Source organism: Hydra vulgaris, chromosome 08 (assembly GCF_038396675.1).
Source record: "Hydra vulgaris chromosome 08, alternate assembly HydraT2T_AEP".
Lineage (NCBI taxonomy): Eukaryota > Metazoa > Cnidaria > Hydrozoa > Anthoathecata > Hydridae > Hydra > Hydra vulgaris.
In genome coordinates, this window is record NC_088927.1 from 18,227,996 (window position 1) to 18,372,174 (window position 144,179).

Here is a 144,179-nt window from a genome sequence, read left to right on the forward strand (position 1 = left end):
AAAACTAGAAAATAATGTTGCAAAAATAAAACTACCTTGGCTAACATTATTTGGACCAAAACTACACAAAGCACTGAAAACATATAATGTCAATGTTATTTTTACAGCACCACCTAATTTAAAAACAATTCTCTGTTACAACAAATCTAGTTTAATACCTAATAGCAACCCTGGGGTGTACAAGCTTACGTGTTCGTGAGGAGAAATTTATATTGGGTAACAAAAAAGAAAATTTTGCAAAGAAACATAGAACACCAAAATGATAGCATGAATGACAATTGCCATGCTTCTGGTGCGAATGAACATTGCGAAGAATGCCATGGGATATTCTACTGGCTGCACCCAAAAACGTTATCTATTAATGACGACTATCATGGAAAAAAAATATAGAAACATCTCACTAGGTAAAGCAATCTCTACTGAAAAGGGATAACAGGGTAAAAGTTGCTTCAAATAATTGGAGACCACTATTTGAAAAAAATCATAAAAAAACACAACAATTTTTATTGACGTTGTCTTTGTTACGTCTTCTTTATGGTTTTTAAAAGGGTTGAAAACTTTCCAGGAAATATTGCTCAAAATGTTTGAAAAATATACGTTTTATTAACGTCGTCTTTGTGTATTCTTTAAATATATAAATAAAGAAATATAAAATAAAAAGACCCGCAAGCAAAAAAAACACATTTTTTAGTCAAATTTTTTTTTGATCAAGTTTATGACTTTAAGAACCACCCATTTTTTTAAAAAAATCAATAAAACGCTCAAGTTGTTATATGTTACTTTTATGTATATTTCTTTTGTGAAACAACGAAAAGTAGATGTTTTCCTAGTTAACTTGCCTTTAAATGCTAACATTGCTGGTGCAGCACCAATAAAAAAATCAAAACAAACTATTCAACAAACAAAAACACGCCATAAAAATAAAATATAACGCAGACTAACGTCTCTCTCATTCACAACCACTATTTGTTAATCTAAAATTTTTGGATATTTACCAAATAAATATATATCATCATTTAATTTTTATGTACAAATTTAATAACGATACAATGCCAAATATTTTTAAAACGCTATTTCAAAAAATACAGCATAAATATATTACTAGACATGCAAACAATAATTATATTCAAGCTAAAACTCGCTTTGAAGCCACTAAGTTTTCTATAAAGCTAGAGGCTCCCAATTATGAAGTATAGTAATCAGAGACAACATAAATAGCCATCAGACAATACTATGAACATCATGTTGTAATTGATATTAGCATATGTCAATTACAATACAGCCTAAAATCGATTTTGTCATATGTCAATTACCAAATTATATGTCAAAATAAAATTATATGTCAAAAATATAACAAAGTAATTTTTCATAACTTGTTTTATTTTTTCATAGATACAATAAAATGAAATGTTCCATAATAATACTAGAGATTATAAACTCACACTATCACAGATAAATAAAGCATTCAATACTTGTCTGTCTCTTCTGATTCATTGCTTAGAAAGCTTTGGCTCATGAGAACTACAGTCATTTTCTTTCTTTTCAAGGATTTTAAGGCTTTCCTTTTTTCATAGATTGCTTGTGAAGGGGTAGCTTCAAAGTAGGTTCAAGATTGAGAGTCTGGAGATGATGGTATTTCCTCCATGGGCTGATCTTCAACATCCTCCTTGCTGAGGTTCCACTTTTGAACAAAAGGTGACAGTCTGGAATAGTTGCCTTTAATGATTATGCACTAACTTGCCAGCTCTGATGACAAATTGAATCTTTCTCTTGTTCTATGATTTGTTCAGCCTGAGAAAATGCTTTTTATAAGGATGCAGATGTCACAGGTATTCCAAGAAAATCTCTTGCCAAATCAGCAAGGAGTGGGAGAAGATGTTCATGTGCCTTCCACCATGCCAAAGGACAGGTATGCTCATCAGCTCTTGGTAAACCAAAGTAATGGATAAACTCACGTAGTAATGGTGATTTATTCAAGTCATTTGATAAAAAAATGTCATTGTGATTGGGCCTTAACTCATTTAGAAACAAGCTCTCCACTTCCAAAGCATCATTAGGCAGGCCTTGAACGTCCTTGACTCTCTCTTTCTGGATGCTTGGAGATGTTATGTCTTTATTATTAGTCTGCATTGTTGTTGGGTGATTTGCCACAAGCTTCTCAACTAAATTATCCTTGAACTTTGTAGTTCCCAAGAAGTGTCTTTTGCAGAAGGGATTCAGTAGTTGTCCAACTGCAAGTGGAAAGATTTCACCGCCTTTCAAAGAAAATTTGGCATGCAGATTTTTAAGTACTTCAAAGAAGAATAACTTTGCAGATTCACTGTAGTTTTCCTTTGCAACAAATCTTTCAATAAATCCAAAAATTATTTTGAGCTTGAGTAATACCCGATGCATCCTTGGTTGGGTGTCACATGACAGCCATTCATTGAAATCTTTGATGTAGCTCAAAACAGGTAGTAATTGTTCAAAAAGTTCCATTTGATCTTCATCTGGTATAGCATTATAGAAATCTACCTTGCCAAACTTCAGCTTTAAAAGAGGGTACTTTATTCTCAATATGGCATCAATGAGTTGAAGGTGAATACTCCATCGGGTTTCACAATAGGTTGGAATCTTTAATGGAGTTATATTATAAGACATGCACTCATTTTCAAGGAGAGTAATGTAATTTTTAGAGTGATGCATTTTTGACGACAATTCTCTTACTGTTCTGAAAGCTAATGAAAGCAATGGGTCTGATTCAGATTCTTTTCTCAAACAGTTATTTAGCTTGTGATCTATGTACTGCATAATGTTTTCATCCAATGAGCTCAAGTATTTACTTTTCCTTAGAGCTACTGCCTTATTGCTTGCTTGATCCACAACTGCTGCAATGGAGAGATGTTGATGCCCTTCTTTTTCAATAACTTCATCCACATAAAATGGAATATTTTCTGCTGTGTGTCAGAAGAGAATGGCTGTACCTGGTACACAAAGCTGTTGTACCTGAAATTTTAAAAATGTATTTGTTTAAGCAAACAAAAATTTAAGCAAAGGAGGTAAATTTTTTTGCAATTATACAAACAAACAAAAACTATTGGCTTAGGCCTTTACTAGATTGTCTGAATTAATTTAAGCAAGAAAAATCGTAACTATATTTTTAGCAAGGATTTCTAACAATCAAAGCCTATCAATTTTAAAACTATATAGCCCCAATGAGTGCAGTTCCCATAAGTTATAAGTATAGCTATACCACAGCATTGGGTACAAAAATGCCTTTTTTGTGCTTTTTAATTTTAAGTGCTTTCAATTTCGCTCAGAATTGAAGCTTTTTTAACATTATATCACAGGCAGTGCTGGGTACCTCAGCTACTTAATAATAGAGTACAAAAGTTAGCTTGTTCTTATGAAAAAATATTCTTACTTAAATTTCTTTGTTAAGTAGTGCATTGTCACGGCCATATAAGCCTCCTTGGTGACTGAAGTCCTGTGATCTAGTGTAAATGTCATCATTTTGCAGTCAGACAAATTGGACTTTAGCTTGTCCCTAAAAGCTACAAGAAAAGAGTAATGAAGCAGATGCACTTTGTTCTTGGCAAAGGTAGTGGAGTGCTTCAAGTTTGCTTTTGGCATTACGTATTCCATGAGTTCCTTGTATATCTCTGAATCAAGAAGAGCAAATGGTAGATCAGCCCTCACAATAAATTTTTTAATGTTTATATAAACTCATATTGCTTCACACTCTTGACTGGGTATTTTATGCACTTTGATTGTTTGCTGTCAGCCATCGAAACACCAGCTTCTTCTTCATTTCGTTTTTTAACCTTTTCTTTTATCTCATATACTATCTGAGTAAATTCTTCAGGATGGACTGATCGCAGATACTGTTTAGGATTTGCTGTGCTGCTTTTTTTCACCTTAAATATCTTGTTACAAATAATGCATTCATATTGTCTACCGAAAAACAAAAAACCCAATTAATATTGTTAATGGAGGATAAAGATCATTAGATGTAAATCAACAATACAAAATATGTTTTATTTATTGCTTTGAGAGTATTGGTAATCATAGCTAATATAGAAATGAAGTAATTTTGGGTTCTAATCAGTTATAGATAGATACAATATGGTATTGATATTAAACTGTTTTGTATTCAAATCAATATAAAAATAGCTGATATTGTATAGTACTGAAAATACCAATATTACATTTTGTAATATCACTTTACAGCCTTGTACTTAGTTTATTTAGTAAGAACTAATCATCTGCGTATCAAAACTTGCCACATTTTGATGTGCACCCATTTGGCTTGTATACGTAAAAAATAGTTAAACTAAAGTTTGAATTTAAAAAACAATGAATAATTTTTACCATCAATTTTTATGAAATGTTTCCAAACAGGAGATGGTGTATTGGACTTGAAAAGAGTGTTCTTTTTGCTATGAAATTTTGTACACAACTAACAATTATGGACAAAAAACTGCCGATTATATATCAATTGTTCATGTTCACATGCCCCACGACGCTTACTTATTAAGTTTGCAATAACGAAAAATTAATATTTAATCGTCGAATGAAATGGCATTCGTATTACAAATTAAATTAAATCATAATTAAAATTCAAATGCCGAATTCGTACAAAAAAATACGTCATTTTAAAAGCAAATTGGCATAATTTCGTAATATTTATTTTTTCATAAGCATACCAACTAGCAGTTGAAAAAATTTGTCATTGGCATAGTATTAAGATATACAAGATAACACTTATCTGCTATGACGGCAGGCCTAATGATATATAACAATTACAATGCCAAAATCATGTCGAAGGGCTAAAACCAGCATGGTATTTTCTGATGGTTAGACATAAAAACGCAAAATAGCAAATATAAATAATTTTAAATCAAAACTAAAAGAAATAATTTTGATTATTCAAAAATGAAGGACTTCTAGAGCTGTATTATTGGTCTTTTAAGAATTGTATAATATATTTTCCTTTTAATTGCAAATATTTAGAAAATTATTATTTTTTATTTTACTTTAAACTATATATAACTACATATAAATAAATTAAAAAATTTTAATTCTTAATTATTCACATTATATATCTTAATTCTGAAATCTTAATCGGAATAATTGAAAACAATTATATATAACTTGAATATTTTTTTCGTTTGTTTGTTTTTAATTATTGCCTTGTGTTATTTTTGATTTATTTAAAATTTTTGTGTTATTTAAAATTTATTTTTGAAAATAAATTTTAGAATTTAGTATCTTTATTTTATTTTTAAGTTTTTGTTTTTATACTTAAAACATCTTTAATGACAAGTCTTTAATGGATATACTATTTACGAGTTATTAGGGGCTAGGCGATAAGACTATTTTGTCTTCTGTCTGCCATTTGTATATTTTACAAATATAAAAGTTGTAATTATTTTAAACGGCAAACTTATACTAAAAAAAATTTTAACGGCAAACTTATACTAAAAAAAATTTAACGGCAAACTTATACTAAAAAAAATTTTAACGGTAAACTTATACTAAGAAAAATTTTAACGGCAAACATGTACTAAAAAAAATTTTAACGGCAAACTTATACTAAAAAAAAATTTTAACGGCAAACTTACACTAAAAAAAATTTTAACGGCAAACTTATATAAGTTTGCTCAATGTTTTTTTTTTAGTATAAGTTTGCCGTTAAAATTTTTTTTTAGTATATACTAAAAAAATTTTAACAGCAAACTTGTGTATAACATATTCCTTGCTTTCACTTTTCTCAACTACAAGGTAGTATGACCGTTTGTGACCGTTTTAATAACTCTTTTATAAACGTAGGTAAGAACCAAGCAAAAAAAAATAACTATAGAAGGCAAAAATTTTAAATTAAAGCTTAAGGGATCGCCTGATGAACTTCGCTTTGCTTTTAATATGATAAAACTAAACAAAAGCGCAGGTCTTGATGATATAAACCCGAGGGTTTTTAAAGGAGTTTTGATACTGTTAAATACCCCTCACTTATTATTTTTAATTGAGTTTTTTTGACCTCTTGAAACTAACTAGACTGGTTCCAATATTTAAAGATGGTGATATTGACAAAATACAAAAATTAAAATCTTTTTTAGAATAACAAGTTTTATTGTGTATAATTTTTGTAGAGTCTTTTAAAGAAACAAAGATTTTTTATGTGTATAAAATTGCATATGAAATTTTAAAAAAGATAGGGAGATTTTCATGCATAAAGATTGCATTTAAAACATTTTTATAAAAAGTACATTTATAAATGCATTAGCTGTGTTAGATCATAATAGTTTATCTAAAAATGACATTAGAAAAAACATTTGATCAGAATGTTCAGTAAATTAATGATAAATTAATTTGCTTGGTATGATGCTTATAAAACACACACAGACACACACACGCACCCACACACACACAAACACACACACACACAAATTACCTACTTGGCAGTAATGGTTGAAAAATACGATATATATTTAAATCATTTAAAGTGTAGCATAAATTTTTAATTTATTGATTTATAAAGTCAAAAGTGTCCTAGCAAGGATGTGGCAATTGAATTCATTCATGTCTTATTTAAACATAGCGGCGAAATTTATGACCTCGAAATCAATGGTTCTTTATTTTTATTGCTAGCTATATTTTTAAATAGTTCAAACTTAGCAAAAATGTTTCTTTGCTTTTGCCTTTCATTTATTAATAACGCCTTTAAATCAAGGAAAAATTGTAAAATACTGTAAAGACATGATTTAATTTTTTTATATACAATTTTACAGTTTTCAGTAACATCACAGGCCAATTTAATAGACATTGAAAAATGCCGCTTCCACTGGTATTCGGTAAAATGCGAGCTGCAAACTGCGAACCAGTAAAATGCTAACATTTTTCCAAACTAAGACATTATATTTTAATGACCACTTTAGTGGTTATTAACTGTATACATTTATGATATTTAAAAAAACGCTCGCTCATCAATTTTTTCATTAAAATCAATTATAATGGAATTTTATATATCATGTTTAATTAGGTTGTATTTCTTTTAAATTAATTAATTACAATTTATGCTTCTACTTGAAGTCCATATAATATATAGCAAAATAAACAATTTAACGGCAAACGGAAAATAAAAAATATAACATCATTAATAACCATGGTTCGCAAAAAAAGTTTCCATTTTACCGGTTCGCAGTTCGCACTTTCACCGACTACCCTTTCTCCTTCAGGGCTAGAGGTGCAAATTATGTTTAGCTTTAAACAAAGTATGCTACGGCAATAAACTTCAATATACTTAGCAAGTAACAGGATAAAACAATTTTAACAAATTTTGAAAACAAATTATTAAAGTTGCTACTTATAGTTATAATAAAAAAACTTAACAAAGCACAAAAAAAAAAAAAAATTTTAGAATTATAAATTTTTATTCTAAAATTATAAAATTTCTAAAAATTTTAAATTATAAATTATTATTACTTACTTCACAATATTTTACTATAAAATTGTCTATAACTAATGCCTAAAGAAGATATATATATATATATATATACACAGCAGAAGTTTTAAAACAAGAAAAAAAAGGGACATGTCCGCCACGAAAGAATATTTATTTTTGTTTAAAGAATTTTTATTCTTAAAACAAGAATTTTTTTTATTGTTTCAAGGATTTATATTCTTAAAATAAGAATTTTTTCTTGTTTCAAGAATTTTTTTGCTCAAATAAAGATTTTTTTTTCTTGTTTTAAGATTTATTTTTATTAGGACATTTTTGCTTAAAATAAGATTCTATTTTCTTGTTTCAATAATATTTTCTGTGAACTGTAAAACAATATTACAAGAGTATTTTTACTATAGAAAAAATGAAACATTTTGAAATTAGGATGATATAAAATAGAAATATTCAAAAAGTATTTATATATTTAAACAACTCTCATCGTTGAAATAAAACTTTTTGTACATTGGAATATCCAGTTATTGTTAATGCTTGTAGCGGCAATACTCCTCCCATAGGCTACTCATCTGATTCAAACAAGCTTCTGTTGAACCTTTATCTTTAAATAAAAAATAATGTAAGTGTAAAATATAATGTAAATTGTGTTTGCCGTCATGACATGGGCGTCATAATCCATGTTCATTACATAGTGTATTCCAATAAGTCCAATCACGGCGTCAGAAAATGAAAAACCTCGTAAAATAATCTTTTTGCCACGCATAAAGATTGCCTCGTCTCCATCGTCTGTTATGATAAGGATTTATTTTATCTGAAAATAAATTTACTCAAATCTATGTTCAATATAAGGTTTACTAAAATTTAACATTAACATCTTTTCATATCTTAAAATGTTAGAAACCCTTACTTTGATATACATATATATATATATATGTATATATATATATATATATATATATATATATATATATATATATATATATATATATATATATATATATATATATATATATATATATATATATATATATATATATATATATATATATATATATATATATATATATATATATATATATATATATATATATGGGTTTCCAAATTCGAAATTTCAGAATTAAAAGAAACCAAACTCCGGATAATTTGGATTTTTATATTGTAAGCTTTTTTGGAATTCGAATTTTTTTGTTGTTGTGCTTAAAAGCGAAAAACAATGCGAAAAGTGAAAAACTGTAACTTATGTTACAGTTTTTCACTTTTCGTCATGTTAGATCTTACGACAATTGAAGAAAGAAGAATAAGAGGTGATTTAATTCTGATGTTTGAGTTCATGCGTAAATTTGATGAAATAAACTTTCACGTATTATACAATCGTTCTTCGGCGTCAAAGTATATTATGCGTGGTCATAATCAAAGACTTGCACAGCAAAGAGTACTCAATTGCATGCTAAGAGAGAAATTCTTCACGAACCGTATTGTGTTGCAGTGGAATGCAACACTACCTACCGCAAATAGTAATTGACGCGACTTCCGTCAACATTTTCAAAATTCGACTAGATGAACATATAAATTAGTTAAAAGAAAACTTTTAAACGATAACAGGAAATAAATTCTCTCCACATATGTTTCCAGCATTCTATTATGTTCTTAAAGTAAGGTCCTTGTGTCGCAGATGTCCAAATGTATCTTAAGACTGTTAGTATAGAGGTGCCTGATACAGCGCATCTTTGTTGGTAATTTAAACATAGCGAACATTCATGATTTTTCAAAAGTTTATAAATTTATTACGGATTGTTAAATATTTTAAATTATTGACCACTAAAATAAACTAAACTAAACTTAAAAAAAAAATAAAGGCAGTGTTTGTAGTCTTGTGTTGCATACTCACCCAACCTTTAGTATTTTAATGACATTTAATACTTTTTTAAACTGTGTTGTGCTTTAAAAATACTTGACACATACAGATCTAAATGAGCGCACGCGAGATTTTTACTCGTAACGCTATTATTTTTTCAAAGTTTGTGTTTGATAGCCTGATGTAAAAAAAAAATAAAGATTTATGCAAGTACATAATCTACATTACATTATTTAAATGTTATAATGCGACTCTCCAGCTCCATGCACAAATACTATTAAAATATATATATATATATATATATATATATATATATATATATTGAAAAGAAGATGTTAGTAGCTCTTAAAAAACTGGAAAAATTTTATAAATTATAAACTTTGAGTCTTCAGTCTTGAAAGATTGCTAACCCCTTGTTTATACAAGTTATCAAATGCATTATTTTGTTATGCTAGACTATTAGAATTAGTTTGCTTTCAACGTGAAATTGGATTAGGTCTAAAGGTAAAGTAAGGAGGATTGGTACATTCACGTTTTGCGATTCTGCACTTTACATATATTATAATAAAAATATTATGATAATTATTTAACATTATCTAGGAGTAGGTCCCCTTGACCTAACGTTAGTAACTACCGTTATCAAAACTTACAAATAAACAAGCAAAGTTTTATCAAAGTAAAAGCAAAAAATTGTATTAAAAAAAAAAGGATAAATGATTAATAAAAACTTGAATTAAAACAAAATAAAATATTAAAATATTCCTCAAAACAATTAAATCTCACAAATAAAATTATATACTTCACCGTCAGCATTTGTCTGAACAACACTACTCATTTTCGTCTATTCACGACCAGCTTCAGGTTTATCTTTTTTACCCATTTTTTAATAAGCTTCATAACAGGCTTTTAATTCTTCATGGCTAATCTTATGATCTTTATTTTTATCAACTTGATGGAAAATTTTAATAAGTTTTTTATAACCTCCACAGTTTTCCCACTCTAGTTTGCCATCATCTAATAGTTTACCTAAAACAAAATTACTAAGCATTATAATAATTAACAAGCAAAGAAAAATTATAATCTACCAAATTACCTAAATGCTAACGTTATTCATGCAAAAAAATAAAAAAATTAAAAAAAAAAAAAAAAATTATATATATATATATATATATATATATATATATATATATATATATATATATATATATATATATATATATATATATATATATATATATATGTATATATATATATATGTATATCATAGCTTTCAGATTAATTATATATATTTTTTAAGTTTGCAATTATTAATTGTAATATATTAACTTAAAAATATAAACTTGTTTTGTTAAAGAAGATATTGAAGATCTCATCAAAAGTTTTAATAGTTACGATTTCTTTATCATAGTAAGAATTTCGGAAAACATTGAGGAAAACTCTCCTCCATCAAAGTTTTGTTGTTTCTCTTTGTTCTTTTAAATTCCTTTACTGAAACGACCTTTTTATTATTGACATAATATCGATTTGCAGTTCTTCAATAAGTTGAGTGAATTTAATTTTTTTTACTTTCTATCTTGCACTGAAAGAAGTTTAAATCAATTATGTTGCATGTAGTAATCACTTTTACTCCCATTCACTTTTTGTTCAGAGAAAGCCTTTGTAATTTTAAATGGTTATATATATTTAAAAAAAGTTAAAAGTTGAATTAAGATTTTTTTTAGCATTTTTCTTTTAAACACTTTTTCTCAAAGTTGTAAACTACTACTTCTACTACTATTTAAAAATTTTAAATTTTTACTTTATTTTTTTTTAATTTTACATAAGAAAAAAGTTGGGGGGGGGGGGGAAATTAATTATTGACGTAGTTTTATAGGGGGTCTCTGAAAGTTTGACAAGATGTTGACAAGGGGGGAGGGGAGGTAAAAATTGCCAAAAATTGTTGACGTAATTAATGGACAGCCCCTAATAGGCTAGTTTTATTGGTTTTAACGTTGCATAGATTTATTGTGTATACTTAATTTTAATCTCTAGGATGTCAGATCAGCAAGAAGAAATTTTTGTAGAGTAATGTAAATGCATACAGTGTAATCAGATTTTAAAGATATTGGGTGGATGTACGACACCAATGCACACCCATTTGCGAGCAAAGCACAACAAGGTATTAAACAAGCAAAAATTCGATAATGATTCAAGTGCTGCTGGTGCGAGTGCAGTTAATTTAAATAAATAAAGCAAAACTTTAAAAGATTTTTATAATTCAAAAGTAGACGAAAGTTTTGCTGCAGTAGTATCTAGAAAGGTCGCCTCAGACGGATTATCGTTTCAAGTTTTTTGTACTTCAGACGATTTAAGAAAATGTTTAATAACGCGCAGATTCGTTGCTCTTAAATCACCCACTAGTATAGAAAAGGTTGTAATGGACTTATAAAAAGAAGATATTTTTAAGTGCCACACTTGACGAGTGGGCCTCTTTTCTTAACTGGCGTTTTATGAATGTTAACGTACATGGATCAGGAGGTCATGTTTGAAATTTGAGGCTGTCTTGTATTAATGACCGATTTGCGGCTTAGGGTTGTGTAAAGTTGTTGAAAAAGAAGCTTGAAATTTGCCAATTAAATATTCACAATGATATTTTGTGCATTGTGACTGATGGTGCCTCAACAATGAAAAAAGTGGGTAGAATGCAACCTTGTGAACAAATATTATGTTTTGCCTATGTAATTCGAATTGCTATTGTGAATGTATTCTATAAAAAACAAACTGAAGTAGAGGAAGAGGAATATAATAGTGAAAGTGACCTAAGTCTTGAATCCAATAAAGAAAATCTTACTCCTTATATATATCTATTTTTATATCCAATATAATTAATTGTTATTATAATTTCAAATAGTTTTGTAATAAATAAAAATAAAAATTTATTAAAAATAAATTGTCACTTGATTTATGACCCCCCCTTGTCCCCCATCCTTTCTCATAATACCGTTGTCGTATGATGTTTTTCTGCCTAAATATGGAACTTTATAAATTTCAATTTTTAATTAAAACAAAAAACTTGATAAATACTCAATTATTAAACAAAGAAGCAAAGAAATGATTGGTATATTTGCAGAAATTGCAGAAATCCTATATCATGTTCACAGTTTTTTTTTTTATATTTTTCAGATTTGTTTTAGCAATTTTAGTTTTATCACAATCAGATACCTTATCAGAAAATAATGAAAGAGGGGACGTTTCTTCTGTTAAATACCAAAGATGCCGATTAGATGTTTCCAGGGCAGCAACAGCAACATCATTCTCAATTTTTTTTATAAATAAGCATTTCTTTGTAGAATTTCAAGTCATTAAATGGGGCATCAATTGTGCTTGCGCACGTAATTCATATTTTCACATAAAATAGTAAAGTAAATTTACAAAACCGTGATAATTTCTCTATAAAAAAATCTTCATACTCTACCAGGTCAGCAAAAACAAACATTTTTGATGTGTACAAGATTGCACACATCCATCTAGCATGATGGAAGGCTCCAGGTTTGTGCGACTGTATATTTATTTGTTTTGGATTGAGTTATTACAAAGCAAGTTGATAACATTCTCGAAAATCATCTCTTAACATTTTTCGAGATTTCCGGTTAAGTAAACCAGACAAAAAAATTATTACTTCTGCTTGTTTGGTCTTTAAAACTGGTTCCTCAATTTTTATTTTTCTAAAAGTAGTATCTGAAGTTAATGAAAGTTTAGGCCATTCCTCATTTCTAAAGTGTCTAAATGGCTCATAATTTGGAGATCTACATTCTCCAAAAACTTTTAAGTAAATAGAAGACAATACTCTTTCAAAAGTATTGTGTCGGCAGGCGCACCAAAGTAACTTTTTATTAAAGTGTTCTTCAATTAGCTTTGCAGAACCATTTATCCAACCTGAATTTGATGGATTTGTGTCAAAAATCATTGCCACAAGTGTTTTTTCTAGTTTCCATGCCTTTACAGCATCTATGGTAGCTGTTTCCTGACTTCTCCCAGTTGTATTAGGAATCCTGGATACATACAACAGTTTCCCTTCATGTGTACTTAGTTTTCCTGTTTTTACTATAGCCAAAGGTTCCACTCTACCATTGACCTCAGATACCAGCTTTAAATCCCAGTGAATGGAAGAGTACATGGGTGAAATGAATGTTTTCTTAATATCATCTGATCTTTTCGCTTTGCTTTTTGTGACCTAATGCTTCAGCTACAGCTAAATGATCTTAGATCTTTCTCTGTTAGATAGATTCAACCTATCAGCAATTAAGAAAACTTTAGGGTTTTCTAATATCTTGATTTTTTTGTTCTGTCTAGCATTAGTACTTTCTCCATTTTGATTATGAGTTTTGTCTTCATTATCAAATGCTGCCAATACATTGAAACTTTTTTCTTTTAGGTTTTCCTTTTTAGATTTCTCTTTTTCAATAGCCTTGATTTGATGTTTCTCTTTTTCCTCTTTTCTTTTCACTTTCATGACTCTTGTCTAATTGGCCCAAAAATTGCTTTTTTAAATGACGCTAATCTGAGAGAATATCTATATCTGAGATCTGAATATTGACGCTACGCGAGGTATCTTTTCTTATTAAATTTTCTGCATTTGATGCTGCAATATCAAACAACGATGATAGTTTATTAGTAAAACTCAGAAGTTGAGCCGAATAATACTATTTAATAATTTTTGAGAATCATTGAATTAAAACAAATTATATTTACTAATATTAGGTATGATAGTTTAGAATTATAATAGTGATCAATATTGATACAAAACATATTTAATTGCAATAATACATTTATATATTTAGCCTAAAATCACAGTTTAAAAGTAAATAATTTTGAAAAAGTGGGCGGCAGAGGGGGTAAAAACTTAAAAAGAAGGGCGGAGGGGGGGTAATACTTCATAAATTTTCAAAAATGTTCTTTTTTTAACTTTTAAAGGATTAAATTACACACAAAACAGAAGGAAAATTTTTTTTTGGGACATCCTAATATATATATATATATATATATATATATATATATATATATATATATATATATATATACTATATATATATATATATATATATATATATATATATATATATATATATATATATATATATATATATATATATATATATATATATATATATATATACACACACATATGTATATATACATATATATACATATATATATATATATATATATATATATATATATATATATACATACATATATACATATATATATATATATATATATATATATATATATATATAATATATATATATATATATATATATATAGTATTTTCTTTATTGTATTCAAGATTTATATATAAATGTTGAATAAAATAAAGAACATTAAGCACTCTATTTGTAGAATACGCTAACATAATTTATATATGTATGTATATAATAATGTGTGTATATATATATATATATATATATATATATATATATATATATATATATATATATATATATATATATATATATATATATATATACATATATATATATATATATATATATATATATAAATATATATATATATATATATATATATATATATATATACATATAATTCAACATCATATCTTAATTATGTATTATGTATGTAATTATGTATTATGACTATAGAGTGGCCTAGCAACAGCTTACAAAAAGTTAATGTTGAAAAAACACCTTTTAATCTTGAATAAAAATTGAATACTAATATTAGTAAACATTCCAAAAAAGATGAAAAGTTCGGTGACCTATAACTTAACCTAAATTTGAAATTTCGCAAATCGTAGATTACCTAATTAAAACATGTACTACTAATTTTACAACATACTAAATTGTTGAATACTAATATTAGTAAACATTCCAAAAAAGATGAAAAGTTCGGTGACCTATAACTTAACCTAAATTTGAAATTTCGCAAATCGTAGATTACCTAATTAAAACATGTACTACTAATTTTACAACATACTAAATTGTTGACCTACTAAATACGAACCAAATTTGATTAGTCTCGGCAAAGTGGTTGAAGTCTTCGGAATAGGGAGGTATAAGGTTCGATCATGGCGTACTTTATAACAGGCCTATTCACCGTGCGGATGATGTCATAAACTGGAGGCGAGTTTTTTAAACAAAAAATACAGAAAAAATAACTTGAACTGAACATAAAAATTAATTTTTAAGGAAGAAATAATAATAAACAACAAAAATACATTTAAAAGATATTAAAAAGTAATAATACTTTTTTCTTTTATTCTATTATAGTTATATACAGTATAATTATTTAAATTTAACAGTTCAATTTAACAAAAAAACAGTTGCTGTTGACCTTTGTTATTTAACGCTGAGTTTTAAAAGTTTTTGTTTCGGTTCTTTTTCAGACCTTAGAGAATATAAATTACAATAGTTCTTAAAGAAAACATTTGAAAGTGTAACACCATGGTTTCAGTTCATATTTAATTTATAGGATTCTGATACAAGCATCATTAGATTGCACAAAGAAGATATGCATGCATTATCAGCTACTTCACGAAACATTATATAGCAATATATTACCCATTGACAAACTAAATCACCAGGTATAGTTAATCCTCCACGATTAATTTCTTCAGTAAAATATCTAAATTTCTCATAATAAAAATATGAATCATCTGAATCTTTGTCATTTCGGACAATATAATCAGCTATGTAAATTAGAGTCATTTTTGACATCTATAGATAATATATTTTCTAATTCTGGCAAATTATCAAATATCAAACATTTTTCTTCATTTAAGTAAAAACCACATCTTTCACAAGAATGACCTGATGTAGTAAAATCAAGATCAACACCATATTTGTCTAATTGCAAAAGTAGTTTTGTTTTTATGATACCCACTTTCTCTAGTATTTGTTGAACAGTGATAAAATATGTACCTCCTGATACCTGTCTCAGTTTTCCAAACTGCTTTTCTAAAGGATCAGTTGTAAATGTTCCAAGCAAAACATACTTATGACTTGTAGAAAAGAGAAACTTTGATAACTCCACAAGACCATTTCAAGTATGATAAATACTTTAAGAAGTATCTTTACTGAAGCTTTTAAAACTAACTATTTGAGAAGAGCACATTTGCTTAGGCATTTTTACAAAACTTAACAGCTTTTGAAGATTAAAATCATCAGAAGAGAAAATAGCAGATCGATTCGGATCACGCATATGTACATCTGCATAAAGGCTATGAACATTAACAATCCTCCAAAATTCAGTTATTATTGAAAGAGAAGAAATAGTATCATCATCATCTTTTAACTCTGGGTGACATTTTAAAGCACAAACTGTTTCTTCGCAAAATACTTTCAGAAAAGTTGAAACTTTTTGCCTTTCAATTGGTTTTGGGAACACAGCAACATCTGTAAGATTAGACATTTTAATCATTTGATTTGATTCTAATTTATGCAATACTACAATATAAGACCATTTTGGCAACTTTTTTTTCTTTATTAACAAAAAATTCTAATTCCTGTGACTTTTCAGTGATCCAATTATTTCGAATGTTTTTTAAAAGGTGCACAAAATCATACAGAAGATATATATTATCTTTTGTTTGCCAAGGTACGCCATCTGTCTCTAATTTCTTGAAAAAGGCTTGATTTACCCTGTTACCATCACAAACTATAGAAATAACATGACTACCAGCTGCTTTTATTGCAGATAAAAGAAAAGTAGTTTGTTCAAAAAGAAAATTCGAATAGATGTCACACACAGGAAGCATTTTACATAAAATTTAGGTCCACCAAACAAAGTAATAACTATAAAACTTAAAACAGTATTTGCAAGAACATTTGGATTATTAATTGCTTTTCCAAAAACTGTTCCCCCATGGTACAGCAACATAATCTTTACATAAACTTCATCTAATAGAAGAACGCAGTTTTTATGTCCAATGTCTGTTAAGCTTGAAAAAATCTTTTGTAGATAAATATCCTCATGAATAGATTTTACTTTTGATGTTAGTCTTGTTAATGTTGTAATGCTAGGAAGTTCAAAGTCTTCTCGTAGACGATTATATGTAGCCCGTGACATTGCAAAGTACTCAAAATCTCTAATCATTGTTTCAACAGAATACTTTTTATCTGTAACAGGTTTATCGTTCATTGAAAAAAGTTGCTTTTGAATAATTTTTTTTTTACTGCTTATCTCATATGAATTTAAAAATTGAACTGCTTCTTCAATATTCGACCATCTATTCAATATGGTAATTCTGTTCTGTGAGAGTGTTTTTATTAAGCATTTGATTCCAAAGTGAAAATATTCATAATGAAAATTATTATTTATTTTTAGAAGAAACAATGGAACACCTGTGTCATGAACATACTTTAACGATTGAATCAAAACTTGATTTTCTGTTTTAGTATTAAATATATCAATTTCATTAAATTTATAGTTTTCTATGTTTGTTTTCAGATCATTAAAAGATTTTATAACATCTTTTAAATTAAAAGCAGACAACTCGTCAGGTTGAGCATTTTTAGTTTCTGCATGTGATCTTGAAGTTGTTCTCGAACAACCAGATGGTTTAGGTATTAAACGTGGTTTTACACACTTGAATACAGGTGGAGGATCACATGGTCTTTCTTTGCCATAATATTCTGTCGAAGTGTATCCAACAGGCCAGTGCCTTTCACAAACAATGGTGTCTTTCTTATCTGCTATGTTGTCTCTTGGTATAACACTGTTATACTTTGTTATACTTTGTTATACTGTTATACTTATATACTTTGTTATAAACATGGGTCGTAAATGCTGTGTCACGAATTGCAATGGCAATTATGATAAAAGTTCCAAAGAAAAAATTTCGTCTTCCTCGAACACCAGAAGAAGGAAAAAGTGGTTGACTGTTATAGTATAACAGTCAAACAGTCAAAATGGGTCGTAAATGCTGTGTCACGAATTGCAACGGCAATTATGATAAAAATTCCATAGAAAAAATTGTTATAGTATAACAGTCAACCACTTTTTTCTTTCTTCTGGTGTTCGAGGAAGACGAAATTTTTTCTTTGGAACTTTTATCATAATTGCCGTTGCAATTCGTGACACAGCATTTACGACCCATGTTTATAACAAAGTAAACTAAAAGTTTTAAAATTGACTAAATAATTTAGCAAGCACTTCGACTTTATGTTACAGAATGAATAAATATAGGAAATACAAAATGTTCGCCTCCAGTTTATGACGTCATCCGCACGGTGAATAGGCCTGTTATAAAGTACGCCTTGGTTCGATGAATGCTCGGAAAACTTATTGATGAATTTAATTAAAAAAAAAATTGTAGTTTAAGAAAGACAACTTTAAAAACACAGACCAAATAATCGGTTGAAAATGAATTTATCTCAAATCTGTTAAAAATGAAAATCTATAAAATATGTCAAAAAATAAATCGGTCAAAAACGAAAACGTCATAAATCGGTTGAAAATAAAATATACTATAATCGGTTGAAAACAATATAGGCCTCATTACGTCATTAGGTCATTACGTTATCTGAAAATTAGTTCCACTTTTTAGTAGATGTTCTTTTTGTAGAATAACTCAGTAGGTCGAGATTTTAGTTGGTCTAACTATCTGACACGAAAAGTTTAACTATCTGAAAAACGTGAAAAATAATAAATTTCTTCGCTCAAAAATTTTTAAATAAGGATTTGAAAACAGTAAACAAAACACAATAAAGTAGCTATTGCTGAATTTACACTTTATTTATTTTGAGAGGTTGTTTATTTTATTTTAATCATTGTATTATGTACTGGAAGTTACTTTAATAATAATTTCCTTTTAATAAACGGCTAAATGCATATTTAATGAGCAAAATCTCGTTGTCATTAAGAAATATTTTATATTTGGTAAACATAGCCATTTTTAAAACTTTAAAAAATATGCAAATTTCACTACGCTTGCGTATTATAACTTTCCACTTACTTTTAATTTTTTTTTTTTCTTTAATTTATTTATTTATTTCGCCGTTTAATAACTTTTACAATTTACAAGGTTTATAAATAAATAAAAAAACTGGCGGGGCAAGTAGAAGACATTATTTTGTCTTATCACCGAGCCCCAATCGTATTTACAATAGCCGGATAATATATTTATACTTTACAAACTATTTATTAAAAATTATAAATGTAAAAATAAATAACAATTAGTTTAAGAAATACTTCAAGAACAATATTCATGTTAAGAGTAATAATCAAGTAAACAAGAAAAACTGAAATCAGAAATCAAGAAAATCTGAAATCGTTCAGACTTACTTGGTAAGTCTGAACGACCGTGAACGTTTTAAGACAAAAGTACATTTTATAAAGAAATAATGGTGTATCCAAGTTTCATCTACAGTAGTTAATCGTCGCCAAAACTCGGATTTATTGCGCCTAAACAGCGCCAACAGAGCGTTGGAAATGTTCATTCGAACACGTTTTTGATCCAAGGTGAGCAAACGCGGCACCTTACGCGCGGACAGCTTTCTCATGCCTAAATTTTTATGTAATACATGAAAAATACGTTCTTTTGATTTGTTCGGCGATCGTCTAGCGCCATTTGGTGAACTTTGGCGATGTTTTATTTTTTTTTTTTTATATTAGGTGCCCCAAGAAGTCCTAATGGTCTTGTTACAGAGCACCGCGGAAGTGCATTTAACTAGGAAGTTCACGCCTCCTTCCTTACCATGACGCGAAAATATGTCCAGAGCTTGTTTCGAACCTGGATCTCCTGCTTATAAAGCAAGCGTTCAAACCACTGCGCCACGGCTGCACAATTTTCATCGGTAGTTGCAGTTTTTGGACGTCCTGAACGTTCATCTTCTCCCAAGCTCTGACAGCCACCTTTGAATTCAGCTGCCCAAAATTTCACTGTGGTAAATGATGGTGCAGAGTCCTCATACACAGAATCAATCTCATCTTTGCTTTGCGTAGGCGTATTGCCTATCAAAAACCAATATTTAATGACAGCTCGATATTCGATTTTGTCCATTTTCACAAAATTACTCACATCAACTCATTCAAACGACTGTTACATAACAACTGCACGTTCAAAATGGCTGAAACGTTGGTGAATAACTATCAACATTTAAACAAACAAAATTCACTTGTTTTTATTTACGAGTGCTGCCATCTTCACGTCGAGGTTGAAAACTTTTCAGACCACCCTCGTAAATAGTTTTCTGATAAATATTTTAATGATGGTTTTAAATAATAAAAGTTATAAAAATCAACCAAATTGTAAGTGATACATTTACAGATTTTTAAGAACGTGCTGAAATCATGTGCAACAGTTTTTACAAGGTTTTTTCTATATAATGATATTGTGGGTATATTGGCAAAAGACGTTAAGTCAAAAATTGGCAGTTTTACTTAAAGATGCAGTTTTAAAAAGTTTACAACGCTCTACAAACTGGAAAAATGCTCTAAGTTGGATGAAATCTTTTCTCTGGTTATAAAAATACATTAACGTTTACTCATAAAACAGGTATTTTATTCAGGCTAAAAGCTTTTAAATTAAAAAAAAAATTTCGACATTTAAATACACCTGAATGTTAAAAGTTTTTTCTTAAAAAAACGCTTTACATTCAGTTGTATTTAAATGTCAACACCAAATGCAATTTAATAAGATTGGAAGTAAACATAAATGATTTTTTATTTCTTCTTTTTTAATTTTAGGTGCCCCAAGAAATCCTTACGGTCTTATCACCACGGAAGAGCATTTGAAAGAAAGTTTAGGCCTCTTTCCTTATTAATTTTATAAAACTTGGCTAGAGGTGACGTTGAACCGTGGATCTATAAACAAATGTTTTCTCTATAAAAGTTTTTTGCAAGTCTATCCACGATATATAACATGGTATTTTTATTTGCGGATCCCAGTGGGCATGGGACATAAAAAAGACGTCTTTTTAACGTCTTTTTAATGTATCAAACGTCATTTGAACGTTTTGAACGCCTTTTGAAAGTTTAAAAGACGTCTTTTTTTGATCCGGTGCCGACAGGGATATTTTTTTTTTTTATAAAAATGAGACATTAGCTGAAGCACTATTTTATTCGCAGAGTTGCCTCTGAGTGTTCTATGTTTAAGTTTAAGACTTGCACATTTCTCTTATATATTTATGAATACATACATACATCAGTTAAATACATTTATTAACCGGTGTTATACGTTTAAATTTAACACTTCCACATATCCATTTCTTTGTCGTAATTTTTATTAATTTTAAATTTTTTGTAAAAAAAATATTTTGAACTGTTTTTTAATTGAGCAAAAGTATTATAAGATTTCAATATATTTTAAGAAAGTAACTCCTTCTAATAAAAAAGTTTGAAAAATACCATTCTCTTAAATATTTAAAATTATCATATAAGTATAAATATACGAGTTAGTTTAAGTCATATATTTATTTATAAATACAAAGATATATATATAGATATATATATATATATATAAATATATATATATATATATATATATATATATATATATATATATATGCATATATATATACAGTCATGGATAAAAGTTTGTGACTACTGCAATTTTTTACAAAAAACACTCAAAATTTAGAAAAACAAGTAGTAAATTATAAATCAGTACATATATTTCGAATGTTTATTCACACTATACAGGTTAAACAGCATGTCTATTCATATTTTAGTATTTACAATGAATCCTTTATTTTTGAGAATATTTTCAATACGTCCTGGCATCGATTCACACAGTTTCTTGCAATAGTCCGGCGTAATCTCCCGCACCCACACGCGTTTAATCCAGTTGATGAGGTCATCTTCAGAACTTGGGCTATGTGCAGCAATCTTCTGCTTCATTACAGTCCAAACATTCTCAATAATGTTAAGATCTGGACTGTTGCCTGGCCAAGGTTCCAGTAGCGGGATGTTTTCAGAACGCAGCCAGTCCTTAACAGCCTTGGTACCATGACAAGATACGCCGTCATGCTGGAAATGAGTGATGCCATGTATTGGTACTAATGGTGGAGCCTGTTTGACTGTTGGTATAACGTACTTTGGATTATGCCTCTGATTTGGTGGGCGTCTGACATGTCTACAAAACGAGTAGAATTGCGTGAATGGTGTCTCATCTGAAAACATCACTTGTTTCCACTGGGCTGGTGTTCACTGTCTGTACTTCTGACAAAACGCTATGCGATCGCGAATATTCTTTGGTGAAAGCTTCGGCTTCCGTGCTGGTCGGTAAGATTTCAACCCTGCATCAAATAATCTGTTTGGTTTCTTGGATGGTGATCCAGGCAGTTTGCCTCTATTGGCACTTGAGGATGCTCTTGGTGATTTTTTTGCTGCCTTTATTATAGCATTATCCATACGGTTGCTTGTAACCTTCGGGCGCCCAGCGCGTGAACGAGATTTAATACTTTTCAGCTCTTGATTTCTCTTTATAGTAGCTACAACAGTGGAATGTGAAATACCGAGTTTTTTAACTATCTGTCTTATAGAAATGTTCTCTTTGTACAAAATAACGACCTGAGCTCGCTTTTCAGATGTCAGTTCTTTACCGCGTACCATTTTAACTAGTAATATAAAATGTTCCAAAATATTTCAGTTATATCTGAAAATATTCATGTAAACATCAATTTTAGACTCTAATTGACAATAAGCACAAATTGGTACAAAATTGTAGCACTAAAGTAGCCCAAAAGCAATTCAAAGTAGAATACATTAAAAAATAGGCCAAAATCGCAGTGGTCGCAAACTTTTTCCATGACTGTATATATATATGCATATATAAAGAAAAAAGCGACGTTGGTACGGAAGGAAGCGTAAACTTCCAGTTAAAAGCTCTCCCGGGGTGCGCTGTGATATACCATAAGGAATTCTCGGAGCACCTAAATAAATACAAATATATATATATATATATATATATATATATATATATATATATATATATATATATATATATATATATATATATATATATATATATATATATATATATATATATATATATATATGTATGTATATATATATATATATATATATATATATATATATATATATATATATATATATATATATATATATATATATATATATATATATATATATATTAACATAATATATATATAAAAAAATAAATATATGAAGGGCTTATTGTAAAACAATGAACAGCCACACTTTTTTCAAAATTGAGTTATTATCATATTTATAACCATAAATAGTATACGCAATTTTTTTTTTTTTTTTTTGTCCATTATATAATATTCGTTAGTATTTTTATGATGTATAATTTTGAGAGAATAATGGGTAAACACTGATTTTATAGATTTAAATAAAACTTAAAAGTCATTTTTCTCAAATAATTTTTTTTGTGGCTTGTCATTGTTTCACAATAAGCCCTTCATATATATATATATATATACATATATATATATATATATATATATATATATATATATATATATATATATATATATATATATATATATATATATATATATATATATATATATATATATATATTTATATATATGTATATATAACCATACATTTTCCCCTATTGTTTAAATATTAATAAATTAAATCTATTTTTAGATGATGAATCTGCACGAAGAAATGAATTATTTTACTTAAAGTGAAGCGTTAATAAAAAAAAATGTTGAAGATCAACTGACAGTGAAATGAATGTTTACACTGTAAGATAAAATAAAGACATATAAGACTTTTTTGAGTTATGTAATTAATAGTAATAAAATTTTAATGTATTTAATGATAACAAAATTTTAACTTTTCGGCTAGTAGTAAAGTTTAATAAGTTGGTATAAAAATAATCAATAATAATCTTTAATATATTAAATTATTAATAAATTGAATTATTGAATTTTTAATGTTTAAATTTTAGGTTTTTAAATTTGTATCAAAGATTGGAGAATACTTTACTTTGTTGACGCAAAGAATTTGACTTATCAGTGCTGAATAAAAGGTAATTTGCATTATTTGCATAATAATTATTTTTTAAAGATACGGGCGTGGATACATTAAAGTGTTAGGTAGACAAGGCTTCACCCTTCCAGACCTATATTTTTATTATTGTTTGAAAGAAAAACTGAATTAAAAATTTTTTTAAGTGAAAAGTTGAATAAAAATTTCGAAAGTGTTCAAGAGTCTCGTTTCGTTAACCATTTTACTTTTACAGACATAAACATAATATTTGTCTCGCATATTTGATTAAAAACACACTAGGTAAGCAGAACTGCTGTAACTGCGTTGATTTGGTTGACAGATTTTTTCTGGGAAAAGCGTAATGGTAATTTATGAAGTTTTGTGAGTTTTTAAAGTTTGTTAGTTAATTTTTATTTGGAGTTAATATTACCTTTTGTTTACTTGCTCATATTCAAAAATTCGTGACTAACAGATATTGATAATTCACGTACGGTGGCTGTAGTACTAAAAAATTTAAGCGTGATTACCGTCTTTTTTATTTTCCAATACAACAAGGCCAACAGCTGACGTCAGTTTAGATGTCAGTTAACCCAGTGGCATTAGTTTTTCCACGAAATCAGCTTAACCGGTGACTTTTCCCAGTAAAATCAGTTTGCCCAATGCTATTCAAATTAGTTTACTATCTAATGTTAAACATTACATTAAGGACTTAGGTATGCTTTGTAAATTTAATGACAATGGATACTGAGCTATAATGATAAGTGTATATACTGACCAACTCAAGATTTCAATATTAACAAAACAAGATTTAAATACTAACACTTCATACAAACTAAAGCAGTTTATTTAAAAGGTCTCATTACTATAGAAGTAACCATATGTATTTTTATATAAAGCTTTTTTAGCTACAATCAAATTTATTTACAGTTACAAGATCTATAATCTGCAAGATGAAGGCATGTTGATAAGCTCTAATGCATTTCAAATCTTCAATAAATATCATTAAAATTGATTGATTCAAATAAAACAAGAGTCAATAAATATTAATTGAGGTTCTTGATTTTATAACTTTTATGTATACTGTAATTGTTTAAATCTCGTGCTATATCATTCGTTTTGTTATCGTTTGTAAAAGGATCATCTTTAATATATGTTTGTAAAAATATATGTTTAAAAAATATATTTGTCTCATGAGCAATCAATTTCCTTAAAGTGTCCCATCAATGAGCAATAATCTTGTACATTATAAAGCTATAGCTTTATAATGTACAAGATTAACTAATCTTAATCCTGACATACTGGGTTAAACGAGTATCTTGAAGTTAACAAACTGGGTTTCACAGCAAGATATTTAAAATTGACAGAATGTGATATCACAAAACACTGTTTTAGTACCGAACGTAAAATGCTTCCATGATATAAATTTTGTATATTAAATGATGAAGTTAACAAGCATTTCAAAAACAATATTTCTCAGTTAATAAAAACTTATTTTAAATGTTCATATAAATGTGTTGGCCATAATAAAAACTGTAAATACTTCATAAGAACATTATAAAATGCAGCATGATAAAGATTTTGTTACTTAAAAGGTTTAATTCCAAAAAGACATGGTAAACCATATTCTGAAACAACAATTGATGGCATTTGTGGAACTGTGAAAATATTAATTTTTTTTAAAATTAATGTTTTACTTGACAGATGCAGTTATTAGGATTTTATGCCTAAAAGTAGCAAACGTTGAAAAAAAAGTTGTTTATAAAAAAAGCAATGAAATATTCATTTGTTTTTTAATTTTCGCAATAATTTTATTTTTGCAATAATTTAAATATGACTTTTTTATTTTTATGGTTTCATTTGAAATTTGTTTTTTTGTGTTTATGATTGTAAAAATTTTAATGCAATTTATATATAAAAAAACTTAAACTATGATCTTTTTATATATAAAAAAAACTTTCAGAATGATTTCTTTTTGGCACCAAAAGAAACATCACTATTTTCAAAGAACTTTATTAGGACAAACTGATCTATTTCGGCCGCGTCTTAATTCTGGCCGTTTTTCAAAAACACTAAAATCTTTAACGAAGAGAAAGATTGTTCTATTATAAAGTAAACAAATAAAACATCGCCATAGTAGTTTTTTTTAAATATTCAGTTAAAAGTTTATGAAGATTAACCGATGCTTCGAAAACATTCTTGAAATATTTAATAAACTTTTTGTCTCCGTAAACTCGATGTTTGGTATTTTCATAGCTTTTTATACGATATTTCGTCTGACTTTTTTTCCCCGTGAACTTTAATTTTTGTGCTAATGCATTTTACAATCTATCGGAAAAAATATGTTTCTGCAGCTTTACTTTGATGTTATAAATAAACAATGGAATATTGTGTAGTGTTAGAGGGTTTTTTATTGTTTATTTTCTACCCTTTTAAAAAGATTTAAGTTAGTTTGAATCAGGATTTTACAGTTGCGTTATAACAAAAAAAGATGTTTTAGTGCAGAAAATAAGATTAAATTTCTCTTTATTCATACATTTTCATTTAACTTTTTACAAAAGCATTTTAGTACCCCTATCATTAAATATGTTTATTAAATATTTTTCTGCACGATTTTTTAGCCAAAGTTTTTTCATCTGACTTCCCTAAGTTCCCAGGAAAAAAATTTCACACGAAATAACGTCTAAAAGTTTTTATGATTACATTCAAATTCTTAAACGTTTGTTAATCACTCGAATTGCAAGTAATATTGGAAAATAATATTGTGAAACTAGATAATATCAATAATTTTTTTATTTTAAATAGATATTTGTGAATTTCTATTTAAAAATCAGAATTAAGTTCAAATTGCCAGAAATAGGTCTTTTACCTAGAATCTAAAAAATTGATACCAAAAAACATGTTAACTTTAATTTTTTTTTAAACTTTATATAATTGTTTTCATCGTTAAGTAACCTAGTTAAATCTAAATTTGTTTGTTTATATTACGCTATGCGAATTGATTTTTTAAAATGATAAAGGCAAAGTCGCCAGAAATTGTTCAATTTACCCTAGTTCTAAAAGTATTATTGCGTTGTTTATTTTCAGAGTTGTTAATCCTTGGCCTTGGCCAGGCCTTAAGGCCAAATATTAGGCCTTGACCTTGGCCTTGGCCCTGAAAAATTTAGCCTTGGTCTTGATTGTTTTGGCCTTGGCCATAAAAATAAATACATATTTTCTTATTGATTTCGTTGAATTTTGCGCATAAGCTTGGTCTATTATTACAAAATGTGGTTTTGTTTTATTGTCTCAGCACTTTGCTACTTACATCTTTGTTAATAATTGGCCTTAATGTAAGGCAAAAATTGAAGTGTTTGGTATTGAAAATGTTTGCGTAGGCCTTGGCCTTGAAAATCTTAAACTTGGCCTTGACCTTAAAACTCTTGGCCTTTGCGTTGTCTTTGGCCTTGTAAGTTTTGGCCTTGGCCTTGTAACGTGTGGCATTGGCCTTGCTACTTTTGCCCTTGTTAACAACTCTGATTATTTCATAAAAAAGCCTAAATTGTTTTGGTGTTTTAATGATTATTTTTCATAAACTATAGTTTTTAATAACTATTTTTCATAAACTATAGTTGCGTAAAAAGTTTCATTACTTTTGAACAAACATTATCTATAATGAAGCTAGTAAAGCAACGCAATGTCCTTAGTATATAAATGGCATTGAAAATACAGGTCAAAAATCGATACAAAGTATTGGTTTCTCCAAATCACAACATAAATTAAAGTAAAATATTTTCTCAGGAATGTAAGATTGTGTACCAAAATTTATTAAAAAAGATGTTATGATTTCAAGCGTAAGTTGAAGTAACATAGAATGACCCCGTTGAAAGGAGATTATGTTTATTATTAGGAATTTGGGTTTTAGCTGATAGTATATACGTTTGAGGGATATAAATTGATTTGTATTAATCAATTTATACAATATGTTTTAGAAATATAATGGTTGCAATGTACAGTCTTATCAAAAAAATATGTATTTGTGGTTTTGCTATCAGTATTGTTACTTCAACAGGTAGTGCATATTGTTCTGATCATTATTATTACCATTAATGTTATTATTGTTATTATTGTTATTATTATTGTGTATTATTATTGTCTATTATTATTCTCATTATTTTTATTTAATAATTATTGCAAACTTTTCTTTTTTTTTTTTTTAGACTCTTTCACACTTTGCTTTGAGAAAAATTGTTACTCGTGGCTTTATTGCGATATAGTAGATGGTAATGCAGTATGTTCATGTCCATATGGATATCATTTACAAGCCGATAATATATCATGTGCATATGGTATTACATTTTACATTAAGACATTTTTTAATTCAAATTTTCAGTTTCTTACAGTGAGAGATATATTATGATAATAACAATAATAATGATAGTAGTAAGAAAAAAAAAATTACAATAAGAATACAAATAGTAAATACATAATAGTAATAACATGCAGTAAATGACCTGTGAAACGGGTCATGGTTGATCTATACCCAGCTAGCACACATACATTAGGCCAACGTATTTAAAACCATACATGTAAACAAATGATATAAATTTTGTATCATTTGTATCATTTGTTTATATATATACATATATATATATATATATATATATATATATATATATATATATATATATATATATATATATATATATATATATATATATATATATATATATAATACCACCGTTTTAAAAATTTTACGATAACAAAATCTCGTAATACTTTTGCTACACGCATGAACGACATTATTCAACTTGTCATCAAATATGATAAAATTTCTTATTGGCTCATTTAACAATCTCTCATTTTTTTACTAATTTATTATTTTATTAATTTATTATCGGCTCATTTAACAATCTCTCATTTTTTACAAATTTTATTTTGCACGGATGCAATTGTTTCATGTATATTACTTCGAAACTTTTTTTTTTATATAAATAAAAACATGGCAAGGGGTCTACGATATAAAAAAGTTTGGCACGAGATGTTGCGTCAATGGAACATTGCTTTCAAGATTTTGCCAACGTGTCTGTGCTAACTGGGTATGCCTCGCTCTACCATTTTTTTAAAATTATATCTCAATATTATACTTTCACTTTTATGTTTACAGAAAAATAATTATTTGAAAAAATATTTGAAAATAATTTTAGTAAACAACTCCAAAATTTAACGGTAATATGGGTCAATCCTAAAAATTAATTTAAGCCAACGAGTATTTGAAATGTAAGTAGGTCAAAATCTTATGTAACTGTATGCACCAAACTGTAAGACATTTATTGTAACAATTTTTCGTATTGAAAAAAAGAGCAACATATCCACTAAATAAATGAATTGATCTACAATATATGCTCAATAAGAAAAATTCAAATTTTTACTTTGTATTATGAGTTATAAAAAAGTAAAAAAAAATAAAAGTACTTGTCATAACAACTTTGATTATGATATTATTACAATATCTAATTATAGCTTTTAGTAATTGGTATGGAGACTAACAATATTAAGTCTTAGTTTTTAGATAACGTTTTATATTAAAGATTTTATTAATTTTTGTTATAAAAGTATTTTGAAAAACAAGTCTTAACAGCCTAAAAGTAAAAGTCTTAACAAAACTAAAAGTAAATATAACATAAATGTTTCCAGGACTAAATACCATAATCTGTTTAATCAGTACTGTGGCAGTAAAACCGCTTTTCCGTAAATACAGTCACGCCTCTGCTAAATACATTATGTGGTTTGCATTATAGTGTGATAAAAAAAACCTAACTATAATGAATGATTTTCTGCTCGCGGTGAGACGCAAAAATACAATTGCGAACTCAAGCTTTAAATTTTAAAAACAATATATTGTTAAAAATTTCATACACTCATTTTAATTAACAACATTATCAGATTTACAAATTTGGTTTTTAAGTAGTTTAGTAATTACTAACTTTGGATACAAATGACCGTCTGGTCAACGAACTCATTTTCTGAATTTACCATCAGAATACTCTGTTAAATACATTTCTATGGCGCTTTATAGTGGCTTTCAGAGAAGTCTCTATCGCATCTGAGCCAAAGAATATCATCTAAGATTTGATTAGATAATGATTGATGAGTTTTAGAAAATACTTTCCATTGACTCCGCGTTACTTATAGGTAACGCAGTGCAAATTTCAGCTATATGTAAAATGTTTAAAATGCCTTGCTCATACTTAGATAAAAATACTGCTTGCTAAAGTTTTGGAGGACTTTTATGAGCTAAAATGTGCCTGATGTGATCATATAACAATTAAACTTCACTTGGTATTTTTTAAAATCACATTTGTTTGGTAACAAGATAGATTTGAACGTATCAGCAATAGTATTAACAAAGTTAAAAATTTCATCAGACGATTCCGCCAATACGTATGACATCGTGTCTAAAAAAGATGCTACAGAGTTAAATAATGGATTTTCAGTAACAGATTGAAACTTAGCGCAAAGTGACTCTAATTTTTCCGAAATTCCAGTAAAAAAATTTGCACATTGAAGTAGCGCATTATCTAAAGTCCCTTGCAATAAATAGCCATAATATGAATACTTTGCTTGATTTTTGTTGGAGCAGTCTTTTGCTCTCGTTTTTTGTATGTCAGGTTCAATTATCACATCTTCCAAAAATTTGCAAAGTGTTAGAAATATATCTGATTTTTAAATGCTTTTTCTTTTTTGCGAGCTATCAGCTTAGAGAGTTTTTTAATGGTTTTAGCTCATGAAGATAATATAGTCAAAAGCTGTGGAAGAATTAATTCCAAATCTTGCAGAATTTTACTCACTGGTTTGAGTCTTTTTAAAATGTATATATGTATATATATATATATATATATATATATATATATATATATATATATATATATATATATATATATATATATATATATATATATATATATATATATATATATATATATATATATACATATATATATATATTAGGGCTGGTACTGATTAATTTTTTTTTGTTCGAATAATTGTCTAAAATTATAATCGATTAATTCTGAAGTCGACAGAATAACCTGCTTTTCACCACTGGTGAGGTGAAGTTGTTATCGGTAAACGTTAACTAACTACAGTATTCACAAACGTTAACAAACAAGACACTTAATGCCTGCTATACTGTATTCAGTTTAATTGACAAGTACAAGTAGGCATCACTTTAGCCAGTCACGTAAACAAACGAGGACGTTAACGTTTTCTGGTAGACAAGATCGCAGTTTGTTGACAATGTACCCTGACGAACTAAACAGTCTTTCACAAGGAACAGAAGTGGCAGGTACACACAGAATTGTCTGCACAAAACTGCTCAGGTTAAGGTGACGATGCCTGTTCAGTTGCCACCACATGAGGGGATTCTCAGTTTCTGTAATTACACATTCTTCTTGATATCGTGTAAGCTCAGCCAGTGAGCCATGTACTGTTTGTGATTCATCTGATGAGGATTGCGATTCCGAGTCGCTGACCAACAGAGTAAGTTTCAGTTTCTTACGCACAGGTTCTGATGCCTCGCCAGTGCTGGTAGTAGTTTCACGTTCAGCTCTCTGTCTTTGGTTACAGTACACCCGAAATGCATTAGAAAGCATTGTCCAAACTGCTTCACGTTTCTCTCTTGAGAGACAGCCGAGTTTCTTGTAACGTGGGTCTAATGCCACAGCCATTTGCAACGTTGGTAATGCATCAATGTTTTCAATGCGACCTGAGAAGTCATTTAGTGTTGCAGATTTGAAACGTGCTATATACCCTGGATCGTCATCATTAACCCGCAGAAGTTGCGCAAAAATGCTTCTAACGGAAGTACAGCCGAACATGTAGCATACTGTTCGCTACCAATATACTCAGTAGCATCTGCAAGTGGACCCAATACCGAGACAAATTTTGACATTTTCTCCCAGTCCCTTAGTTTATCTCCAGTGTAATTCTCGGGATGGTCAATATGATACTGCTTAATGGCATCTTTCACTTCCAGCAATCTGGCTAACATTAGGTAGGTACTGTTCCACCGCGTAGCTACATCCTGCTGCAATTTGTGAAACTTCACATCGTCAGACCTGTTAGAGGTACTGGCTTGGCTGGCCTTTAGCTCTGATGTATTCCTTGAACTGCGCTTAAAATGTCCAACTAGGTGTCGACATTTAGCCAGAATAGGAGATGAATCAGCTGCTTTCAAACCTGCTAGTATGCTCAGTTGAAGACAGTGCGCAATACACGGTATTTGGCTGTAATCCGTCCGTCCTATAGCAGCAACCATATTTCGTGCACTGTCCGTTACGATACAGCTAATTTTTTCAGCAATGTTCCACGTTCTTTCTTCAACATTTATGCAAGCTAAAGCGACAGACGTCAGTTTCCACTCAGAATCAATCCAATGACCTGTTATCCCACAGTACGATTCATTGTTGGTGGAGGTCCAAAAGTCAGTAGTTAGAGCAATACTATGAATGCATTCTAGAGCTTTCTTGTGCTCATTCAACTTCTCATTGTACATCTCTCCAATGACAGTGTCGATTGTACGGCGACTGGGCAAAGTATAAGTCTGGTTTTGAAGGGCAATACGAAGCACCGCCTCTAGTCCAGCATCTTCTACAATTGCTGTTGGACGTCCAGAACTGGCAATCCAATGAGCTATTGCCACCTTCAGGTCGGCTGAGACCTTTTCACTGACAGGCTTGTTTGACTGACACGTAAATAAATTGGTGATTGATTTTATCTGAGGGGTCATCTTACGTTCACTGTCGACAACCTGTTGTTATTTCAGAGGATGCTTGTGCTGAAGGTGATAAGTCAGCGATGTGTTGATTTAAATGAATTGATCTACAATATATGCTCAATAAGAAAAATTCAAATTTTTACTTTGTATTATGAGTTATAAAAAAGTAAAAAAAAATAAAAGTACTTGTCATAACAACTTTGATTATGATATTATTACAATATCTAATTATAGCTTTTAGTAATTGGTATGGAGACTAACAATATTAAGTCTTAGTTTTTAGATAACGTTTTATATTAAAGATTTTATTAATTTTTGTTATAAAAGTATTTTGAAAAACAAGTCTTAACAGCCTAAAAGTAAAAGTCTTAACAAAACTAAAAGTAAATATAACATAAATGTTTCCAGGACTAAATACCATAATCTGTTTAATCAGTACTGTGGCAGTAAAACCGCTTTTCCGTAAATACAGTCACGCCTCTGCTAAATACATTATGTGGTTTGCATTATAGTGTGATAAAAAAAACCTAACTATAATGAATGATTTTCTGCTCGCGGTGAGACGCAAAAATACAATTGCGAACTCAAGCTTTAAATTTTAAAAACAATATATTGTTAAAAATTTCATACACTCATTTTAATTAACAACATTATCAGATTTACAAATTTGGTTTTTAAGTAGTTTAGTAATTACTAACTTTGGATACAAATGACCGTCTGGTCAACGAACTCATTTTCTGAATTTACCATCAGAATACTCTGTTAAATACATTTCTATGGCGCTTTATAGTGGCTTTCAGAGAAGTCTCTATCGCATCTGAGCCAAAGAATATCATCTAAGATTTGATTAGATAATGATTGATGAGTTTTAGAAAATACTTTCCATTGACTCCGCGTTACTTATAGGTAACGCAGTGCAAATTTCAGCTATATGTAAAATGTTTAAAATGCCTTGCTCATACTTAGATAAAAATACTGCTTGCTAAAGTTTTGGAGGACTTTTATGAGCTAAAATGTGCCTGATGTGATCATATAACAATTAAACTTCACTTGGTATTTTTTAAAATCACATTTGTTTGGTAACAAGATAGATTTGAACGTATCAGCAATAGTATTAACAAAGTTAAAAATTTCATCAGACGATTCCGCCAATACGTATGACATCGTGTCTAAAAAAGATGCTACAGAGTTAAATAATGGATTTTCAGTAACAGATTGAAACTTAGCGCAAAGTGACTCTAATTTTTCCGAAATTCCAGTAAAAAAATTTGCACATTGAAGTAGCGCATTATCTAAAGTCCCTTGCAATAAATAGCCATAATATGAATACTTTGCTTGATTTTTGTTGGAGCAGTCTTTTGCTCTCGTTTTTTGTATGTCAGGTTCAATTATCACATCTTCCAAAAATTTGCAAAGTGTTAGAAATATATCTGATTTTTAAATGCTTTTTCTTTTTTGCGAGCTAACAGCTTAGAGAGTTTTTTAATGGTTTTAGCTCATGAAGATAATATAGTCAAAAGCTGTGGAAGAATTAATTCCAAATCTTGCAGAATTTTACTCACTGGTTTGAGTCTTTTTAAAATGTATATATGTATATATATATATATATATATATATATATATATATATATATATATATATATATATATATATATATATATATATATATATATATATATATATATATATATATATATATATATATATACATACATATATATATATATATTAGGGCTGGTACTGATTAATTTTTTTTTGTTCGAATAATTGTCTAAAATTATAATATATTATTTCTGAAGTCGACAGAATAACCTGCTTTTCACCACTGGTGAGGTGAAGTTGTTATCGGTAAACGTTAACTAACTACAGTATTCACAAACGTTAACAAACAAGACACTTAATGCCTGCTATACTGTATTCAGTTTAATTGACAAGTACAAGTAGGCATCACTTTAGCCAGTCACGTAAACAAACGAGGACGTTAACGTTTTCTGGTAGACAAGATCGCAGTTTGTTGACAATGTACCCTGACGAACTAAACAGTCTTTTACAAGGAACAGAAGTGGCAGGTACACACAGAATTGTCTGCACAAAACTGCTCAGGTTAAGGTGACGATGCCTGTTCAGTTGCCACCACATGAGGGGATTCTCAGTTTCTGTAATTACACATTCTTCTTGATATCGTGTAAGCTCAGCCAGTGAGCCATGTACTGTTTGTGATTCATCTGATGAGGATTGCGATTCCGAGTCGCTGACCAACAGAGTAAGTTTCAGTTTCTTACGCACAGGTTCTGATGCCTCGCCAGTGCTGGTAGTAGTTTCACGTTCAGCTCTCTGTCTTTGGTTACAGTACACCCGAAATGCATTAGAAAGCATTGTCCAAACTGCTTCACGTTTCTCTCTTGAGAGACAGCCGAGTTTCTTGTAACGTGGGTCTAATGCCACAGCCATTTGCAACGTTGGTAATGCATCAATGTTTTCAATGCGACCTGAGAAGTCATTTAGTGTTGCAGATTTGAAACGTGCTATATACCCTGGATCGTCATCATTAACCCGCAGAAGTTGCGCAAAAATGCTTCTAACGGAAGTACAGCCGAACATGTAGCATACTGTTCGCTACCAATATACTCAGTAGCATCTGCAAGTGGACCCAATACCGAGACAAATTTTGACATTTTCTCCCAGTCCCTTAGTTTATCTCCAGTGTAATTCTCGGGATGGTCAATATGATACTGCTTAATGGCATCTTTCACTTCCAGCAATCTGGCTAACATTAGGTAGGTACTGTTCCACCGCGTAGCTACATCCTGCTGCAATTTGTGAAACTTCACATCGTCAGACCTGTTAGAGGTACTGGCTTGGCTGGCCTTTAGCTCTGATGTATTCCTTGAACTGCGCTTAAAATGTCCAACTAGGTGTCGACATTTAGCCAGAATAGGAGATGAATCAGCTGCTTTCAAACCTGCTAGTATGCTCAGTTGAAGACAGTGCGCAATACACGGTATTTGGCTGTAATCCGTCCGTCCTATAGCAGCAACCATATTTCGTGCACTGTCCGTTACGATACAGCTAATTTTTTCAGCAATGTTCCACGTTCTTTCTTCAACATTTATGCAAGCTAAAGCGACAGACGTCAGTTTCCACTCAGAATCAATCCAATGACCTGTTATCCCACAGTACGATTCATTGTTGGTGGAGGTCCAAAAGTCAGTAGTTAGAGCAATACTATGAATGCATTCTAGAGCTTTCTTGTGCTCATTCAACTTCTCATTGTACATCTCTCCAATGACAGTGTCGATTGTACGGCGACTGGGCAAAGTATAAGTCTGGTTTTGAAGGGCAATACGAAGCACCGCCTCTAGTCCAGCATCTTCTACAATTGCTGTTGGACGTCCAGAACTGGCAATCCAATGAGCTATTGCCACCTTCAGGTCGGCTGAGACCTTTTCACTGACAGGCTTGTTTGACTGACACGTAAATAAATTGGTGATTGATTTTATCTGAGGGGTCATCTTACGTTCACTGTCGACAACCTGTTGTTATTTCAGAGGATGCTTGTGCTGAAGGTGATAAGTCAGCGATGTGTTTGAGCCACGGAAAGCAAACTGTTTATTGCAGTGAACGCAATATATTTTGTCACCTTCGTCTACTTTACCATCAGCATTCAACTTGAAAACAAAATTGCTTGCTTAACTTTCCAGTTAAATGTTTGACAGAAACGTTGCTTTCATTAGTTGCCGCAGCCATATTTGCAAAACAAACTTTGTTTACTTTAGAAACGGATATAGAAATGTAAGATAATGTTCCCAGGTCAGTAAGTATTTTAAAATATGACAAAATTTTTAGTCGAGATTTTCAAGATACGCGCTTTCAAAATTAATTTTATATTTATCGAATTCTAATGAAAAATTCTAAATTTAATACTCTTTTTCGTCATGGCTAATGACTTTGAAACAATTGATTTTGAAAAGTTGCGTTTAGACGTTTTTAAAACTTTTAAAACTGAAAATAACTTCTTTGCGAATGATTTATTTGAAAACGATATATTTTTTTTATAAATTTTTATGCTTAACATTTATCAAATTAACAGATATCAAAATATATTGTTCATGCTAAAATTTAAATTAGGCCAAGTACCATACCACTTCACAAATAATTTCTTTATAAATAACGTTAATAAATATAATTCAAGAGAAACAGGTAATCTTGAGTTTATTCTTATTGAAGAATATTATAGCTAACTTTAATATTCGAATAGTTTTAATACAACTAGTTGTACTTAATATATTACCTATATTGAACATAATATATATTATTCACTTGTAAGGGCTTCGTGATATGATCAGTACGATCTTCTTGAAGTCCTGTCTGTACTATTTTAATTATAATTATAATCTCGTTTATATATTTTGACTAAGGAAACTTGTAAATATTACTATTATAAATTACGAAACTTGTAAATATATATATGTACGGCAAAAAAAAAAAAAAAAAAAAATAAGTAACGGAAAACCGGCAAAAATTAATCGAAATATTACTGATTAAAGAAATTTTAATCGATTAAATAAATTAGCGAATAATCGATTAATTAATCGTTAATTTCCGCAGCCTTAATATATATATATATGTGTGTGTATTAGGGGTGTCCAAAAAAAAAAATTTTTTAGTTAAATGTTGCACAGTTTTAAATATTGTTTCTTTGATTGAAAAAAATTTCTGTGATTAAATCTTAGGTGTTTTGGATAATATTTAGAGGTTGTTCAAGAAAAATAAAAATTTACTGTGTTAAAAGCATTCGCCGCAACAACAATATTTAAAAACTTTAGTTATAGCTATGATATACCATTAATCATTTTCAAAAAATTCCTTAAATAATGCAAATAAAATTCAAATGTTGCACTATTTACAAGATCAAAAGTTTAGTCTGTAGCAACAGTGGCATATGTCATCAAGATGCTTTTGTGGCAATCTGGATTTTATGTTGTCCTCAACAACTTATATTAGTTTCTGCATTTCAGATTCAGCTTTTTTGATGGATTGATTAAATGTGCTCATAAGAGCAACAGAACGCTCAGCAGTGTCATTGTTAACTTTCACAGATTTAACAATTGCTTTAGTATAACGAAATTCACCAATTTCCTTCCAGGTCTTTGGATCGGTTCCAGATAAAATGGTTACATCGAGACCAAGTGACTGCAAAGCAGCAGTTGATAATGATGTAACAAGCTCCTGAAGTTGCTTCTTTTCCAACTTGTTTAATTCTGCTGCTGGACACTTTATACCCTTGACACTCCAATCAGCTCCATTTTGAGTCATAGCTTCAATAATCAACTTTTTTTCTGTGTCACAAACCCTGTCAGAAAATAATGAAAGTGGAATCATTTCTGACCCAAGGTACCAAGTGTGATTTTGAAGCTTCTTCATAGCAGCATTTGAAATAACCTTGTTGATCTCAGAATATTGTTTAATTTTTGTGAAGAGCATCAGGTCATTTGCTGGAGCATCACTTGCAATTGGACAGGCAATCCATGCTGGTACATAGATATGAGCAGCAACAATACAAAATTCGCACAAGTTGTTCTGTTCTTTCATAGTCAGTTTGAATTCATTTTTTAAGAGGCATATCTTCATACAATAGATGACTTTAGCCATCCATCTAGTCATGTGATAAGCTCCCGGCATGCGAAAGCGATACTTGGTGGCATAGTCTGATAACGGAAAACCCAAAATTAAAAGGCACAGCTCGATCATTTCTTTGTAGTCTTCTCTTGGTAAGTACGAAGAGTCATCTGATAAAAAAGACTGCAGAAAGCAGCCAGCCTCTGATCTAAGTTGCTGAATCTGTGGTTCAGCAAGATGGGCGTCATCTAATGGAGCATAATTGGCTTGATTTATGCTTGGCCAACACTTCTGAAATTGTTCCAATAAAGCTATGTTGGGCCCACTGCTGGGTCCAAGCAAAACTGAGTATATTTTCTCAATAATTAATTCATGCATATGGTGACGGCAAGCAAAGTAGATAAGATTTTTCCCACTCAACTTCTCTAGCAAGATGCACGCATCATTTTTGAAACCCGTGTTTGACGCTGTTGTGAAAAAACACATACCGACAATATAATTTGCAACATTCCATATAGTCAGTAACTGGAAGGTTGCTTTTGCTTATGTCAGTCCAATGCCAGATGATATCTTTACAATACCCAGTATTTTTTCCAGATTACGACCAGTCACATCAATAGCAATTCTATCAATATTGGACTTTAGATTTTCATAGTTGGTGCTGTCTCTCATCATCTTACCATCCCAGTGAACAACCATATGTTGTTTCTCACTTGACATAAATTTCATATGTTGTTTCTCACTTGACATAATATGATTTTCAGTTGATGAACGATGCATGATGCGTTTGCGGCGGACTGTTGATCTTGATAATGGGGTACTTTGGAGGTCCTCTCCACTTGCTCTAGCAATTGCAGCTGCCAATATAGTGAATTTTTGGTCAGATAAATTGATTCGATCAAGTGTGGATGATACATCTGGAGAAGACAAAATTTCATTGAGAATATGTGGCTTTTTATTTTTAGGACTTTTTTCACAGTCAGTTGATTGGGTTACTAGTTTTTTGTGATAAACGGAATTTTTATTTCATAATGATCATTGTCATTAGGAATGTCACTGACTTCTGCTGCTTTGCTATCACTATCACAATCAAGACTAAAGTGGCTACAGCTAGGGGTAAGGATACCATTTGCTTTTTGTCTTCTCTCTTCCTCATTCTGCTTTCTTTTTGTTTCTGCTTGTTGACGCTCTGCTGTTCGCTTTTCTTGTTGAGATAGTTTTACATCTCCTCCAGCCATCTTCATCATACGAGCATTCTTTTGGTCTTCCAGAAATATTTTATTTTCATCAATTTTAATTAGCTTGTTTGCATCCTTTTGTGAAATGTCAAACAGTTAATCTAATTTGATACTAAAATCTTTCTCTCTAGCAATCTGTGACTTACTAGCTCTTCCTTTATTCTTTTTAATTAAATTATATTCATCAACACATGCTTTCACTTTTGATACAATATGAGGCTGGTAAGTCATTGGAATTCTGGCTTTTTTCCAGATGTGAGCTAAACCAATAGATGTTGCTTTTGCACTGGCTGGAACTGTTTGTTTCAATGCTTTGTAATAGTGGAAAAATGTCCTTAACACATCAACCATCGTTGGAAGGACATTGTTTGGAAGGTTCTTCTCAGGTTGACCAATCAACCATATTGCAGTTCGATTACGTGTCAAAGGAAAATTTGAAGAACTTACCTTTTCACTCATTTTCAGCAACAAGCTGAAATTAAATATTAATTTTCAAACATAATTTAAAATATGTGATCAATATTTCAATATGAATGTGATGAAATCAAGTTAAGTCACCCAATAATATTTAGCACTAAAAACCAAGATATTGGAATAACAGCTATAATTATTTATTTATAGAATTAAAATAAATAAGAACATCAAAATCTTTAAATATTTCAGTTGTTCAGCAAAAAATTACAACCAATGAAAATGTTTTTCAATCAAAAACATCAGATGACAAGATGGCTGCCTGTCACATGACCAAAGAAGTTAGCTCATAAAAGACAAATATATACATATATATATATATATATATATATATATATATATATATATATATATATATATATATATATATATATATATACATATATATATACATATATATATATATATATATATATATACATATATATATACATATATATATATATTTATGTATATATATATATGTATATATATATATATAAATATGTATATATATATATATATATATATATATATATATATATATATATATATATATATATATATATATATATATATATATATATATATATATATATATATATATGTATATATATATATATATATATATATATATATGTATATATATATATATATATATATATATATATATATATATATATATATATATATATATATATGTATATATATATATATATATATGTATATATATATAACCATCCTACCTCAGTAATGGTATGGTCGATGATAAGTTCTCATGGTGCAGGACTCCTTAGAATTGTTGAAGGCAAAATGGATCAACATCAATACATCATCATATTAGAGAAAAAACTTATACCTCAACCTCTAATTCATTTTCCTGATGGTGGTTTCATCATCCAACAAGACGGCGCACCGTGTCATATGGTACGCTTTGTTACAAACTTTTTGAACCGTAATAATATTTCTATCCTACCATGGGATGATAATTTACCCGATATGATCCCGATTGAAAACTTATGGATGATAGTCAAAAAGAAAATTGCTGACAGAAAGCCACCAACAAAAGTTGAATTGGTTGAGGCGCTCATAGAGGTTTGGACACATGATCCAGAAATACAAGACATGTGTCCAAGACTGATGATGGGATGCCTAAGAGGGTTAAAAAACTTATTGCAGCTAAAGGAGCATCCACAAAATACTGAACTAAGCTCATTTTATGACATTATGTGTGTGTCTTTCTAAGAAATATTAGAAAAATTGACTTTTTCGACAATGGTCTTAATATTTTTCTTACCACTGTAGACGTATATCCACAAACTTTGTACCGGATGAGTCCTTCCTACCTTACACTCGTACTTAGTTTTAACTAAAATTTAAGGTTTTTTCCTTTCTCGTTATGAAGCATCTCTTTGAAAACCATCATTTATTGATGGCGTTTCAAAATGGTCACTAACTGCCTTGATTTTTGCCTATCTCGAGTCTTCCTCTTCCGCTATCCAGTATATTGGATCAATAAACTTCATGCTTCTATAAATGGAGAATTTAAAAGAGCTATCGTGAAATCTAATTAAAAGTAAATCATGAAGTTTAGGAAATATAACTTTTTAAATGTCATGCATTTTCTGAATTGTTACAGCTCTATCAAACTTGCTCATCTCAATGGTTACATTAATGTGAGTGCAACTTTTGGTGTGTTTTCGTTTGTCACCGGCTGTCATAAAATTCATCTTTTTTCGAAATCGATTATATTTTATCATCTGTTTCCATTCAAGTTTGTTTAATAGTCGTCGGAATTTCGTGTGGTAACAACTCATTTTTTTCGAAAATTTTTGAAGCTGGAATAATAACTTCTAAACAATCTAAATATAAACTGACTGGCACAAAAAAAAATTGGCATTTAAATAATTTTATCAAACTTTTTACTTTTCCAACTGTTTTCACAATTTTTGTTTAACTCTCGTAATTTTCATAGGCTGAAAGAAAGGCTTCCTATGTCTCGAAGACCAGAAAGTGCTCTTCTTCAGTAGGTAAAAATTTGATAAATAAAATTCTTCAATCTTTATAAATTCCATTATATCTCAAAAAGAGTCTTTAACTGCTAAGGGGCTGTCCATTAATTACGTCAACAACTTTTTGACAATTTTTACCTCCCTTCTCCCCCTTGTCAACAACTTGTTAAACTTCCAGAGACCCCCCGATAAAATTACGTTAACAATCATTTATCCCCTCCTCCTTCATCCTTCCATATATATATATATATATATATATATATATATATATATATATATATATATATATATATATATATATATATATATATATATAGAATGTAGACTATATACTTACATGAATCGTTTTTGCTTGCACAGCAGACTGAGACAACAACAACTTTGAAAAAATAATAGCATTACGAGTAAACATCTTGTAACTAATTTTATCAAAATACTGAAGGTTGAGCAAGTATATAACACAGAACTGCTAATTTTCGCTGCCTAATTGTCCTTTTTTAAAATAATTAAATTTGTATTACAAAAAGTAAGGTTTTAAAAAGAATTAGTAAAGTGTTCAGACCCCCTTCCCCTATTTTGTTGATGTAATTAGTGGATAGCCCCCAATTTGATTCTGTGGTTAACACAATGTATTTTCAATAACTATTTGCGAGATTTTTGTTACTGTGCTAGGGCACCATTGCTTTCACCAAAATTAACGCTTGCACCGTCAGCTGTGGTAGAAAAAAGTTTTTATTATAACCTTCAGTACATATTTAAACAAATGAATTATCCGACTGAAAGACACTGTTATTACCAGCAGTTATTGAGTTTGAGTTACCTCCACCAAATTGTGAAAGTTCCAATAACTCAGTAACCATATAAATCGGCATTATGTTGCGCTCCGTGCAGGCTAAAACAAGTTCTTTTTCTTTTCCATATTTTTGTGCTCGACTCCCTCGCTAAGTATTGAAAAGAAGTTGCAATTTTTGAGAATTTTATAACATTTTTCATTTACAGTATAAGCACAATACTTGATAAGTTCTCTGCCATGTTATATAAGTAAGCATTTAGCAAACTTTAAGTTTAATAAAGTTTGATACTGCCATGCGTGTACACTGAATATTAAGATATAATAAAATATTATTATAAACAATTATTATTTTTATGTAAATAGTTAGGAACGATGAATAAAGTTTAAATTTTGAACTTGGTTTGTACATTTCACAACTTGGTTTGTATATTTCAAAAATGGTTTGTATATTTCACAACTTGGTTTGTATATTTCACAAATGGTTTGTATATTTTACAAATGGTTTGTATATTTCACAAATGGTTTGTATATTTTACTTTATAATGCCCAGAAACACCAACTTTTTTAATGTAATGTGCCCCGTTTATATAACATAATGCAGCTGTTCTTATTGCTCCTTTGGTATTGGCCAGGATATTATCTTGGCAAAGCGCATGTACAGTACAGAAGATTTTTATTACATATGTAATTCCATTCTCTTCAGCAGTTTATGTACAAAAAATTTCTGAAAGATTCCATTTTTTAAAAGTTTTCAAAGTTTTTATTCACAATCTTATCCATTCGAAAAATAATAATAGTTTCAAAATTGTAAGAAAAGTATAGAAAGGTTGAATATTTGATTTGTTGAATGCCATAGTAAACATAAAACCCCTTATAAAGAAAATGAAAATGTCATTAGGAAGTAACAAATAACTGTCATCAAGCTAGAAGTTTGTTCCGCTTAATTAAAAAAAAACTTGTTTCTCCGCGCAGCGGCCTTGTTTGTTGAGGCTTGTGTTTCGGAGTTATAGAGTTAACGGCTGTAACCTCAAAAAGTAGCCTCCTTGACTGTAGTGGTCTTCTTGGCCTTTGGGAGGTGAATAATTAAAAAACAAACGAAAAAAAATATGTTGCCGTTATCTTTTTTTAAAACGATTCTAGTCTAGAAAGAAATTCAAGGCTCATTAATTGATAGCCAGCCTTACTAAGTGCTATAATTATTTTACTTTAAAATATAATTATTGTAGCGATATTTGTCTTTAATTTTTTTCCAAATAAGACCAGCATAAAATTTTTTTATCCGATAGTTGTTAACTAAGTAACATTTTAGTTGTGAGCAATGTAATAGTTCCCATTACCAAAGAAAGATCCATAAAATTATAATAATCACAGAGGAAAACATTTTTAGAAACAAAAATAAATTAGTTATACTAAATAGAATTCTATATTTCTTAAGTATTTGTTATAAATACTATATTTTTGTATACATTTTTATAAATATGATTGAGGAGGTAATTTGGTAAAAGATTACTACATCTGTCCAACAACATCTGTAGAGTAGTCGAAGACCATCTGTAAACTTTTGTTCAAGATCATCAGTATTCTTTTCTTTTATTTTAACAACATCTGTCCAATATCATCTGAAAATTCAATGACCCCTAATAACATGTTTAAAAAGATGTAAACTACATCTGGTAATTTTTTTCCAAGTCCAATAACATCTGGAAGAATTTTCTCCAGATGTAGTTACATCTGAAAAAAATTCCTATGTAACTACATCTGGTTAAAATAATGCATTATTAGTTTGTTTTTTTTTCCAGATGTAGTTACATCTAGGGTTATGGTTTAGGTATAGGTAGATGTGTAGGTATGTGTATAGGTATATGCAAAGATATAGGTAGATGTAGTTACAATTGTGTAGTTAAATCTAGGGTTGCCAGACGTCCAGCTTTCACAAAGGAAAACAAAGTAAAAAAATTTATTTTTACAGGTTTGGCGCTGAGTTCTCCTCTGTAAAAGCCGGATGTCTGGCAATTCTCGTTACATCTGAAAAAAATCCTATATGTAACTACATTTGGTTAAAATAGTGTAGTATTAGTTAATATTTTTTTCCAGATTTAATTACATTAGAAAAAAGTTCTATATGTAACTACATGTGGTTAAAATAATGTGCTATAAGTTCATTAATCTTAAAATTAACTTCATCCTAAAAATCTACAGATGAAGTTGCAGAGATATTATCACACTTTGATAATTTAAAAGATGTAACTGCATCTGTAGAATCCTCAGATGTAGTTGCACAAATGTTATTACACTTTGATAATTTAAAAGATATAACTTTTTATTTTATTTTTTTTTTAACTTTAATTTAGGTGCCCCAAGAAGTCTTTACGGTCTTATCATAGAGCACCGCGGATGAACATTTAATTGGAAGTTCACGCCACTTTCCTAACCTATGTTGCAAAACTTGCCCAGAGTAGGGTTTGAACCACGGATCCTTTGCTTCTGAGGCAAGTGCGCTACCACTATGCCATAGATGCTAACTAACTGTAACTATCTAACACTGCTAACTAGCTAACGTATCTGCTAACTACATCTGTAGAATCCACAGATATAGTTGTACAGATGTTATTACACTTTGGTATTTTAAAAAATGTAACTACATCTGTAATATTCATTTAATTTTTGCACAGATGTTATTAGGCACCAATGAAGTTTCAGATGTTGTTGGACAGATTTTGTTATACTTTTTTTATTTATAGATGTTATTATACCTCATTAATTTACAGATATTGTTGAACAGATGTTATTAGACATGACAAATACTGATGTTGTTACCCTGACCCGGCAACTTAAGTTTAAACACTCAAGTAACCAAATCTGGTTACTCATTTGAAATTTGACCTGGATATAAATTTTCAGTTATATCACACCATTTTGGGTTGAAATTAAAAGTTATAAAAGGATCTGTTTTTATTTTGTTTCTTTCTAATAGTTGTTACAAGTTTCATTTATTTATAAATACAATTTTATACTACTTTACAGTTTTAAACAGTGTTTAAGCAAAGCAAAAAAACTATCAACAATTTTTTTTTAATGAACTTGACTTTGGTAAAATATTCATCTACTACTCATAAACTTGTTCATCATTTCTAATCAACGTTCTTTCTATGATCAAACTAAAAAATTATTGATAAAACTTCGAAAAAGTAAAAAAGCAACTTGGACACTAAAAAGTCATTTGTTTTTAAACTTGTAAAGTCTACTGTTGACTCTTCCCACTTCTTAAGGAGGATAGGGGATAGGGAAGGGTGGCAACCCCCTTCCCACACTACTTGTGAATTCGCCTCTGGGTTTTGCTAATCGATGATCGGGCAATACTTAAATAAACAGTTAATCATAAGCACTTATGATTAACTGTTTATTTAATTATTATATTTTTTATGTATTTTTTTAATTAAATATGATGAAAAGTTTAAGCTTAAAACACTTTATTTTCTTGAATTCATTTTTATTTAAAAAAAAATTATTAAACTAACTTTTTTCAACTAAAACGTTCACAGTTGAGGTTAAATGCTTTTACTTACGACCTAATATCTTCTGATAAAGCGTCGCATAAATGATAAAAGATAATTTAAATATTCCAAAAGATATAACTTATTGCATAACGTAAAACTGCTGAATGCGAATCACCTTTTCGCACCTATCTATAATGCAAGCAGCGTAACGTTTCTTTACAAGGTCTGCTATCAGTTAATAATACTTTACTTATTTATTGGTTTCCCTTACTCTCAAAAAATTTAAATGTTTTAAGAGTGCTGAATGAAATTGTGACGATGTTTACTATAGAATCAAAATGTATATGTTTTCAACAAAATTTATTTATCAACACAACTTATCATTAAAAAAAAATAACAAAATTTGTATTTTTAAACAAAAATTTTTATTTGCAAACAGTATTTGACAAATTAGATCAAAAAGTATTTACAAAAAACATTCAACTATATCTTATATTTGCAGGTTTAGTCAATATGTTCCCTTACCAACCCTTACCCTTTCAAAGGTAAGAGAAACCTCTTCCCTCCAATGAAAGGAGAGAAAATCTTTTCTCCAATTGCGGGCCAGCACTATATGCGCGCTATAGGATGTGGGGCCCTTATTCACATCTCAATAGCATTATAATAGTTATATTTAAAAAAAAGAATTAAAATCTAACCAAAAGTTTCCTACAAAGTTTCTGCCTATGTTATTAATAAAATACTATTTGAGTATAAAAATCAAAGCATCAAGGGTATCAAGTTATTATAAAGTAAAAGAAAAATTCAAAATACTTACCAATGTTTCTTTTAAGGTTTTCATCTAAATAATAAACAAATAATTGTTTGTTTACAAAAATAAATTTGTGTATCAAAACAAACATATAGTATTATAACCTTTAAGATATATTTTGTATTATTATATTAAATATAAACAAAAACAAACATTAGGTGTATCAAATTTTAATAAATTGTAAAAAACATTAAATTGGCTAACAATAAAGGCACGATTTGCCTCCTTGAACGCAACACTATCAAAGATTGCATGTGCAATAGATAGGGTGGCCATCGATTTTTTTCAAAAAAACGAAAATTTGCAAAAAATACGGGATTTTTGCTAAAAATACGGGACATTTGCTAATCAATCAATCAATCAATCAATCAATATATTTTCACTTAAATAATAACTGTATATATACAATCGTGCGGGACATTTACAAACAGTTATAAACTGATGACGCGTAAAGACCTATGATGGTATAAATATAGCATAATAATAATGATAATAATAATAAGTAATAAAAAATAAATAAAAATAAATAGTAATAATAATAGTAATAAATAGTAATAATAATATTAAATACAGTAATATAATAAGTACTATCTATATGTTTTACTATATATAGGTATATATTTTACTATATATTTATCTATATATATTATAGTGATTATCATAAGGATAATGCAAAAAAATATATATATATATAAAATATAAAAATCATAACAATATCAATAACAAAAAATATAACAGTAAAAAGAAGGAAAGAAAGGAAGAAGAGTCAAAGAAGTAGAAGTCATAGGAGTTTTGTTGTGATCCAGCATTTTTCAAGCATAGAAAAATTGAATATGAATTAAAGAAAAAGAAAAAAAAAAAAAATTGTTATAGAGAATTAAGCGGGACGATTGCATAGAAAATAGTTAATTGTTTATTTATTACATGTTATATAGTTTAGTAGTGCTACAAATTTTAGAGCCATATAACTTTACAGGATGATGAAAATGAGGGTACTTGATTGTGACTAAATGAACATTTATATATTTTTATGTTTTATTTTTAGTTTTATGTTTTTATTTTTATTTTATTTTTATTTTATGAGTTTTATATTTTTATTTCTATTTTATGGGTTTTATATTTTTATTTCTATTTTTGGTTTTATATTTTTATTCTTATTTTTATTTTTATTTATGAGATATTTTAATTTATTTCTATGTTACTTTTATTATATTAAAAATTTAGTTATAGAGAATAACTAGGGGGTGATTGCATAACTTATAGTTCATTGATAATTTTTACTGAAGATAAATTTTTTTACATGGGTTATAAAGGCATTTCTATTTGATATTTTGGAGAATATTTTTTTATTTTCAACAGGAAGAGAGTTCCAACATTGAATTGATTGATACTTGATTGACTTTATGCCATACTTGTGTGTTTGTTTTAAAGGCATAGAAAGACTACAATAAGATACAGACCTAAGTTTATAACTATGAACATGATTTGTGAATTTAAAATAGCTAGTGAAGCAGCTAGGCGTATTATGGTGGACAATGTCCCATACAAGAACACAGTTTGATAAGTAGATAAGTTCGTCAAGCTTTAAAATTTTAGAAAGATTATACAGTATGTCAGAACAAAAACTGTTAGGTTGAAAGTGAATTATTCTTAAAGATTTATTCTGGAGATTTGTAAGGTTTTTTTTATAAATGGATGGACTTTGCCCCCATATCTGACAGCCATAGCGTAGGTGGGAGTTAAAAATAGCATGCCAAATATTCACAAGGGTTTCATAATTTACAAAATGCCTTATTTTGGTAAGCATTCCATTTGCTCGACTTAATTTGTTTGATATGGACTTAATTTGTTGAATGAACAAAAGATTTTCATCTAATAATATGCCCAGATATTTTATTTTATCTACAATATTTAGTTTTTGACCACTAATTCTAAAATTAAGTTTTTTGGTAATTTTTTTGCCTTGAGGTTTAAATAGAACTAATTCAGTTTTTTTGACATTCAAAGATATTTTGTTTGATCGCAGCCATTGAACCAGTGATGCCAGGTCATAATTTAGGTACTTATTTAGCTTTTTTAAAGACTTATCTACAATCAGAAGGTTAGTGTCATCAGCAAAATGATACACCTTTGAGTATTTAATACAAGTGTTTAAATCATTTATGTAGATAAGGAAAAGAAGCGGACCCAGAGTTGAACCCTGAGGAACACCTATAGATGTAAACTTAGTAGTGGATGAGATTTTACCAATAGTAACACTTTGTGGACGATGGTTTAGATATGACTTAAACCAGTTCAGTGCAATTCCCCTTACACCATAATGATACAGTTTTGATAATAAAATTTCATGGTTGACAGTATCAAAAGCTTTTTGCAGGTCAACAAATACTCCACCAGCAAATTGCTTTTGATCCAAAGCCTCACGTATGGTTTCAGTTACATCTATGAGTGCTTGGTTAGTAGAGTGTTTCTTTCGGAATCCAAATTGCAGACTATATAAGCTATCTGATAGATTTAAAAAACTGAGCAGCCTGTTATACATAAATTTTTCAATTAGTTTACCTATATTTGAGAGTAAGGATATAGGCCGATAGTTACATGGATCTTGTTTACAGCCGCTTTTAAAAATTGGAACAACTTCTGCAACTTTAAATAAGTCAGGGAATATCCCTGATTGAAAAGATTGATTTATTATAATACTCAAGGGGAAGCTCAATTCTTGAGATGCTAAGGTCATTATTTTTGAAGGAATGCTATTGGGACCGGTGCTTTTTTTTGGATTTAAGAGGGAAATATAGTCATTTACTTCTTGAGGAGTAACTGGAGATATAAAAAAAGTATCAGGATTTTGATTTTTCAAATAGTGGCTGAAGTGAAATCTAGGAGGTATATTTTCTTTAGAAAGTTTATCTGCAATTGTAGAGAAGTAATCATTAAAAGTGTTTGCAATTATTTTCTTGTTAGTTATAGTTTTATTATTGATATTTAAACTATCTATATTATTGTTGATCTTTGATTTAATATAAATAATACTCCTTATTCCTTTCCAGGTATTTTTAAGGTTGTTTAAGTTTTCATTAAAGTAGGTTGAATAATATGATTTTTTTGAGTATCGCAGTAGGTTACTAATTTGATTTCTGTAATATTTGAATTTTTGAAAGTATTGTAGCTTTAAATTCTCATTGTTACATTTTATAAACTTCTTGTGCAACTTATTTTTAATTTGTATTGACATAATGATTCCATTAGTAATCCATGGCTTTGATAAAGATTTATTAGCTTTTTTGGTTGACATTTTAAAAGGGGCATGACTATCAAGTAATCTTTTAAGTGCATCCAAAAACTTTGAAGTAGAGTTATTAACACAGTAGTTTAAATGATTTATTGAAAGCCAATCAGTTTCTTTAAGGTCTTTTAAAAAACTTTTTTCATCAAAATTTTTAAAACATCTACGATATAATTTGAAATGAGACTGTTTTAAGTTCTTGGATGGAAAGGATATGAACTGAACAAGATGGTCAGCAAGACATACTGTTAGGTTGCCTGATTTAGTATTTGGAGTGTGAAAGTTTACAAATATATTATCTATGAGAGTCTTTGATTTTGGGGTAATTCTGGTTGGTTGAGTAATTAATGGGAAGAGGGAGAAAGAGCACATAAGAACTAGAAAGTTAGAAATATCATTGCAGGAGTCATATTTTAAAAGATTAATGTTGAAGTCTCCTAAAAGAACTATATTTTTATTCTCTAGTGATAACTTGTCAAGTAAGGTTTGTATATAAGTGATATTAAACTCACTAGTGCTCATACATGGGTGGCGATAAATGCAACCTACAATAATATTTTTTTCTGATGGCAGTAAAATTTCAATAAAGGTTGATTCTAGTTCTTTGTTGTTCTGGATTATGAGGTCAGATCTTAAGTTATAATTTAATTCAGATTTTATATATACAATAGTTCCTCCTTTATTAGAATGTGAATCAGTATGTTCAAAGACATAGCCATTTAAAGCAATATCAGTTCTAAGTGTTATGTTACGATTTAAGCGAGTTTCAGATATAGCAATGATATTAGGTTTATTATTCATAAGGGAAAGCAGAAGTTTTAGATCATCAAGGTAATATGTCAGGGATGATATATTTACATGTAAATAGGTTTTTGAATCAATACTAATAGCTTTGTTATACTCTGTTGTATCATAGTATTTACAATTAATATTATCGTTGTCAAGTTTATTTTGAAAAAGATTATTTAGGTTAGATGAAGTGTCATAAAAAAAATTATGAGTAGAAGTGTTTGCACCATTTATAGTGACCTTAAAATCCTTATCTGTAAGGGAAGAGTATGGTAGAGTGTTATTTAAGCAATTAAAACAGTACCAATAGCCAGTCTCAGTCATCAAAGAGTTGTAGAATTTTTTATCAACATTATTACACCTAATGTGGATCCACTTATTGCAAGAGTCGCACTGTATAGCTTTTTGATTGCATGTTACAGTTTTATAACAAACACCACAAGGAGATTTAACAACCATATTATTCACTTCAGCATTTAGGATAATGAAGATGAGAAAAGGGTACTTGGTTGAACTAAATACTAGTGAACCCTATGCAATACAGTGTGTGAGATTTTGATGAAAAGTGAGAGCGTGACAATATTTTAAAAGTAAAGAATGTAACCCTTTTGAAACTTATATATTCAAACAGAAATAATGTATTAAATAACTGTGGTATAAAATATAGTAACTTATAAGAATCAGATAATGATAAATAATATAATAGATATAATATAAATACTATATAAGCATTATGATACTGTATAAATAATCTTTATATTTAAATAATAAGTCTAAATAATCTAAGATTATAGAGTAAAGTATAACTATAAGTATATGAGTTTAAAATATAAATAAGATTTATAATGTAACTATACTGCTATAGTATAAATATAAGTGAAATAATAAGATAAATATAAGTGATAAAATAAGATATATATGACAAGATAAAACTTATATATACATATAAATATATACATACATATCTACACACACATATATATACATACATATACATATAAATATATCCATACATAAGTATGGATATATTTATATGTATATATATGCACATATATATAATCATAAAACAAACATGCAATCAAAATATATACATATAATATAGATAATTTATATACTATGGAGTAATATATAGATCAAATTATGGGTATTTTAATAAAAGTAACAAAAGTTAATAATGAACAACAGCAAAAATTTAAAACTGGAGTAATTTTCAATGAACGGTATCTTTGACTAATTGAAGGAAATTATTTGTCGCCACAAGATTCTCTTTAACTGATTGAAAATGACTTGAGAAAAAGGAGAACCACTGTAATAAGTTTGTTGTGAAACAGTTGAATAAGTAAATAAAATTTGAATAAAGTAAATAAACAAAGTAATACTGCTTTACGTCAAAACAATACTTTACGCCAAAGTGCAGAACAGCCAGTCTGATTTGAAACAAAATATTAATGTAACTCTCTTAGCTTTCCGTAATCTCACTTCAGCAAATCAGTTTTTAAATCGAAGTCAAGCATCTAAAGCAATCACTGCACTGTTTAGAATATTGACGGTAAACAATAAACATAAAATATTTAAAATTTAATTTTTATCATTCTAGTCCGAAATCGAACGACCTGCCGCCATTTTTTTTTCCCGTATCTTTTTCTATGCTAAAAAAAAGGTTTTGTAAATATATTAAAGCAAAAAATAGTTTTTAATTTATTTTTCGAAATATTTTAAATTTGGTAGTTATCTTTAAAAAATTGCTCAACATTTTCAGATAATTTATTTCTTAATGAATGACAAAAGTGTAAATAAGTAAAAAAAAATTGAGATTGCATAACCTTATTGTACTGCCAACAATTTTTTTTTTTGTTTAATTTAAATTTAATTTAATGGCTGAGAAATTCAGTAATAACTGTGAGATTTTTTTTTTTTTAAATCTTTAAAAATAAACTTACTTTTATTTTGAATATTTTTCTTTTGAAATAACATTATTAAGGAAAGAAACATTATCCTTAATTAGATTATAAAAATGTAAGTATTTTAAGTTAGAATTGTATTTGATAGTTGTCAATGAATCAATTGTCTCAATATCAAGTCAATTTTTGTTATCATCCCAGATCTGATTAATTATCGAAAACAATCTCTCAACTTCTGCCGATGAGCCAGCCAAACAAAATGCAAAAAACTCTGCTAGTTTTTCTAAATTTGTTAAAGGTGTTGAATTTTCTCTAAAATTTATGAAAATCTTAACCCAAATGCTTTCTGGTGAAAGTTTTAAGTTTGACAAGCTTGATAAATTTTGTATAACATAATCACGAAGTGATTCTTCAAAGGATTGTAAAACTTAATTAAATGAAAAATTGCAGGTTGAAGTGTTAAAAAGTGTGTGCTTGAATGGTTTAACAAAGGTTTATAATATGAATCAACTTCATCACAAAACTGTTTGAATTTTTCGGTTCTTACAGTGTAAATATTAAAATGTTTATAAATTTTAACAACAATTACTTCAATATCAATATCAAGCGTATCACATCCTGCATTAGAGCCATACATCCATTTCCAACAATTTCTCTTTTTTAATCGTTTTGAAGCTTACGCCAGACATTATTGACACCATTACAATTGACTCCACCAAAATTCAAATTTGTATTTGTCAGCTGTGAATGCAACTACTTTTTCCTTTAAATTTTGTTTTTTAATTATTTATAAAATTAAGTTAGAAATTGTTGTTGACTGTTCATTTGGAATTGTTTGGAGTGAAATTTTTTTGTTAAGAACACCAATGACTGAATTAAAAAAACTTGCAATTACAGGCAGTATTTTGATGCTCTTATAATTGGAAGTATCTGTCACGAGGGCTATAAAATTAGCCTTTTCACTTTCACTTTTTGTTGTCACATCAACAAACCGTGCAATTACTTGTTTTATAACAGCAGCTGTTTTAGTTTTTCCAAGTGTAAACTTTTTTTCAAAAAAATTTCGTACTAACACTGAAGTACAATCTTAAGAACAAAATGACAAATAATGCTTAGCAGTATGATACGCAAATGTTGCTTCCTTTGCAGCAATTTCAAGATCATTATTTGATGCTTCTATTTTTTTTGAAGAATTCATTTACTTTCCTGATTGATGATCCAGCAGCAATTGACAACTTATGCTTTTTAGTATCAATATGTTGAACAATATCACTGCGACCTCCAAATTCAACTAAAAATTCTGCTGAACGTAAATTGCAATAGACTTTACTGTCATTTCCAACCACTTTTTTAATAAATTCAAATTCAGTTGCATATTTATCAATCAAATATAAGAAAGTCAAATTACTAATTAAAACAATCTTAATTGTATATTTTTTATTTACTATCTTATTTAATATAACTAGTTTAATATATTAATCCTATTTAGGAATCACAAATATAAATTTAAATATTAAAATAAATAATCTCTTATTCTTAGTCACTTTAAAAAGCTTTCAACACAGGTTAAGATAATACGATGAGATTCGAATTCTAAAGAAATTCGACGGCATTATAAATTGCAAATTTGTTTTTGGAAAAAACGTTAAAATTTTCATTAAAAATTAAAAAGTGATATTTGTACTAAATAATTCAAAAATACGGGATAAATGTGGTCAAATAAAGGGCTAAATTATTGCAGATGGCCACCCTAGCAATAGATGTACTTGGGTGTATGACCCTTTTTAATAATAATGGCGTTGAAATCCAACAATCACTTAGCCTCATATCGAAAATGTTTAATAACCACTCTTTAGAAACTAAAAATGGGCAACTTTTTCAGTTTACAGTAATCATTTTAGTTAAAAATATTTCATCAATACTCTATAAAGATATTAACAATTCTTTTTGTTTCAGATTTAAAATAAAACTTCAAAATTAAATAAAAATTTTTTTTTTGCCTGTTGAAAAAAAATGTTGATAGTTCCTATCATCGAAAACTCAGGAGATTACTCTAGATAGTCTTATTACTCTCTTGAGTCTCTCTCATTCAGTCTAGTCAGTCTTCTTACTCTATATAGTCTTTCTCATTCAGTCTAGTCAGTCTTCTTACTCTTTTTAGCTTTATTTGAATCTTAAATTTTTTGATAACTCATTTAAATATAACAACTTACATTCTGATATTTAGTTCTTTTATCAATTGACAAACTTTTTTAACTCTAATAAATAAAAGGTTTAATTGTGCATAAAATAGGTGTGGTGTGTTATGTTTTTTTTTATTCATATAGTGTGTCTAAAAATGTTTTAAAATTTTTATATTTATTTCCTTCTTGATAAAATAAATAGAACCTTCAATATAAAAAGTTTTCTTTCGCGGACAACTCTCATAAAACAACAACGACAAAAGTTCTTGTAAACTTTTTCTATTCATATTGCTTTAAAAATCTTTTGAAATTTAATAACGTCTTAATTGAATATTTTTAAGTAGTAATTTAGCATCCCAGGTACAGTAGTTAAAGACACCTAATATTGCTAATTGTAACAGGAAGTAATAAAAAATCCGCAGAAACTGGTAGGAAATTTAGCAGCTAATGATAAAGACCTAGTTTTATGTTTTTGGTTAAAAGTTAAGGCTAATATGAAATTTTTTATTGCTTAGTATGTTAAAGTTTTATAAAAAAGTCATAGAAAATTATACCTAAGGGTTCCGAGTTCATAAAATCATTGCTTCTTTTACCTTAAAGTCCTAATTTATTCCTATTAGTAGTCAATAAACTTATTTACATTTTTAGAGCTGATGGATACCAAAAACTAGGATGAAGTAATCTTTTTGTGACTTTCAAATCCAAAGTCCTATTTGGGACTCCGCATCCCTGATCTGAACTCTGTAGGCAAGAATCGAGCCACCAGGTTTAAGTTTCTGATAAAAGTTTATTCTGATATAGTAATCTGTATGATACACAATCAAGAAGTCAGTCGATAAAAAACTAGTTGCACCAGCTGGTTTTTATTTTGTAGCAATTAGACATCTAATAGAATTTATATGTTTATAACTAAACAAAGTTTGCCATTGTTCAAACTTTGTTTAGTTATAAATATATGAATACTATGTTTATAAATTAAAATTTTTTATTATATTGTGCTTTATAACCACAAAATAAAAATGGTCATCCAACATCAAGCGTGAGAGAAGTAAATTTTTTAAAAAGCTACATTACCATTTAGGATAAGTCTAGAAAAAACAACTCATTTATTCATCTGATGTTAGAATTTGGCATGAAATTTGTTTACTTTGTTCAAGTCAAGCATATTTTTACAAGTTTAATATTTTGCTTAAGTTTAGTACTGTATCGATGAAAGTAAAAAAGTTTCTGCTTTATAAATATTGTATTGAAAATATATAGAAATTGTAGACTTATTAAGTAGTTTGGTGTAATAATTTATTTTCTCAGTATAGTTATCAAACTCTTTATTGTAGATTATAATATTGATAAGGATCCTCGATTATATACTTTAGCATACTTTTCCCTTCTCTTTTTTGGATCGAACTAGAAATTAGAGCAACTTTATTGTTATGAAATGTTAAGCTTTAATCCAGTCTCTACTCTTTTTAAAATCTGATTTTCAGAAAGTAAATTACAAATTTTTAATCCACATTAGTTTTCACATCTTTTTGAGCATCTAATGACACAACAACTGGTTGAAATAATTTAATTCTTTTTAAAAATCAATAAGTGAATAAATTTCTTCCCAAAACATACAAACATCTTCAAGTTTTTTGCTGGAAATTGGCGATTATTAGTTTTTTCTGCCTACAAGTATGCACGCATGTTTTTGTAAAAAAGAGAATGTAAACATTCGCAAGTCGTCTTATTAAGGAATAAATATCTCTAAATAATTCCTTAATATTACTAAAATAAAAAAAAATTAATTTAAAATATTATAAAAAAGTCATTTCACTAACAACATAAAATTTAGTCAAGTTTTTTGTGCGTCATAGAAATCTACCAGTGTGCGACTAAACTTTTTCTTTTTCAGTATTATCCTCACTTAAGTTACTTAAAACTCCTTAACATGATGAGCTTGCAGCACAATTAGTGGTTTAGTGTTTTTTGGTACCATTGGTATCTTTCGTCTTTGTAGCTAACCTTTGATTAACATAATGTAGCGAGACTAGGCATTACATATTTGCCATCTCTAGGATATTCATAAAGTAATGAAACCTATTGCCCGATTATTAATGCATTATATCAAGCATAATACTTTTTATAACAAATTCTAATACAATCTTTGGTAGGATAGTTCAAAAAAATTTCAAAGTATGTTATTTTGAGTCTCAATAGAAGAGAAATCATATAAAAGTTTCTAAAATAATAGTCATTTTATACAGGATATTATTATTTATTAGTGCCCAAACCTATGCTAATGAGCTTCAAGGTGTATATATTGTTTGATTTTAAATTCTTTCTAGATTTCATACTTTTCTGTCATACATACTTAGAAACTTATAAAATCAGAAAATGTGGTCAAAGTATCACCCTCTTTTTCATTTTTTCTGTTGGTATCATTTTGCAGAAAAAACTGTTTTTATGAAATAGCAAATAAAAAATACATAAATTAACCAATATTGTTGATTGGATTTTCTTAAACTATTTTCTTAAACAAAAATGTTTTTTCTGTAAGTTATTGATAATAAAATGGCAAAAAATATATAGATCAGAAATCAAAACCAAATTTCAAAACAATCCTGTTGATGTAATTGCAGATAAATTGCAGATAAATTGCAGATGGTTACATAACAATAAAACTCCCATGGGTTCCAAAACTAGATAAAATTAAGGAAAGAGCTCAGGAGATACGGCATTAAAGTTATATTAACAATACTGCCAACTTTGAAAACAATTTTATGTAATAACTAATCCAAATTATTACTAAATAGCAATCCGGATGTGTATAAGCTTACATGTTCATGCAATGGAGTTTATATTGGAGAAACAAAAAGAAAACTGCGCAAAGAAGTATTGAGTTTCGGGTAAACAGCATTAAAGGCAATTGGCATGTTTCCAAAGCCGCAGAACACTCCAAGGATTGCAACAGTTTATTTAATCGCGCTCAGTTTTTAATACCCTGAATTTAAATTAAGAGATTCCCTTGAGATCAAATATGACTATACAAGTTATGAGATTAGGCCCTTCCCGTTGCTTTTGAACAAGGACAGTGGTGTTAAAACTGCGTTAAATAGCTGGAGATCTCTCTTTGAAAAAGTTTTCACTTAAGTCAGTTCATCTTTATAATATCTTTTTAATGATTTTTTACATACGTTTTTATGATACTTTAATTGCATTTTATTTTACGTCTGAGATGGGTCTATGCTAAGTTAACTAAAATATTACATTGATAAGTTAAAAATTAGTACTTAGCTATATTTTATGTTTTTTATATTTTTTATCAAGTACTACAAGAATTGTCATTAAAACAAGGAATCAAAAAAGAGTTATCCCGGGACATTATAATGATGGAAAAAGGTATAAAACTGTTTCTAAAATTGTAAATGTCAGAACATCATTGAAAAATAAAACAAAAATTGGTACCATCAAAAATTCGCCAAGAAAAGGATGGCCAGCTAAGACTTCCAAATGCATCGATAGAAAAATTAATAGGAGCAAGATATTAAACTATCTGCACCAAAGCTAGCCAAAGATTTACAAAAAGATCATTGTATAACTGTAAATCGTCCAACTGTTCACAATTGCTTGAAAAAATTAAAATTTTATAGCTAGGGTATGTTAAACTTTCTTGAGTAACAGAAATCAAAAAGAAAGATTGGCTAGAAATAAAGTATATTTGCTTTAAAAAAGTATTTTTCTTTTGTTGGCGTAGATTAACTGTGCTGTGAATCATAAAAGCAAATAGTTCTGATATCATTTAACTGCATTTCTTACAAATATATATTAGATGTAGGAGATCCTATCATTAGACTATTTAAATTGCAATGTTTTATATAGAGAGACTATTGTAAAGTTATCAATTGTTGACAAGAGTCACAAGTTATATTTTTCAGTGCTATTGTTACAATAAACATATAGTGACAAAGTAATGTTTAGATTGAAAAATGTGTAAAAATCAAACAAGAAAAATATTGTTTATCAGTTCAAGTACATAAGCAACCATTGGTTAAATGTTCTTAGGCTTGTATGTATGTCGAATGTAATAATGTGTTATATGTACAGAAGAGAATTTTTTAGAAACTGTAATAAATTTTTTATATAATCTTCATACATATGTTTCTTACTCATAATATTGTTAAACAACAATCACAAAAAATTCGATCATTTAAGGTTTTAAAATAGATTGCCTACAGATTTTTCAAAATAAGTAAAACGTCTATATATTGATTCTTTAAAATAACATAAAATAACTATTTTATATCAATTATTAGATTTGTTTTAAAATAAGGAAGTTTGCTCCTAAAGATGGATTGACACTTGTTTTCAGGGACTTTAACTCTAATTTTTTATTTAAGGATGTTTTGAATGTTATTTCAATTCCCCTTAGCCCGAAAAGGCCATTACAGTAGAGGAGGTTACTTTAATTTTGGTTACAACCCTCCCTCAACTATTTTACTCTGAATCGCGAATCTTGAAAAACAAGGCTGCTGCATGGAAAAAGTTAAGTGCTGTACTACTAGGGACATGGTGTGGATCGAACTTCTTGTTATGAGGCAGTCTTTATACAAAGTAGTAGTGACTTATTAATTTTATTACTGTTTAATAATTACTAAAAAAAAGTTTTGCTGGTAAATATTTTCATTGTTAGTTTTGAAACTCAAAAATAATAATAGTTCTATAAAATAATTATTTTACATAAATATCTTTTCAAATATTTTAAAACTTTTAATAATACTTGAATAATGCTGAAAATATCCAATATAATGAAAAGTTCTTTAAAAATTATTGTATCTTAATAAATGTATAAAATAATTTAATTCTATATACTTAGAATTATGTTTTTATTTCAATCAAAATTAGAACTACATTCTTATTTTAGTTAAAGTAATATTTAAATTATACTATTTTATATTATAAAATTGTATTGCATATAATATCTTGTGTTCTCTATTATTTTATTTCTAAAGATTGTTTTCTAAAGGTACTTTCTTTTTATAAATCAGCAATTATTACCTATTTTTTTAAGATTTATGTTCAACAAAAAGTTGTGAACAGACTTGTGAAATAGTTTCTGGTCAGGCAGTGTGCTCATGTCAATTTGGATATTACTTACAACCAGATGGAATTTCATGTGGAAATGGTATTAAATTTATTTTTTAGTGTTTTTTTTTTCAATAAGTAGTGTTAAATATTCATCCAAGTTGATTAGCTTCAAATATTCAATTAAACATTATTGTTATGAATATAAAATAATAATGTTAGTATCATTAGTAAGAATAACAGTTATAACAATAATAATTTCAATATCCTATTACATATGGCTACTCGTCAAAGTCTATTTATTCTGGTAAAAAAGATTTTTATTAACTTTTTCTAGTATATTTTTAATCTAAGTCTAAATAATTTTAATTTTTTTTTTTTTTTTTTTTCAAGCAGAAAGTAATAAAAATTTACATTTGTATGTAATTTTATTAAAATTTTTTAACAAATCCATTTCTGACTCAAACTTAAAAATCAATTTCAGTACAACCCTAATATAAACATACTATTTTTTCAATAAAGTTTTTTTTAATTAAATATTCACTTCTTAAATTGCCTGTTGTTATTCATGTAATGGAAAAATATTTAAAAAATATCAGTTGAATAAAGAGATGCCTTTAAAGGATGCAAAAAATTTAATATCACACCATAAGGTCATAGACGTGAGCAATACGATATGATTCAGTAATACAAAATATTACAAAACATCAATAATATACAATGAATTATACCACAAATAAATATTCCAGCTTGTGCTAATCGAACTCATTCACAACGACACAAAGATGGTAAATAATACGCAATCATCAGCCTAGAAATTACTTTTTCACTTATCCTATTGTCTCTAAATGGAATGATCTTCCCAAACAAATAAAGAATGAAAGACAGTTGTTTAGATATTGCTTGAGCAATTTGACACAATTATGAGCAAAACTGCCACAGGGTGTTACCTACTCTTGACATGTTCGGCACTATTTAACCCTTGTTTTGATGTGGTGCTGATTTTCGTACTATTATTACTAAAAGGTATAGGTCATCAAAATGAGTCGGATCAAGACTTTCCTAAAATTAATCTGCAATGCAAAGCATCAATCAAAGAATGTTAATAGACATTTCTCTAATTCGATTGTGCAACTAATTTCTCAGCTTGAAAGTGTCAGTATGGACAAAAATGTAAACAAATAGCGGCAATCTATTTAAAGGATAGTTCTTAATAGATTACTTATCTAATAAAAAATGAATGGATTTAATAGTGACTGCTTTAAAGATAAAAAAATTCAAAATCTAATATTAGATGATATAAATAGAGACCTGGAGACGAAATTAAATTCAAAAAAAGATGTATCGTTAAAAGAAGATATGTGCTGGTGAAAATCTCTTGAGTTTCTCCCAGTGTTCACCAGACATGAAATTGACAATCATATGAACAAATGCGGTACATTAAAAGTAAAAACAAAATAAAAAATGTTAGAAAGTAGTAAGCAACCGGGGCCAGGGCCAGGGCTAGGTTTGATAACACATAGCCATGACCAGAGCCAGGTTTATGATCAGGGCTGCATTAATATTGATAGAATAATATTTTTATTTAAAATTCAAATCATAAATTTTAAATAAAATTTTTATTTTTAATTATTTTTTATGATTTGAATTTTATTTTAAATCTATATTTTAAAGGATATATCATTTTTTATGCAGCTGCGGCGGGTTTATGTCCAGGGTTGCATTTTTATTGATTATTGATTTATATTGCTTTTATATTGATTCCTATAAAAGTATTGTTTTAATTATAACTCATATCATAAATTTTAATTAAAAATAACATTTTTATATTACATTAATATCTATCAATATTAATGCAGCACTGATCGTAAACTCATCCCCGGTCGCGGCTATGTGTTATCAAACCTGACTCCGGCCATACCCCGGTCGCTTACTATTAGAAAGAGATTGAAATTTAAGCAAGAACGTTACATTTCTACAGACAGCTTATTTACAACACGAACACTCAAACACTTCATTGCGAAATGTACCTGTTGAGCAAGTATGAAAAAAATGATTTGTAAAATGCAAATATATATAAATCGCAAAAATAGTCAAGTTGATAAGGCTTCTTGCAGTTGCCCAGCTGGATTACGTGGTTATTGCAATCACATTATGGCTTTTCTGTTAGAGTTGGCAGATTACTCATTAAATTATTTTAAAGTTGTTCCTTCTGAAATCGCTTGCACAAGTACTTTAAGAAAATGGGGAGTGCCTGGTGAGAAACAGAAAAAAGTATATCCTGTAATGAAAAACGTACTTCATGCTAACTTTACACAAAAAGGGATTAACCCAAAAGTAAATGAGGAGGGATTTAACTTCAATTTTATAGATAACTTAAATGCTGTAATGAAGCTACAGAATAATTTTAAAAAAATTAATCCAAATATTGGCTACGCTCATATCATACCAAATAAAATTCTCATTGATTCAGAAATCACAAAATTTTGCATGCAGTGTTTAGGATCCCCACTTTCATATCAACTTTTACCAATTGAACGAAGTTTTATCACACTTATGTCAAAAATGTTGAATGCGAACCTATTATAATTTCTAACCTTACTTTACCTAGTAAATTTTTAGATATACCTGATACATGGAATTATTCCCCAAAAGAAATGGAGTTTATGAAAAAAATAATTGTCTTACAAGAAGAAAGTATATCATTACAAAAAAAAACTGTAAAACAAAGGCAATGTGCACAATGATTAAAGGAGAAAGAAGATAGAATAACATCATCAAATGCACATAAGATTTATATTCGGAAAAGTAGCTGAATTTTTGGTAAAACAATTTACAGAAGACATTAAAAAATCCAACAATGTTAAAGAAATGCTAAATCGCAGTAATATTAATGAAGACATTGCAAAAGAAAAATTTAAAAATGTCATTATTTATCAATTAAACCAATATATCAAAATAATTGAGACTGGATTATTAGTTCAACCATGCATCCCTTGGCTTGGTGCAAGTCCAGATGGACTTGTTTTAATTGATTCAAAGCCATATTTAATTGAAATTAAGTGTCCTTACACAAAAAGAAATGAAAATCCTAATGATTTAGTTAAGAAAGAAACATTTTATATTGGTTCATTACCTACAGGAGAAATATTCCTAAAGAAGGATCACTTATTTGGCTATTATACACAAGTCCAAATGGCCATGGGTTTATCTGGACTAACTCATTGTTTGTTCATAGTTTATGTTTATAAAGGAGTTATTATTGTAAATGTTGATTTTGATGAATGTTATTTTTTAGATGTTATGGATAAGTTAAGCTATTTTTATAAAAAATGAATTTTATCATTCTACGTATCTCAATAATAAATATTACATATCTTATATTTTTACTGTTTTATAAGAGGATCCATAAAGTTACACAATAAGCAGCTTACAGTCCAAATTTGATTTATTGATCCATATAAAACAAGAGGTATTTCATTTCGTATTTGTTTAATTTTCTTAATTCGTTGTATGGCACGTTCTACATGAATTCTTAAAGCTGCTATTGTTTGACTTTCTATAACCTCTTCATGTGGATAGCTGATCTCTCCCATTTAAAAAGGCCAGAATGTTCAGTGTTACACCTAAAGGCTTAAGCAGATCATTAATTATAAAACCCTAACAGCCATTTCAGAATCACCACTTTCCCATAGCTCTTTTGCAAAAGTTCTGATTGCTTAACTATTTCAATATCAGAAATAGAGCCACAAATAGTTCACAAACAACAAAGTTACAAGTGTCACTGCACCAGAAGGAGCAATCCCAACTAATCTTTTATAGGTAACGTAATGCTTATAATGTGAAAACAAACTTCTTTGAATCGTTAGGCTGGAAGGTTTTTGACAAAGCAACTCAGTACAGTCAATAATAACCTTCGTTTGAGGATATGTCTCTTTAAAGCATTTTGGCATATTATGTTTAAGTTGATCTAAATTTGGCCAAATTGGTATAGCACCAAGTTTAAGATATATAAAATTTGACCATGTAATAAGGTATCTTGAAACAGTAGATTTTGGTGTTTTAAATAACCAGGAAGTAAAACTTAAAGAAAAACCAAGTCTTAGCTACGTTAAAAACATAAATAGTTGATCAACCGATTTCATTTTTGACCTACGACCAGGTTTGGATTCTGGTGTAGAATATGAAGGAGATGAAAATAGTTCTTCAGGTAACTTTTCCTCAGAGTTATGCTCAGGATAATAATATTTTATGTTTTCACATTCTTTTCCAGGATTTAAATATTCAAATAAAATGTCAAATTTTTCTTTCTTCATGCCAGTAAATGAGTTGAAATGCTTATCATTTTTTTCAAAATTCTCGTAACTAAAAATATTATTTTTTAACTGGTCATTTATTATTTTTAAAGATTTATATTCTTCAAGCAAGCTTCTGTAATTTTCATGACATACTTCTATTTTTTTTTCTATGATTGTTTTTTCGGATGATAAAAGTTTACAATTTTCACAACCTAAGTTTTTGGTAGAATTGATTATTGTTGAGTTTCAGTATCAATATTAGTTGTAAACTCTGGATATTTCGACTTTTTGCATGGAGATTTTCTAGGTAACTTATCTTGTGGTGTCTTGAATGAAAAAATACTAGGAACTTCATTCCCTGATTTTAAAGTTTTTTTACCACATCCTGAACTAACTTTTACTTCCTCAGGCCTAAAGAGAAATTCACACACTTTCGTGTGTTTTATTATTTCAAATTTATCAGCACCTCCTTTATGTCTATATTTAAATATTTCGTTACACCAAGCTCTGTAAACATCAAGTTTTTTTTCTTTGTTAGGGAAAGAAAAATAGAGCAATGTTAGTCTTTTCTATATTGTTATTATAAAACGAACTTCCGCACATTGGAATACAGCAATACATCCCTCTTCCACATTTTTTCACTTCGTTTGGTCTGAAAATGCTCGAGTTCGAATAAGACATCTTTTGGAGCGAAATTATATTTTTGATTTTATAATTTCAAGAAAGAGTTTTTATTTGTTTACATTTTTGTCCTTACTGGCCTCTTTTTCAAGCTGAGAAATTAGTTGCACAATAGAATTAGAGAAATGTCCATTAATAAAAACCAAAAAGTTAATAGGCACTTATTTATAATCCCAAAAGATAGTCTCTAAAAGTCAGGTAATTTTTCCATAAAAAAAGTCTGAAGTTAGCAAAATAAGTAAATGAATTGAATTAAACAATATTATTTGTTATAAAATAATAATTAAAAAATATTAATGCTTATAGCTTTATAATCCCAATAGATAGAAACTTATAACTCCTTCCTACCCCCCCCCCTCCCCTCCCTCCACCCTTTCCTTTATAACGATTTTATTTTTAATGAAAAACAAAATGTTTCGCAATTTTTTAATGATAGTGATAAAAAATGTTTACAAACGTTTTCAATAAAAATGTATTACCCTTAATATTTTAAGAGATTTGTTTATATATAACTTGAGAATATTTGTATAAATATAACTTCAAATTTCAGTTAAAATTTTTTTTATCTATTTAGAGAATAACATTTTTTTAAGTCAATAAACGAAATTAATAAAATGCACAAAAAATTAATTTTCTCAAATAATAAAATAACTTCAATGATTTCTTTAAATTTAACATTATAAAATCTTCCTCTGTTAGACTGGACCTTTAGAGATTGTACTTTGCATAAAATATACAGGGGTACCTAACAGAGATCATCTCTGCATGGCCATGTGAGTTTGTCACAGAAAGAAGACTTTTACATAAATTTAATATGAAGATTTTAATGCTCATTTGAAATACTAAGATTATTTCCTAAATACCATTGAGCATCATAAATGCAGGCCACATATTCTCCTGGTGTGTAACTTGAAATTTTATTAATAAAAGTTCTGCATGAAGAAAAATTGACATTAGTGCAAATGGTAATAAATGAATCTTTTCTTATTTTTATTAAGTACATTTTGGTTGATGTGTCAATAGGATCATTAAGTGACTGGAGACTGGCTCGTGCAACAAGGCATTTTACCATCCAACCAACTCCATCACAAGGACTTTTACCATACGATGTTGCAATAAAGTGCCACTCTGCAGTTATGTCAAAATTGTGAATATGGTAGCATAAGTTGATAATATTTTTGTTTTTTTCATATTGCGATGCAGCTCCATCCATAAAAGAGATAGTTTGTTCAAATGTTTGTAATTGTGTAAGTTTATCAATAACTTTATTGATAAAGCAGTGTACAGCATCTGTTCCATGTTTCAGATGATCTTATATAACACAATAACTTTGGCTATCAAATTTTTCATCTTTTATAAAATAAGCAACAAAGGGGTACAATTTTGCCTGGCTGTTATTCCAGTGAAAATCTTGCACTGCATCCTGTATTAGAAAACTGTAATTTTCTGCATAGTCAAAAAAGAACTAAAGCTTGTTTTTCTTTTAAATTAGTTTTCAAATGTTGGAAAGGCTTGACTCTTTGATATAAAATGATGCTCTTGTAAATTATCTAACTGTTCATAAACCATTTCAATAAATTCATCTAAAGGTTAATTTCCTGGTGCTAACGTACATTGAAAATTCAATTTTTACCATTGATAAAAATTAACTTCACTAATTTCATTTTCATCAAACAAAAAGTCAATCTTATCTAACAAAACCTTTTTTCCAGGACATTTATTGCAGCTATGCACCATACAATCTCTATTTTCAATGCTACAAACCATAATTTTCAATAAGCTTTAGTAATTAGCAATTCCAAGAATTTTCTGTACAAGGAGCTTGACATTTTGATAGTAATGACAAACACAAACTGCATGCAGACCAGAAGCACCACCCACAGGAATGCAGCACTTGGCCCTTTAAAGCTAACAAGGTTTTGAAACTGTAACTTTAAAATAATTCTTTTTGAAAAAAATTCTTTTTTAAAATGTTTCTTTTTAAGCTTAATATGAAGTTCTTTCATATTGACTAGAAAAAGTTGTTTTTAGATGTGTTGCTTTGTTTAAATTTTTTTTTTTTTTTTTTTTTTTTTTTGTTATTTCACCTCCCCAAGGCCCAGAAGGCCACTACAGATGAGGAGGCTACTTAATTGTGGTTAATTGAGGCTACTTAATTTCGGAGTTATAGAGTTGAGGATGAGGAGGCTACTTAATTGTGATGAGGAGGCTACTTAATTGTGCTACTAATTGAGGCTACTTAATTTCGGAGTTATAGAGTTGAGAGAGGGTTATAACCCTCTCTCAACTCTATAACTCCGAAACACGAACCTTGACGAACAAGACCGCTGCGCGGAGAAACAAGTTGAGCGCGGTACTACCAGGGACGTGGTTGGGATCGAACTCGGAACCTCGCTTATGAAGCGAGCGCTCTACCACTAGACCACTACCGCATGGTATACCACTACCGCATGTATAATCATGGTACACCACTAAATATTGTATTATCTACTTTAACTGAAACAAATTCTTTCTTTCCTGGACAAACTGTTGAATATTCATCACATTAATAGAACTGAACAATCTCTGTAATTACATCTTCGTTATGTTTTTTACCCAATTTTCGAGAAAGTTTTGATAGTATTCCACTTTTTTTGCTAATTTTTTTGGCTTGTACTACAGATCTTTTTGAAGTTAAAAAATACTGCTGAGTTTTTCTATTGATCAACTATCTGAAGTGAGTATAAGAAGTGTGATTTTTTCAGATTTTGATAATGTTTTGTCAAATTTTGACTTAATATCATGACAATATCATGATTCAAATTTTGAATCATGATATTGTCTAAAACTTGGTTCATTTTTTTCAAACGCTTTTTTTAAAGATGATTCAATTTCACCAAATGCAGCTTCTTTTAAACCTAGCACATTGGTAACAGCCTTTTGTGTATGAACTCTTATGTTATCAATTTTTTTAATTTCCATATGCAACTCCATCTTTTTTTGAAACAAGTTTGAGAGGTGAGCATTCAAAACATGCAATACTTTAATTAAGATCTTCTTTTAATGTATAACCTAAAGATACAATCATATTATTTTACATAAAAATAACACAATAGTTATCGAATAACAGCAGTAAGTGATGAGATTCTGCACCAGAGATGCAGAGTTCCAAAAGAACTCCGGCTTTATATCTCTATATTTGCCAAGTCTGTAGTGTCCAGAAGCTCTAAACATGTTTTTTGACATATGATCTGCTATAAAAAGAAAAATTCATGATATTTATTGACTTAAAACTTATTGTTTTTAAGCCTGTAGTCCCTGAGTCCTTGCTGCCATTACCTTTAAGGGTTCTGGGTTCGATAAATGATTGCTCCTCTTACCTTAAAGTCTTAATTTATATCTATTAGTAGTCCATAATCTTATTTACATTTTTAGAGCTACTGGATACCAAAAACTAGGATGAAGTAATCTTTTTGTGACTTTCAAATCCTTTTTGGGACTCTGCATCCCTGATCTGAACTCTAGGCAAGAATCGAGCCACCAGGTTTAAGTTTCTGATAAAAGTTTATTCTGATATAGTAATCTGTATGATACACAATCAACCAGTCCGGAGATAAAAAACTAGTTGGACCAGCTGGTTTTTATTTTGTAGCAATTAGACATTTAATGGTTTTTATATGTTTATATCTAAACAAAGTTTGCTATTGTTCAAACTTGTTTTTCAAGTTCAATATTTTGCTTAAGTTTAGTACTGTATTGATAAGTCAAGCTTGTTTTTCAAGTTCAATATTTTGCTTAAGTTTAGTACTGTATTGATGAAAGTAGAAAATTTTTTGCTTTATAAATATTGTATTGAAAATATATAGAATTGTTTATGTTCACTTATTGTTTTAAAATTGCTTAAAACTCTTTAATATTATGAGCTTGTAGCACAATTAGTGGATTGGTATTTTTGAGTACCAGAAGTATCTTTAGTGTTTGTAGCTAACCTTTGATTAACATAATGTAGTAAGGCTAAATATTACATATTTACCATCTCTAGGGTATTTATAAAGTAATGAAACACATGGCCACATTATTAATGCAGTTTTGTTTTCATAACATTTTTTATTACAAATTCTAATACAGTCAATCACGTGTTTGGTAGGGTAGTTCAAAAACTTGTTTAAAGTATGTTATATTGAGTCTCAATAGAAGGAAATTATATAAAAGTTTCAAAAATAACGGTCCTTTTATACAGGTTGTATTTTTTAGTGCCCAAACCTTTGCTATTGAGCAGCAAGGTGTATATATTGTTTGATTTTAATTTTTTTTCAAATTTTATACTTTTCTGTCATACTGCTTCACATAAAGTCACTGTAGTTTCAATTTTTGATAATAAAAATTTATTAAACCACCCTATTTTTTAGTGAGTTCTTTGTTGCTGGTCATTTTTTCAGATTAGTATCTTTTAGCAAGTAAATAATCAGGACTGAGTGAAATTGAAATTGGTAGCAGCATAAATTGCCATTACAGTGATAAAACAGGATTTTATGGCACTGACTATTTTTATCTACGCTATTGTTATCTTCACTTTCCTGCTCTTTTCTTTATCATTATCAATTTGCTTAATTATTTCAAGGAAGTTTAGATATTTTTTCGACATTAAAGTAGTACAGGTGAGTTACTTTCCACAAAGAAGTGATCACCCACTAATTATTTATTAATAGGATGCAATTGTATTATTAAATTTAAATTCTTAATTTCGATTTTTTTTTTTCAATTATAATGTATTAAATATCATTTTTTAACAAGAAAATCATATTCCTACACTTAGAAAAGATTAACTTATGAAATCAGAAAATGTGGTCAAAGTATCACCCTCTTTTTCAACTTTTTTGTTGGTATGAGTTTGCAGAAAAAACTGTTTGTATGAAATAGTAAATAAAAAATACATAAACTAACCAATTTAATTGATTGGATTTTCTTAAACTATTTTTTTAAACAAAAAATGTTTTTTTCTGTAAGTTATTGATAATAAAATGGCACAAAGATATAAAATTCAGAAATCGAAACCAAAATCTAAAACAATCTTGTTGATGTAATAGCAGATAAATTGCAGATGGTTACATAACAATAAAACTCCCATGGGTTCCAAAACTAGAATAAAATTAAGGAAAGAGCTCAGGAGATACGGCATTAAAGTTATATTAACAATACTGCCAACTTTGAAAACAATTTTATGTAATAACTAATCCAAATTATTACTAAATAGCAATCCGGGTGTGTATAAGCTTACATGTTCATGCAGTGGAGTTTATATTGGAGAAACAAAGAAGAAAGCTGTACAAAAAAGTATTGAGTGTTAGGTAAACAGCATAAAATGCAATTGACATGCTTCCAAAGCCACAGAACGCTGCAAGGATTGCAACAGTATACTTAATTGGATGCACCCAAAAACAATTACGCTTAGTTTTAAATACCATGAAAGTAAAATAATAGAATTCCTTGAGATCAAATATGACTAAACAAGTTATGAGATTAGACCCTTCCTACTGCTTTTAAACAAGAACAAAGGTGTAAAAGTTCCGTTAATTAACTGCAGGCCTTATTTCAAAAAAGTTTTCACTTATAGTCAGTTCATCTTTATAATATCTTTTTATTGGTTTTTTACATATGTTTTTATGATATTTTTATTGCTTTTTATTTTACGTCTGACAAGGGTCTAAGCTAAGCAAACTATTATATTGCATTGATAAGTTAAAAATTAGTACTTAACTGTATTTTATGTTTTATATATTAAATTATCAAGTACTACTAAAATTGTCATTGAAACAACAAATCAAAAAAAGAGTTATCTCGGTACATTTTGAAGGTGGAAATACTGTTTCTAAAATAGTAAATGTTGGAAAAATTAAAAAACATAACAAAAATGGGTACCATCAAAAATTGGCCAAAGAGGATGGCCAGCTAAGACTTCCATATGTATTGATAATCTGTAAATCCTCAAACTGTTCACAATTTCTTGAAAAAATCAATATTTTTTAGCTAGAGTAAATAAAAACTTTCTTAAATAAAAGGAATCAAAAGGAAAGATTGGCTTGAAATAAAGAATATTTGCAATTAAAAAGTAGTATTTTTTTTTGGCGTAGATTAACTATGCGGTGAATCATAGAAGCAAATAGTTCTGATGTCATTTAACTGCACTTCTTACGAATATATATTAGATGTTGGAAATCCTATCATTAGACTATTTAAATTGCAATGTTTTATATCGAGAGATTATTGTAAAGTTATCAATTTTCACTAGAGTCATAAGTTATGTTTTTAACTGCTATTGTTACAATAAACATATGGTGATAGAGTGAAGTTTAGATTGAAAAATGTATGTTAATCAAACAACAAAGTTATTGTTTGTTAATGCAAATACATAAACAACCATCGGTGAGATGTTTTTAGGCTTGTATGTATGTCGATTGTAATAATATGTACAGAAGAGAATTTATTAGAAACTGGAATAAATTTTTTATAAAATCTTTAAACATAAGTTTCTTACTTATAATATTGTTTAACAACAATCAGCAAAAAAGTTCAATCATTTAAGGTTGCAAAATAGATTGTCTACAGACTTTAAAGTAATATTTAAATTATACTATTTTATTTTCTAAAATTGTATTGCATATAATATATTGTATTGCATATAATAGATCTCTATTATTTTATTTTAATGGATAGTTTGACTTTCTTAAATTAGCAATTATTACCTTTTTTTTAAGTTTTATGTTTAAGTAAAAGTTGTGAACAGACTTGTGAAATGGTTTTTGGTCAGCCAGTGTGCTCTTGTCAACTTGGATATTACTTACAAGCAGATGAAATATCATGTGGAATTGGTATTTAAATTTTTTTATTTATTTTTTTTACAAGTAGCTTTAAATATTCATCTAGTCAATCACTTTTAAATATATATAAAAATATAGAATAAATATATAAGAATAGAATAAATAGAATATACTTATAGAATAAATTTAATATCACCCCATTAGGTCATAGGCGTGAGCGTGGCAATATGATTCATCAATACAAAGTATAACAAAACATTAAACATATACAATGAATTAAACCACAAATAGTTATTCCAGCCTGCGCTTATCAAACTCGATCATGACTAAGACAGGAAATAATATGAAGTTATCAGACATCACTTTTTTACTAATTTTTAATAATTGTTTCTAAATGGAATGACCTCTCTGACAGTAAACGAATGCATCTGTTACCTAAGATCGCACTTTTTTTTCCTAAAATTTCTTATATGTATTAATCAAAGAGTGCTAATTAATAAAAACCAAAATAATTAATGAGCACTTATTTCTTATCCCAAAAGATAGTCTCTAAAAGTCAGGTAATTTTTCCATAAAAAAGTCTGAAGTTAACAAAATAAATAAATGAATTGAATTAACTATTATTTGTTATAAAATAATAATTAAAAAATATGAATGTTTATAGCCTCATAATTCCAATTGATAAAAACTTTTAACGTAAGATTGTCAACATAAATTTTTTTTAGGAGTTCAATTTCTTTTGTATCATCATGTTTGCAATGCAGAGTTTTTCTGCAACTAGTGCCTATTTTTTGACGAGGTATTAAATCAAAATTTTTGGCCAATGAGAGACTGATAACTCTAAAAGAATCTACAAAAAAAAGATAATAATTAATAAATAATGTTACATTTATTTATGATTATTATTATCATTAGTATTGTTGTTATTATTATTATTATTATTATTATTATTATTATTATTATTATTATTATTATTATTATTATTATTATTATTATTATTATTATTATTATTATTATTATTATTATTATTAAAGTATTTGTATTAAGTTAAGGTAAATATTGAAACTTAATTTTTACTTTTTTTGCTTGCTTGTTAAAAGGTTTACAAAAATACTTTCGATGTTCATTCTCATACCTCAACAAGTAGACTTTCTCGTGATAGTTACAAATAAAATCTATGGGATTTACTTTGCTTTTCAAAGAAAGAAGCTCTTGGTTTAGTCTAGACAGTTCGCAGTAACATTTACTCTTTTAAGACTTGTTAAACTTGATAAGATAGCACTGTTTATTGAATCCTTTACCAATACAGCAAGGAGATGGCATACTACTCATTATTAATTAGTTTTAAAATACAACATTTTATTTGGTAATATTAGTACTTTTTAGATTGACAGACTAGTATTGTAAAATTAAATGAAATAGTAACTTAACTTTTAAAAAGTAGTAATTTTATCGTAAATTTACTGACCTTTAAAGACTAACTTTTTGGATTATAAATATGTGCCCAATAATTTTTTTGGTTTTTATTAATTAACACTCATTGATTGATATGAGAAGAAGTTTTATGAAAAAAGTGCCATCTTAGGTAACAGATGCTTCACATTGTAGATCAATTTTAAGAAAATCTTGATCCAAATTTATTTTGATGACCTGTAACTTTTAAATGCAGCTCTTTAATCAACTGATTTTTTTATTATTATTTACCCACCTCATGTAGATTAACAAGCAATTTGATTATTATTATATTTTGAATTGGTTCTTAAGATTAAGCTCTTTAAAATTTCAAAAATGTTGAACTTTTTGTTCTTTTAAAAGTATCCATAGCATACTTGCTATCTTAAACTAATTGAAGTATAAAACTAGAATGAAGTAATCTTTTTGTGACTTTTAAATCCAAAGTCCTATTTGGGACTCCGCATCCCTGATCTGAACTCTGTAGGCAAGAATCGAGCCACCAGGTTTAAGTTTCTGATAAAAGTTTATTCTGATATAGTAATCTGTATGATACACAATCAAGAAGTCAGTCGATAAAAAACTAGTTGCACCAGCTGGTTTTTATTTTGTAGCAATTAGACATCTAATAGAATTTATATGTTTATAACTAAACAAAGTTTGCCATTGTTCAAACTTTGTTTAGTTATAAATATATGAATACTATGTTTATAAATTAAAATTTTTTATTATATTGTGCTTTATAACCACAAAATAAAAATGGTCATCCAACATCAAGCGTGAGAGAAGTAAATTTTTTAAAAAGCTACATTACCATTTAGGATAAGTCTAGAAAAAACAACTCATTTATTCATCTGATGTTAGAATTTGGCATGAAATTTGTTTACTTTGTTCAAGTCAAGCATATTTTTACAAGTTTAATATTTTGCTTAAGTTTAGTACTGTATCGATGAAAGTAAAAAAGTTTCTGCTTTATAAATATTGTATTGAAAATATATAGAAATTGTAGACTTATTAAGTAGTTTGGTGTAATAATTTATTTTCTCAGTATAGTTATCAAACTCTTTATTGTAGATTATAATATTGATAAGGATCCTCGATTATATACTTTAGCATACTTTTCCCTTCTCTTTTTTGGATCGAACTAGAAATTAGAGCAACTTTATTGTTATGAAATGTTAAGCTTTAATCCAGTCTCTACTCTTTTTAAAATCTGATTTTCGAAAAGTAAATTACAAATTTTTAATCCACATTAGTTTTCACATCTTTTTGAGCATCTAATGACACAACAACTGGTTGAAATAATTTAATTCTTTTTAAAAATCAATAAGTGAATAAATTTCTTCCCAAAACATACAAACATCTTCAAGTTTTTTGCTGGAAATTGGCGATTATTAGTTTTTTCTGCCTACAAGTATGCACGCATGTTTTTGTAAAAAAGAGAATGTAAACATTCGCAAGTCGTCTTATTAAGGAATAAATATCTCTAAATAATTCCTTAATATTACTAAAATAAAAAAAAATTAATTTAAAATATTATAAAAAAGTCATTTCACTAACAACATAAAATTTAGTCAAGTTTTTTGTGCGTCATAGAAATCTACCAGTGTGCGACTAAACTTTTTCTTTTTCAGTATTATCCTCACTTAAGTTACTTAAAACTCCTTAACATGATGAGCTTGCAGCACAATTAGTGGTTTAGTGTTTTTTGGTACCATTGGTATCTTTCGTCTTTGTAGCTAACCTTTGATTAACATAATGTAGCGAGACTAGGCATTACATATTTGCCATCTCTAGGATATTCATAAAGTAATGAAACCTATTGCCCGATTATTAATGCAGTTTATATATCAAGCATAATACTTTTTATAACAAATTCTAATACAATCTTTGGTAGGATAGTTCAAAAAAATTTCAAAGTATGTTATTTTGAGTCTCAATAGAAGAGAAATCATATAAAAGTTTCTAAAATAATAGTCATTTTATACAGGATATTATTATTTATTAGTGCCCAAACCTATGCTAATGAGCTTCAAGGTGTATATATTGTTTGATTTTAAATTCTTTCTAGATTTCATACTTTTCTGTCATACATACTTAGAAACTTATAAAATCAGAAAATGTGGTCAAAGTATCACCCTCTTTTTCATTTTTTCTGTTGGTATCATTTTGCAGAAAAAACTGTTTTTATGAAATAGCAAATAAAAAATACATAAATTAACCAATATTGTTGATTGGATTTTCTTAAACTATTTTCTTAAACAAAAATGTTTTTTCTGTAAGTTATTGATAATAAAATGGCAAAAAGATATGAGATTCAGAAATCAAAACCAAATTTCAAAACAATCCTGTTGATGTAATTGCAGATAAATTGCAGATAAATTGCAGATGGTTACATAACAATAAAACTCCCATGGGTTCCAAAACTAGAATAAAATTAAGGAAAGAGCTCAGGAGATACGGCATTAAAGTTATATTAACAATACTGCCAACTTTGAAAACAATTTTATGTAATAACTAATCCAAATTATTACTAAATAGCAATCCGGATGTGTATAAGCTTACATGTTCATGCAATGGAGTTTATATTGGAGAAACAAAAAGAAAACTGCGCAAAGAAGTATTGAGTTTCGGGTAAACAGCATTAAAGGCAATTGGCATGTTTCCAAAGCCGCAGAACACTCCAAGGATTGCAACAGTTTATTTAATCGCGCTCAGTTTTTAATACCCTGAATTTAAATTAAGAGATTCCCTTGAGATCAAATATGACTATACAAGTTATGAGATTAGGCCCTTCCCGTTGCTTTTGAACAAGGACAGTGGTGTTAAAACTGCGTTAAATAGCTGGAGATCTCTCTTTGAAAAAGTTTTCACTTAAGTCAGTTCATCTTTATAATATCTTTTTAATGATTTTTTACATACGTTTTTATGATACTTTAATTGCATTTTATTTTACGTCTGAGATGGGTCTATGCTAAGTTAACTAAAATATTACATTGATAAGTTAAAAATTAGTACTTAGCTATATTTTATGTTTTTTATATTTTTTATCAAGTACTACAAGAATTGTCATTAAAACAAGGAATCAAAAAAGAGTTATCCCGGGACATTATAATGATGGAAAAAGGTATAAAACTGTTTCTAAAATTGTAAATGTAGGAAACATCATTGAAAAATAAAACAAAAATTGGTACCATCAAAAATTCGCCAAGAAAAGGATGGCCAGCTAAGACTTCCAAATGCATCGATAGAAAAATTAATAGGAGCAAGATATTAAACTATCTGCACCAAAGCTAGCCAAAGATTTACAAAAAGATCATTGTATAACTGTAAATCGTCCAACTGTTCACAATTGCTTGAAAAAATTAAAATTTTATAGCTAGGGTATGTTAAACTTTCTTGAGTAACAGAAATCAAAAAGAAAGATTGGCTAGAAATAAAGTATATTTGCTTTAAAAAAGTATTTTTCTTTTGTTGGCGTAGATTAACTGTGCTGTGAATCATAAAAGCAAATAGTTCTGATATCATTTAACTGCATTTCTTACAAATATATATTAGATGTAGGAGATCCTATCATTAGACTATTTAAATTGCAATGTTTTATATAGAGAGACTATTGTAAAGTTATCAATTGTTGACAAGAGTCACAAGTTATATTTTTCAGTGCTATTGTTACAATAAACATATAGTGACAAAGTAATGTTTAGATTGAAAAATGTGTAAAAATCAAACAAGAAAAATATTGTTTATCAGTTCAAGTACATAAGCAACCATTGGTTAAATGTTCTTAGGCTTGTATGTATGTCGAATGTAATAATGTGTTATATGTACAGAAGAGAATTTTTTAGAAACTGTAATAAATTTTTTATATAATCTTCATACATATGTTTCTTACTCATAATATTGTTAAACAACAATCAGCAAAAAATTCGATCATTTAAGGTTTTAAAATAGATTGCCTACAGATTTTTCAAAATAAGTAAAACGTCTATATATTGATTCTTTAAAATAACATAAAATAACTATTTTATATCAATTATTAGATTTGTTTTAAAATAAGGAAGTTTGCTCCTAAAGATGGATTGACACTTGTTTTCAGGGACTTTAACTCTAATTTTTTATTTAAGGATGTTTTTTTTTTTGAATGTTATTTCAATTCCCCTTAGCCCGAAAAGGCCATTACAGTAGAGGAGGCTACTTTAATTTTGGTTACAACCCTCCCTCAACTATTTTACTCTGAATCGCGAATCTTGAAAAACAAGGCTGCTGCATGGAAAAAGTTAAGTGCTGTACTACTAGGGACATGGTGTGGATCGAACTTCTTGTTATGAGGCAGTCTTTATACAAAGTAGTAGTGACTTATTAATTTTATTACTGTTTAATAATTACTAAAAAAAAGTTTTGCTGGTAAATATTTTCATTGTTAGTTTTGAAACTCAAAAATAATAATAGTTCTATAAAATAATTATTTTACATAAATATCTTTTCAAATATTTTAAAACTTTTAATAATACTTGAATAATGCTGAAAATATCCAATATAATGAAAAGTTCTTTAAAAATTATTGTATCTTAATAAATGTATAAAATAATTTAATTTGTATTATACTTAGAATTATGTTTTTATTTCAATCAAAATTAGAACTACATTCTTATTTTAGTTAAAGTAATATTTAAATTATACTATTTTATATTATAAAATTGTATTGCATATAATATCTTGTGTTCTCTATTATTTTATTTCTAAAGATTGTTTTCTAAAGGTACTTTCTTTTTATAAATCAGCAATTATTACCTATTTTTTTAAGATTTATGTTCAACAAAAAGTTGTGAACAGACTTGTGAAATAGTTTCTGGTCAGGCAGTGTGCTCATGTCAATTTGGATATTACTTACAACCAGATGGAATTTCATGTGGAAATGGTATTAAATTTATTTTTTATTGTTTTTTTTTTTCAATAAGTAGTGTTAAATATTCATCCAAGTTGATTAGCTTCAAATATTCAATTAAACATTATTGTTATGAATATAAAATAATAATGTTAGTATCATTAGTAAGAATAACAGTTATAACAATAATAATTTCAATATCCTATTACATATGGCTACTCGTCAAAGTCTATTTATTCTGGTAAAAAAGATTTTTATTAACTTTTTCTAGTATATTTTTAATCTAAGTCTAAATAATTTTAATTTTTGTTTTTGTTTTTTTTCAAGCAGAAAGTAATAAAAATTTACATTTGTCTGGAATTTTATTAAAATTTTTTAACAAATCCAGTTCTGACTCAAACTTAAAAATCAATTTCAGTACAACCCTAATATAAACATACAATATTTTCAATACAGGTTTTTTTAATTCACTCTGCACTACTTAAATTGCCTGTTGTTCTTCATGTAATGGAAAAATATTTAAAAAAGATCAGTTGAATAAAGAGATGCCTTTAAAGGATGCAAAAAATTTAATATCACACCATAAGGTCATAGACGTGAGCAATACGATATGATTCAGTAATACAAAATATTACAAAACATCAATAATATACAATGAATTATACCACAAATAAATATTCCAGCTTGTGCTAATCGAACTCATTCACAACGACACAAAGATGGTAAATAATACGCAATCATCAGCCTAGAAATTACTTTTTCACTTATCCTATTGTCTCTAAATGGAATGATCTTCCCAAACAAATAAAGAATGAAAGACAGTTGTTTAGATATTGCTTGACAATATTGACACAATTATGAGCAAAACTGCCACAGGGTGTTACCTACTCTTGACATGTTCGGCACTATTTAACCCTTGTTTTGATGTGGTGCTGATTTTCGTACTATTATTACTAAAAGGTATAGGTCATCAAAATGAGTCGGATCAAGACTTTCCTAAAATTAATCTGCAATGCAAAGCATCAATCAAAGAATGTTAATAGACATTTCTCTAATTCGATTGTGCAACTAATTTCTCAGCTTGAAAAAGAGGTCAGTATGGACAAAAATGTAAACAAATAGCGGCAATCTATTTAAAGGATAGTTCTTAATAGATTACTTATCTAATAAAAAATGAATGGATTTAATAGTGACTGCTTTAAAGATAAAAAAATTCAAAATCTAATATTAGATGATATAAATAGAGACCTGAAGATAGAATTAAATTCAAAAAAAGATGTATCGTTAAAAGAAGATATGTGCTGGTGAAAATCTCTTGAGTTTCTCCCAGTGTTCACCAGACATGAAATTGACAATCATATGAACAAATGCGGTACATTAAAAGTAAAAACAAAATAAAAAATGTTAGAAAGTAGTAAGCAACCGGGGCCAGGGCCAGGGCTAGGTTTGATAACACATAGCCATGACCAGAGCCAGGTTTATGATCAGGGCTGCATTAATATTGATAGAATAATATTTTTATTTAAAATTCATATCATAAATTTTAAATAAAAATATTATTTTTAATTAAAATTTATGATATGAATTTTATTTAAAAACAATATTTTAAAGGATCTATCAATTTTAATGCAGCACCGGCGGGTTTATGACCAGGGTTGCATTTATATTGATAATTGATTTATATTGCATTTATATTGATTCCTATAAAAGTATTGTTTTAATTATAACTCATATCATAAATTTTAATTAAAAATAACATTTTTATATTACATTAATATCTATCAATATTAATGCAGCACTGATCGTAAACTCATCCCCGGTCGCGGCTATGTGTTATCAAACCTGACTCCGGCCATACCCCCGGTCGCTTACTATTAGAAAGAGGATTGAAATTTAAGCAAGAACGTTACATTTCTACAGACAGCTTATTTACAACACGAACACTCAAACACTTCATTGCGAAATGTACCTGTTGAGCAAGTATGAAAAAAATGATTTGTAAAATGCAAATATATATAAATCGCAAAAATAGTCAAGTTGATAAGGCTTCTTGCAGTTGCCCAGCTGGATTACGTGGTTATTGCAATCACATTATGGCTTTTCTGTTAGAGTTGGCAGATTACTCATTAAATTATTTTAAAGTTGTTCCTTCTGAAATCGCTTGCACAAGTACTTTAAGAAAATGGGGAGTGCCTGGTGAGAAACAGAAAAAAGTATATCCTGTAATGAAAAACGTACTTCATGCTAACTTTACACAAAAAGGGATTAACCCAAAAGTAAATGAGGAGGGATTTAACTTCAATTTTATAGATAACTTAAATGCTGTAATGAAGCTACAGAATAATTTTAAAAAAATTAATCCAAATATTGGCTACGCTCATATCATACCAAATAAAATTCTCATTGATTCAGAAATCACAAAATTTTGCATGCAGTGTTTAGGATCCCCACTTTCATATCAACTTTTACCAATTGAACGAAGTTTTATCACACTTATGTCAAAAATGTTGAATGCGAACCTATTATAATTTCTAACCTTACTTTACCTAGTAAATTTTTAGATATACCTGATACATGGAATTATTCCCCAAAAGAAATGGAGTTTATGAAAAAAATAATTGTCTTACAAGAAGAAAGTATATCATTACAAAAAAAAACTGTAAAACAAAGGCAATGTGCACAATGATTAAAGGAGAGAAAATATAGAATAACATCATCAAATGCACATAAGATTTATATTCGGAAAAGTAGCTGAATTTTTGGTAAAACAATTTACAGAAGACATTAAAAAATCCAACAATGTTAAAGAAATGCTAAATCGCAGTAATATTAATGAAGACATTGCAAAAGAAAAATTTAAAAATGTCATTATTTATCAATTAAACCAATATATCAAAATAATTGAGACTGGATTATTAGTTCAACCATGCATCCCTTGGCTTGGTGCAAGTCCAGATGGACTTGTTTTAATTGATTCAAAGCCATATTTAATTGAAATTAAGTGTCCTTACACAAAAAGAAATGAAAATCCTAATGATTTAGTTAAGAAAGAAACATTTTATATTGGTTCATTACCTACAGGAGAAATATTCCTAAAGAAGGATCACTTATTTGGCTATTATACACAAGTCCAAATGGCCATGGGTTTATCTGGACTAACTCATTGTTTGTTCATAGTTTATGTTTATAAAGGAGTTATTATTGTAAATGTTGATTTTGATGAATGTTATTTTTTAGATGTTATGGATAAGTTAAGCTATTTTTATAAAAAATGAATTTTATCATTCTACGTATCTCAATAATAAATATTACATATCTTATATTTTTACTGTTTTATAAGAGGATCCATAAAGTTACACAATAAGCAGCTTACAGTCCAAATTTGATTTATTGATCCATATAAAACAAGAGGTATTTCATTTCGTATTTGTTTAATTTTCTTAATTCGTTGTATGGCACGTTCTACATGAATTCTTAAAGCTGCTATTGTTTGACTTTCTATAACCTCTTCGTGTGGATAGCTGATCTCTCCCATTTAAAAAGGCCAGAATGTTCAGTGTTACACCTAAAGGCTTAAGCAGATCATTAATTATAAAACCCTAACAGCCATTTCAGAATCACCACTTTCCCATAGCTCTTTTTGCAAAAGTTCTGATTGCTTAACTATTTCAATATCAGAAATAGAGCCAGCAAATAGTTCACAAACAACAAAGTTACAAGTGTCACTGCACCAGAAGGAGCAATCCCAACTAATCTTTTATAGGTAACGTAATGCTTATAATGTGAAAACAAACTTCTTTGAATCGTTAGGCTGGAAGGTTTTTGACAAAGCAACTCAGTACAGTCAATAATAACCTTCGTTTGAGGATATGTCTCTTTAAAGCATTTTGGCATATTATGTTTAAGTTGATCTAAATTTGGCCAAATTGGTATAGCACCAAGTTTAAGATATATAAAATTTGACCATGTAATAAGGTATCTTGAAACAGTAGATTTTGGTGTTTTAAATAACCAGGAAGTAAAACTTAAAGAAAAACCAAGTCTTAGCTACGTTAAAAACATAAATAGTTGATCAACCGATTTCATTTTTGACCTACGACCAGGTTTGGATTCTGGTGTAGAATATGAAGGAGATGAAAATAGTTCTTCAGGTAACTTTTCCTCAGAGTTATGCTCAGGATAATAATATTTTATGTTTTCACATTCTTTTCCAGGATTTAAATATTCAAATAAAATGTCAAATTTTTCTTTCTTCATGCCAGTAAATGAGTTGAAATGCTTATCATCTTTTTCAAAATTCTCGTAACTAAAAATATTATTTTTTAACTGGTCATTTATTATTTTTAAAGATTTATATTCTTCAAGCAAGCTTCTGTAATTTTCATGACATACTTCTATTTTTTTTTTCTATGATTGTTTTTTCGGATGATAAAAGTTTACAATTTTCACAACCTAAGTTTTTGGTAGAATTGATTATTGTTGAGTTTCAGTATCAATATTAGTTGTAAACTCTGGATATTTCGACTTTTTGCATGGAGATTTTCTAGGTAACTTATCTTGTGGTGTCTTGAATGAAAAAATACTAGGAACTTCATTCCCTGATTTTAAAGTTTTTTTACCACATCCTGAACTAACTTTTACTTCCTCAGGCCTAAAGAGAAATTCACACACTTTCGTGTGTTTTATTATTTCAAATTTATCAGCACCTCCTTTATGTCTATATTTAAATATTTCGTTACACCAAGCTCTGTAAACATCAAGTTTTTTTTCTTTGTTAGGGAAAGAAAATAGAGCAATGTTAGTCTTTTCTATATTGTTATTATAAAACGAACTTCCGCACATTGGAATACAGCAATACATCCCTCTTCCACATTTTTTCACTTCGTTTGGTCTGAAAATGCTCGAGTTCGAATAAGACATCTTTTGGAGCGAAATTATATTTTTGATTTTATAATTTCAAGAAAGAGTTTTTATTTGTTTACATTTTTGTCCTTACTGGCCTCTTTTTCAAGCTGAGAAATTAGTTGCACAATAGAATTAGAGAAATGTCCATTAATAAAAACCAAAAAGTTAATAGGCACTTATTTATAATCCCAAAAGATAGTCTCTAAAAGTCAGGTAATTTTTCCATAAAAAAAGTCTGAAGTTAGCAAAATAAGTAAATGAATTGAATTAAACAATATTATTTGTTATAAAATAATAATTAAAAAATATTAATGCTTATAGCTTTATAATCCCAATAGATAGAAACTTATAACTCCTTCCTCCCCCCCCCCCTCCCCTCCCTCCACCCTTTCCTTTATAACGATTTTATTTTTAATGAAAAACAAAATGTTTCGCAATTTTTTAATGATAGTGATAAAAAATGTTTACAAACGTTTTCAATAAAAATGTATTACCCTTAATATTTTAAGAGATTTGTTTATATATAACTTGAGAATATTTGTATAAATATAACTTCAAATTTCAGTTAAAATTTTTTTTATCTATTTAGAGAATAACATTTTTTTAAGTCAATAAACGAAATTAATAAAATGCACAAAAAATTAATTTTCTCAAATAATAAAATAACTTCAATGATTTCTTTAAATTTAACATTATAAAATCTTCCTCTGTTAGACTGGACCTTTAGAGATTGTACTTTGCATAAAATATGCATCAGGGGTACCTAACAGAGATCATCTCTGCATGGCCATGTGAGTTTGTCACAGAAAGAAGACTTTTACATAAATTTAATATGAAGATTTTAATGCTCATTTGAAATACTAAGATTATTTCCTAAATACCATTGAGCATCATAAATGCAGGCCACATATTCTCCTGGTGTGTAACTTGAAATTTTATTAATAAAAGTTCTGCATGAAGAAAAATTGACATTAGTGCAAATGGTAATAAATGAATCTTTTCTTATTTTTATTAAGTACATTTTGGTTGATGTGTCAATAGGATCATTAAGTGACTGGAGACTGGCTCGTGCAACAAGGCATTTTACCATTCAACCAACTCCATCACAAGGACTTTTACCATACGATGTTGCAATAAAGTGCCACTCTGCAGTTATGTCAAAATTGTGAATATGGTAGCATAAGTTGATAATATTTTTGTTTTTTTCATATTGCGATGCAGCTCCATCCATAAAAGAGATAGTTTGTTCAAATGTTTGTAATTGTGTAAGTTTATCAATAACTTTATTGATAAAGCAGTGTACAGCATCTGTTCCATGTTTCAGATGATCTTATATAACACAATAACTTTGGCTATCAAATTTTTCATCTTTTATAAAATAAGCAACAAAGGGGTACAATTTTGCCTGGCTGTTATTCCAGTGAAAATCTTGCACTGCATCCTGTATTAGAAAACTGTAATTTTCTGCATAGTCAAAAAAGAACTAAAGCTTGTTTTTCTTTTAAATTAGTTTTCAAATGTTGGAAAGGCTTGACTCTTTGATATAAAATGATGCTCTTGTAAATTATCTAACTGTTCATAAACCATTTCAATAAATTCATCTAAAGGTTAATTTCCTGGTGCTAACGTACATTGAAAATTCAATTTTTACCATTGATAAAAATTAACTTCACTAATTTCATTTTCATCAAACAAAAAGTCAATCTTATCTAACAAAACCTTTTTTCCAGGACATTTATTGCAGCTATGCACCATACAATCTCTATTTTCAATGCTACAAACCATAATTTTCAATAAGCTTTAGTAATTAGCAATTCCAAGAATTTTCTGTACAAGGAGCTTGACATTTTGATAGTAATGACAAACACAAACTGCATGCAGACCAGAAGCACCACCCACAGGAATGCAGCACTTGGCCCTTTAAAGCTAACAAGGTTTTGAAACTGTAACTTTAAAATAATTCTTTTTGAAAAAAATTCTTTTTTAAAATGTTTCTTTTTAAGCTCAATATGAAGTTCTTTCATATTGACTAGAAAAAGTTGTTTTTAGATGTGTTGCTTTGTATAATCTTTTTTTTTTTTTTTTTTTTTTTTTTGTTATTTCACCTCCCCAAGGCCCAGAAGGCCACTACAGATGAGGAGGCTACTTAATTGTGGTTAATTGAGGCTACTTAATTTCGGAGTTATAGAGTTGAGGATGAGGAGGCTACTTAATTGTGATGAGGAGGCTACTTAATTGTGCTACTAATTGAGGCTACTTAATTTCGGAGTTATAGAGTTGAGAGAGGGTTATAACCCTCTCTCAACTCTATAACTCCGAAACACGAACCTTGACGAACAAGACCGCTGCGCGGAGAAACAAGTTGAGCGCGGTACTACCAGGGACGTGGTTGGGATCGAACTCGGAACCTCGCTTATGAAGCGAGCGCTCTACCACTAGACCACTACCGCATGGTATACCACTACCGCATGTATAATCATGGTACACCACTACCGCATGTATAATCTACTTTAACTGAAACAAATTCTTTCTTTCCTGGACAAACTGTTGAATATTCATCACATTAATAGAACTGAACAATCTCTGTAATTACATCTTCGTTATGTTTTTTACCCAATTTTCGAGAAAGTTTTGATAGTATTCCACTTTTTTTGCTAATTTTTTTGGCTTGTACTACAGATCTTTTTGAAGTTAAAAAATACTGCTGAGTTTTCTCTATTGATCAACTATCTGAAGTGAGTATAAGAAGTGTGATTTTTTCAGATTTTGATAATGTTTTGTCAAATTTTGACTTAATATCATGACAATATCATGATTCAAATTTTGAATCATGATATTGTCTAAAACTTGGTTCATTTTTTTCAAACGCTTTTTTTAAAGATGATTCAATTTCACCAAATGCAGCTTCTTTTAAACCTAGCACATTGGTAACAGCCTTTTGTGTATGAACTCTTATGTTATCAATTTTTTTAATTTCCATATGCAACTCCATCTTTTTTTGAAACAAGTTTGAGAGGTGAGCATTCAAAACATGCAATACTTTAATTAAGATCTTCTTTTAATGTATAACCTAAAGATACAATCATATTATTTTACATAAAAATAACACAATAGTTATCGAATAACAGCAGTAAGTGATGAGATTCTGCACCAGAGATGCAGAGTTCCAAAAGAACTCCGGCTTTATATCTCTATATTTGCCAAGTCTGTAGTGTCCAGAAGCTCTAAACATGTTTTTTGACATATGATCTGCTATAAAAAGAAAAATTCATGATATTTATTGACTTAAAACTTATTGTTTTTAAGCCTGTAGTCCCTGAGTCCTTGCTGCCATTACCTTTAAGGGTTCTGGGTTCGATAAATGATTGCTCCTCTTACCTTAAAGTCTTAATTTATATCTATTAGTAGTCCATAATCTTATTTACATTTTTAGAGCTACTGGATACCAAAAACTAGGATGAAGTAATCTTTTTGTGACTTTCAAATCCTTTTTGGGACTCTGCATCCCTGATCTGAACTCTAGGCAAGAATCGAGCCACCAGGTTTAAGTTTCTGATAAAAGTTTATTCTGATATAGTAATCTGTATGATACACAATCAACCAGTCCGGAGATAAAAAACTAGTTGGACCAGCTGGTTTTTATTTTGTAGCAATTAGACATTTAATGGTTTTTATATGTTTATATCTAAACAAAGTTTGCTATTGTTCAAACTTGTTTTTCAAGTTCAATATTTTGCTTAAGTTTAGTACTGTATTGATAAGTCAAGCTTGTTTTTCAAGTTCAATATTTTGCTTAAGTTTAGTACTGTATTGATGAAAGTAGAAAATTTTTTGCTTTATAAATATTGTATTGAAAATATATAGAATTGTTTATGTTCACTTATTGTTTTAAAATTGCTTAAAACTCTTTAATATTATGAGCTTGTAGCACAATTAGTGGATTGGTATTTTTGAGTACCAGAAGTATCTTTAGTGTTTGTAGCTAACCTTTGATTAACATAATGTAGTAAGGCTAAATATTACATATTTACCATCTCTAGGGTATTTATAAAGTAATGAAACCCATGGCCTCATTATTAATGCAGTTTTGTTTTCATAACATTTTTTATTACAAATTCTAATACAGTCAATCACGTGTTTGGTAGGGTAGTTCAAAAACTTGTTTAAAGTATGTTATATTGAGTCTCAATAGAAGGAAATTATATAAAAGTTTCAAAAATAACGGTCCTTTTATACAGGTTGTATTTTTTAGTGCCCAAACCTTTGCTATTGAGCAGCAAGGTGTATATATTGTTTGATTTTAATTTTTTTTCAAATTTTATACTTTTCTGTCATACTGCTTCACATAAAGTCACTGTAGTTTCAATTTTTGATAATAAAAATTTATTAAACCACCCTATTTTTTAGTGAGTTCTTTGTTGCTGGTCATTTTTTCAGATTAGTATCTTTTAGCAAGTAAATAATCAGGACTGAGTGAAATTGAAATTGGTAGCAGCATAAATTGCCATTACAGTGATAAAACAGGATTTTATGGCACTGACTATTTTTATCTACGCTATTGTTATCTTCACTTTCCTGCTCTTTTCTTTATCATTATCAATTTGCTTAATTATTTCAAGGAAGTTTAGATATTTTTTCGACATTAAAGTAGTACAGGTGAGTTACTTTCCACAAAGAAGTGATCACCCACTAATTATTTATTAATAGGATGCAATTGTATTATTAAATTTAAATTCTTAATTTCGATTTTTTTTTTTTTCAATTATAATGTATTAAATAGCATTTTTTAACAAGAAAATCATATTCCTACACTTAGAAAAGATTAACTTATGAAATCAGAAAATGTGGTCAAAGTATCACCCTCTTTTTCAACTTTTTTGTTGGTATGAGTTTGCAGAAAAAACTGTTTGTATGAAATAGTAAATAAAAAATACATAAACTAACCAATTTAATTGATTGGATTTTCTTAAACTATTTTTTTAAACAAAAAATGTTTTTTCTGTAAGTTATTGATAATAAAATGGCACAAAGATATAAAATTCAGAAATCGAAACCAAAATCTAAAACAATCTTGTTGATGTAATAGCAGATAAATTGCAGATGGTTACATAACAATAAAACTCCCATGGGTTCCAAAACTAGAATAAAATTAAGGAAAGAGCTCAGGAGATACGGCATTAAAGTTATATTAACAATACTGCCAACTTTGAAAACAATTTTATGTAATAACTAATCCAAATTATTACTAAATAGCAATCCGGGTGTGTATAAGCTTACATGTTCATGCAGTGGAGTTTATATTGGAGAAACAAAGAAGAAAGCTGTACAAAAAAGTATTGAGTGTTAGGTAAACAGCATAAAATGCAATTGACATGCTTCCAAAGCCACAGAACGCTGCAAGGATTGCAACAGTATACTTAATTGGATGCACCCAAAAACAATTACGCTTAGTTTTAAATACCATGAAAGTAAAATAATAGAATTCCTTGAGATCAAATATGACTAAACAAGTTATGAGATTAGACCCTTCCTACTGCTTTTAAACAAGAACAAAGGTGTAAAAGTTCCGTTAATTAACTGCAGGCCTTATTTCAAAAAAGTTTTCACTTATAGTCAGTTCATCTTTATAATATCTTTTTATTGGTTTTTTACATATGTTTTTATGATATTTTTATTGCTTTTTATTTTACGTCTGACAAGGGTCTAAGCTAAGCAAACTATTATATTGCATTGATAAGTTAAAAATTAGTACTTAACTGTATTTTATGTTTTATATATTAAATTATCAAGTACTACTAAAATTGTCATTGAAACAACAAATCAAAAAAAGAGTTATCTCGGTACATTTTGAAGGTGGAAATACTGTTTCTAAAATAGTAAATGTTGGAAAAATTAAAAAACATAACAAAAATGGGTACCATCAAAAATTCGCCAAGAAAAGGATGGCCAGCTAAGACTTCCATATGTATTGATAATCTGTAAATCCTCAAACTGTTCACAATTTCTTGAAAAAATCAATATTTTTTAGCTAGAGTAAATAAAACTTTCTTAAATAAAAGGAATCAAAAGGAAAGATTGGCTTGAAATAAAGAATATTTGCAATTAAAAAGTAGTATTTTTTTTTGGCGTAGATTAACTATGCGGTGAATCATAGAAGCAAATAGTTCTGATGTCATTTAACTGCACTTCTTACGAATATATATTAGATGTTGGAAATCCTATCATTAGACTATTTAAATTGCAATGTTTTATATCGAGAGATTATTGTAAAGTTATCAATTTTCACTAGAGTCATAAGTTATGTTTTTAACTGCTATTGTTACAATAAACATATGGTGATAGAGTGAAGTTTAGATTGAAAAATGTATGTTAATCAAACAACAAAGTTATTGTTTGTTAATGCAAATACATAAACAACCATCGGTGAGATGTTTTTAGGCTTGTATGTATGTCGATTGTAATAATATGTACAGAAGAGAATTTATTAGAAACTGGAATAAATTTTTTATAAAATCTTTAAACATAAGTTTCTTACTTATAATATTGTTTAACAACAATCAGCAAAAAAGTTCAATCATTTAAGGTTGCAAAATAGATTGTCTACAGACTTTAAAGTAATATTTAAATTATACTATTTTATTTTCTAAAATTGTATTGCATATAATATATTGTATTGCATATAATAGATCTCTATTATTTTATTTTAATGGATAGTTTGACTTTCTTTTTTAAATTAGCAATTATTACCTTTTTTTTTAAGTTTTATGTTTAAGTAAAAGTTGTGAACAGACTTGTGAAATGGTTTTTGGTCAGCCAGTGTGCTCTTGTCAACTTGGATATTACTTACAAGCAGATGAAATATCATGTGGAATTGGTATTTAAATTTTTTTATTTATTTTTTTTTTACAAGTAGCTTTAAATATTCATCTAAGTTAAATAGCTTAAATATATATAAAAATATAGAATAAATATATAAGAATAGAATAAATAGAATATACTTATAGAATAAATTTAATATCACCCCATTAGGTCATAGGCGTGAGCGTGGCAATATGATTCATCAATACAAAGTATAACAAAACATTAAACATATACAATGAATTAAACCACAAATAGTTATTCCAGCCTGCGCTTATCAAACTCGATCATGACTAAGACAGGAAATAATATGAAGTTATCAGACATCACTTTTTTACTAATTTTTAATAATTGTTTCTAAATGGAATGACCTCTCTGACAGTAAACGAATGCATCTGTTACCTAAGATCGCACTTTTTTTTCCTAAAATTTCTTATATGTATTAATCAAAGAGTGCTAATTAATAAAAACCAAAATAATTAATGAGCACTTATTTATTATCCCAAAAGATAGTCTCTAAAAGTCAGGTAATTTTTCCATAAAAAAGTCTGAAGTTAACAAAATAAATAAATGAATTGAATTAACTATTATTTGTTATAAAATAATAATTAAAAAATATGAATGTTTATAGCCTCATAATTCCAATTGATAAAAACTTTTAACGTAAGATTGTCAACATAAATTTTTTTTAGGAGTTCAATTTCTTTTGTATCATCATGTTTGCAATGCAGAGTTTTTCTGCAACTAGTGCCTATTTTTTGACGAGGTATTAAATCAAAATTTTTGGCCAATGAGAGACTGATAACTCTAAAAGAATCTACAAAAAAAAGATAATAATTAATAAATAATGTTACATTTATTTATGATTATTATTATCATTAGTATTGTTGTTATTATTATTATTATTATTATTATTATTATTATTATTATTATTATTATTATTATTATTATTATTATTATTATTATTATTATTATTATTATTATTATTATTATTATTATTAAAGTATTTGTATTAAGTTAAGGTAAATATTGAAACTTAATTTTTACTTTTTTTGCTTGCTTGTTAAAAGGTTTACAAAAATACTTTCGATGTTCATTCTCATACCTCAACAAGTAGACTTTCTCGTGATAGTTACAAATAAAATCTATGGGATTTACTTTGCTTTTCAAAGAAAGAAGCTCTTGGTTTAGTCTAGACAGTTCGCAGTAACATTTACTCTTTTAAGACTTGTTAAACTTGATAAGATAGCACTGTTTATTGAATCCTTTACCAATACAGCAAGGAGATGGCATACTACTCATTATTAATTAGTTTTAAAATACAACATTTTATTTGGTAATATTAGTACTTTTTAGATTGACAGACTAGTATTGTAAAATTAAATAAAATAGTAACTTAACTTTTAAAAAGTAGTAATTTTATCGTAAATTTACTGACCTTTAAAGACTAACTTTTTGGATTATAAATATGTGCCCAATAATTTTTTTGGTTTTTATTAATTAACACTCATTGATTGATATGAGAAGAAGTTTTATGAAAAAAGTGCCATCTTAGGTAACAGATGCTTCACATTGTAGATCAATTTTAAGAAAATCTTGATCCAAATTTATTTTGATGACCTGTAACTTTTAAATGCAGCTCTTTAATCAACTGATTTTTTTATTATTATTTACCCACCTCATGTAGATTAACAAGCAATTTGATTATTATTATATTTTGAATTGGTTCTTAAGATTAAGCTCTTTAAAATTTCAAAAATGTTGAACTTTTTGTTCTTTTAAAAGTATCCATAGCATACTTGCTATCTTAAACTAATTGAAGTATAAAACCAACTTGTTTAAAAGTTATTAGCTGTTTAATTTGATAAAAAAAAACTTTTTTCTCGTAGAGTGAAATTTCTTGCAAAATAGCCCTCTACTTAAATAGCGTTTTCTAAAGAACCATATTAGATATTGATCTAAAATTTTCAAAACATGCTTTTCTCATATATATGTACAAAATTAAAAAGTTTCAATAAAATCTGTGATGGTCCATAAGGAACCTCATAAAAATTTGCTCTACTTGGCATTGAATGACCCTTTTATTAGATGTGTTCTATTATTTAAAACTGTATCTAAGCAAAGGTTATATATTGAGTTGGTGTTGTTTTAAGGCATTGAACAACCCACAATTTATGTATGCTTTGAACAATTTTACATGTTTAAGTTTTTCTAAAGATATATTTTAGGCGGTAAGGTATAAGAAATAATAAATGTTATAAAAAACCACATCAGATTAAATAAATATTATGTAAAAAAGTTTGTTACAAAAGTTTAAGTAACTTTTAAGTCACATTTGTCACTGTTAAGTCACAGTTGCTTGGTAGACAACATTGTTAGACAAACACTAGTTGTTCAAAGGGCAAAGTACCTCAACTATGCAGTTACATAGGTTGGTATTTAATTGATTTTTGTTGTACAAAATTTTGAAATTATGCGAATTTATGATAGACTTAAGGTTAGGCATGCCACTGTAGCTGATCTTTATAGAATTTCAGTTAAATATTTTATATAGATTGTGGCCGGATGGCAAATGTGAGTCAATTATTCTAGATGATTTCCTTTATTTTTGTTTTGACATTCAAGCTGAATGGAGAGTTGTACCAAATGATATTATGTTTACAGTGTTTTTTTTTGTTGATTTTGATTTGGGATTATTTGTGGTTGCTAGGTAAACTTTGTCTTGTATCTCGATTTTTTTAAAGCTTCTTCGGTGGAGTAGACTATTTAAAAACAGTTTTAATAATTGACACAGAAGATAATCTGTGTTCAATATTGTGAGGGATTGTTTTTATTATGCTTAGGGGATGGTTAGAATTAGAGTGGATGTACCTTAATTGATTATCAGGTTTACACTATGGTTGAAACATATTGTTATTTAGATTTAAGGTAATTAAGATTTAGGGTGGAATGCAAGAAGCGAACTTGAGTCAAGTTCAACTTAAACTTTACTTTGTGACCAATAGCGGCAGAGTGTTTTTTGAGAGGAAAACCCATACTCTGCTGAAATTGGTTACAATGTAAAGTTCAAGTCAAACTTGACTCTAGTTCGCTTCTTGCATTCCACCCTTAATGTATATATATAGCTCTATTATTTAATAATATTGAGCACTGTAACATGTACAAGAGTCTATGTTTAGTTACATAAAAATACTTAACCTTGAATATATTTTATATATCTATATCTATACAAATATATATATATATATCTTTTTGTTTTTAGATTTATGTTCTGAACAAAGTTGCCAATATAGTTGTGAAATGGTGTCTGGTCAGGCAGTATGTTCATGTCCATATGGATTACATTTACAAGCAGATAGCAGATCATGTGCTTTTGGTATCACTTTTTTTTCGTAATTAACTTATGAAAATTGTAATTAACTTTTTGTAATGTAATTATAATTTTTGTAATTAACTTATTGTAATGAACATATAAAATTATATCAATAATAATAATAATAATAATAATAACTTCAATATACTAGTCAATATACTAGCATCAGACAATCCTTCAAATTTTTATTAATTGTGGTATCTAGAAAGTTAAGCTCATAATGGATATTTTTCTGTTAGTGTAACTGATTCAACTTAAAATTTAGTAAACAGTTTTAAAGTTGTTAAAAATGGTTTTAAAAGCTATAGAAAAAAGATAACAACTAAAATAAATACTACCTAATACCAAAACACATTCCATGCGGAACAAGTACTAGTACATTTTCTGAAGGTTGTCACTTGAGCGCTTGTCCGGTACTTGTTCAAGCTATATCTGTATTTTAGAGTTTAAAGAAAATAATTTAAATTTAAAATTAACCTTTTATTTATCCTTACAAATCCACTGCACAATATATACCTACATGCAATGTGTTAATGTAAAAACGTAATGTTTGCGATATTTTTATGATATGTTGATGTAATACATTAAAAAAATGTTATAAATTAGCAAAACAAATGAGCAAAAAATGTCTCGTTTTTCCCTAAAACTTGTAAGACTAAAAATTGCCTAATTTTAAAAACATTTTGAATGAAATCCAAATTTACAGAAATGATATAATAAAGCCCAAAGATGATGAAAACACAAACTTTAAGTATAAAACTGGGATGTAAAAAACTTAATGCATTTTTTTGTCTTGTATGTCCACATATGAGTATTTTACTTTAGACAACTTGGTCATGTGTGTTTGCAAGTTTTATTGTATTAAGCATTGTGGAAAAACTAAGTCTCAAAAACGAAGAAAGCAAACTAACAAAATAGGAAATAAAATAAATTTAAATAGGAAAAAATAATAATAATAATTTGTATAATTTGTGTATTATTTTTGTTTTTTTTAGAGTGGTTGTTATTTTCAGCAATGATATCGGATAAGGTGAAACAAAAAAAATAGTTGAATAAAGTCAACATTAAAACGAATGGTTTTTCTATACTTTATTTGTCATTTTTTAAAGGAGAAAGAGAAAATAAAAATTGCTATCTGTTTTTAAAATATATCTGTATTATTTTAATGTAACAAATATATATTGTCCCCATATAAATACTTCTATGTAATGCATAGGTATACTTTTATGTATAACTTTTTTTATTATATAATTATATTTATTTGTTCACAAGTATACACATGTTTAGGTTATTTGGATAAGGCGTTTACTTCATGCAATGAATGTCTCTGGTTCAAATCTCACCACTCGCCATTTTTTAAATTGTTTTTCTTGTAAATACCCCTGGTCATATACTTGCTTTGTAACCATTTATCTTTTCTTTTTTGTATATGAAAAATCTTTTTGTTGTATATTTTTTAATGATACACTTCTCTTGACGTTCAGATTTCTAATACCATTTAAGCCTTTCAGTGTTTTTTTCTAAGTAAGGCTCACTAAAATATACATAATTTTTAAGCTTCAATTAGGCCATGTCGTATACACCTTTTTCACATAGCCTTAATTATTTCATACTGCTTTTTTATTCCTGTACATTTTTTATCCCCAATCTTTTATCACTTTATAATTTTAAATACCTGTTGCTTTTTATCGCTCAGCTCCGTGCTGAACTCATTTAACCTGCCTCCTCCCTTTCGGTTTACTATGTTATTGGTGAACAATTGATAATAATTATTATTAATTGTTATGCAATTATTAATAATTGTTTGCTTATATTTAACGAATAATATAGTAAACCAAAAGTGAGAGAGCGGGTAGAAAAACAAAAAAAAATTAGGGAAGTGGGATACAAACCCCAGACATTCAGTGTATGAAGTAAATGCCTTATCCCAATAAGCTGAACATGCGTAAACTTGTGAACAGATAAATATAGTTATATAATAAAAAAAGTTATACATAAGAGTATAGGCATGCATTACATAGGGACAATATATTTGTTACATTAAAATTATAAAAATATATTTTACAAACTGATAGCTATTTATATTTTTCTTTTCCTCTTTAAAATAAAACAAATAAAATGTCATTCTTTTTAATGTTGATTTAAAGCCTTTTTTTTTTTTTTTTTTGCTTTGCCTTATCCAATTTTGTTGCTGAAAATAACAACCACTCTAAAGAAATAAAAACAAAAGCAGTACACAAATTATTTACACTAATAATTTTTTTTTTATTTAAGTTCATTTTAATTTCCTATTTTGTTAGTTTTGCTCCTTTGTTTTTGAAACTTAAATTTTTCAGCAACGCCTAATGTAATAAAACTTGCAAACGGCTGTGACCCAGTTGTCTAAAATCAAATACTCATATATGAACAATTTGTCTAAAATAAAATACTCATTTATGAACGGTGATGTATTCGATGAGTCATCTACTCTTCATCTTCTAGGATTAACTCTTACTTCCGATCTTTCTTGGAAATCATATATCAAGTCAGTTGCAAAAATAGCATCTGCTAAGGTTGCATCTCTTTATCGAGCTCAACACTTTCTTACTTTGGATTCTATTCTCTATCTCTATATATCTCAAATCCGGCCTTGTATGGAATACTGTTGCCATATCTGGGGCAGATCTTCTGTTGATGCCCTTTCTCTTTTAGACAAGGTGCAAAAACGCATTGTAAACATAGTTGGACCTGCTCGTGTGGCCAACTTCCAATCATTATCACATTGTCGTAATGTTGCTTCTCTTTCTCTTTTCTACAAATACTATAATGGGCACTGCTCTAAAGAGCTAGCGTCTCTTGTGCTATCTACTAAAATTCATTCTCGTGTTACTCATCATTCAATTAAGTCTCAACCTTTTTCTGTGACTGTTCCTTAGTGCTCCAAAAACGCTTATTCGTCTAGTTTTTATCCTTGAACATCAGCTCTTTGGAACTACTAACATCAGCTCTTTGGAACTCTTTGGAAAAAAAAATGTTTTGGCATACGAGACAAAAAACAAAAACAACTAAGAAAAATTACAACAGCAACACGTCAAATTTTGTACATCTTACATAACTGGAGCATGGAATGATTGCCCTTTTCTTTAACTATTTAATTTTAATTTAACTAAAGATCTCACTCTTTTAGATATAACCATCTACAAGAGTGCAGTTTTTTTTTTACCATAGCCTTTCTCGTTATCCCTCTGCCAATATTGTTGTTAATAATTACTTATGCTCATCATACTGAATGGTATGGCTCTAACACCACTGAACCAGCTGGCACTAAAGCCCACAAATTTTGCATTTCTCAATCTTTTACTCAGATATGAGCTTTATGACTCGTTTTCCAGACAAATATAATATAACCTTCTCTTCTTGATTTGTGTCTTGTTTCTGACCCTAGCTAATGTTCAATTTCTCCTTGTTTTCCTCTAGGTAGTATCAACCATGCAATGATTTGTATAAATCTTTCATCTTGTACTTGTTCTTCAGACTCACTCTATCATCCCACTACTAAAGCTGACTAGTATTCTTTTTTTGATTTTTTTTTGTAGCAGTTTTTTGGCTGATATCTTTTCTCTCTCCGCTTATATATGCACTTCCTACATAATTTCCAGGCAGTTCCAAGTCAGGCCTTATTCTATGGTTTTCATCTTCTTGTGCAGTTGCACAAGAAGATGAAATGGTTTTCATCTTCTTGTGCATCTTTTTTTAAAAACAACTTTCTTAAGAACTCTCTTTAAAACAAATGCCTATTTATTATTGCTAAGCTCCATTATTTGCAGTTTACAGTCTCATATTTTATTTCAGAAATTAAGCTTTAGAGAGTTTTGGAAAACTTTAAACAGCATCATTAACGGTAAGTCTAACATTCCATCTCTGATTCATGGGACTGATCTTTTTACCAAGGACAAGGCCGAATTATTTTAAAACTTTTAATAAAGTTTTTCTCAATAATTTTGCTTTATATGGTGTATCTGGAATACTGTTTTGATATTTGGGCTGATTCTTTTAATGATGCTCATTCTCTTCCAAAAATGCATTGTAAGCTTAGTCAAACCTGCTCTATATCTGCCACGCTTGAGCCTTTTTCCCATTATCTTAAAGTTTCTTTCTCTTTTCTACAAATGCTATTATGGTTGCTGCTCAAAGGAGCTAGTTTCCAGTTTCTTCAACCAAAACTTATTCATATTTAACTTGTTTCTCAGCATATATATACATATTTATCATATATACATATACACATGTATGTCATATATACATATGTATCATATATACATATATACATACTTTTACTGTATCTGTTCCTGGATGCTTTAAAAATTTTTATTTATCTAATTTTTTTCCCTGGACTTTAACCCTTTGAATTTCTCTCTCATCTTCATGTTTTTCTAACTCGTACAACCTACAACTTCTCAAGTCTTTCTGTCAACCCTTTGATTGCACTTTAACTCTATTCTATTTTTCTAGTAACTCCTAACTTAATACTGATTGCTTACAGACTTGTTCTAAGTGAATCAGAATTAAAAAGAAAAAGATTAACCTATATTTGTTCATATTATGAACAAATATATAGTATATGAACAAATATATTGTTCATATACTATATTTATTCATATTATACATTTTTGTTGTCTAAAAGTAGATTGAGATGGAAAAAAAGAATACTTAGACAAAAAGAAAAAATACCTGAACAAAAACTTGATTGTTTATTTCAGTTAATTGCAAAGATTCAAGTTTGGCAAAGATAAAACTAACATTGAAAGAGTATTCCATATTTAATGAACAAAAATTTTAGATATAGAATTAGTGTAAAACAAAGTTTATTTTTCTGCTGTAATTGAATGTAAAAAAATTTATAACTTAAGGCAAGAATGCATGAGTATTGCAGATTTAATTAATTAGTTTTGAAAAAATTGATAGGGGTTTGATAGAATGTGTACCAAAAAACAGAGTTGATTTAAAAAAAAATAATTGTAAGTGAAAAATTCAAACAACCTCCTGAATGACTTTTCAGTATGGGGTTAAAAACTGGTGGAGATAAAAATTGAATCACTCTTAAAGATAAAAGTGTTAATAAATCAATTGTAATAAATTAAAAAAACAGTTTTTTCAATTTATCTTATGTTTCACAAGCATTTCAATTTAAAAAATAAAAGTTTGACATCAAAAGAGCAAAAATTTATAGTTCTCATGTAAATAGTTTTTTAATGTAATTATAACTTGAATATAACTTTTCTATTTAAAGATGCCTTTGGAAACATAATTATCTATTTTGTCTTTGCATTTGTATTTTATCTATATTTTCAAAAAGAATCAAAATATAAATATGCATCTGAGCTTTGTTTTTTGTTGTTATTGTTGTTGTTTTTTGTTTTTTTACCTGGTTTATCACTGAGATTGGTTTCATGATAGTTTTACATATTATTAATTATTTTATTTGATAAACTTAAAATTTGATAAAAAATATCACAAATAGTATCTATCTAGTATCTATACAAGTAGTATCTATCTAGTATCTATACAAGTAGTATCAAGTAGTTATTTATTACAGTTACTCCTATTTCTGCTCTCTTGCGCTTTAAGTTACAAGTTTTACTGTGAGATCTGCATGTCTTCCCATAAAAGCCTGAATCCAATTGTCACTTGACAAATTATTATTGAGTTCAGGCTCAATAGAACTTCTTTTTTTTTCTGAATACCCTTTTACTATGCACCTTAAGTTGTATACAGGATAACTGATTATGATTTTATTTTATTAATATTCAACATATCTTAATTTATTGATATAAATATTTGCTACTTGCAAGGATGTCACTAAGACTTAAGTTAACTAAGTTATACTAAATAAGTAATAAATTTTCTGCAACATTCCACAAAACTGAATTATCTCATCGCACTGAACATAAACAATTATAAAATAAAAAATCCTGTTTTTGGCCAAAGTCATCTCCAGGGCCAAACTAACCAGTTTAATGCATTATGTTAAGCTATCTTGTTTTGTGTTTTTAAGTTTGCCTTTTGCTTAAGTTTGTTCTTGTTTTTTCTGTTTGTTTGCTTATTAAATACAGAATGTTAAGATTTTAATGGTACAATGTTAGGGTATTTAGCTTTATAGTATGCCCTTTCAATGTTTCAACATAACGATTTTTAATGCAGGAGTAGTTTTTTTGATTCTGATTTTGAGGGTTAGTCTCTGACTGGGGTTTTTAGAAGTGTTGAATAAAATAAAAAATAGAGTAAACCTAAATTTACCCATGGGGTCCCAGGAGAGCACAGTGATTTAAAACATTCATAAAGTCAATTACCATAGTATGAACCCTCATATGGGTCAATAATGTATCTATTTTATGATGACAATCTGGTAATTACACTACATAGTTTACAAATTTACTCAACAATAAACTTTTTTTTAGTATTTTGCCCACACCCCACTTTATATTTATTTATATACATTTAATTAACATATTTTTAAATACACTATTTTTTAATCTATACTATTACATTTATATATATATATATATATATATATATATATATATATATATATATATATATATATATATATATATATACATATATATATATATATATATATATATATATATATATATATATATATATATATATATATATATATATATATATATATATATATATATATATATATATATATATATATATACACACACATATATATATATATATATATATATATACATATATATATTCATATATATTTATATATATGTATAAAATTATAAAATTTTATGTATAAATAAAGTAAAACTATTTATTAACATAAGTTACACAAAGTAATTATAAGAATATGTTTATTAACATGAGTTTTTAATATTTTGTTGATCCTCCCTTATTTTTTATAACTGCACAAAGATAATTCGGCATGCTATAAATGCAATTTAAGTTCATTTTTTTCAAATGTGCATTATGGTCCCAATGCTAAATAACATTTTCAATCGATTAGGCCCTATTTGTGACCTTTTCTAGCGAAATGTCTCCCTTTAATAGCTCCCATACATTTTCAATGGGGTTTAGATCTGGGAAGTTCCCTGACCAATCAAATAGTGAAATCTTCAGAGGCGTCAATAATTTTTTAATGGATTTTGCTGTTTTGCATGGGGCTTGAACCTGAATAATTATTTTCTGCTTATTTGGAAACCAATTCTTCAATTGAGGTATAAGAAAGGTCTTAATGGCTTTTGTATTGGTCCTATTTTAATATTCCATCCACAATGTACAGTCGACCAAGGCCTTTTCCACTAATGACCAATCAAAATATGACTTTAAGAGGATGTTTGATTGTCTGGATTAAACAATCTTTGTGAAATTTTTTATTGGAAGTTCTTTTTACATATTGAGCCTTCTGAGTCATAGTTTCTATGGTAAACTCATCGCTGAAGCATACCTGGAAAAAAAAAAGTTAAAAAAATCATTAAATACAAACACTGGAATATTAAGGGAAAAAAAATTATTTTTGTATTATAATGATTTGCTGATTTCCAGTCATCAACAGTAAAACTGCTTTACTTTTTTGCCCAATCCAGGTGCTGTTTTCTCTGAGAATTGTTTATTATCGGCTTTTGTGCTGGCCTTTTACTTCTGATGCCTAATCTATGCAAACATTGTTGAAAAGTGATTGTTACCACATTTAGTCCCCCTCATTCAACTTGCTGCTATTTGCAGAATATGTAGCAAATCTTTTTTTTTTTTTTTCCACTATTTTCACTAGCTTTCTCTCATTCCTTGATGTAATTTTATTTTTTTGATTGCATTTGCCTTGGCTCTAAATATCTCATGGGAAGGCATTTTTTAATTTGTCTTTGATTCAGTTCATAGTGTGTCCTGACATCTCACATTTTCCTGATATTTCACTTATTGAATAATGCTTATCAGTCAGAAGATCTTGAACAATTGCTTTTTTTTTTCAGAACTGATATCTTTTTTGTTATTTAGAACTTTAAGACAATTTTTTTTTATTTAAAAATTATTTTAAAACAGACAAAAAATTTTTAGTATAGAAAATATTGAAACAAAATATACAAAATGCGTAAATATTATTTAAAATCATGACTATTTTTATTCAAAAAAATAAGTCAGTTGTGTTAACTCAATGAGAATATCGAAAAAGACATCGTAATCAATCAACACCTGTTAAGAAAACAATTCATGCTTTATCACTTCGATTTGAACAGTATGGAACAACTTTAGACTCTCACCATTCAGGAAAACCAAGAACCGCCCGCTCTGAAGAAAATATCACTTGTGTTCGTGAAAGTGTTGCAGAGTCACCAAAAACATCAACAAGAAGATGTGCTCAACAATTAAACATTTCTCAGCGCTTTCTTCAGCGAATTTTGAAAAAAGATTTACACCTTTTCCCTTCAAAATCCAGTTAGTGCAAAAGCTATTGCCCAGAGACCATAATCAGCATTCGAAGTACAGTAATGTCATTTTGAATCTTGCGAGAGAAATTGATAATTTTAGTGAAAAAATGATCATGTGTGACGAAGCACATTTTCATCTCAGTGGCCGTGTCAACAAACAAAATTCTCGATTCTGGGGAAGTGAAAGCCCACAAATCATTCATGAAGCATCATTGCATCCACAAAAAATAACAGTTTGGTGCGCTATTCATGCCAAAAATGTCAATGGACCTTATTTTTTTGAAGACGAAAATGGACAAACAACAACTGTTACTGGTGATAATTATCGACAAATGATCTGAGACTTTTTAATGCCACAAATGGAAGAACAAAATCTGGACAATATGTGGTTTCAATAGGACGGTGTCACACCACATTCAGCCAAAGAAACAACACGGATTTTGAAATACCTTTTTCCAGGGCGATTAATTTCTCGTTTTGGTGATTTGCATTGGCCTGCAAGATCACCTGATTTAACAGCTCTAGACTTCTTTTTATTGGGTTATTTAAAAGAAAAGGTGTACATGAATGAACCACAAACTCTTGATCAACTGAAAAACAATGTTCGACAAGAAATAGAAAACATACCAGTTGAAATACTCAAAAAAGTAATGAAAAATTCAATAAAAAGAGCTGATCTGTGTAGAACCGCTAAAGGAGGACATATAGTTGATATCATTTTTGAAAATTGACAAACAAAGAATTTAAATGCTAAATAAACATGTTTGAAAAATAACACAAATCTTTCATTTATTTCAAAATTGTAAGCAAACCAAATAAGGGAGTTAATTTTGCCTCACGCTGTATAAATCTAATGTAATTAAATCACAATAGTTAACACAAAATATTACTGCAATTAAAGAAAACATAGTAAATCAGCACGAATGACAAAAAACAAATGTCATGAATTAAACAGATGCCGTCTGTCCCCTTGAAATTATTGGCATTCTGAAAATAGTTTTACATTGCTAATAGCTTACAGGTGTGTCTCTAGTGCAAAGTTCTAAGTTCATCTGAGTTCAAAGTTCTCTTCAAAGTTCTAGTTCATCGCTTCTTCATCTGAGTCTAATAAAAGAGTTCAAAGTTTGGATTCGGAGAGGTTAAAATAAGTTTCATTTTAAATGTATGGTGTGGCAATGTTTAGAATTTCCTTATCTTGTCATTTTAGCAGTCACAAGATTGTTACTTTGTGACATGGCCATTAACAATACTGTGCTTTACTTTTACTTTATATTACATATGAAAATGTACTTGTTTCATTAAATCGTTAAATGGGTACATTTAACGATTGAATGAAATTTTTAAAAAGCGTTATTAGTAAACGTGTGCTCACTCGTTTAAAAAAAATGAAAGTCCATCTGTTGTTGCAAGCCATCTGCTATGGTAAATATTTTTACACTTTGCTTTAGAAAAATTTATGTCAATTTGGTCTGTAAATAAACATACTTTTCAATTTTTTTATGCCATTAATTTTAGATAGAGTTTTTACAATAGGGCCAGTAAAACAATTCTTTGAATTAGTTGGAGCGTGTAGTTTAACAGTTATATGCCTCAATGGTAATTTATTACAATGCAGCATACAAATAGACCAGAATAATTGCCTCCTTTCCTCCTTATTCTAGATTTGATAGAAAACCTCTATCTTTTCCTGAACCTGTTATGGCGTTTGTACAATCCCCCTCCGATTTGTAAGGACTCATGGGTTGCCCTTAAAACCATCTAATTAAAAATAATTATTATAGTTAGATTTTCTGAACTTTGAATGACGTAATTTAAACAATGAAAGTTCGATTGTTTTAAATTTGTATGTCTTATTATATTTTAACACTTTTATTGTAATCTTTTAACGCACTTAATATTTATTTAAAAAAAAAATTATTCACGTTTCATAACACATGGTATTATATTAAAAAAATCTAAAAGTTTCAGATTTCAATAATATAAAAATTTTAATCCACCTTACACTTATGCATAAATGATCAATTTTACCTTTCCGAAAACTGCAATCCCGCTCATTTATAACTTTTTTTTTTTCAATTTTTTTTTCCTAAAGTCATTATTTACATATAGTGGCGCCATCAAAATTTTCTTACAAATTAAAAATGTACCCTACTATATATACATATATATATATATATATATATATATATATATATATATATATATATATATATATATATATATATATATATATATATATATATATATATATATATATATATATATATATATATATATATATATATATATATATATATATATATATATATATATATATATATATATATATATATATATATATATATATATATATATATATATATATATATATATATAGATCTATAGTTTGTTGGCTTTGGGAAGAGCGGAAGGAAAAAAGTGGTTCTTACGCCAACATATACGTCACTTTTAATTACTTTTAACTTTCGTCCAAAATTTCCGTGTTGGACGAAAGTAAAAACCATTAATTTAATTACAAATTAATCGTTTTTTAAAAAAACCACAAAAACGCAAATTTAATTGACCAGAATGTTTTTAAAAACATTCTGAATGTTTTTAAAACATTTTGAATGTTTTTAACAATATAAACAATGTTTTTATTTTTATTTTTTTTGAATGTTTTTAACAATATAAACAATGTTTTTATTTTTATTTTTTTTAATAAAATGTTTTTATTTTTATTTTTTTTAATAAAATATTTTTATTTTTATTTTTTTTACTGTAAATCATGCGCGGAGTGTTGCTACATCGACTATCTTATAGCCTGACTCGCAAGGGAGTGCTGCTACATCGACTGACAAATAGCCTGACTCGCAAGGGAGTGCTGCTACATCGACTGACAAATAGCCTGACCCGCAAGGGAGTGCTGCTACATCGACTGAGGGTTTGGTTGGGGCAGGCAGTCTATCATTATTTAAAAAAAAAATTCCGGTCTTGCATTTTAATTTTTACTTTTTGTCAACAAAATATGGAAAAAACTTGCGGACAACATCTAAGGGTTCTATATATATATATATATATATATATATATATATATATATATATATATATATATATATATATATATATATATATATATATATATATATATATATATATATATATATATATATATATATATATATATATATATATATATATATATATATATATATATATTAGGGCTGTTCATGTGAACACAGGAGAAAAAAAATTTTTCTCGGATTTGAATGCATAGTTGTTTATTTTGTGCCATTTGACATAGTAATTGACTGTGGAAAAAATCTTTCCAATCAGATAATGTTTAGGGGGTGCTCAATGACCATAAAGTTTTACGAAAAACGTCAAAAACGTGTAAAAAGTTCCAAAAATTTCTAGAACCTGGTTAGTTAGATTTTTTCCACTGAAATATTGTCTGATTGCGTGCTATATAGATTAATTAAAGTGCAGCAGATTAACTGTCATCAGGGCACCAGACTAAAAAATGTCTGCTAGTGTTTAAAACAACTGTGTTTATATCATTTTGTTAAAATTTGTATTCATAATTTTAATACTATTATTTAACTTAATTTAGAATTTGTTCAAACAGAATAAAAAGGTTTACAAGTATAAATATTATTTTTATTTGGAATTTCAGTTTGACAACAAATGTATTAATATTTTGATAGTACCTAACCTTAGTAACCTATTACAGAAAACTAGCATGGTAGTCTGGTAGTGTATTGTTTGTTATTAAGTGCAGATAATAATAATTTCTAATTTAAAAATATTGATTTAATTTCTTTAGTAATAATTATTATAATATATTGCTGCAGCTGCATAAACCAACAACTGAATGATAAGTTTGTATAATATGGTATTGAGTTTTGATTTTCTCATAATATTTCAGTTATCATTGAAATGGCAGCATCATCTCGTGTTGCTATCTCTACACGACTTCAAACCAAAATCTTTTTAATTGGACAACCAGAGCCAAATCTTCCAGATAAAGTTCTTCCCTTAACATCTGATGTTTTAAAAACATTTTTTTATCATCTTAATTCAACCAAAAAGTCAGTGCCTGAAAGTCTTAAAACAACTGTTGATGAACTGATTATTATTTGGAATAAAGCCCGTATTCCGACAGCATTTCATCCGAATGTAGTCTTAAAGTTGAAAACTTTAGTCCAGGAATTTAAATTAATAAAAAAAAAAAAATCCAGATTGTCAGATTCTCAGAAATCGAGAGAGAAATCATTTACAGACACCATTGGCCTACTTTTTGACATTGCTCACAAGGATGCTGAAACCATGATCAGAATTGAAGAAGATAAAGAATTTTTATTGGATCAGAGATGTCAGAGAAAAATGGTGATGTTTGGAGAGGACAAAGAACTTTCAAAATTAGAAGAAAGAAATGAAGCAAGGAAACAAGCAGAGAGAGAACGAAAGCTAAAAGAAGAGCAAAGACAATCTGGTGCGAGTGCAATAGTTCCTGTTATTGAACCTTTACATGACGAAAGTTATAGTGATGACAACGATAACGATGCTGTTGATAATGACAAAATGGTTAATAGAGATTTTGAGATAGAAATCCCTGTTTATTACAGACAACAAGTCAGTAAAGCAAGTTCTTCAGGGTCAGCTGAATCAAGTTTAGCAAGTACTCCAAAACGACAATGTATCTTAGATACAATTCTTGACTCGCCTGATGTTTCATCAACATTAGACAGAATTAATCTATCTGACACAAAATTTACTATACTAGCAGCAGCAATTGCAAGGGCTGGTGGACAGAACCTCGATGATGGATCATTGTCACGTTCTACAGTCCGTAGAAAACGAACCTATCATCGATCAAATATTGAAGCCACTGTTCGAACTGAATTCTGCGATTTGGACAAACCACCATTAATCGTCCACTGGGATGGCAAATGTTGACCGGCTATCTGTAGGTGTGACAGGTCACAATGTTGACAAAATACTTGGAATAGCAAAACTATCAGCTGGAACTGGAGAAGCCCAAGCAAAAGCAGTTATTCATCTGCTTAATTTCTGGGACATAATTGGTGATGTTATTGGAATGAGTTTTGATACTACAGCCTCTAACACTGGCTCAAAAAATGGTGCATGTGTAGTTCTAGAGAAACATATAGGTAGAAATTTGTTATATTTGGCTTGCAGACACCATGTTCATGAGATCATAGTAGCAGGAGTGTTTGGATCACTATTTGGACCATCATCTGGTCCCAACATACCTCTTTTCCAGAGATTTCAGCAATATTGGCCCAAAGTTAATCAAGGAAATTTTAAACCTCTGGATGACATTCGAATGAAAATACCCCTGGTGCAAGAACTACAAAATGAAGTGATTGCATTCCTTAAAGAAAACCTGCATGTTAAAATGCCAAGGGATGACTACAAAGAAATCATGGATCTCTGTCTGTTAATACTTGGAAAACTGCCTGATCAAGAAGAGAAAAATTATCATTTCAAGATCCCTGGTGCTTATCACATGGCTCGCTGGATGGCCAAGGTTATTTATTGTTTTAAGATTTATTTATTTCGTGAAGAGTTCAAGTTGACCACAAAAGAGGAAAAAAATCTCTGTGAATTTTGCTTATTTGCTAGTCTGGTTTATGTAAAATCTTGGATATCATGCACAAATGCCAGCGATGCTCCAGTTAATGACTTGTTTCTGTTTCAGCAACTTAAGCAGTTTGCAGTTGTGAATAAAACGATTTCCGAAGCAGCAGTCAAGAACTTTCAAAACCATTTGTGGTACCTTTCACCAGAATTGGTCCCACTAGCTTTGTTTTCAAACAAACTTCAAACGGAAGAGAAGCGAAAAATGATTTCCAACATGAAATTTCACGGTGAGAACTGGTCTGAAAGGTTGATCAAATTAAAGAACATTGAAAGTCTAGAGAAGAAATCTCTGGACATGCTGACGACATCAGTTTCAGCAAGTGCGTTGCGGTCAATGAAGGTTGATATTGATTTTTTGTTCAACAACGATCCAGCTACCTGGAATGATTCCCCAGAATACCAAGAAGGAAAAAATTTAGTATATTCATTGAAAGTAGTAAATGATGCTGCCGAACGATCTGTGGCTTTAATGTCGATGTTTAATGAATCGATTACAAGGAATGAATCTGAAATGCAGAGGTTAATTCAGGTGGTTGAGGATCACAGAAAGCGAGTGCCAGATGCCAGAAAGTGTACTCTGAAGAGTTATAGTCCTCGCTAGCATTAACATTGCACAAACTATAACATTACGATAATTAAATGTTAATTGCTCATATGTTTTTTTGTTTATAATTCGTATTTTAATCAATGACAAAGAGTCAAAAATCCTAGTGTTTTATTTTGGAAAAATTCTGATATAACAAAAACCGCAGAACTTTAGTCGTATTGCAGTATTTTATTTCATTAATTTCTCTGCTAATAAACCAGTCTAAAGTGGATGTGGATTGTAATTTGTATTCAGAATTTAATATTTAGAGATAATTAAAACTGATCAAATCTGAAAAATCTAATTAACCGGGTTTTAGAAATTTGTGGAACTTTGTTACTTTTTCCATGTTTTTCACATATATATATATAATATATATATATATATATATATATATATATATATATATATATATATATATATATATATATGTATATATATGGCCAATTCCATAGTTCAGTGACGCATCATACGGAGAGATTTTTTTTAATAGAAGTTTTTCTATAACTCAAAAATAATTTTTTAATACTCTAAATTAATCTTGAATTAAAATTTTATAATATAAACTAAAGACAATTGTATTAACATTACACTGCTACATAGCAAAAATTAAAACATGAGTTCAGTGACGCAACGCGAAAAAAAGTGTTTTTTTATCAGCATACTTTTAAATGGAGTTTTTGCTGAAATTTTAATTCTTGCTTGACTTATTAGATTTTTTTGTTGTAATTTATTCATTTGGCAATAAGGTAGTCATAAAAAAAGCCACAAACGATAAAGTTTTCATATCGTTTTATTATACAGAAAAAAAAACTATCAGTTCAGTGACGCAACGTTCAGTGACGAAACAAAAAGACGAAATTAAAATCATTTTAAAAAGTTTTGTTATTTTGTAATAAATTTTAATTATACTCAGGTGAAAATAGCATCGGAACAACGTTATCATTCTGAACATAAAAATATTGTGATTTTGATATATCATTTTTTTGTTGTCTTGTATCGTTTTCTGACATGTGAATTACAGATATTTGCAAATCTTGTAATGCTAACGCAAAATCTGCTGCTGACCTGATTTTGTATTGACTAGTTTTAACTCTCAGGGCTGCGATTCGCTTAACAGTAGCTCCTATTCCATCAACCACTCCTTTCCCGTGCATCGCTGCAAAGAAATGCCAGGAGAATTTTTTATGAAAACGTTTTTCAAACACAACCATTTCAGCGATAATGCTTTTGTTTTTGAACAGAGAAGTGGCATTATCGCTGAACATGTGTACTTCTTTGACTTGATCAGGAATAAAGTGAAGGATTTTGTCAATGTACGGTATAACGGAAGACTTAGAATGATCAGTTGAATCTGAAACTGTGGCAAATGTTTTTAATTCAATGTTCCAGACTGCTAGGGTCATGATAGAAACTTGATTTTGACCAAAATACCCCGCTTGTGGCTCATTTTGATAGAAACACCAAGCGTTTTCAGCCCAGTCAACTTGGATTACCGCAATTTCAGAATTAACACTTATCGAAACCTCCTTGAGTTTATTTGGTTTTTCTTTACAAATGCGTGTTTAACGAACTTATCACGCATCGCTGATATGTGTTGGATGAGTTCTGTTACAGTAGACTTTTTTGAAATTTTTTCAATGTTTGCATATGTTTTAGTTTCAGGCTTTCTCCACTCGTCCCAGGATACTTCGAAACCAAATGTATTAACAGTTTGCAAGTGTTTATCGAACTGTTTCATACCTTTGCATGCAACGCATTTGTCATAGGCGCAATCGTATGTGTACGGTTCGCAAACAAAGTTATTTATCATTTCAGATCCAACTTTGATTGAAGGCGCTTGAATTGATTTTGTTAATGCATTTAAGGCAAATCGCGTATTTTTATGCAAACTACAAACACAAACATGCGGATATTTTGTAACTGATTTTACATTGCGTGGACGAAGGTCGCAAAATTTGCTGAGTCCAATTTTTATGTGCAGATGCTTTTCCTTGAATAACTCGAAAGCTTCTTTTAGCGTATAATATAAATGACGTATCTGATTATTGTTTGCTTTTCCGTCAGATAATTGAATTCGAGTGACATCTTTTTTGTTTGGTGATATTTGGGAAACTTCATCTTCATTATAAAAGTTTACAACTGCTAAAACGTCGCTTTCAGAAAGACCATACAGCTTTGAACATGCTGGAGGTAGACCCGAATTATCTTTACAAACAGAGCTATTTGAAAGAATAGAAAGAATTTCAGATTGTTTCTCCTTTGAAGTTGATAGTGCTTTTAAAACTTTTTTCAATGCCTTTACTCTTTGTTGAACGTTTTTAAAAGATGAGCTTGGTCTTTTATAATGATTTAAAAGTTTTTTAAAGCGCGACTTTTTAAAACTCTTACTTTTTCCTTTAGCAGCATAAGCTGCTTTTTTATTAGGATCGGCTTTCAATTTTTCTCGATATCTCTTAGATCTAACTCTGGACATTTCTTTCTTTTTATCAACATTCCGAGAAACATAATTAGCTTGATATTCTGCATAACGTTTTTTTTTTTACTTCTTATTTTGATTCCATTTCTTAAAAATTTACAACTTTGTAAGAAAATGTTAACATAAATCCAAAAGTTTACTAATATTTACTAATAGCCCTTCACAATACTAAAATCCAAAAATTTATTCGAATTTGAAAAATTTGAAAACCCACAACAAAATCTGAACTTTTGGATGATATTTTGACTTCCTTACCGCGCTATTTTATAAAACGCTAATTATCCATTCGATGAGTTCAGTGACGCAACAGCTTTTAAACTATAACTATATGTTAATACAATGCTTTTTGACCAATTTTTTTTTTAGTAATGATTAAAAGTTTACATTAAAATATATAATTTCTAAAAAAACCTCGCCATAAAGCATAATTTCATTGCGATAATTAAACTTTTATAGCTTTTAGTTCAGTGACGCAACGTAATTTTTGCAGATGTGTGACAAAAAAACACTTGAATTATTTTTAAAGAGTAGAAGTTTTTTTACTCAAGACATATATGTAATCTCAAAGATTCTTTCTAAACAAAAATATGGATATGTTTTCTTTAAAATATTGCAATAACTCGCCCTCAAATTTTACTCACTTTTTCGAATAATAAAAAGAACAAACAGTTGCTAACATTCATCAAATTTATCTACTCGGAACAAACATTTTCTACTCAAAATTTATTTTAACAATAATTTTAAGGTGTTTAAACTATAATTAAAGAAATGAAACCTTTTGAAAAAAGAAATTTTTAAACACGAAATTTATCTCTTCCATCGTGGAAATAGCCATATATATATATATATATATATATATATATATATATATATATATATATATATATATATATATATATATATATATATATATATATATATATATATATATATATATATATATATATATACACACAGTGAAGAACCCAGAGATTATTTGGGGATACCAAATAAATTCAAAAAAATGGGTTTTTTTCGGTACACCATATATATATATATATATATATATATATATATATATATATATATATATATATATATATATATATATATATATATATATATATATATATATATATTATATACTCAGAGCCGAAATTTACCCCTATTTATTAAACTATTTTCTATTTAATAAACATCTTTTTTGCTTAACTTTAGTATTATACATAAAACGCATTTTTAAATTAATTTGTTTATTTTAACACCTGCATAGTTACTTTAAATTTTAAAAATTATAACCAAATTTATTCCATATTTTACTTGCGCTTGGTGGGATTGAATTATATGTAGATAAATACAAATACTTGCGCTTGACAAGACATAGTCGTATAAAGAAGTTTAACTTGGATGTACGGTTTAGATTAGGCATGCGCCAAAGGTTCAGCAAAATCGAACGTTCGGCTGTTTTGCCGAATGTTCGGTTAGGCCGAACCTTAGCAAATGTTCGGCCAATACTGCTAATTTGGAATTCATTTATCTAAATATAAATAAAATTTAACTCGTACCATAGCTACGGTTTAACTGGATAAAGTTTTTATTAAAAAAAGCGTACCAATTGAACATAGAAGGACATAAGATTTTATAAATGTATTTCATGAAGGACATAAGATTTTATAAATGTATTTAAATTTTATTATGTATTTTCAATACAGAATAAATTTAATCTGACCAAATGGAATAACAGATTTACCAAAACTCAAAACTACTTAACTAAAATAATTATAAAATAAATACCCCTGCATCAATTGAGTATTATTTTAAATCATCACAAAAATCTGATAATATAAAATCACTATTTGTTAATCTTAAAATAACAAATAGGAATTTTAACGATATTTTATTGAACTTAAGTTTGTTAAACGTGATGCCTATTGTTGCTGTGGTAAAATAAATAAATTTCTCTACAGAGAAAGTTTCTTACAAGCTTGCTACTCAACTGGTTTAACTGATAAAAAATATTTAAAAGAAACAAACTTAGGGAAAAACATTACTATAGAGTTTCATGATAATGCTCCAATTAAGTATTTTGTTATTATTGTATAATAATTGTTATTATATATATGTAATAGTAATAACAGTCAAAAATCAATAATTTTAGAAAAATAAAATGTCAAAAGCATGAAAATCAATTATCACTTGTTGCCCTCAAGTTATAATGTATAAACATTAATTTTTTACCACTTTCTGATGATTTTGCCACCTGTACTAAAAAGTCTTTCACTTTCAACAGAAGAAGGTGGTGCTGAAAGAAACTTTTGGGCTATTTTCTTTAAATTATTTAAAGAGTTACTACAATTTTTTCACCATAAAAGAGGACTTTGTTTTTCCATAACAAGAGGGAGTTTTAAATACTCTTCAATCTCCATGTTGATCATTAGAGTGTGATCTTTTAAACCTTTTGCTATGTTTAGTAATTGAAAAATTGGAATCACATTCACTTATAGTTTGTCAGTTAGGAAATTAGCCGAAAACATTCATTAAATTTTGGATACACTGGCTTCACAAACACTTCATTTGTGTCACTTGCTGTGGGTTCTTCACAATCAGAATCAGAGGGTTCAAGTTCTAAATTATGTTGCTGCATTTCTTGCATCTGCTCATTTAGCCAATTTTTTATTACATTTTTATCTTCCTTTTGATACATTAATTTATATCTAGGGTCACAAAAAGTAGAAAGACAAATACTTATCATGTAAAAATATACTCAGTCTTTTGTCTACTGAATCTTTCAATTGTTCAACTAAAGTATTTATTCTTAAAAAAGCCTCACAAACTAATGATTGATTAAAAAATACTTTAAGAGTCACAATCGAAGGAATAACATCTGATAAAAATGCCTCACATTTGCTGAGATTAACGGGTAAAGTTTTAAATGGTTCTAAAATATGAAAAACTTTATCTAATAAGCCTCATTGGAATGAATTTAATGTTGATTGGGTAGCATGATCAGCTGCATAAGTTGCCAAAGGAACTGTTTGATCGAGCATCCTTTCAATCATATTGTAGGAACTATTCCATCTTGTATTAATATCTTGTATTAACCTATGCTTATTTGTACCAAGTTGTTCTTGAATTGCTTCTAATTTTGCTGCTGCTGTTGGTGAATGGTGAAAATGTATTGCCAGACGTCTGCAACAAACTAAAATTTCTTTCACAGATTGTTGCTACAAAATTGAGTGTGTATTCATAACTGTATTGTATGTATAAAACATGGAATTGACTTAAAACCACTGCCTCTAACGCCAGCTACCATATTGGCAGCGTTATCTTGTAAAACAATGTGAATTTTTGTGTGTGGAATTTCAAAACTTAGCAAACCTTTATGTAAATACTCACTTACATTTTTTCCTGTGTGACTTTCTGGAAAATGCATAACTCTGAGTACTGCTCTCTGTTAAGAAAATTCATTTTTGAGCCAGTGTGCTGTCATGCTCATGAAGGCAACATTTAAACTATTTGCTGTCCAAATATCAGTTGTAAGGGAGATATAACTGGTAGAAGATATATTACTCTTGATTGGATTAAACAGATTACATTATATTTGTAGAGCAATATTTTTACTAAACTAACTCCAACTGGGTATTTGGTAATTAAGGCATATCTCTTCAATTAGTTTTCTAAAACCAAGATCTTCTACAATTGTGTATGGTTGAATATCCAATGCTATCATTCCTCCAATGCGATTGTGAATCTTGATTGCTCTATGGTCATTAATACTCCACAACCTTTTTTTTATTAATACTCTCTACTAATGTTAATTGTTTTTTTATTTCCGAATCACTTGGTGTAGAAACAGTCGATGTTTCAATAATTTTTTTATCAGACTCTTTTTCAGCCAATACATACTGCACAAGGTGCTTTTTTTAAATGGCGCCTAATTACACTAATGGTAAATGTCTTTGGACAATTCCCACCTGTAGAGAGTATTGCTTTGCATATTAGGCAGATACAAAAACGAATGTCTTTCTTAGAAACTTCAAAGTATTTTCACACAGTACTTTTAAAAGACATTTTTTCAGAAGACATTGTTTTATACTTTTACAAGATTAAAATATTTTTCTAAATTATAAAAAAGAAGTTCAACCAAAAATAAAGCATTTTAAATTTAAACTGTGTGAACATATCTTAAAATATAACCAACATGTTACATATTATGTTATTTTATCCAATACGTTATAGGTTATACATTTATTTATACAACCTAACTTTAACAATTGTATTAATTATTTTTTTCAAAATAAAATCGTTAACATTTTTATTTACATTACAAATAAAAATGTTAACATATATTTTCTTTACACCACAAACAATTATCCATTAATAAATTAACTTTTCAAAGTTACTTTATAATTTTTCAAACAAAATTTATAAACCCTTACTAATGTTTTAAATTTTTAATAACACAATAAAATTTTAAATGTTTAATAACACAATTTTTCAAAACAGTTTTTTTTTTCAAAAATAGTTAAGGTTCGGTTGCCGAACCGTTCGGTGTTCGGTAAAATTTCATGGCCGAACGATCGGACTCGGTGTTCGGCCATAAACCGGGTTCGGCGCATCCCTAGTTTAAATAGAAAGATCTATAGTTAAAGTTAACTACTTCCTTGATTAAGCACACATAATTCTTAATTCTTTCTTATATACTTAATATACTCCTTGATTAAACGCACATCATAATTCCTCATTCTTTGTTTTGTACTTAAGGTATTCCTTGATTAAGCACACATTTAATTCTTTCTTATTATTTTATTACTAAAGGTAAACAACTATCAGTTCGATCAATGATTTTAATTGTTTTTGGAGCTGCATACATCTTGTTTTTAGTCGTTTTTTTTCCGGTATATTATCAATACAGCAAACGGTAAGGCTTTAAAATGTAGATTTCAAGCTTTATAATGACGGTTTTGTTAAGGATTTTTTTTTATTTATAAACGGTAGTTTTGATTTTCTTAATGAATATTTAATCAATGGGAGCGGAAAGTATTTCATGATGAAAAAATATTATTTCTAATTGTTTGATTTAATTTTTAAATAAAAAGAACTCTTGCATATTTAGTTTCAATAAATTGGCACCTACTATTGTGCGATTTCACGCAGAAACTCAAAGTACAGTTGTACAGGGGCTGGCTCAAAATCAATATAATAATGTCGACGTTTAAACAGGAGGGAACAATACGGTTCACTAATATATTCCTTGTTCTTCATATGGTATAGGAATAAACAATACAGGTCATTTCAACATTATTCCTTCTGTGTTTGAATCAATAGCAAATGTATGTTAGAAATTTTTATCTTCTTTTTGAAATCCACAACGCACTTGAAGTAATTTTAATTAAAAGTTACCCTAATAACTTTGAAAACTGATAGTTCTATCTATTACTCACCAAACACACATTTAGTATAATTATCTAGAAATCTGTAAACTATGAGCTACGATTCTGTAAATAATTAACTACAGTTCTGTAAATAATTAACTACGATTTTGTAAATAATTAACTACGATTCTGTAAATAGTTAACTACAATTCTGTAAATAAACTGCAGCAATTTTTTTTAATTGTAGTAAATTTTTAATACTAAAGCTTGATAAAACAATTTTATGTTGTATATTGCTTTTTGGTCAAATGTATTTTGAAACTGCAAAACAATATATCGATGGTAATAAGGCAAATTGGTATCTTTTTTTTCAGTTTTTTTTTATTGCAGCTTTAATACTTCTAATAACTCACTAAGAACATTTACATATTCTGAAATATCACATCTAGGGGGCACCTAAAACAAAACCAAAATTATTTAAAAAATGATTCAAAAAAGTACTTTGGTTTTTTTTTTTTTATGTAAATTTCTCTTTCAATTAAAATTTAATGTATTGTTTAAATCCAAATTCAGTTTAAATGTTCATGTTCGTCTTTGAAAGACGAATATGAACATTTAAACTGAAATTTAACTGAAAAACAGTCTTTCAGTTAAATTCGTTGTACGCATATGATCTTTTTCCCTTGTCAGTTAAATTCAGGTCTTGAAAAACCGACTTTGCTGGTCCTTAGTCTTTAATATTGTAAATTTTCAGTCAAATAAACATAATAAGTTTAAATAGAACTAAAAAAAAAGAAAAAAAAACCCTAACGTAAATCTTTTTGCAAAACCTCAATAAACACTTGTACGCACCTCAATGCAACTAAGCATGGTACACGTTTTTCCGAACAAAAATATTTTTTTTTTAATTACAATATAAATAAGTTTTTTCATCAAAAAGTATGACATATTTGGTATGTATGGAAAGATTATTTTAGCCACTATTATAATCTGGTAAAAGTTATGCAACTATATCAAATCGTCAAGCGTAGTTTTATTTAGAAAAGATGTAGTTTTCAACATAAAGTGCCTTGGGGCTCGGTTATAGATAAGTCTATGTATTTGATTTTTTCATAAAAGCACGTTTTGGTGATTGTTTTCAATGAATGTAACTTGATATTTATAATCAGACATGATTTGGGAAAATTATCCATGAAAAACCATTTTTTTATGAAAATTGAAGTTATCATTTTCAATACCGCAATACAATACAAGTTATTAATTACAATACCACACCTAAATGTGTATGTTTAACAATAATGTCACGTTAGATTCAGATAAACTATGGTAGTGTTAATTTTTCTACTAAAGTCGTTTTTGCATAAACAATCATAACTTTTAACTCAATTCAAAAAACTGTTTGCGGTATTAAGTAGCATTTTTTGAAATACTCGGGACTTATTCGGCCATCTTAAAAAAATAATTTATTCTATTCAGAATGCGTAAACAATTAAAAAACAGATGCGGTAAACTTTATAAATAAGTTACTTTCATTTTCATACTCGTCTCGTTTTTAAATCAGTAGTAAACTTTAATTGACATTTGGTTTCTTTATTTTTATAACAATAATTTAAGAATAACATAATCAGGGTTCCAACAGTCCTGGAAAGTCCTGGAATTTTCATTTTTTCTCTTAAATCCTGGAAAAGTCTTAGAATTTTTTAAATTCAAAGATTAATTAAATTCTACTTAATATATCTGTAAAAATGCTTGACATGATAAGAATTATATGATTGATTGAGAGTTTTTCATATTTTTAAATTAGTTAAATGTGTATAGCGTAGTTTAAATTGCAGTCAGTTTTTAAAATTATGTTTTGATTTTTTCAAAATGTTTTTTATTTTAGTGTAATAGATTAAAAAAATGCCTAAGAATAAGTGTGTATTTCAAGAAAAATGGTTGTATGATAATCTAGTTAAACCTTGGGTTCGGAAGATAAATGAAACAATGGCCAAGTGTATCTATTGCTTTAGTAAAATTAATTTATCTAACACGGGAGAGGCTGCATTAACATCGCATATGAGAAGCAAAAAGCATATACAAAGAAAACCTTTAGAGCAAACCATCGAATCGTATTTATCACCTTTAACTTCCCCACCTCCTATTCTAGAAACTTCTTCTTAAGCTATATCACAATCAAGCAAATCATAAACAATTGATCAATTGTTTATAGGATCATTGACACTTGAAGCTGAGATACGCTGGGTTTTAAATACTGTCTATTCAAGGCATTCAATGAATACCTCATCAAATTTTGGAGAATTGTTCAGAAAAATGTTCCCTGATAGCAATATTGCAAAGACATTTCAATGTGGTCGAACAAAGGTCGGGTATGTGGCTACATATGCACTTGCTCCATATTTTCGAAGTGAGCTATTATTGACACTTTCAACTGCTCCATATTACACTATTTCGTTTGACGAATCACTTAATCAAATATTTCAAAAAGGACAAAAGGATCTTTTAGTCAAGTTTTGTAATGAAAAATCCGACATCGTTAATACTCGATATCTTAATTCAGAGTTTATGGGACGCTCCACTGCTGAGGATGGTTTAAATATATTTCTCAGTGGTGTATCCGAAATTGACAAAGCAAAGATTTTACAAGTGTCTTCCGATGGTCCCAATGTCAACTTGTTATTTCTCAAAAATTTCAGTGAACAAAGGCAAGAGGAAGAACTAAATCCTCTTATTGATATAGGAACATGTGGTCTTCACACCATTCACGGAAGCTTGAAAGCTGGTGCAAAAGCAAGTGGCTGGAAAATAAATGATGCTTTGAAATCGATGTGGCAATTCTTACACTATTCGCCCACACGGCGAGAAACTTTTTTTTTTTTCAGGGAAATATCCTGGAAAAGTCCTGGAATTTTTTTTCAAAAATCCTGGAAAAGTAGGAAAATGGTCCTGGAAAGTCCTGGAACTTCGATTTTTTTTTTTCTGTGGGAACCCTGATAATTTACATTTAACTTATTGTTATAAAAACAATTATATCTTTGAACATTAAGTCGATAGAATTAGCTATTATGACTTCAGTAATGTATTAAGATAAATATTTTTGTTATTAGCACAGGGCAAAATGAAATATATATTACATAATTCATTCCAACTGCTTTTAAAAAAACATATTTTTTATAAATATACCAACACAAGTTATTATTGTATGGATATATCTCCTGCAAAACTAACAGACGCTTCATATTACCCTATTATTTCTCTAATTTTCATAAACTAATTTTCCCTAATTTTCATAAACCCTATTATTTACGAATTCTTTGTTTGCATAAATTAAATACTAATAAATAAAGTTGTTCGGTTGCCACTAACAACCAATCGAATTTGTTTAAAATTATTGGCTTTTTTTTTACGAGTTTCTTTGTTCTATGCCGTTGTTGCATTGAGACGTTTATGTGTGTACACTAGAAATAAATAACCGCGTTTATTAAATACATACGTACGCATTTTATGCTTGAGTAAACACCCTTAAGTAAACATTTACAATTAACTAGAAAATATGCTAGTTGCGTCATTGTGACAGTAAATTTGTTAAAAAGTATTTTAAAAACCAGTAAATATTATCAATGCGTCGATACGCTTTTTCAAATAATTTAAAAAAGGCATAATTTATTATACGTTTTATAAAAGCATCAATTTGCTTGATTAACTGAAGCAACGATGTAAATGTTCACCATCAAATTTAAAAAACCTCAGTTTATTCGATTATCTAAAGCTACGTTGTAAGCGTTCTTTATCAGTTTACTTTATTAACTAAAGTTACATTGTAAGTGTTCTCTATCGAATTAAAAAAACGTCAGTTTACTCGATTAACTAAAGCTTCGTTGTAAATGTTTTCTATCAAATTGAATGGCTGAATTAACAAATTCAAAACCGAGTGAATATTTTCTAGAAAATGTTATTTTCATTGACATTGAAGCTACGGGGCTTTATCCATCTACTGATCGTATAGTTCAGATTGCAATGCTTAAAATAAAATATAACGATCTTATTGAAACCAAATCAAGTCTTATTGAAATCACAAATATATTAATCCTTGTATGCCAAAAGCAGCTCAGATGGAGGCTTTTCAAATTCACCATATTAGTCCTGAGATGTTGAGCAAAGAAAATACTTTTGCTTCTTATGTTCAAGAAATTTATGATTTCATTGGTGAAACAAAATATTTATGTGCGCATAGCGTGTGGTCTGATTGGAACTGTCTTTTTGCAGAGTTTACACGTTCCGGAAAGACTTGGGCAAACTTGCTTGCTAGCAAAGATATAACCTTAATCGATACACACAAATTGACTATTAAAGCTTTTCCAAACTGCGGTAAACAAAGCTTGCAGTCACTTGCGAATTACTTGAGCATTGTCATAACTCATAATGATGTTAATAAAATATTTGACAAAAAAGAGAACCAGACAAAAGAAGACTCAGTATTTAAGAAAGAATCTGTTGCAAATTTGCATGACGCTAGGACGGACACAATGGTAACCAAATTACTGATGTTCAAAGCAATCGAAAAGTTATTTAGCCAAACACATAGTAAACTTTTTTCAATAGAAGACATTGTTAAAAAACACCCGTATTCTGCTACAAAAACATCTCTTTTAGAACTTTTGGATAAGTTCAACGATGAAACTAACAACGAATCGAATTCCATATTGTTAGATCTTGCAAACAATCACATTTCGTCATTGAAAACTTATCGCGGAAAACTTATGAAAGACCTAAGTAGTTTCTTTTTACAACAAGAGATTTTATACTTTTCCAAAAATTTAAAAGATATAAATAAAGAAATAGAAGTAAAGTTACGCAAACTAATTCTTAAACACAAAAAAACTTGAGAAAACATTTTTATAATATATAGTTGCATCTTAATACAAATTTCATAAAACAGTGTATTTGTTTTTAACATGAAACTATGTTTGAATAATATTTAAAATACAATAATATCCCAATATTTAAATTTAATAATATCCATGTGTGCTTTTAGTAAGAGGGACTCCCCTCCCCCTCTTTTCCATCTAAAGAAGGAGATTTTTAACTTACATTTATTTTTTTTAGACTGTCGGTCTAACTAATTGTTCCGACTATAGTCGCCAAGTTAGACGCATTTCAGTTGGACAATTTTTAGTCATGAGAACTTTTTTTTCCATTTTCAAGAACTTTAAAGAAGATTTAGTAAAAGTGTTCTCAACACTTTGAGAACATATTTATTAAATCTAATACAATAGAGTACATTTGCAACCCGTCAAAATGCCAACTGCTGCAGATGCTACAAAGTATAATTTACACTACAGAATCTATCTTTAAACAAACCAGATTGCTAGTATTAAAAGCGAAATACCAGCTAATTTATTTAATTTTCTCATATTCCTCAAAGAATAATTTTTAGAACTAAGATTTGTGAAACACGTTTTGCAACACCTGCAAAGCATAGTTTTCACCCTTAACTTTTTTCATAATAAATTTAATGACAAAAGTATAGGTTATTATTATTATTTCAGTTATTTAACACCCAATGTAACTTACAAGGTAAAAATAAAAATAAGAAAGCCATTTCTGGTGATTTTCACTTCGGAATGTTTTCTTCCAGAATTTGTTTAAAAATTCCTCTTTGCTCTTTTGCATTCCAAAACTCTATTGCATACTTCAAAGTTTGTTTAACTTCGGAGGGAATTTGACTTTTCGAAAGCTATATTTACCTTCTTTTTAATTTGAATTAAACTTTGAAAATTCAACATCTAAAAACGGCATAGGTCTATCATATCATCAACAAACGAATGTTAAAATAAAAGTTGTTTCAGTTCAGATAATGTCTGTTTTCAGTTCAGATAATGTCTGTTCAGATAATGTCAATTCAGATAATGTCTGTTGATTTATTATTAAAAAGACAATGGAACAAGTTTAATTTTGTTGAATACTTTTTGAAATTTCTGGATTTTAAATAGCGAATTCGTATAGTTTTTACTGTGTTTCGAAACATTTAAAAGCAATTTTAGCGCACTCCTTCCACTTATATGTAGCTTTTTCATCAAAGCAGAATTATTTTCACATAGCTTCATTTGTTAAGGTTGGGACTGCCAACGACTTATATATATAGGAAACAGAACTTGGGTGGGCAAACCGAGTTCCAGATTGAATAAGAGTTTGAATAATAGCTCTAAAGTTTGAGATTTTTTCATCATTATTTGTATAACTGAAAGAAGCAAAAATAAAATGTTTAGTATCCCACGTGAATCCCAGATTTCTTAGTTTATTCTGAAGATTTTTTTTATTACCAGAAATCGTTATCGTATTGGTTTGTATTTGTGCTTTACTTGAAATCAAGAACAGAGTCTTTTTGGCATTGAGGGTAGAATGCAAGAAGAGAACTTGAAATTTGAAGTCATACTTCAAGTCTGTAATTTGACTTGAGCAAATGCAAAGAGCTAAGTTTGACTTGAAAAGCCAACTTAAAAAGCAAAAATCTTTTCCGAATGCGAACTTGAACCTTCAAGTTATACTTTAAATCTGAAGTCTTACTAAAATGCAGAGGCGATTTTACGGAGAGGGGGAAAGCGGAGTTTTACACCCCCTCCCCCGAAGAAGGTGATACTCAAGTTTCTTTCTCAGTGAAAGGTGACTAGTACACCGGTGATGATTCAGCTCTACTTTGAAAAAATGCACACATATGAAGATTTGAAAAAAATAGTTCCAATTGCAAATGGTTCAAGTTTTTACATAAAACCATTCGCTTAATAGCTGGAAAAAGGAAAGAAAAAAAGATTTTATCTTATTAAACTATTCCTTATGTATTTCATTAATTTTTATTTTCTTTTGTTTACTTGATGCTTTTGATTTTCATAAATACTTTCATGCAGGGCTGCTTCAAGCTGGCTCCAATCCTTGGGGCCTGGGGCAATATTAAGTTGTGAATGTTAATGTCATCTAATAATGACATTAAGATTCACAACTTAATTTACAATCACTATATAAATATATTTGTAAAGAATTTAATATAAAGAAAGTATTTAAGGAAGTCCCTAAATTGTCGGGGCCTGGGAATAAATTTTCCAGTTGTCAAAGCGACTGTTCTCTCTTTTTATTTTGCTTTATTAACATTTAAATGATATGATGTTAAAGAATAGAAAGCAAAAATAAATTACTATATTATTTTTATGACAATTTACATCAAAAATATAAATTATTCTCATATTTCGACTAAATCGACATTTAGTCGACTTAATTTTAAAATATATATTAGTCAATTTTAGTCGAATAGAGAAAATATATTAGTCGATTTAGTCGACAGTTGAATTATTTAATAGTCGTAACAATACTAATATATATATGCCATAAATATACATATAGCATTTTACAATATTAATATTATTATATATAATAATATTGATAATGTAAAATGCTATATGTAAAGAGCAGGAAAGAAAGTTAAGTTTGTTTTGCATCAATAGTTGTATCCTAAAAATGTACTTATAACCTTTAGGTTTTTTAAAATTTAAATAATTTAAATTCTAAAATTGCGTTATCCCCATAAAATTTAAAAATAGAATTAAATTATTTTGTGGCAATATTTGCAAACGTTGTCTCTTGTTAGGATATTAGAGTTTGTTTAGGCCAGTTTAACCAGTCTTCTTTTCCTCTCGTTTACTAAAATTCAAAAAATAAATAAGTTTATTTAGCCGAAATTAATTGTTTAAAGTATATACTTAATAGATGAAAAAAAAATTACATGTCGTATATTAGATGAAATCTAACTCGTGTTAACCATTTTCTTCCACTGATTTTGTTCTACCTCTATATATATATATATCATATTCGTCCTAGTATTGTTGTCATAATTTTTAATTTATTTTCTGCTCCCAAACGTAATTAGTGTTTCCTTGCAAACTCCCAACGTAATTAATGTTTCCTTGCAACCTTGTTGGAGTTGAATTTTTTTTTTAATAAAAATTTCAACAAAAAAAAGTGAATAATAAAAAGCTTGTGTTTGACTTATATGCTTTGCTGATAACCACTTAGCATATATGCCATTTAAATATTAAGCAGCTGTTACGTCGTAGTTAGAGCTTTGAACTAAATAGAAGGTAAAACAAGCATGTTCATTTAAATCCAGTGATTTTTTATTAAAATTTCAAGTTTTAATAAATATAAAATGCAAAAGTAAAAATTGTTCTTTTAGTAACACCTTTTAATTTATTTTTGTAAGTTAATATTTTAAAGTATAAAACTCAGAAATATTGTTTAAAAATATATAATTAGCTTGCTTTATTTAAAAGGTTTTTTCCTTTTCAAATACTCTGCCGCTATTGGTTGCAAAATTTTTTCGACTCCGCGTTCAAATCAACACCTTTAAAGTTTTTCAAGTTTACTTTCTCAAACGCAATTTTGAAATTTTCAAGTTTCGTTTATGAATTTGCACAAGCTTTCTTTTGAAGTCTAACTTCACAGAGTCAGACTTCAAAGTTAAAGTCGAACTTCACTCAAGTTTGCTTCTTGCATTCCACCCTTATTTTAACACAATTTAGATTACTGTAAATATTGCATGTTTTTATAAGTTTTTTGAGACCAGAAAGGGTAGAGTTTAAAAGTATGATATCATCTGCATATGCCACACCAGTAAAGTTACCGCGTGCCAACATTACCTTCATTTTTAATAGTTTCAAAAAGACTTTCAGTGTAAATGTTAAAGAGGTGAGGCAAAAGAATAGATTCTTGTCTTACTCCTTGCTTTAAAAGAAAAGAGTTTGATTTACAGCCCTGATATGAGACTGTTGCACTACTATTGTTATATAACAAAGAGATAGTGTTAACTATACAGAGTGTTTTTTATCGAAGTATAATTCATTAAATAGGATATCCCAGTTACAGATATCAAAAGCTTTTACTGCATCTAAAAAGCATAGTTGCACAAGGGAGTTGTTGCTGCTGTAATGTTTAATTGTTTCGCTAATTAGAAATTCAGCATATAGCGTTGAACAGTTAGCATTGAATCCAAATTGTTGGGGGTATCTCTAATGTCCAAGCATACAAATGTTGATGAAAAATCCTCAAACTTTAGAGCTATTGTTTAAACTATTATTCAATCTGGAATCCGGTTTGCCCACCCAAGTTCTATTTCCTTTATATGTAAATCATTGGCAGTCTCTACCTTAACAATTGGTATGGAGCTAATTCTGATTTGATGAAAAAGTTAGATGTAATTGGAAGGAGTGCGCTAAAATCGCTTTTAAATGTTTCGAAACACAGTAAGAACTATACAAATTCGCTATTTAAAATCAAGGAAATTTCAAAAAGTATTCAACAAAATAAATTAAACTTGTAAATAAATTTTGAATACAAAAATCAAGTACCTAATATTAAAAAAAAAAGTAAAAAAAAATCATGTTTTGAAAATTTAACTCATATACATAATCGGGGCAGTTCCATTCCTTTCTGAAAAAAATTCAAAAATCCAGTTTTGTTTCAAATATTTACAGTTAATCTTGCAAACACAATAAATAATATATAGTAATAAACTAAGCAAAATTTTTACATAAAATAAAGAACAGAAAAAAATATTTAAAAAGTGGTTAGAGTTGAAATTATTAATTTAGCATAAAGTTAGCGCAGAATGATTGCCTGTAATAAAAGTCAGGATTATTGGCCTCTTCTACGGATAGTTGTGAGCATCTTAGACAACACCACTCATTGCAGAGGTCACATATGACGAAAAGTTTTTATACTTTGGGGTTGTCGATATTGATTCCGCACATAATGCACAGAATCGGTTCATCATAAAAGTGTCCTTTTTACTTCCCTTTGTCCTTTTCTTTGCTAGTAGTTGCAAGTGTTTAGAGCTTTTTTTAGTCTCGTATATATTGTATCTAATACTAAATAGATGTTGTTGCTCAAAAATCAGCTTTTTTTTTTGGGGGGGGGGGGGGTATTAAGGTGCTTTAAATAGCCACAAAAAAAAGTTATACATTGACAATCTTTTCTCAGAGCACCGCAGAAGAGCATTTAGCTAGGAAGTTCACGCCTCCTTTCTTACCAATGTCGCTTATTGGGCTATGGCCAGCGTTGAACCTGAGACCTCTTGGTTCCGAGCTCTAACCACTGCTCAACGTATGCACAATTTTTATTCAATGTTACATTTTACTTAAAGTTTGTTATAAACGAAAGGGTCAAATTTTATAATTTAAAATTTGATTATCTAGGGGGGTGGAATACCACACCCGTGTTAACTCCACCAAAGTGGAATTGACATGGGGGAAAATTGATAGGTGAAACAACAAGTAGCAGGAAAAAATACCCCAGATAAAAATACCCCCCCTAAAAAATCTATCAGGGCTTTTTTTACAGCGCATAAAATAAACTATATATCAATATAATAGTTGTTTATAATATAAATATTTTATACATACATATTACAAGCAAAACCTTAATCTTTCATTTTTCATAAAACTAAAAAATAGGTAGAACATGCAATGTATGTACTTTTATTGAATGACAAACACGTAGAATCTACAAGGAGTGTGCATATATTGGCTGAAAAATAAGTAAAACATACAAGGTGTACATACAAGGTGTACATATATCGACTGACAAATAGGTAGAAGATACAAAAACTGCCGCTACGTTGACTGATGGTTTTAGTTAGGGAAGGCAATTTTTCAATTTCAAATGTGTTTAAAAATATTTTTTTTGCGAGGGATTTTTTCGGAGGGATTATTTCCAGGTTGATCCGTTACCAAAATAGTTGTATGCAACGGGTTTTTTTACAATGTATTTTTTTGTAATAGTGTATTAATTGCGAAAAAAGGCAGACAAAATACTTCATCAATTTAAAAAAGACATTGGTACTGCTGGAATGAACCGGAAGAATCATGAAAACCAAGCAATCCCAGCTTTAGTCTGAGATTATTAGGGTAATCCTGTAGTTAAGCAGCCTAAAGTAATTTTGTTTTTTACCTAAATTATGACGTGGAAATTATAAAACACATTTCAATAGAATAATCAGGGCCGGCGTTAGAGTGTTTGCACCCTGGGTGAACTAGTTGCACTGTGCTCCTCCCCACGCACCATTATCAACTAGTTATTTAATAAATATTACCTTTTACAAAGGAATGCTAATGCTGTTGTTTGCTTTGATTTGTATTTACATGCATTAGAATATACGCATCTATAACTTTACATAAATGTATATTCGTATAACGTTGTTTACTTTTTGCGCTTTTTTTTTTACGAATGTAGTGCAATGGTTGCAATCGTAGCGCAATGGTTGAGCAGCCGTAGCGTAGTTGTTAGCGCACTTGCCTTAGAAGCTAGAGAGCCGTGGTTCAACTTACGATAGTTTACCCGACATGACATGAGCATCACTCATGCTAATAAAGAGGTTTTAACAATTGAAATTTTAACCAATAAAATAAAAGATAAAATTCTAAGTTGTTGTTATCGCCAACCTTCAGGTGAAATTAAAAATTTAAATTTGTTTTTATGTAATGACGTTATTAAAAAAAGCAACCACGAAAATAAATTTATCTACTAATTGGGTGATCTGAGTTTAGAGTGTTTTCAATACCACGTCAGTAATAACATTAAAAGGTTTTATAATGGCATTTTTGAAAATGGTGCAATTCCTTTGATTAGCAAACCGACAAGAATCACTCAATCAAGTCCTTCTTTAATTGATAATATTTTAACCACTGTGTTTTTAACGAATCCTCAAAAAAAAAGAATAATAAAAAATGACATATCATTTTCCTATTTTCTTTCTATAAATATAGATAATAAATTACTTCCTAAAGAAAAACGAGTTTTCAAAAAGCGCATTTTTAAATGAAAACCTTGGATCTTTTAAAGAACAATTATCTCTAATTGATTGGAGCATTATTAACACCTATGATAATACAAACTTAGTTTATAACTCCGTTTTTAAAACTTTCTATGATATTTACGACACTAATTTCGCTGAAGTTAATTTAAATCTGAAAGCTAAAAGTATTAAATTGCCTTGGATTACAAAGGGTTTGTGGAAGTCTTCAAAAATTAAACAAAAATTATACATTAATTACTTCAAATGTAAAACAAATGAAAATAAAATTATATATAAAAATTACGCTTAACTTTTTGAAAGCCTCAAGAAAAATCAAAAAAAAAAAAATTTAAATTTACTAGATAAATATAAATTAATCTTTAAATGCACTTGGTTTATAATAAGAGAAATTGCGGGCAGCAAAAAATGTACATCTCACCCCAGTGGGCACAGCACGTTTTTAAAACGTTTTTTGGACGTTTTTATTAGGTTTAAACCTTATAAAAACGTCTAAAAAACGTTTTAAAAATGTACCGTGCCCACTGGGACTTTTTACCAAACACGGTTAAACATAATAATGAATTTTTATATGATAAATGACAAATTACGGAAGAATTAAATAAATATTTTGTGTCTGTAGGACCAAATATTGCAAAAAGAATTCCTATAACTAACAGTTTAATGATCTATGTTTCCCTCTAAACTCTTATTTGAACTCTTTTGAATTATCTTTTGATGAGTTTGAAATTGCCTTTAAAGTGTTAAAATCTAACAAAGCAGTAGGTATTATAAATCTAACAAAGCAGTAGGTATTATAAATTCATTTGATGGCAGCGTTATTATAAATTCATTTGATGTTTTAAAAGATATACTCTTTAGGATTTTTTCAATATCAATTAAGCAGGGAATTTTTTTCACAAGCTCCAAAATTAGCAAAAGTCATACCAATATTAAAAGGTGGTGACATTGAGAATATAAGTAACTATCGTCCAATTTCACTACTTTCTGTATTCTCTAAAGTTTTAGAAGCAATTTTGTACAATAAAATTTATAATTATCTTACTATAAACAAATAATTATACAGCAATCAATATGGATTCCAAAAAACAATTCCACTAAACATGCCATTCTACAATTTACAAGAAATATATCTGACTCATTTGAAAATTCTCAATTTACTTTTGGTGTTTTCATCGAATTGGCAAAAGCTTTTAATACTATTGATCACGAAATTCTTTTTAAAAAGTTGGAGTGGTACAGAATTACTGGAAATATATTAATTTGGCTAATAAGTTACCTAAATAATCGAAAACAATTTGTTTATGCGGATGATAGCGTATCATCTAATTTGTTAAATATTTCATGCGGAATTCCTCAAGGATCCATATTAGGACCCCTCCTATTTCTAATATATATTAATAATCTACCAAAAGCTTCTAACCTAATGACAATTATGATTGCTGATGATTCTAACTTATTTCTTTCTCATAACAATATTTTTACACTTTACCAACATGAACATTGAACTAGTCAAAATTTCCGAATGGTTTAGATTAAACAAACAAACATTAAATATTGATAATACTAAATAGATTCTTTTTCATCCTTATGGTAAAAGCACCAGCTCCCTAGCAACTCACCTTTTCTTTTTATCGATAACATAACTACTAAAAGAGTTCTAGTGACAAGATTTTTAGGTGTATTTATCGATGAAAATCTTACATGGAAAAGCCTCATTGCTAACTTGTGCAATAAATTTTCAAAGAGCATAGGCATTTTATACAAAATAAAAAACGTTCTTGATAAACATACCTTAATTCAATTATATTATTCGCTAGTTCGTTACCATATTAACTCATTTTTTCAACTGAAAATAAACTAATCTTCTTATAAATTTTTGAAAATCCCTTATCTATATTAGTATATGTATATATTATATGTATATTCTTTTTTATTTAATTTTTTGTTTGCTTTTTATTAACAAGTAATTATTTAACATGTTTAATTTTAGTGAATTATTTAACATGTTTTAGTTTTAGAACCCTTCTATTGTAATATTGTATGTTTATCTTTATTTTAATTTATAATATTATATTACGAACTTTATTTACTTTTATTATTAAATTTAATATTGTAGTAAAAAGAAATTGAACACAAATAAATAAATAACAAGAATAAAAACGTTGAAAAAAAAATAATAATAATAAAAAAATATATATATAAGAAAAAGAAAATAAAAAAGAATGGATTTATGCGTATCTGCCAATATATGTATGTAGGCTACGTTTGGAGGTGAACCATTCTTTGGTAGTGGTTTGTCTTTTTTTTTTGTCGGAAGCCTTAACGGAAATTTGGTAATTTAATACACAGCGATAACCATTATTGACATTATTGTTCGCATGAGTCAACTGTTCAGAAGATACAGTAACTTGATTGATGCAAGCCGTAAATACCATAAAAAAAGGAAATAACCATTTAAAAAAAAAAAAAAACTGTTCTAATTTTTTCAATAGCGGTTTCTCTGTGACAAGATCTGATGGTCCTCTTTGAGTATCCGCATTCTTTATATTTATTTTTATTCTTTAGCTCTTAACGATATCTTGACTTGTTAACTTTTCTCTTTTTTATATTATATTTTTATCTGTATCATAAATATTGTAATAAAGAACAAAAAAAAGAAACATATTCATTCAAAACATCACAACGACAGAAAAGAACACATAAAAATGTTGCACAAGACCAGAGAAGGTTGCTGCTTCAAATCAACGTTTAGCAGCATTATTGATTTCAATCAATGCAAGTGCACAGCAATGCAAGTGCACACCAATGCAAGTGCACAGCAATGCAAGTGCACAGCAATGCAAGTGCACAGCAATGCAAGTGCACAGCAATGCAAGTGCACAGCAATGCAAGTGCACAGCAATGCAAGTGCACAGCAATGCAAGTGCACAACAATGCAAGTGCACAGCAATGCAAGTGCACAACAATGCAAGTGCACAGCAATGCAAGTGCACAGCAATCCAAGTGCACAGCAATCCAAGTGCAAAGAAAAGAACAAACAATTCTCGGGGATCAACATCTAAAATTCTTCATTGCGCACTGTAATTTTTTACCATCATATTTTTGCCATTATCATATCCTTGACTACGCATATACTTCTATAAACAACTCCAGTTCTTTCCTTTAGATATACAAAGCCTAATAAATGTTCGTCCAAACCCAAAAAATGCTGCTGCAATTTCATTTTCTGTATTTAAACAAAAAACTTTTACAAAATGATTACGATCATTTGTTCAACCAGACCACATTTTGTTGCAATTTATAGTTATTAAAAAGTACTTATTATCACATGAAGATCTAAGACGTTTTTGTGAGATTGCATTGGATTAAAGATGAATTTGTATATTTCTTGCCCTAGATATTGCAGATGTGTCTCACTATCTTTATTCTTTCGAAAATGCTTATCTTTAAACGGGTCACAAAAAATATGAAATTCAAAAAAACTTAAGAAAACTCCTATTTCCCATTTTCAGAAGTGTTTAGTTTCTTATGTGTTCATGTGTTGAAGTCTCAGGCCAAATTCTTTCCATATCTAAAAACTTTGTTTACTGTTCAGATGTTTACTGCTAGATGATTGCTTTTCTCATGTTCTGAGAAAATTGGAAATTATATATATATATATATATATATATATATATATATATATATATATATATATATATATATATATATATATATATATATATATATATATATATATATATATATATATATATATACAGGGGTGGGCTGCCAAATTTTGAACAACCGGCTCGCATATTTTGAAACCCTATACAGACTCAGAATAGGCAGAGTTATGCGCAATCTGATTCGCTGATTTTGAAAGAGAGGCTTTTGCGCGTATGTTTAAATCAAAACAAATGTCAAAAAAGTATTGAATAATATAAGTGAATTTGAGTAATTTCATAAAAAACCAAATAATAATAGCAAAAAAAATTATGATTTTTCTATCCAATTTTGTGCAATATAGTACAAATACTTATACAAACACTCACAACTCAAAACATCCGTGATTTTCAGAATTTTTTTCTTAAAAATAAAGATTTCAAAAAATTAGTTTGTTTTTCTAATTGTTTTTATAATTCTAAGATATAAAAAAGACAACCATTGTAACAAACTATAAACCAGATAGTGAAACTTGACTATGCTCTGATTTTCATACAATAGATTTCTTAAAACAGTTTTAAAATTTATCTACTAATATCAATAGGCTATAATTAACTTGGTATAATTTTTTTCAAATTAAGTTCCCATTTATCCAATCATTTAGCAAGAAAAGTATTTTGAAACAATAGCCTAATTTCTTTTTAGAACTTTACACTTATTACTCCCATATATAAAATATATACAACACTAAAAAAATTTGAGAATATTGCTTATTGGTTGTTATAGCTAGCCCAGATGATTTGCAACACTCTTAAATTAAAAGCAATTGTAAGCAAGAGCAAATTTAGATATCCTTTGGTAATGTATACTAATAAAAGATCACAAAGCATTGTAAGCTATTAGAAAAAATCTATAACCTGATGTCCACAAGTGTGTTTTGATATAGGAAACTGATTACCAAAAGCAATAACTCTCAACTTACCACACCTTTATGAAAAACTAAGTGTAAAAAGGTAGAAACAAGAAAAATTGCAAACATGCAAGTTCATGTTGTTGTTTATTTCAATTTCAAAACTCAATACATGTTTGTTGATGTATAGCTTTTAACCTGAACAAAATACTCGTTATTGTATTCTATAATTAATATAAAATGTGTATCCTTTAATAGCAACTGATGGTAAATAATATTAAATAAAGCAGCAAACTTTGATAAATTTTATATATTTATAATGCTAATAATTTATTTTACATTATATACTCCAGAAGAAAAAGAAAATGTCTGCTCTAAAAAAACTAGAAAAAAAATCTTAAATTAAATGTACTCCATATTTACAAATTTTATTTATAGTTTTTTTACATAATTTTCAATATAACCAATAAAAACAAGTGTTCTTTTTTCAAATTTCAGTAAATATCTCTTGTTTATTAATATAAAAACAGAGATGTGTTATGTTTTATTTTGATGTAATATTAACAATTTTTTTGAAAACTTGCTTCTTCAAATGTAAAAGCTAATTTTGATGAAGTTATTTTTATTACAAAAATTGCCATAATTCGCCTTTATTTGGTTAAATTTTTTGAATTTAATACTCAGTAAAGTTTTAATGTTCAGTGAAAAAAATAAAATCACTTTTTTTGTTAAATTTTCCAATAGATTATTATCCGATTTATTATTCAAATTATTTCCATTAGATGAATATCCAATTCTCATCCTATATAATATATAAAGAAAAATATTGATGTATGCCTTATCAGCCTTCTCAAAATTTAGGTTGAACAGTAACTTCTTCAGGGTTTGTAGATTTATATGGAGCATGTAAGCTAGTTTGGCAAAACATCTGTAAAAATTTTCTTTTTCCAAAACTTTAAATGTTAAACTGTTTATATTTAACAAGTTGGTATAAAGATGCAGTAACGAGTTTAGAGCAACCTCTACCTCAGCCTAAAATTTATACTTTGCATATTTTAAGTACTTTACTAGTAGTCTGGTGCAATTGCATATAAACTTTGTATCGAGCATGCTTTATAGAACACGGACATTATATTTGATAAGAAACATATTTAGAAATCTTGCAAAATTGCACACATGCAAATTCAAGTGAAATCTTTCAAGAGTTTATACATACAAAACACATTTTATAATAGCAAAAATATTCATAGCATGACAACTTATTTTGTTCTTTTTTTGATAATTTTCTTTTCTTTTTTTTATTACTCTTTTTTCATTAAAACGATTGATTTTAACCACTTAGTTTAGTTTTTTTTTTTCAGTTACTGCAATACAAAAAACGCCACAATCATTTGCTATAATCCACTTTTATTTATGCCATAATCCACTTTTATTTGGTTAACTTATTTGACTTCAATACTTTTTCTTGTTTTTAATGTCAGTGTTTATATGTAACTGTACAAAAATTACTGCTCTGTAGACAAACATAAATATCACTTCTTTTGTTAAATTTTCAAATATTTTATAAATTAATGCAGCCTGCCCAAATTTTTATAAATTTTAAAAAAGTTTTTAATGGTTTAACACGATGTTTTATTAAAGTTACGTAATAAAAAAATATATCAGCCTCCTCCAAACTATGGTTGAAACAAAGCATAAAAACAAAATCTCCTCAGAGCTCATATATTGACATGGAACATGTAAGCTAGTTTTGCAACTAGTACAAATTTTCTTTTTTTAAAAACTCTAATTTTCAAATCTTTATAATAAACATGTAAATCAGTTTATAAATAAAATTCTTCACCAGTAAAACTGCATATAAACTTTGTATGCAAAAGTGCTTCACTATTAGTCTCGTACAACATACTTATATAAACTATGTATTTGAGAATGCTTTAAGGCCAAGAGCATATTGTAAGAGAAACACATTTGTAGATTTTTTCAAATTTACTTCAACACATTTTTTTTTTTTTTCGTTTCTTAAAATTAACAATAGATAAAATCTTCATCACCAAGATAAACTTTATTGAAATTTTTACGAGTGAAAATTCTCTTGTACAAATAGATTTTGATACATTTTAAATACTCTGAAGAGTATTAAAATGAATTTCCTGTATTGATAGTAACACATAACTTGTATTGATAAATTCAAAAATCTGTTTGTTTTGATTTTCATTATAATTTTCAACAAAATCGCACTTGCCTCTCTTTCAAAATCAGCGAATCAGATTGCTCATTTTTCTGCCTATTCTGAGCCTGTATAGGGTTTCAAAATATGCAACCGGCTCGCTATTATTTCAAAAACGGTAAATGCGTAAAATTAACGGTAAAAGGGTACATTGTCTTCATTAATTTTTGTAAAGTATAAAATATATATAACAAAACAAAACATTTATTGCACAAAATAACTAAACAAAATATTTTTTGCACAATAAAACTAAAAAATTCCAAATTTAACATACTACGTTCAAATTTAACATACTACGTACAAATTTAACAACAACTCTACCTTAATTAATTAATTAAGGTAGAGTTCATATGTCTTGTTCATTTGCAGAAACATCATTATTGTGCACTCTTCTTACCCTTGTTTTAGTTGCTAAACTGTGATTCTGGTTCATCCATAACAGGTGCAGTGTGCCAAAGCTTCACAACTTGTGACTCACTCACAAGTAAGAGCCAAGCACTTCGTATTTTACGTACGCACATGATGTGTGTATTGTGTTTTGTTTTTTTTTTAAACATCTTCGCTTACAACAAGGCTGCAAGCAGCCACTAATTAAAGTTGGAAGTTACTGTAAGAGAAAAGATGAAGATTGTAGAGCAAGATAACGATTGACGGACGATTTAAAAGATTGCAAATTATATGAATCAGGAAAGCAAGATGAAGGAAGCGAATTCCAAAGAGCTGATGTTCGAGGAAAAAAACTAGACGAATAAGCGTTTTTGGAGCACTTAGGAACAGTCACAGAAAAAGGATGACACTTAATTGAATGACGAGTAACACGAGAATGAATTTTAGTAGATGGCACAAGAGACGTTAGCTCTTTCGAGCAGTGCCCATTATAGTATTTGTAGAAAAGAGAAAGAGAAGCAACATTACGACGATGTGATAATGGTTGAAGGTTGGCTGCAAGAGCAGGTCCAACTATGTTTACAATGCGTTTTTGCACCTTGTCTAAAAGAGAAAGGGCATCATTAGAAGATCCGCCCCAGATATGGCAACAGTATTCCATACAAGGCCGGATTTGAGATTTATAGAGGTAGAGAATAGAATCCAGAGTAAGAAAGTGGCGAGCTCGATAAAGAGATGCAACCTTAGCAGATGCTAATTTTGCAACCGATTTGATATATGGTTTCCAAGAAAGATTGGAAGTAAGAGTTAATCCTAGAAGATGAAGAGTAGGTGACTCATCGAGTACATCACCGTTCATAAATATAGGAAGATCTAAATTATTGCGATAACGATTGGCTGAAAAAAATTGAGATTTATCTGAATTAAAGTTCACCAGCCACTGTGAGCCCCATGCTGTAGAAGAAGTGAGATCCTTTTCAAGCTCAAATGCCCCCTCCAGGCAATCAGAGGGTGTTGGTTTCTTATCACGACAAGAATAAATGGTAGTATCATCAGCAAACAATGCCACCTTAGATGTGAGAATATCTGGAAGATCGTTAATGTAAATTAAAAAGAGTATAGGGCCAAGGATAGAACCTTGAGGAACCCCTGAAGTTACAGAATAAGAAGAAGAGTGTTGTCCATCGAGGACAACTTTTATGCTACGATTGGAAAGGAAGGATTCAATGATCTTAAAGATGTTGCCGGATACACCATAAGAAGAAAGCTTATGGAGAAGACCAGCATGCCAAACTTTATCAAACGCTTTTGAAATGTCAAGAGCGATGGCCTTAACCTCTCCACCTTCATCTAATGCACGATAAAACCTGTCAGTTATTACTGTTAGCAAATCAGCTGTAGAACGAGAAGATCGAAATCCATATTGATGGTCAGAAAGTAAGTTATTAGATTCAAGATGAGAAATTAAGTGTTTGTTAATTAAAGATTCAAAAACCTTGCTTATGATAGGAAGAAGACTTATGGGACGGTAGTTAGACGAATCAGATCGCTCCCCAGAATTTTTGAAGATAGGGATAACAGATGCGGCTTTCCAGCAGGCTGGAAAACAAGACTCTGATAAGCACTTGTTGAATAGTTTTGAGAGTATAGACGACAGCTCTGGAGAACACTTCTCCAAGACAATAACAGGTATGTTGTCTGGGCCACAAGCTGTAAAAGAGTCTAGACAGGAAATCACTTTAGATACAGATGCTGAAGTGATATGAATGTCAAGCAATGAATCAACCTGTTTGTTGGCAATATCAGGTAGAACGCAATTAGTGGAATCAAGAGATGATATTGATGAAAAGTTTTTAGCAAACAGTTCGGCTTTGTCTTTAGGTGAGGTGACAAAGTCTGAACCATACAAGAGAGGTGGAATTATAGATTTGCCCTTATTATTGATATTATTAAAGATTCTCCAGAAGTCACGAGAGCCTAATTTTTGAGATGAGATACGAGATTTCATGACCTGAGAATAGCGGGTTTTGGCGTTAGACAAAACCTTTTTACAGTTGTTTCTAGCAGTAATAAACAAACGTCTGTTTTCTGGAGAATTGTTTTGCTGATAAATATGGAAGTAACGGTTTCGATTGGCAATCGCAGCAGCACAGTGTGAGGAAAACCATGGAGGAGAGTGAGGCTTGACCTGGAATCGTCGAGAGGGAATAAAAGATTCCATGCCAGCCTGAATCCACGAAGTTATATAAGAAGCACATTTGTCGACAGGAAGTCGAAAGATTTCTACCCAAGGGCCATCACGAAGAAAATCACGGAAAGAATCCCAGTCAGCTTTACTGTAGTTGTAAGAGGTTCGATAGTAGGGGTATTCAGGTGATGAAGAAGAATGAGATATTAGTTTTAAAGAGATCAAACTGTGATCAGAAGCACCTAAGGGTGAATGTGGAGAAACTGAGCACTGACTAGGATCAGAAACAAGACATAAGTCGAGTAGAGAAGGTAAATGATTAGGGTTGTCAGGAAAGCGAGTTGGAAAGTTGACTATTTGAGTTAGGGATTGAGAAAGGCAAAAGTTGTGGGCTTTAATGCCTGCAGAGTCACTGACACTAGAGCCAAGCCATTCAGAGTGGTGAGCATTAAAGTCACCGACAACAACTATATTAGCTGATGGATAAAGAGAGAGGGCTTAGTCAATATGATCAGAAATAACATCAAAAAGAGTACAGTCTTGAGATGAAGGAGATCGATATAGAACAAAGAGAAAGGCAATAGAGTGAAGTGGTGCTAAACGAAAGCACATGAAAGAATAGTCTGTGGATTCAAACCTAGTTTCACGACAAACAGGTGAATTCTTACGAATGTAAATGCCCAGGCCAAGCATGTGACTATTGGAGTCTTTACGAATCAGAGGAAGATAACCATCAACACTAAGATCACAAGATGAGACAGCCGAACTCAAATTAGTCTCACAAAGAGCAAGTAGGTCTGGTGAACTTTGCAAGAGATAAGACTCAACAGAAGAAAAGTTACTTCGAAGACCACGAATATTAGTGAATGATAGGTTTAGAGAACTTGGTGATGATGATGGTTTTTTGTGTTTTATAGTTTTTGGTACTTTATTCATTTTTAAATTAGATTAAAGAACTTGACTCAAAGCATAGATAGTACTCAGAACACTGTTTAATAGCCCAAGCAATTGCCTCATTACTACTAATAAACCCTAAGCCGTAACAAAGGGCTCCAAATGTGGCCTCCGCAATGCACACCAAAAGTACAAACAGGGACACCATCCATGCGCAACATGGCACTGTTAATACTTTGATATTTTTCAGCTGTTGATGGAATCAGCCTCTCTGAGAGCTACCACAGAGTTCGGGAAACCTGACTACCAGCCGGCCTCAGAACCATAAAACTGAGTTTTAGAGCTGTACCCTCATAAGGAGATAATAAAATGAGTTGCCTAGTCATAAAAACAGTGACACAAGCAAACCCATGCATTGAGTCAAGAAGATCCAGCATTCAACATCCTAAACTGGAAACAATGTATTAAAAATACATCTGCGCCAGCCTAATAGATGAAGAAGGGGTGCGAGGCTGGTCAACAGATAGAATCTGTTTACCCCTTAGATGTTGCGCACATAATATGTTTGTGAGTGTGTGGCACATCAGCGCGATGTGCATATTTTGCATAAACATACTATTAAACTGGCTTTTTTTTGGTTTTAGGGTTAATTTAACAAGCGGCTCGCCGAGTTTCAAAAATTTTAACAATCGGCTCGCGCGAGCCGGCTCCAGCCCACCCCTGTGTATATATACTTCTTTCATTTAGTGATCAAAAAATAAACAAATATAATAAATCTATACATAGTTTGGTGAAGAGATTTTACACCAAGCCCCTCTATGCTGACGAAAATAAAAACGCTACAGACAAAGCAGCAACAGTCTCTAAACGTTAATTGTTTTACTCTATTTGAAAGCATTGATTGATGAAGTATTCACTGTTGCTTGGGAAAACGCACTCCATGGGACAATAACTCTATTTGAAAAAAAGTTACATTGTTCTTCGCAATTTTGTATTAGCTGGCGTTTTAGTTTATGGTTATCGCCTCTCAAAATAATCTTGGTTTTATTGTTTGAAAGTATTTGCGGGTCAAAAAATGGAAAATTGGACTTGCTTGAGGATAAATATGTCGGACTTTAAATGCAGCGACCAAAGTTATGGTGTGAAGTTTATACAAGTAAACTATGTAAATAGAAAAAGTCTCACACTAAAGTGGAACAGCGCGTGTCAATTTTTGTTAACCAGTATCAAAAAATACTAATTTTTAAAAGTAAAATAAATTTAAAATTAACAAGATATTCTTCTATTAATCTATACTTCTACCAATCCAGCTAAGTTACAGAAAAATCCGAGAATTCGTATCGAAGTTTACATAAATTAGCATCGAAAGTTGTTGTTTTTGAAATAATTAGCTGGTAAATTGATAAAACAGAGACTTTAATGAAATAAACACTGCATATGAAAATGATCTTTACTTTACTTCTAAAGTTCAGGCTAAATCAATTCCTGCTCATTATGAGTCATTGCTTATTAACGAACGCCAAGATAAAATTACAGAAAAATAAAAAGTTTTACTTAAATTGTTTATGAAATTTCATCAAAATCAACTTAATACTATAGAAAATTTTTCTAAAACTTGAAGGAAAAACACTTCTTGGAAAATCCATAGGGCTGAACTGCAGCTGTTTATAAAATACTGAATCTGTTCATAAAATGGGGCACAATGTAAATATTGATAATCCCTCGCAAGTCTTTAAAATTCAAATAATGTAATATTCTGAAGTTGTTGCATATTCCAACAGATTATAATCTTAAAATGGAAAGTATTGCAAAATATAAACTTTTAAATGCAATATCTCTACAACAAATAAATCTTTCTGTTTCTGTCTCAGGTTTGTACATTGATGTTGATTATCCTAAGTGCAAGTCCAGTTGGAATTTAAAAATGAAATTGTCATGGAATTAATATTTTTTAAATGAAATTTTCTATAAATATAGAAACAGCTCAGAGTTGTGGAAAGATGACCAAAATTATCCACTTAATAGAGCTGGTCTAATTAAAACTAATCACCAGTATTACTACCAAATACAATAACAAACGATGGTAACCAAAATAAAATATTGTCTGTTGTAGTAATGGAAACATGAAAAATGATCTTAGAAACTCTGTTATATGTTTAAAGATAAACTTAAAACAGTTTTTGAAGAAGTTACATTGACAAAAATTGTAAAAAGAAAATTGAATCAAAATCAGCAACAGCTATTCGGCATGTGTAAATGTTCAAAATTTCTTCCTTTGACAGAGTGTATTAACTTTCATTGTCCAGTCAAATGGTGTCATTATAAGTGTATAATAGTACAATATCTCAATAGTAGAATATCATTATAAGTGTATAATAGTACAATATCTCAATAGTACAATATCTCAGTCTTCAAATAAAAAATGTTTTTGCTCTACGTGCATTTTGCAACCTAAAAACAATATAAAAAGCTTTTGTGTAACATTACTAAATAAAATTTAACTCCTTTTTAAGTTGGAAAAAATACTTTATGATTCGTTGACAAAACTTATTTCATAGAACATTTTATAAACGTTATAAATATTCAAATTTTTTAAAATATTGTAGATTATTTTTGTCTGATCCATAAATTATATATATATATATATATATATATATATATATATATATATATATATATATATATATATATATATACATTGGGAGGCCAAATTATTAGTTAAAGTTTGTTTTTTCACAAATGCTACTACTAAATATAGATTTTAAATGAATAAATTTATTTCTACTCTTACATTTTTAATGATTTTAATATCAGTAATAGTTTTTTACATTTTTTTAATGAAGTTGTAATATTTGTAAATAATTGTGGCAATTTTTAGCATTGATAAGCTAAAATACGCAAAAACCTGTGAAATACGTCATTTTGCATGTTCTTTGCAAAATTATTTGTTGCGCGACAATGCATGTGTAATAAATGAAACTTTTGTCAACTGTTTGGTGTTTTTGTGATTCTGACTCATTTTTATACATCAATTAGTAATTTTAACAAAAAATATTTGAACTTTGGTGCCTAAAATTGGAAAAGCTAACGAAATATCAAACAAAAAAATTTCAGTAATATCTGCTTCATTAAACCATTCAAATCACTCCCAAAAAAAAATTGGAAATTTAGTTAAAGTTTCTGTTATTACAGTAAGCAGAATTGAAAGTAAACTTGATACAAAAAATACCTGTACAAAGTGCCAGAATTGGAAAATGTGGGAGGCCACGCATCACCACCCTGAGAGATGAACGGGCAATTTATTACATTTGTGTTAAAAACCAAAGAAAAAGTACAAAAACAGTTACTAAAAGCATATAAGAAATCGGTATCAAGATTTCTAACAAAACTACAAGGCGTTGAATAGCAGAACTGGGTTTCAAACGCTACAGACCTTCGAGGAAACCAAAACTTACGTCAGCGATAAAATTAAAATGCCTTACTTAGGCTAAACAACACCAACATATCTCTGAAGATTGGGAAAATGTAAGTTAATACTTATTTAACTGTTTATTACAACAGTATCACTGATTAAAACATTTATATGAGTTTTTATATTATTATTTTTATTTGTTTTCAGATGTGTCTCACAGATGAGTCCCAATTTGAAATAATAATGGATAATTCTTCTTTTGTTAGACAAAGGAAAGAAGATAAATATAACCCAGACTGTGTTATGGAGACGGTAAAACAGCCTCTAAAGGTGATGGTGTGATCAGTTGTAAGTGGAAAAGGCAGTGGCCTTCTTTTTATAGTTGAAAGGATGAAAAACCAGGACAAATATAAAAGTATTTGCTACCAAATTATTTCCTCAGTTACATGATTGGTTTACTGATGCATACAAATGCATCTTTACGCATGATTCTGCCCAATGACATATAGCTAAATCAGTGAAAAGATATTACTGTTTCATTTACTGAATCAAAAAATATTACTGTTTTACCATGGCCTGGCAATTCTTCCAGCTTAAACCTAATAGAGAACACCTGGGAACTTTTAAAGCGGATAATTGGAAATGAAACCAACAAAAAAATTCTCTTAGCTTCACAAAATAATCCCTGGCATAATGAAGTTTTTTAACTAATTTATAAAAATATATATATTATATATATATATATATATATATATATATATATATATATATATATATATATATATATATATATATATATATTTATATAGGTACGCGGAAATAGCGATTTACAGAACCGAATTTTGTGCTGAAATTCTGTGACTCGTTTTTTAACGTTTTTTTAGGCAGCCTAAGGCAGACGTATTTTTGAGGACTTTCTTTTTAGAAACATATATACACGTAGTATACTTTTGTAAAGAAGAAGAGTTAAGCTTGTCATGCCATTTTTTTGAGCATTTGGTTCATAAAAAATAGGTTGGTGTTTACTTGTCAAGTTCTTGTCGAAGGACTCTTTATTCCGCTTTTTTGATTTTTTAAATAAGTTTTTACATGCATTTTCTTTGCACCTACCAAATTTCATCGAAAAATATTATGTAGCAATAAGTGAATAAGTAACAACAATCAAATAAATTCTGCATAATGTGCAACAACTTTATTGACTAAGTATATAATGAAAACACAAGTAAACATTAGGAAAGGTTGTATAATGATTTAAACAATAACAAAAGACTAAGTATTATACAATAGATAAATGATAAAAGATTAAGATATCAACTGTACTCAATCTATATAAAGCTAAAGGTAAAAAAAGATGTAAAGAACAAAAAATACAAGTTTTCGCCAACAAATCTATAAACAGTTGTTAAAAAAACAATAGTTTTCAAACTTACCAGTTATATCAGATGGTGACAAAGCTAATGGTAAAAAAAATTAACCAAAAATAACTTTTCATTTTGGCATTAACTCTATGGGCTGAAAAAAAAAATTTTTTCTCATACTAACTGTGGCTCTGCCACTGGCAGATGTTGATGAAACTAAAAGAACAAAAAAAGATGTCATCAAATAAAATAAAAAAAGGGATTAAACTTATAGTATAACATTAAAGAATAAGAGTAGAAACACCTAATAAAAAAAATTGCTATTTAACTTTTTAACTGCATCAGAAGACAATGAAGCTAAAGTTAAAAAAGGCGTAATTTAAAAAAAACATATTTTTGGCAACAAATCCATCAAAACAAATCCAATAAAACAATTTTGTAATAAAAAAAGAAAAGTATGGTGTAAATAATAAATTAAAGGTGTAAATACCGAATATTAGGTGTTATTTAAAAAAATAGTCTTAAATAGGTTTAATCTAGTCAATGATTTTAAAAAGTTTAACAAAAAAATACTCTTGTAAAAGTAATAAACAATAGAATTATTATGAAAAAACATATGAACTTACTACCTGTTTGATTAGCCAGGTCATTAATTTTGTTCATTTTTTTAATTGTTAACAATCTAAGTAAAACAACATGCAATAAATATTTTAAAAGTAATAACCCCCTCTCCCCTAACCCCACCTCGACTATTTTTGAAAAACAGAAATTAGGTACCAAAAGTGTTTAAATGATTTAACTACCTGCTACAAAATATTTTTTTATGAAATTTGGCAGGTGCTAAGGAAATGCATGTAGAAACTTATTTAAAAAATCAATAAAGCGGATTAAAGATTCTTTCGACAATAATTTAACAAGTTAACATCAATATAATTT

General features: G+C 28.7%; 1 protein-coding gene across 1 annotated transcript; it reads left to right on the plus strand.

Annotated features, from left to right (window-relative positions):
• Positions 1–23,955: 23,955 nt before the first annotated feature.
• Positions 23,956–116,717, plus strand: LOC136083666 (multiple epidermal growth factor-like domains protein 6). The gene is made up of 11 exons (XM_065803204.1): positions 23,956–23,974; positions 24,181–24,261; positions 28,190–28,269; positions 28,418–28,546; positions 60,606–60,719; positions 72,333–72,446; positions 78,655–78,768; positions 90,401–90,514; positions 93,761–93,874; positions 115,806–115,908; positions 116,104–116,717. The coding sequence occupies exons 3-11, from the start codon at positions 28,197–28,199 to the stop codon at positions 116,204–116,206; spliced, it is 978 nt and encodes a 325-aa protein (XP_065659276.1). The 5' UTR covers positions 23,956–23,974; positions 24,181–24,261; positions 28,190–28,196; the 3' UTR covers positions 116,207–116,717.
• Positions 116,718–144,179: the final 27,462 nt, after the last annotated feature.

Excerpts from the sequence above, each read along its gene's own strand:
- LOC136083666 (XM_065803204.1), top strand. The coding sequence starts at position 28,197 with ATGGTTGCAATGTACAGTCTTATCAAAAAAATATGTATTTGTGGTTTT. Across the intron at positions 72,447-78,654 it reads TGAAATATCATGTGGAATTG|ATTTATGTTCAACAAAAAGT; the intron begins GTATTTAAATTT and ends TATTTTTTTAAG. Across the intron at positions 115,909-116,103 it reads TATTATCAATACAGCAAACG|TTTCAATAAATTGGCACCTA; the intron begins GTAAGGCTTTAA and ends TTGCATATTTAG.